This window comes from Ochotona curzoniae, unplaced genomic scaffold, assembly GCF_017591425.1.
Source record: "Ochotona curzoniae isolate NIBS_2020 unplaced genomic scaffold, NIBS_Ocur_1.0 contig_4792, whole genome shotgun sequence".
Classification (NCBI taxonomy): Eukaryota; Metazoa; Chordata; class Mammalia; order Lagomorpha; family Ochotonidae; genus Ochotona; species Ochotona curzoniae.
The window spans coordinates 9,079,280-9,181,577 of record NW_024466389.1 but is presented as its reverse complement, the minus strand read 5'-3'; the positions used below and the strand labels follow the sequence as shown (position 1 = coordinate 9,181,577).

Here is a 102,298-nt window from a genome sequence, read left to right as displayed (position 1 = left end):
CGGTGTGGAGGGATGGGGCGGCATACAGTCTACATTCCCCATTGTTAACAATCGCTCCCCTGATGTTTCAAAAACAACACTCAAAAAATTAAGAGTTTGGCATTTTTGACAAAAATTTCTTTAGTTTATAAAAGCGGCAGAAAAGGAAACATTGCATACACTTGAGGTGGGGGCACTGTGGCTCCCCTAAGCCAAGGGACCAGTGGACCTCCCAACCCAACTGACAGTCACATTCACACCTGACATGTTTTGTATTTTTTAATAAAGTTTGTAATCCAATGGACACACGGAACAAAACTGTGCTGAGAAAAAGTTTCATAAATTAATAAGTGTTAGGAAGTTGGAGAGGTCCAGGCTAACGGGAGGAAGGGTCCGCCAGTCCTTCCGTACAGGTGCTGCATGAAGCTTCCAAGTGGCGGGAGCCGGGCCCGGCTGTACCGAAGCGCACTTATACAAAGTCTGAGTATGAAAATAAGATCTTCTCTGAAAACACATTTTTGGCACAGATTAAAAAAAACGTATGTCAGGGAATCTGATTTTAAGTCAGTATTATATATATTTATATATATTATATATTTATATATACACATACATCCCATGTTCTGCATATCCCACCAAGAAAATCCTGTTTGCTCTTTCCAATTGTAAACTGTACATCCCGGTGAGTCAAAGATGGTGGCAGCAGGAAGATTCAGGAAGGTGACATATCCGAATCAGCAAGGGAAAGGGAGGGAAGGGGACCGAAAAAAAGAAATGAAATGAAATGTTCCTTGACCCCAAGGTCCCGGCAGAAGTGTGGAGTCCTACGGTGGTGTCCTTGCCGTGTTCAACACCCAACACCCAGTCACAGCCCGTCTTCACTGTGCAAAGTCCAAGTCACTAATTTAGTGCAAAGGCAGTTCTGTTTCTTGTTTCTTAAAAACAAAAACAATGTAATTCCACTGCCCTGTTCCTTTTCTTCAAAAAGAAGAGAGAGAACCCCAGTCCCAAGGCGCCTGCCAGGCCAGCGGTTGATCATCTGTGTCCTTGGGCTAGAGCATCAGGTAAACATACACGTAGCAGCACCACTGCCCAGAGGTCTGTCCGCAGGCGCGGGAGCAGGAGGCTGGCATCTGGCAGTGGAGTCCTCCCCTTCAGCAGCTGCTGCTGGCCTGGCTGTGCTGTCCACTGGTTCCGTTTCACTGCAGAGCCTTGAGAACGTACCCAAAGGTGGGGACCATCCAGGGGCTCACACCGAGGCAATGACAATCATGAGGTGGGGAGAAATGTTGGAGATGCTGGCCAGGAGGTCTGGGGCCAGCCGGGAGAGGTGACTCTCGGAGAATTCGCAGGGCGGGAAGATCTGCAGCACGTAGGCGGGCTGGGGGGACGGTGGAAAGAAAGGTAGCAACCTCTGTTTTTGCATCACCCACCCCACATGTTCACTGTGGCTCCAACGGGGGAAGCAGAGACGTGCTGAGCCACTCCCCCAACCATCCAGCATCTCCTTGACCACACCTACCAGAAAAGGCCTGAACTGTGTCTGACAATCGAATACAACACCTCGTGTCCCCCCCACTGGGGTCTCTAGAGATGAAGTTTAAGAAAACCCTCTGGTGCAGGTTTCTGCTCGGACACTGGCACCTCCTATCCCAGTGCCAGGGTCTGAGTCCGGCTCTGCTTCCTGTCCAGATTCAGGCTAACGCACTCCCTGGGAAGCAGCAAGTGCAGCAGCTCAGATACTCATGGGGGAACAGGGAGCAACCCTGATGAGATCCTGGGCTCCTGGCTTTGGCCTGGCCCAGAGCCAGCTGCTGTGGACTCACAGGAAGTAAACCAGCAAACTGAAGACTGCTGTCTGTCTCAAACACAATCTGCCCTCAGCTGCTCCCCAACTCCTCCCGCGGAGGTGTGTGCTGGCAGCCCTTTGCCCTCACTGCTCCTGTGTTGCCGCAGCTGGCCTTGGCAAGCCCAGCCAGCAGACTTACTGTGCAGTTTGCTCTAGACTAGCCAGCCCCCTGTACACACCTCCATCCCTGTAAAAAGGAAAACCCAGACCAACCTGATTGGAGCCAGGGTTGGGAACATTGATAATGCCGGCTGCCTGTTTGGCTTGCAGGTATGTGATAAAGGCAGCCTTGAGAGACTCAGTCTGGCTCACGACGTCTTCTTGGTCACGGCCACAGGGCAGAGCCAGCAACAGACAGTAATCTGTCTCCACCTGTGATAGAGACAGGCCAGCCACTGTGAATGGGGGGTTCCTGGCCAGCAGCAACCCAGGTCAACCCCTGAGGTGCCCAGTCCCCAGTAACAGCTGCTGCTCTGACTGCTGCTGGGTCCACATGCCTTACGCCCCCAGGTTCCAGGGACCCGAGAGCTCAGACAGGTGGGTGAGGGCTTCCCCAGGGTCTGCCAATCTCACCGTCATCCTCCGCGCAACCCCTTCCAGCTGCGAGGCCTCCAGCCGCATCCTCTGGGCTATCCGCAGTGGGGGGCCTCCTTCAGAGAGGGGCAGGGAGCGATGGGCCAGCACGTTGTTGCCAGACACAAAGTGGAGCTGCACAGCAGCTGTGTCGTTCTTGAGGGCCAACAGACCCTGCCATACGATGGGGTACTTCTGCTCACAGGGAGACAAAGAGTTAGCGGAAGGGCTGCCAACCCAAGCTACACTGGGCACAACCCCCAAGAGGCAGCCCCAACTGGGGTTTACCTTCAGAAGTTGGACCATGTCCACAGGTCTCTGGGATGTCAAGTGTGGTGAGGCATCTGGCTTGGGGCTTGGCTGGGCTTCAGCATGTGGCAGAGCCAGCCCTGGCGGGGTGCTGGGGCCAGAGGCCGTGGTGACAAACAACGGTTGCTTTGGGGCAGCCTGAGCAGGAAGAGGGGCCTGAAGGTCAGGCTTCATGGAGACAGAGACAGGGGAAGGGTGGGAAGTCTGGCCTGCTTCCACCTGGGCCCTCTGCAGCTGGGCATGGGACTCCGAGGGCCTGCTGGAAGGGCCAACTGGGAGGCGAAGCTGCTCGACTCCCCCAGTCTGGGTCCCCTTGGCCTCCTGGGAGACTTGAGGCACCTTGCTGCTTGACGGCTGGCCAGGCTGGCTGAGCTGTGATGGCTGGCAAGGCAGGGCAGGCTGAGCAGACTGCGGGGATGGCACAGGTGGGACAGGCTGTGTGGACTGCGAGGGTTGTGCGGGTGGCAAGGGCTCACTTTCTGGAGGACCCTGCAGGGAACAGCAAAGGCAAAGGGGCTGCCATCAGAGTCCATGCCAATAAGCACCACCCGACCCCACAGTTGGCCCAATGGGCCTCAGGGCAAAGGTCAGAGGGCATCTCCTCTAAACCCAGCTACTTTCCTGACCCTCTCCATATCTGCAGGCAGCAAGAGCCACCATGCCAATCATGCCCACAAAGAACTCCTCCCCTCTGCAGCCCCTCCAGTGTCGCCTGTCACTGCAGGAGGTTCCTCATCACACCCCGCCCCTGGCTGCTGTATTTTCAAGAGCATATGACCAGCTCACCTGCTACTCCACCACTGTGCTGCCAGCTTTCTAACACATTTCTACATCCAAGCCTGCTGAGCCCAAGTGGATGCCCACAGACAGGCCTTCTCACCTGCGCAGGAGCCTTGGTCCGTGAAGTCAGGCCAACTGAGGAAGCGGCAGGGAACTGGGCATGAGCGAGCTGAGCTGGGGCGTGATAAGTCCGGATGTCGCCGTACCTGTACTCCTGAAACAGCTCCCCACTGGAGTGCACAATCTGCACCCCATGGGTCACCACCACAGGCGGTGTCAAAGGCAGCCCCTGGAGTTGGTTGCTAGGGGTGACAGTGAGTATGCGCGCCTCACCGTGAGGGGCAGGGGCAGGCGCAGGTGCAGGCACAGGCGCAGGCGCAGGGGCTGCTTTAGCATCTGATGTCTTGACAGCTTCTTTCACTGGCTGCTGCGGAGCCTTGCTGGCTAGAGGGGCCTTCACGACCCCATCCGCTGTGCGGGGCTGCTCGCTGACTGCCGTCACATGTGGATGTACCATGATCCTTACATCTCGGGGCACGGTGTACGGGTGCAACCGGTACTCAGACTGCATGACCAGCACCTCAGACTGCACTGGGGCCGCAGCGCGAGCCACGGGGAGGTGATACTGGACTTCGTCCTCAGGGGGGTGCTGGGAGGCCAAGGCAGGCACACCAGCAGCTGCTGGCTGGGGCGTCCCCACACGCGGGGGGGCCCTGACCTCAATCTGCTGGGGCTGCAGGGGAGCCCGAGGGGAGTGCAGGGTCTCTGGTCGAATGCTGTAGGTGATGCTGGGCAGGGCGGGGGTGCTCATTCTCACCTCACCCTGGGACAAGTGGCCGAGGGACACAGTCTGGGTGATGCTATGGGGTGGCATAATGACAGACTGCTCTGGGTGTATGCTAGAGATGAACTGAGGCACTGGGATCCCTGCGGCCAGCATGACTGTGGCATTGGTAGACAATGCAGGGGAGGCGGTGCTGCTGGGGTGGCACGCCCTTGGGAATGGGGAGGAGGCAGGCCCACTGGGTCTGGCAGAGTGTGTGTCTGGCTTTGTGGTTGCCAAATGGGGGACAGTTCGATCTGTCGGGGTGCTAGGACCTGCGCTGACATGGTTCACTTCTGCAGGCAGTTTGCTGGGCAGAGCAGGGGCGTGGTGAGGAGTGAGAGTGGATCCCAGATTAGCTGGCTGAAGGACCTTGGTTTCTATCTTGAGAGTAACAGGGTCAGCAAGCTTCTTGTTAGTGGTTACAATGCTGGGGGTGAGGACCAACTGGTTGTGGACCAGCACAGGAGGTGTGTTGATGCCCTGCGTGAGGACCTTCACTGTGCCTCCCTGAGTGACCGGCGCAGACACCGAGAGGTGGATGGGCTCGGGCTTCTCCAGGGATGGCCGGTCAGGCTTCACAGAGGAGATCACAGGAGACGCGTTGTACGTCTGGGCAGTCAGGACCAAAGTGGAATGGGTGGCCACGTTAGCATAGCCTGAAGGGGCCTGCGGGCCTTTGGGTGTGGCCTGGGATGGTGTGACAGAGTCAGCTTTGACCTGGGACTTGGACACCGACTGCTGGAACTCAATGTCCATCGCACTAGCAGGGGGGATCTGACTGATCTTGGCACTGATCCGCTGGGGGCCTTCTGTCTTCTGCCCCGAGTAGCTCAGAAGAACAACCCCTTCGGAGGTGTTCACACGCAGCCCCGCGCCAGAGCCCGTCTCGGCCGGCCGCTCGTCGATCACGGACATAGACCCGGGGTGGAACCGACTGTTCTCGTTAGTACTGGCTCTCGGTTTGCACTTGGCTGACGGGGCAATCACGGCACCAGCTGCGGTCACTGCGCCAGCTGTGCTGGTCACCCCACCAGACGCCGCAGTCACTGTTGCAGCTGCGACTGTGATGGCACCAGCGTTCACTGGCCCCGTGGCGTTGATGGTGCCCGTGGCGGCGTTCACCATGCCTGTGGTGGCGTTCACAGGGGCCGTGAGGACGTTCACGGGCCCCGTGAGGACATTGACAGGCCCCTTCAGGACATTGACAGGCCCTGCAGGCGTGCTCACCAAGCCCTTCAGCGTGGCCATGGAGCCCTTCACAGGGCCCTTCAGGGCGTTCACGGGCACCAGGGAGACATTCACCAGGCCCGTGAGGGCGCTCACCAGGCCAGTGAGGGTCTGCGGAGCGGGTTTCGCCAGGGTGATCTTCTGAGAATTCTCCAAGTCAATGCTGACAGGCATCCGGCTGATCACTGAAGTGATTTTGGGGGCAATGACTGGAGCCACCTTCTCCTTGTCAGCGGCCACCGGCACCTCCGGGACTTGAGTGTCACAGGGGCTGGTAACTGCAGCTAGTGTTTTTTCTTCCAAAAGAGGCCTTTTCGGTTCAGCTGCGAGGAGCGGTGCCTCTTGCAGGCAAGGGGTAGCACTGACAGGCTCTGCAATGGCTGTGGTGACACTCGTGGAAGTGACGCCTGTGGCTGACACGTACTTGGGGTCCATGAGGATTTTCCTCAATGTACTGGAGCTGGTGTCAACATCAGAGGCCTTTGTGTCCGGGGGAAGAGCTGGGGACGGAGTGGACGGAGCCCGGGGCTCCTCCTGCCTTGTGATCCACTCTGTCACCTTAGCAGGGGGACTCTGGTGTGCGATGCCACCAGAGGTAACAGGTGGGGGCAGCTTTACGGGCGTCACAGAAGGAATTGTAGGTGGGGGTACATTTGAGTCGCTGGGAGGCGTCACTGGGTCACTTTCGATGACTGAATGCACCTTGAACCTGGCTTGCGGCTCATCGTCCACGGGTACCAGCTGGGCAGGAGGGGGCGGCTCCGGGAGGGACGGGGCGCTGGGTGGCATTCTCTCTTCAGCAACACTGCTCTCTTGAGACACGCACTCGGCAGGCGGAGAATCGCTTGGGTCAGAAGCATGGGCCGGGGGAGGCGGGGAGGGGGGCTTTTCGCTCTGCTCCTCCTCCTGGGGAGGTTCTGGGGGTGGCACCACTGTCCCCTCAGTTGTCCCCTCATTGGAAGCGGGACTCTGGCACGCAGCGAGCCCCGCCTTGGAGGCATGCGGCTCTGGGGCAGCCCCTGCCTTCCTATTTGTATTCCGTCTGCGGCGCGAGCGGGTTGTCTTCTGGCGCCCTTTATCCTTCCGCACTTGGGTAACTTCTGCTTCTTTTGGCCCTGTGGCTTCCTGCGCTGGCAGCGAGCTTTGGCTGCTGTTCTCGCTGGATTCCTTGATTCTCTCTGGATTCGCTGGCCCTGTTGAGGGGTCAGCGGCACTGGCTGCTGGCCTAGAAGACTCTGTGGACGTTTCGGTCTCCAAGAAGCCAGACACAGCCTCATTGGTCTCAGGCTCCACTCCTTCCTCAGGAGGCTGCACGTGTGTCTGAGAGTCTGCCGAGTAAGGCGCAGAGGCTGGGAAGTTTTCTGGTTCCCCAGAAATGTCGTTGATGATGGAGCCAATGGCCGCGGCCAGCTCCGTTTCACTCGCCTGCTGTGTGGGCTTGTCCTGCGAGGCAAGGCCCTCGGGTGCACCTGCTGCCTTGTACGCTGCGGCGGCGCTTTCGGTGAGCTTGGCGATGTTCTCCACGGCCCGCTCCAGCTCCATCTGCTTAGCTAGCTGAGTGGTTTCCGGGGAGGCAGACGTGTCCTCCTTCTCTGCCTCCCCGTCTACATCCACACAGTCACTTTTCAATTGAGACGGTAGATTATCTTCCTTTGGAGAACTCTCGCTTTTCTCAGGGGAGACGGCCACGACCCCAGCTTCCTTCACTGTGGCCTGCCCCGCAGCCACACTGGGACTGGCGGTGGCCTCCACACTTTTCAGGCTTGCAGATCTGTCCATGGCCGACCTCACGCTGCGGGATCTGCCTCTCTTGGATTTGGAGGTTTTTTCAGGGGCTGGTTTTTTCTCCACCACTTCAGCTGCAGCTACCTCAGGGACGTTTCTGTCCACGCTTTCTTTCCTATCGCATTTCTGCTCAGTCGCTGCTGCTTCTTTATCAGCCTTGGACTTGGCGTTACTTTCCTTAGCGGGGACCTGGGGACTCTCCTCAGCAGTGGCCTCAGGACGCTCAGGATCAACTCTGGCTTCATTTTTCCCCTTTCTTCCCTGGAGGCTTCCGGCCGCCGATTTCTGAGCTCGCGGGGATCTCCAACCTTCAGGCGGCTTGGGTGTCTCTGTGGGCTCCTTGGCCTCGTCGTCATCCTCTTCGGCCCGACGGCGTGTCTTGGGAGGCCTTCCCCTGCGAGGGGTGGTGGGAACTGCCGCGGCTTCCTGAAGTTCTCGCTCCAAACGTTTCCGGGTTACCCTGGGTTGCTCCGTGGGCTCTTTGGCCGGAGAGCGGCTCTCGTGGTCAACCATGGTGGCGTACACACTCCTGACGTTCCGGCGCCTGGTGCGGCTGAGTGGCAAACTTGGTTCAGGATGTTCAGGGTCCCCAGCAGAGTTTTTTGAAGCAGTCCTTGTAATCTTCTCTGCCTCCATCTTCAGTTCTAAAAGCTTCTGTGCTTCTCCGCGGGGAGAACCGGATCGCTTTAGTTTTTCCCGGTCTATTCTCTCACTCTTCCTCGTGACGGGCTTCTCCACAGTGCTTGCCGCAGCTGCCTGGACTGGGGTCTTAGAGCGCTTACTTTTGTTTGGCTTTTTATCTTTTACAGCAGCTGGAGCGTCAACCTCCAAGTCCTCGGACACTTGGGGCAGAGCCTCAGGCGCAACTTCAGCTTTCTGACTTGCAGCGGGCTCATCGCAAGCAGGTGAGTCTGGCTTTTCGGCCTTTGGCTCCTCGGCTTCCTCTACCTTCCGCGTTGGCTTTGCAAGCGGCTGAACGCTGTCGGCTTCTGCAGCCACAATGCTCTCTCCCTGGGAATAGGAAGCCCCGGGAGTTGGAGGCTTAGCATCCAGAGAAGGTGGTGGGTCAACAGAGGCACGTTCCTCCGCCCCAGCAGCACCGGCAGCACCTTGATTGATATCTACTCCTGGGGGCAAATCCGCTTGTTTGGGTTGTTCCACGAGAACAGGGGCTGGTTCAGGCACGGGCTTTGCTTCATCTGAGACAGGGGCAGGCTCCACGGCCTTCTCTTCTGTGACAGAAGGCTCGTCACCCATCTTCTCGCCGGTCGCCTTCTCCGGCGCCGATGCTGCTGGCTCTGGAGTTCCGGCTTGGCCGCCAGGAGGTCCACCTGCAGCTGGTGCCTTCAGCTCTGGCTCTTTATTCTCAGAAGCACACTCTGGCGTCTTGGGATGACTCTCTGTCTCTTCCGGTTTCTCAACCTCTTTCGGTTTTTGATCTTTTTCTTTTTCTTTCTGCTGCATTCGTGTGAGCTCCATGAATCTGCTATGGAACAAAACGACTGGCTCTTGAATCAAATCAGCTGCGCTGCTGGTGCCATCTGATGTCTGCCTCCCATACAACCTTCCGGAAACAAAGTCTGGCTCTTCCTCTTTTTTCTCCAGATGCTGTAAGCGCTTGGAATCTTGTTCAAAGATTGAACTGTGTAAAAAACGAGAAGCAAATAATTCTTGCCTTTCCTGCTCTTCCTCTTTATGGTCATCTTTTTTATCGTCCATTTTCCCTTCTGAATCTGTCCTTATTTTCTTCTTCTTCATGTACCAGGATGGAATAGGTCTTGGAGCAGAGTCAACTTTTTCTTTATCTTTGTTATTTCGAAAATTAGCAAAGCGGGAGTCCCAATCAAGAAAAGACCAGTTCTCCTCTCGAGACGAGGAGAGGGACTTGGCTCTCTCAAGCAAAGCTTTAGTGTCTGGTGTAATTGTTTTATCCAACGCAAATGAGTAAAATCTGTTCCTTTCTAGAGAACTGGGCAGTCTTTCATCTCGGTCCCGTAGTTTGTCTTCTCTGTCCCTCAATAAAAAAGACAGCCGAGATGTCTCATAGAGGGCGGAGGCTCTGGGGGAGTGGGGTTTGCATTCCCCGTCCTCGTCAGAGTCGGAAGGCACCTCGCCGGGCTCCAGATCGCGCACAGACCTCTTTCGGAGACTCTCTCTCTTAATTATGCTGTTTGGGAAACTCACATCAAACCTGCTGGCATCCTGCTTCAGCTGAGCATCCCAGCGACTCAGATCCTCTTCAGAGTTCAGGACGGAGAGCTTCATCTTGGCCATGTCTGCCATCTGTTCTCTCCTACTGGAATCGTACGGATTGAATTTTAAGGACTCTTCTCTGACAGTTAAGGTAGAATAGGGGAGACCTTTCTCATCTACTTTAGGGGACCCTTTCACTGACATGAGCCTAGGGGGCCCCAGAGCATCATCATCTTCATGGAAGGAACCATGGCGGGTACTGGGAGAGCAACCAGTCCTTTCAGAATCTTCACTGATTTGGCGTGAACTTCTGTAATTCCTCTCTCTCTTGGTACAGACGTCGAAGTCAACATGATCCAGCCTTTTCTTTTTGCTGGGAGGCGAGTCGTCGGTGACATCTTGTGGGGGTTTGCCCACCTCGTGAACAAGGCTCCGTCTTTCGTAGTCGTCTACATCCTTCTTAGGACTGCCAAACTTCTCAGACTTGGCTATCTCCATCTCCATCTGCTGCTTTCTACGACTCTGCTCCATTTGTTTTCGGTAACTCTGTGTGTGATCAATGTCAATGCCAATTTTTTCTTCTGGATTCACTGGATGTGGTTTCTCTTGGCTCGATTTACGGTCAGGTGTCTCGTCGTGAAGGTTGCGATAGTTTTTCCGAGCATCCTCTCTCTCCGGGCCTTGATCCTCCGCCGGCTGCAGCCGTTTGCTCTGGGGTTTGGAAGAGACAGGTTTCTTGGGTTGCACCTCTTGACTTTCCACAGACTCCCCTGCTGGCTCTGCCAGTCTTGACTGTGGGTCTGAGCTGGTCCTTGAGCCAGACCCCACAGAAGCATTGGGGAGCTCCGGCCCGTCTTTGGGGCTGGGCACAGCATTCAGTCTGTCCAATTTGATTTTTTTAGATTCTCTTTTAAGAACATCTTTTCTCACCGTCTTTCTTTCAGGCTCTCCTTCTCTCAGCAGACTGACATCTTTAGATGATGTGTCAGGCTGCTTTTTAACAAGTCCCCGGGCTTCTTCAGCATCTGGACTGCTCTTCTTGACCTCTGGCTTTTGCCTATCTGCTTTCAAACCCGAATCTGCAAAACGTCTCCTCCTGGCTTCCAGCTTCTCCAGCCCCGTGGCGCTCACCCCGTCTGCAGGCTGCTCTGGCTTGAGGTGCTTCCTGACTTTGACTCTGCTCTCCTTGTCCACCACATCAACATGGCTGGAAAGCCCCTTGTCCTTTGGCACTTTTATTCTAGCAGATTCCAGTTTAGACAAGTCTGACTTGGCAGGCTCTGTCTGAGAGGCCTGAAGTTTCTGATCTAGAGCAGAAGACTTGAGAGAGTCATTATCAAGCTTGGACTTCGGCTTTTCCAAAGCACTGTGCTCGATAACTTTTCCCTCTTTCTCTTTGACTCGCGTCAAAACCACATACGGCATGAGTTCTAGACGATTTTTTGCAATTGCTTCTTTGTCCGTTTTCTCCCTGCTCAGTTTATTAGAACTCTTTGGCTTCCCAGGACTCTGCTCTCTCTCATTTTCTTGGTCTGTTTCGGAAGACTGAGAACTAGGGGAATGAACTTTTCCTTTCCGCTTCTGCTTGTCAGGTTTGTCCTTTTCCACTTTTTCCTTCCGCATTAATCGTCTCTCTCTCTCTCCTCTTTCAGGATCAAAAGTTCGTTCTTTGTCTGTCTTTTCATTTTTTGTATAGCGTTCCAAACGAGACTTGTCAACTTTCTCGTACCTTGGCGGGGACAGTGAGCTGCAGCTCCCGCTCCGGTCTGAGGACCGGCTGTACAGCCTTCTCTCGGGATCCCCAGGCAATCTCTCCGCTTGTGACGGGGAGGCTCCAGGGCTCTGTGGTCGCCGCAGGTGAACTGGACTCTGACTCCGTTCAGTGGGCCTCCTCTCATGGTCTCTGTCACGGTCAGAGTCAAATCTCTCTCGTTCTCTTTCTCGTTCCCTTTGCCTGTAACTGTACTCGCGGATATCTTGTTCGTAAGGATCGCTCCTGTAATCCCTGTATTCTCGAGGGTCGTCATAGTAGCGTGATTCATAGTAGTCTCCTTGGTAAGTTTCCCACTCCGAATAGAACTCTCTCCCTCGGGCTGCATAGTCCCGCCTGGAGTCCTCAGGATACGTGCCGGGCGCACGGACAGTGTCATAATAGGTGCGATCTTGGCTGTAGTCATAGGACCCTCTGCGCTCCTCTCTGCCAAAGAAGAAAACGATGTCATTCCTTATCATGTACGTATCACATCACATTCAGGAGATCAGGAAGTCTGTCTCTGAGGTCCTGGACATTACTGAATCATTTGTTACTTGAATAAGATAAAATAAAATAAAATTTTAAAAATTAAAATAAAATAAATAGAGTAGTGGCTTTCCAATACAACTGGTCAGCTCAGCTTTAGCTACTAGCTGTGAGCACTCGTCAGAATTGAAATCTATGTAAACAAAATACAGACCAGATTTCAGAGACTTAGTTAAAAAAGAAAACACTTCAATAATATATTTAAACTGATCCTATCCTGAGACAGTATTTTAGATACATTGAGCTAGGTACAACTAATTCTATCCTTTGTAATGTGCCTGTTAGAACATTTTCAATCAGATAACCTACGTTATTTTTTCTTTGCTCCTAAGATGCAGTGACAGGAAAGACACTACTTAGTAAATGTTATCATAGTTCCATAATCCTGCCTCTTTTTTTTAAACTTATTTGTTTTTATTTGAAAGGCATATTTAAAAAGAGAGAATGAGAAACACAGCGCTCCAAAGAGAGAAACAGTTGCAGGCCTAAGTGGCTGCACCAGCCAGATCTAGCCTCATCCGAAGCCACGTATTCCTAACTTTCAGAATTACTTTCCGGGCCCGGCAGCGTGGCCTAGCGGCTAAAGTCCTTGCCTTGTACGCCCCAGGATCCCATGTGGGCACCGGTTCTAATCCCGGCAGCTCTACTTCCCATCCAGCTCCCTGCCTGTGGCCTGGGAAAGCAGTCGAGGATGGCCCAAAGCTTTGGGACCCTGCACCCACATGGGAGACCTGGAAGAAGTTCCTGGATCCTGGCTTCAGATTGGCATAGCATCGGCCGTTGCGGCTCACTTGGGGAGTGACTCATCGGATGGAAGATCTTCCTCTCTGTCTCTCCTCCTCTCTGTATATCTGACTTTCCAATAAATAAATAAATCTTTAAAAAAAGAATTACTTTCCACACAAAGATACTCTTACCACCATCTGGGAAATAAATGCAGCATTCAGAACAACAGACAAAATCATTAAAAGTCTTATCACCCCTATTACCTGTATGATACTGATAATAACTCTCAATTCACAAGAAATAATTTGGGAGCTAAACTCTCTGAGCTCCACTTACAAACTGATACTTCTTCTCCTAGAGCCTGTAAGATGACTAGTACCATCTAGAACAGCTTTCCCGGCATTGTCTTGGATGTTTTCTCGAGACCCTCTGCAGATTTGTTATCATTCTGCCCCAACTACCAACTAATAAACCAGCCATGGCTGCATACTCCTCCATCTTAAAGGAATTCCTGCTGGTTTCCTCCCACAGTAACTATCCAGTGCATTCAAAAGAGGATGAAATTTGTATATAAAAGTTAGTATATCATGTAAAAACAAATACCCCACAACAGAAGTCAATCATTTCACTTGCACTCATTCTCACAATTCATTTTCAGTACTGCCATTAGTGGCTCACAAAATGAGAACTTAAGGCCCTGAAAAGCACAGGCTCTGGGGCCAGCACTGTGGTGCGGCAGACCAAGCCCCCACTGCAACACTGGTATCCGGCCTTAGAGCATTAGTTTGCGTCCAGATGCACTGCTTACAATGTATCTCCCTGATAATGCACTTGGCAAAACAGCAGAAGGTGACCCAAACATGTGGGCTTGACAGTCCCAGGTAGAATGCCTGGCTCCTGGTTTCAGTGAGGACCAGCGCTAACCACTGGGCCCATTTTGGGGAGTGAACCAGCAAATGAAAGATCTCTTTCTCTGTCTCTCCCTGTCACTCTGCCTTTCAAATAAACCAAACAAGTCTTAAAAATGTGATGCTGTAATCCCTGTGAACAGCAAATGAAGCATCTGCCCTGAGCATTCAAATGCTGGAAACATAAATGACAATTATATATATATTATATATATTATATTATATTATATTATATATATTATATATATTATATGTATATATATAAATATGTATATTTATACTGAATCTTCTTAGGCCAAAAAGAATAATTATAAAATTCTATTAATAGTATCTGCTTTAACTGGATTCAAGATAATACTTCTACAGTTCCATAGGAATTGGATTCTCTGCCTAAATACCAATGAACCACAATGTAAACAAATGCTACCAGGCATGCATCCAAGCTAGTTTACTTGTTCATATGCAGAAATGCATACGCTAAAAAGGTAACAATTTCTTACATGAAAGTTAATGCATAACATATTTTTAAAATGTTATCAAGTGAGTAATACATCCATGTTAATGGTAGACGTGAGTCATACTTTTTTACACGTACATTTTAAAAATAAAGCAAATTTGGGATGGCCATTTGGTGCAGTAGCTATTGCCACCTGGGAGCCCAGCATCCCGTCCTGGAGTGCGTGCTTTGAGGCCTGGCCCCTCTGCTGCCAATCCAGCACACCCAGTGGGAGACCTGGAGTGAGCTCCAGGCTTATGGTGTCAGGCCCTTCCTCAGCAGTGGCAGAAATTTGGGGAGTGAACCAGAAGATTTAAAAAAATCTCCATGTATCTGTCACTCTGTTTATTTCAATTAAAAAAAAAAGACTCCACAAAATATAACAAAATGACTGTACTTAAAACTATATAAAAATTCGCAGAAGCCAATAGGTACATATATAAACATTCATGCTGGAGCAATGTTCACATGAATGAATACTTTTCTGAACCCATGACTACGAAAGCAAACAAGCAGTCCTTCCCTCAAGGAACTCCACTCCAGCAGGCGACACCGCAGTGCAGCACTTGCACACAAAAGGCTCTGTGGGACACAAGGACTCGCAGGAGAGCACATCTGGAGAGAGCTGCACGCTGTTCAAGCTCCACAAGCAGGTAGAAACCCAGGGTTTTTCCCCAGTCCAACCAACCGACCACTAGGAGTAGGCATGACCTCAATGGCACGTTGCAATACTCGGTTACCTCCAACCTGGGGTAACAGTGACTGCCCTGAGAAGAGTATTAGAAGGAGCAAATGAAATGCCACCTTATAAAGGGCACAGACCTGTGCAAATGGAGCTTCGCTCTGCATCACTATTACTAAGCTGCACTATGAGAGACAAAGTAATTTTTTTGTTGTTCGTACATGGGCTACTTACTTAGCAGAAGACCTTCCTTCTGCCCTAGAAAAGGCAGACTCTCAAATTATACAAGAAACACACTCATGGACATTGCCACAGGAAACCACATGGAAAACTGAGATCACAGTCAAGCCTCATAACCTTGTGCTTCTCTGCACTAGGAAACAAACACCACCCGACAGAAATGAGTGCCCGGGACTGGGAAAGCACCAAACAGCAGAATCAGATCACTAACATCAGCTAATATTTGGTAGTGCTATATAGAAAGTGAATATTTTTAGAAGAGCATGTTTTGTGAAGAAGATTGGTTACATTTACACAAAAGAACGTTTTAGCTGGGTCTCTAACAGAGCAATTATTTATGGGTACAATTCCTCTAAGAGTCCCTGCAAATGTGTAACATACACAGATTTTAGGGAGCCACACATCCCTTTGCACGTACACATATGCTTTCTCTTTCTCTGAACCCACAAACACACACATACAGAACAGCCTAGAAACGCTGACTGCCCAGCTAAAGAGCTATTGATTTTTGGTCTTCTGTGACTTGGATTCTGCTAGTAACAAAGGATGGCTCACAGAACTGGGGCTCTGCCACCCAGGTGTCAGAATGCTATGGAATTTCACAACTAAATGGGGACTAAGCCTCCAGGGATGCAACCTGTCTCTCTAATAATTAGGAAAACAAACAAAAACAAACTTGCATTTCTATGTAAGTTTTTCTGGAAAAGATAGGACTGGAAGAAAGGAATAAAAAATCTAAAATCTCATCGCATCTTGATTTTGTATATTAGAATCCATGCTCCATTGATGGCTTCACAATACATACCTTCTTTCTACTAACATTTCATAAAAGTCTCTGATATCTTGACCAGACTTCTCCATGCAATGGTAAAATGCCAGCTGACTTTCCCGATTTGCAAAATCCACCTTTATTAAAAAAATAAACAAATAGTAAGTATTTGATGCAAGTTTCAGATCTTAATGACAAAAGCTTACTGAATTTCGAAAACACTTCACAACATATCCTTTCTGGACAAACTTCAGGACAGCAATCCACTGTAACGAGGTCCAACAGTCCCCATAACCAAGCTTACCTTGTTTAGCCTAATCTCTTCCAAGTTGAACACAAATACTGGTAACAAATGTAACTCAAAGTTTCAGAAAGTGGGAAAACTGAAACGAATTCTACCGGACTTTCCAGTTGACAAGCAATTAGAACAACTAAATCCAGCAACCTCTGCTGTGCATACATTTGCTGGAAACTGAGTTAGAACATGAAGTACAGCAGTGGAACACAGGACAAATATATTTCTTCACAGCTGGACCTGAGAGCCATAAAGTATACGATGCCTATCAGCTGTCAACAGCTCTCATTTTGAAAACATGTTTTAACTAATTGTAAATTCCTTCAAACTATCGTGAATAATAAGTTCTCAAACAAATCCAAACCAACACAAAACAAAACAAGCAAAACAGGCTTTAGGTGGCCACCAGATCTTCAGGAGAACGGGGAGCGACAGGCTCATCCAGGAAGCTGGGCTGGCCTGGACCCCGGTGTGCAGATGCCCACCCCTAACTGGCAGTCTGACGGGCACACACGGTCCTCAGTGTACACTTTGAGTAAAAGGACTTTTAAAGAAGGATCTGTGGCCAATGGTTTAAAAGACACTGTGTCCACAGAACACTGAGGATGAAAATCATTACTATTTTCCTTAAAAACTGAACAGGTCGGGCCCGGCACGGTGGTGCAGTGGTTAAGGTCCTCGCCTTGCACGCCCAGGATCCCATATAGGCGCCGGTTCTAATCCTGGTGGCCCCGCTTCCCATCCAGCTCTCTGCCTGTGGCCCGGGAAAGCAGTTGAAGACGGCCCAAGGCTTTGGGACCTGCACCCGCGTGGGAGACCCGGAAGAGGCTCCTGGCTTCGGATCGGCATAGTATCGGCCCGTTGTGCTCACTTGGGGAGTGAATCATCGGACGGAAGCTCTTCCTCTCTGTCTCTCCTCTCTGCATATCTGCCTTTCCAATAAAAATAAAATAAATCTTTAAAAAACAAACAAACAAACAAACAAACAAAAAAACCTGAACAGGTCTAACTCATGTGTTGTCCACCATGTTAAACATGCAAATGCCAGGACTAAGGGAGTCAGATTTGAATACGATATTGTTTTGATTCACCTTCAAGTTACTGTGCATACCTTAATTTTATTTCCGCCAATTTTCCTCCCTTTGGTTTCTTTTACAGCTGCTTGTGCGTATTCAATTTCATTGTAGAGAACCAGGGCCATACCTTTTAAGCGATCAAACACCACCTGTTAATAAAAAACAGATTTAGTGTCAGTCCCAATAAAATATACAAATGCAAAATGTATATTATTCAAAAAAAAAAATTCAGACTTTGGGCCTGATGCAATAGCCTAGTGGCTAAATCCTCACCTTGTATCCGCTGGGATCCCATGTGGGCACCAGGACGTGCCCCAGCTGCTCTACCTACCATCCAGCTCCCTGCTTGTAGCCTGGGAAAGTAGCAAGGCCACGGGACCCTGTACCCACATGGGAGACCTGGGAAAAGCTCCTGGCTTTGGATTGGCTCAAGCTCCGGCCATTGTGACCATTTGAGGAAAGAACCAGTGGACAGGAAATCTTTCTCTTTAACTCTCTCTATATATATCTCTGCCTTTCCAATAAAAATATAAAATAAATCTTAAACAAAAAAATTCAGACTTTTCCAGAGGAAGCATGCTGTAGTGAACACGTCGAACGCACAGAGCGTCTGCGATCCAGGATATTACAGCCTGCCGTACATCATGCCTTCACTTTCCTGTATTTCACTTTGCTTTGCATGCTGACTGGACCACACTGCTACTTCAAACAAGTATTCTGCTAGCTTTGGCACAAAAAGACTGTTGAAAATTTAAGAGCCAAATCCATGAAACAGACTTGAGTGAATTCCGACTTGAAGTAGCGCTGCTGCCTGAAGGCTGCTGACCTGCTCTTTGCTCCAGCAATCTTTCAAGTAAGTGTTTAAATAACAAAAACCAGATACAAACAAAAGGTAAGTTATGCAACACACCTAACACACAGTGAATAAACTATCTCTCCGAAACAGTGGCGGATCCACAGACCCCTTCCCTGCTGTCTGGGTGGGTTATGCGATGGTCGGTTGTGCAAAATTCCATTTAAACTCGTAAACATTTTTAAAATCCAGAAGATAATTTTAGTAAGACAGATGCAACAGCTCAATTATGAATACAGAGATGGGATATTAGTATAGAACATCACTGATCACCATATACTAGCCCACACCGAAGCTATGGATGGGGGCCTCTTTGGCAGTGTTGGGTACCATTGCCCGACTGAGTGTTGGAGTTGTGGAGTGGTCACATTTGGCAGGATCAAGACACTCTCCAGCACACAAGAGAACTTGGGCTGGGGGTAGGCTCTGTGGGGTTGTGTGGGCCCAACCCTTTGGAATACAAATCCCCCGGGTTAGTTCCCAAGCTGGGGTTGCAATGGTCTAAGCTAGGTGTGACCACGCCATCTGCCATCACTCATGGGTAAAGGAATCCACAACAGTCAGGGTAGGTCAAGGCAGCAGCACCCAAATGTGCATCTTTAAACAGGATGTGGGGTGGGCCGGGCTGCCACTGGAAGGGGACAGAAGGGGCAGGGCTGAACAAACCTTAACTCACAAGTAACAACAGAAATCAGGTTGGAGCACAGCTCATGCCAGGTAGGTCCTTGCACATACTGATCTGTGTGAGGCAGAGGCACTAAGCCACAGCATCCAAGGGGCCACGACAAGTGAGGGGCTCTGCCAAGCGGAGACAGAACAACCACCAGCCTACACCTGCTCTATGGCAGGGCAGAGGCCCGGTTGGGGAAATAACAGGACACCCTAGCTGGGTTGAGTTTCCCACCAAGGAGCGCATGGGCTGGAACTGAGGCTACATTCTGATCAGGATACGATCGTAATCTCACTTGGCACAATTGTGGACTGGGATGGGAAGCACCAAGCCAGGCCAAATTCCAACACCATCTGGTGCTCTGGAGGACCGGGGAGGGTTGTGTGACAGACTAGGTTAGGTCTCAGCCCTTACTGAACCATGTGTGAGCTTGGTAGGGGTATGGAAGAGCCATGGCTGGGTTGAAATATCCAACAACAAGAACCAGCTTGGGTCGGAGGCCAGGCAGGAAAAGCCACTGTTCCTCCTAGGATAGCAGGCAAACTGAGTAGTGCTGGCTCATGGACCCACTGGTATGCGCGAAAACTGGCATTGGGACAGGTTCTGGTGGAGGAGCCCGGGCAACTTCTCTGGCAGGACACAGTCCCATGCAGGTAAGCGCAAGAAGCACAATCGGGAACAACCCAAAACAGGCAATGAAAATTATCCCACTGGCATACACATGGCATGGGTTGGGGGCAGACCAGCCTGAATCTGTTCACATTACCTTCTGGTGAATCCGAGCACCAGAACAGAGTGTGGGTCGAGCCAGGTTTGGTTGCAGCACATACCAGTACACAACAAGTAATGCCAAGGTGAGATGAGCCGTACCAGATGTGGCTGCAGCACACAACCAGCACATGTGACAATCAGGGAGGAGGCAAAGCCAACAGGGGAACGTGGGCACCCCTGCTGGATAACTACTTCCATTGGGAAGTGTGAATACGGATGGGGGCAGTTCAGACTAGGCAGGGCTATAGCACCTGTGGGCCTCACGGTGAGCTGACTGTTCTGACTGGTGCAAGTTAAAATTAGAGTGGGTTGAGGGGTGTTTGGGCTTAGCCACAGCGTTAGCTGGCAGAGGCTGGTACTAGGAGCCAATTCTGACAAGTCAAATGCCAAAACTACCTGGAGACTGCATACTCTAGGAGTGGGTGTGGCCTAGTAGGGAAATAGTGGGCACCTCCCTCAGGGTTACCACCCTCACTGGACAGCACGAAACCCAGGCTAGGAGCAGGGGTGGCTTGACAGGAAGGCACCTGCCAGTGGGTGTATGGGCTGGATAATAGGTTGGTTGGGTAGAACCAGGCTTCAATGTCCATTGATGTGTGCGAGAGCTACTTGGGATGTGGGACAGACTGGACAAGCCTGCAGTGCATACTGGCAAGCATGGGAACCAGGGTGGGGGGCAGAACTGGTAGGGGTTTTGGGGAGTCGCCTCAACTAGGCTGCAGCTCCAACTGGTTTGCATGAAGACCGAGTATGAAGTGGGTAGAATCGAGCTGGACTACAACACCCATTGGTTCACAAGGAAGACATCAAGTTTACTTATGTATTTAGTATAAATACAAACAAATATTTATCTGGACTAATCTAATGAGATAAAATTGCAAAAATCACCCTGAAAGTTCTATTTCATTCTGTTTACTACATTGAGAAGTTTTGAAATCAACTGCCTCCAGTAGTTAAAAAGTTCTTCAAAATGCTTGTGCATATCATAAGCTAACAGATGCAACTATCCTTTTGGACAAAATTTTAGCACAGAGAATCCTAAAGATTGCTATTAAACACTAGGAAAACCAGCATCTGGAAGTTGGGACAGGAAGGGCAGAGCTGCAACGAAGCACACACCAACGCCGCCGCCTACCTTCACCACGGGCCCGTATCGGCAGAAATGGCGCGTTAAATACTGATCTGACACGTTCGCAGAAAGCCCGTCGAGCCACACACAGTTTGTAGGCATGCTCTTTCCAAACCCCAGCTGAGTATAAAAGGCAAAACTTCTATTAGTAAAATTCATAATCATTACTGAATTACAGAATTCGGAGAAAGTCAGTCTTCCACAGGAATCTATATCTCAAGTGGAACTAACTGGTCATAATCAAACTGGCATGTTCAAAAAGTAACCTTGGGCACAGCACAGGTAACCCAGTGACTGAAGTCCTTGCCTTGCACATGCCAGGATCCCATATGAGAATGAGTTCTAATCCCAGCAGCCCCACTTCCCATCCAGCTCCCTGCTTGTGGCCTGGGAAGGCAGTCGAGGACGGACCAAAGCCTTGGGACCCTGCACCCGCGTGGGAGATCCAGAAGACGCTCCTGGCTTCGGATCGTCGCAGCTCTGGCCATTGCAGCTACTTGGGGAGCGAGTCAACAAATGGAGGATCTCCTTCTCTGTCTCTCCTCCTCTCTATATATCTGAGTTTCCAATAAAATTAAAATAAACCTTAAAAAAAAAGGTAACCATGCCCAGTTAAGCACATATTAATTCAGATCACAGGACAGGATGAGGATGCAAAGAGCAGTACCTCTAACTACATGTCTTGACGCTAAAAGAGTAAAACATACGTACATAAAATTTCAAATCTTAAAACAAGTCAAAGCAAAACAGCACAATACTTTACAAAAATTCACTCACCTTGAGGCGGTTATTTCCCAGGTACTCTCCATCCATCTTCTTAATAGCTTTACAAACACTGGCAATATCACAGTATTGCAAGAACGCATACTGAGGAACTCCATTCACCTTCTTAATATCAATATCCTGAAAAAGCCAATCAATACTACTTAGCAACTTGCCAATAAGAAAATAAACAGAATAGTCCAAATAAGGTGTTTATTTCTCAAAAATGTCACATTCTCAAAAAAATAATTTCCTTGGTTAAAACTGCACATCTTGGGGCAGGCATCGAGCATGGCAGTGAAGATGCTCCACATAGCCTACAATGCACCCCAGGCCGAGATCTCAGTTCCGCTGGCAATTCCAACCTTGAAGCAGGAGGTGACAGTTCATGCTGTTGGGTCCCCGCCAGCCACACAGGAGACCAAACTGGGCTCTTGGTTCCTGACTTTAGCCTGGTCCAGCCACAACAGCTGCACACATTTGAGTAAACCAAAGGATGGCAACTTCCTCAAAGAAATAAAACTGCATATAAAACATATATTCATCTACATACATACTCGTATAAGTTCTCAGGCTATAACAGCCAGGGCTAGGGAAGGCAAAAACCAGGATCCAAGTGTGGGTAGCCTTGGCCCATCTCCCAATGAGTAACTGCCAAGACACAAACGAGCACCTTTATATGAGATGCTGGCGCTGCAGATACACAGTAGCCTCACACGTCACACCACAATGCTGGCCCTGACTCATTCTATATTGAGATGCCCAGTTCTGGCTGCTGCTTCCAACTTTGCTAAAGCAGGTCAGTAGTAACGGTATGAGGCAGCAGTAACGGTTCAAGCTCCTGGGTGTCTGTCAAGCACACAGAAGACCTGGACAGCAGTACTGGCTCCCGCCTTGGCCCAGCTTTTCTTAGTATTTTAGGAAGGAACCAAAAGAATAGCAGCTTGCTTGCTCTATGGGTTCTATCTCTCTAATAAAAACTTTAAAGTTTATTTTTATTGCAAAAGCAGATTTTTACAGAGAGAAGGAAAGACAGAAAGATCTTTCCTCTGCTCGTTCCCTTCCCAAATGGCCACAACGACTGGAGCTGAGCCGCTGAGCTCTGCTTGCGGCCTGGGAAAGCAGTAGACGTGGGCTCTGCACCACATGGGAGACCCAGAGGAGACTCGTCACTCCTGGCTTCAGTTCCTGATCCTCAACCCTTCCCACGCTGATCAACTATATAAATGTCATCGAAAATATAATTTTAAAAAGAAAAAATAAAAGGCTGCTCAAGTAAGGCCTAAAGAAATAATCTACACAGAGCAATAGCACAGTGGTTGAAGCCCTCACCTTGCATGCGCCGAGATTCCATATGGGTGCAGGTTCTAATCCTATCCAGCTCCACTTCCTATACAGCTCCCTGCTTGTGGCCTGGGAAAGCAGTCGAGGATGGCCCAAAGCCTTGAGACCCTGAACCCGCGTGGGAGACCTGGAAGAAGCTCCTGGCTCCTGGCTTCGGATTGGCTCAGCTCCAGCTGTTGCTGTCACTTGGGGAGTGAATCATCAGACAGAAGATCTTCCTCTCTGTCTCTCCTCCTCTCTGTATATCTGATGTTGTAATAAAAATAAATAAATCTTGAAAAAAAAAAACAAAAAAGAAAGAACCTATTCTGAAAGTCATTACATTTGCAAACAGGAGCCCATTTTCACTGCAAGTTGGATGCAAACTCCTGCAGTCTCAGAGAATACTGGTGGGCAGAATCACTTACAGGTTCTTCCAGCAACAGCACAGCTACTGTCAAGAAGCAGCAGACCATTTTCCTAAAGTTTGGGTTATTTAAGCAGTGACTCCAGCAACTGCCCTCACAATGAAATTAATAGCTCTTTTTATTTTTAATTTTTATAAGTTTATTTAGTTTACTTGAAAGAATTATGGAGTGAGAGAGTTATTCTATCCACTTCTTCATTCCCCAAATAGTTGGCATGGCCAGAGCTGAGCAGTTCTGATGCTGGGAGCCAGGAGCTGCTTTTTGCTTGCTATACCACCAGGCCAGCACTGGAACCATGTCTCAAAACACATTCATCAGACCTGGCACGAAGGCTCAACTGGTTAGTCCTCCCCTTGCAAGCATTGGGATTCCACACAGGTATTGATTAAAGTCCCAGCTGCTCCACTTCCCATCTAGCTCGCTGCTTGTGGCCTGGGAAAGAGGTGCAGGACGACCTAACTCCTTTGGCTCCTGCACCATGTGGGAGATGCGAAAGAAACACCTGACTTCGCATTAGTTCAGCTCTGGCCATTGCGGCCACTTGGGGAGTGAACCAGCAGATGAAAGACCTTTTTCTGTCTCCTTATCTCTGTAAATCTTTCTTTCCAGTAAAACTAAATCTTTAAAAACAAAAACAAAACACATTCATCATTGCATCTGCAGCAATCCTGGCAATAAGAATGAGAATGTATCCTTGAGCCCAACCACATCTTTTCATACTGCTGAGAAATTTAAAGTAGCAGCTGTAGTAATATACCTACATATGGATCTGGCTGTGGGTAGGCATTAAGATGCTGTTTAAGTGGCATCCTATGTGGGAGTGCTGATGTGAGAACTGGCTACTCTGCTTCTGATCCAGCTTCTTGCTAACATGCCTTTGAAGTCGGGGAGCTTGGATCAAGTGGTCTGACCTGGCCAGTAACTGCAGGAACTTCTGGAATCGACCAGCAGATGGAAGACCTGTATCTCTACTACTTCACCTTTCAACTACAGAAAAACAAATGGTTTCCTGCCTGGTGCATTTCTCTAAATACACAGCTCTTTTGTTTTCTCTCTTCTAGCAGCCACTTAAATGTCTTGTTTCCAATTTGTAAAAGATGTCATTTAGACAAGCTACAATTACAAGTCTAAGTTATGCCATTAAAAAAAAAATCAGCACCTTTTACACAGATAGTTACTCAGACATACATACAAACACACCCCTAAAAGATCAGCAACAGCAATTTCTACCCAGAACAATTTTTGTTCTCCGAAGGCTAAACCTGCTAGAACAATTGCTTCACTATTAGAAGTCTTCTGAAGACAAAAGGTAACTGGTCTATTTTTTCTTTCTACTGACCCAACAACTGCACCCCAAACACTACCCAGCTGTAACCAAACTACACCCCAAATACTATCCAGCTATAACCAAACTGTACCCCAAACACTACCCAGCTATAACCAAACTACACCCCAAACACTACCCAGCTATAACCAAACTACACTCAAAGTTAATCCAAGTTTTTTGAGTTACGATGAACAAAAATCCTTGTATCCCTAAATCTAATAACAATGACTTACATAATTGAATTTTGAAATTAAATTTTCAAAAGAGAATTCAGCTTCCAGAACAAGTCAACCAAATTCTAGTAAATCCCAAGACAATAAAGAGACGCTAACTTATGGCTGCTTTTTCACTTTTTACAAATGTTTTTGCCTCTAGATTTTTCTTTCTACCCAGAGGGCTAGAGAACACATCAAAATAGAAGCCAAAGGCTACAGATAAAAATAGGTAAGAAAATTATATATATATATATAATATATATATATACTAATGAAACAGGAAAAATACGTACTTTTGGTTTTGTACATATACACATAGAACAATGTTTAATTAACTATCACCTTTGAGCAGGAATTTAGAGTGCATACAAATGAGAAAAATGTTATTTTATTTGAAAGGCAGAGGCAGAAACAGACAGCATTCATTATAATCCTTAAATATCGTTCTGAATAAACCTATACTACGCTTTACAATTTATAAATAGCTGAACCTGGCTTAATTATGAAAGCAACATACCACAATTTCTCCAAAGCGCTGGAAGATGTTGCGAAGGTCATGGTAAGTAGTGGTTTTTTCAAGGTTCCCAATAAATAAAGTTCTTGTTGCTTTGGGGTGAAATTCATCTATCCTCTCATCTAAGGGACGAAATTCATTCTCACTTTCTGTTTCTGTTGGTGGATGGGGAGAATAAAAAGAGAAGGGAGTTTTAAGGTATATATTCTGACCATGAGAAATCTATAGTTAATAAATGACCTCACAAATAAAGGGCATTCATACTCACAGAAACTGAAACATTATAAATACTACCAGAAACAGTTGTTCTTTATTAACTCAAACCAAAGAAATACAAAAGCTAGCGAAATCTGTACACAAAAAATTTAGGCTGAATTTCCAATTAAGTTGATTTGTAAGAGAAACACTGACTCACACAGAAACAGATTTTAAACTCCAGCAGAATGATACTCATTTGAGCCTTATCTTAGATTCCAAAATCATATAGCAGGCTGTTAGTGTAGAATATAAAACCACAGTCTGAAATACACAGAAAAACTCATGCGGCAAACAATCTAGCTTCCCACTAAATTGCACGACTTCTCACCATTTTAGAAGACATTTCACAGCCCATGTTCCTCACGTAACTTAAGACAATGAACAGAACAAGTGCCTAAATACACAAGTTTGAAAAAATAATAATTTTATGAAAACTGATGGAAGCTACATTAATGAAACATATGCCTTTGTTCTTACATGGTTTCCAATGGCAAACAGGAAGAGGATAAATAATTTTTAAGGTTTCTGCCTTTCTAATGGTTCAATTTGTAATTCTACCATAGCCTTTATCCAAAATTTCATTTATCAAATTGGTCTAGGACAGGGACTTTCAAGACAATTGTTGACAACTGCAGACAACTGCTGGGCCCCTGCACCCATGTGGGAGATCCAGAGAAAATTTCTGACTCCTTAGGCCCGGCGCCATAGCGTAGTGGTTAAAGTCCTCGCCTTGCATGCGCCAGGATCCCATATTGTCACTGGTTCTAATCCTGGCAGCCCCATTTCCCATCCAGCTCCCTGCTTGTGGTCTGGAAAAGCAGTCGATGCTGTCACTTGGAGAGTGAATCATCGGATGGAAAATCTTCCTCCCTGTCTCTCCTCCTCTCTGTATATACACCTTTCAATAAAAATAAAACAAACCTTAAAAAAAACAAAAAGAAAAAAAGAAAATTTCTGACTCCTGGCTTCAGATCAGCTCAGCTCTGGCCCCTGTGGCCATCTGGGGAGTGAACCATTGGAAAGAAGGATTCTATGTACAAGGACATTTCAGAAAGCTCAGGAAGTCGAGCTGTATGACTTTATTTTGCTACAAAAATTCTGAAATCCATACATGCCCGAGGTCTTCCAAAAGTTCATGGAAATTCTGTATTATGGGGGGAAAAAACCAACATGAACTATAGACTTTTTTTTTAAAGATTTATTTATTTTCATTGGAAAGGCAGATACATAGAGAGGAGGAGAGACAGAGAGGAAGATCTTCCGTCCGATGGTTTACCCCCAAGTGGCTATAACAGCTGGAGCTGAGCCAATCCAAAGCCAGGAGCCTCTTCTGGGTCTCCCACGCAGGTACAGCATCCCAAGGTTTCGGGCAGTCCTTGAATGCTTTCCCAGGCCACAAGCAGGGAGCTGGATGGGAAGTGGAGCAGCTGAGACATGAACTGACCCATATGGGAACCAGATGCAAGATGAGCACCCACTCACTAGGCCATCATGCTGGGCTCAGATTTCACCTTCTACAAATCAGCACAATGTAATACATTTATAATTTAATCTTACCACAGCATACCTCCAATCAAATCTCTATATTCAAATTAAACTGCTTTCATGTACCCCATTAAATAAGTATTTAATGTTGGCTCTGGGTCAGTATCATGGCATAGTGCATAAGCCATCACCTTCAACACTAGCAAACCCACCTGGGTTTGATTCCTGGCTGCTCCACTTATAATATAGTCATGATCTAATAGCTTGTGAAAAGCTGCAGAAGATGGACCAAGTGGCTGTACCACTGCCAACTGCACAGGCAACCCAAGTGATGCTTCGGGCTCCTGACTAGAGCCTGTCCCAGTGCTAGCCGTTGCAGCCATCTTGGAAATGAGCCAACAAATGGAAAATCTCTTTCCATCAATCAATCAGTCCTTCCCTAGCCTCTCCCCAGCACCGCCCTTCCCCTCCCATTCCTTCAAAATAAACTGAATGGTAGTGGTGGTGGTGGTGGTGATAACAGATGCTAATGATGATGGTATTGTTCCTTCAAGTGCCTCGGTTTTAATATGCTTAAATCAACGAAGCTTTTCAAAGTCTTTGCTGGCAGGTAAAGAGCATATTTCTTCCTGGATATTCAGTAACTAGTCAAAAAGCCAATTAAGGGGCCAGCACTGTAGTAGAGTGGTTAAAGCCTCTGCCCGCAGTGCCAGCATCCCATATGGACACTGGTTCAATTCCCAGCTGCTCCTCTTGTGACTCAGCTCCCTGCCACTCTTCTGGGAAAGCAACAGATGATGGTTCAGGTCTTTGGTCTTTTGTACCCATATGCAAGACACAGAAGTTGCTGGCTGTTGGCTTTGACCTAACCCAGCTCCAGCTGTTGGGGCATCTTAGAGAGTGAACCAGCAAACCGAAGATCTCTGTGTCTCTCTCTTTCAAATAAATAAATATTTTGTAAAGATATCCTCAATGAAGACTTTAAGCTAGCCCTATGACTTGGCCATCAGAGACCTTTCCCTTCCTGAATGCTCTAATCATTCTTTAAGCAATTCTGACCTATTCCAACCGATATAGAGAACTCCTTAGTTGCTCTCGGCTCAAGAGGTAGAGGATAAATGTCAGTGTAAACTTCGTAGAGGATAATGTTTAATTCCTTTGAAAATATAATTTTCCTTTGAATTCCTATGTTTCCTCATAAAATTATACACATTTTAGAGCACTCACACCAGTAGCTCTGTGCCTGCTCCAATATGCACATAGCATTTTCAGTCTTATCAGGAAAACATATTTTCCTCTAAACTGTCAGACAGAATGAACAACCCAGAATGTTCATGATTACCCTTATAAAGTCTAAACTGTTGATCTTTGGGGACAGTGTTGTGATGTAGCACACAAAGCTGCCGCCTACAACACCAACACCCCACACGGGCACTAGTCCAAGACCAGGCTGCTCCACTTCCGATGAGCTCCCAGCTACTGCGCCTGGCAGGCAGTGAAGGGTGGCACAAGTACGGAAAAAGCTTGAGACTTCTGGCTTCATCCTAGCTGAGTGCCCAGCTACCGTAAACACTTGGACACCTCTTTTCCTCTCTCCCTCCCTTCCTTCCCCCTCTCTTTTTATAACTAAAACTTAAAGAGAAAAATTCTTAAGACTTTTGGTTGCACTGCCTTGCCTTTCTAAAGAGACTGAAAAATGTTCTTTTTTTTTTTTGCTAACTCTATTAAAACAAATTCACATTTCCATAAATCAGGGTTTTCAAGCCTGAGTGTATGAGTTCTGAATCAGTAAGCTGACACAAGGCCAGAGTGCAGGTGATTCTGAAATGGCCACAACACTGATCCAAGACGCACCCTTTCACAAGTCTTCCGGGTGTGCACAGGACAATAAAACTCTGCCCGAAATGATCTTGGACTTGCACCCACACATCTTACTCCCTGTTCTTCTGTCACTATCTTTGAAGGTCATGCAAGACAGATGAACAAATCCAATCTTTGTTAAGTTTAGTAAAAATAAAACTGGCCCAACCAGTCCCTCAAATCTGTATTAATGAGTAGTTTGCTTCCTACTGGAGGACAACTTCTTCTCTTTTCCAAAGAACTACCTCGAAACATCAATCAATTCAATCCTTTCAGGAAAACTAGATTCAGCAAGGTTCTGAAGCTCTCAATTTCAAAGTCTTAAAAGCTGCCCTTTCTCCTTCACAAAACAAAAATCTTTATCCTACTTAACCAAGGCAATATTTTTTATTAAGTCAAACAACAAAAAGAAGGCAGGCTGGAAGTTTGTCAACAAGCACTGAGCGGTGTTCACTCAGGACAGTGTCCCCATCCTGTGCAGCTGACCCTGCGCTCTTACCTGGCCCTATCCACGCCGTCACTTCAATCTGCATACCAAAGAAAAGCTTTCCTTTCGATGCAGTCAATGCTTTTTCTTGGTCCTCTTGCTGCCGAAAAAATACCAGACCATACCTTTCTTCGGAAGTTCCGTGTATCTGTACTGAAGTCACCTTTCCAAATTTCTTAAATTCATGAAAAAGGCCATCTTTAAGGCTTGTATCTAAATCCCCAAATAAAAACAAGTTACTTACTTTTCTAAACCAATTATAACCCAATAAGCAAACTACTCAATCATTAACATGATTTTTGATACTGTATTAGCACTGAAATATTACTATTTCAAATAAAATAACATTAAAAGGATCTTTGAAAAATCACTGTACAAATCTGAAAATAAATCTGGTTGTTAAAAAGTCTAACCTGCTGTTTATTAGGTGAGAATGCTTTTTGTGCTTACGCAAGACAATGCACTTATCTTTCCAACATATACACATAATAGCAAAAATCTGCTTTAAAATAAAGTAAAATTTACAAAATTAGAAAGAATAAAGACACAGACAGAGAAGATAAAGCAGGAGTGGCAAAATGTTAATTTTTGAATCCAAGGTGCAAGATTCCTAAACCTGAGTACATTTTCTTTCATTATTCCTTCTACTCTGAGAAACCATCTTTGGTTTTCCTGGCCTAATGTTTGTGACATAACTGCATGGGAAATGTCACGTAACAAAGAAACCTTAAAACTTTTACAGATGAAATTATACAAAAATATTTCAAAAAGTTCATAGAAAATGTAATTAAAAGATCGCTGTGGTACAAAAAAAAAAAGCCCTTGAAATCCATGCATCACCTTTCTGAACACCAAAATAAACATATCTTTTCACTTCATTCCCTTCATTATGAATGTAGGAGTACAAAAAGGCAAGCCTAAATCTTTTCTCTTTTGTCCATTTCTGAATTACCAGGTAATCCTAATCAAGCACTGATTACCATCTGTATTTAAAACATCTCTTTACAAACCTGGTATGTAAGTTTTATAGCCTACTTTAATAGATAATTTAGGCAATTACTGAAATGTACTTTGAAAGAAACGCTCACTTGGTCTCTGGTGATTTGATCATGTATGACATCTTTAACTCGCTTACCTACTCAGACATAGGAATAGACTACACGTTATGGTCAACTCTCAAGGAAAGGCATCAGAAGGCAAGTGCTGAGCTGCTGATTAAGACACCTGCAGTTCATCTCTGGGTACCAAGAGGGATTCCCAGCTCTAGCTCCCAGCCTTCTGCCAACAATGCAGACTTTGGGTCAAGAAATGAGGTTCCTATCACCCCTGTGGGAGACGCAGACTGAATTCCCAGCTCCCACTCAACATTGGCCAGGTCAGCCCTAGGATTCGTCAAGATTTGAGGGATAAAATGATGGTAAAAGCACTCTTCTGGAGCAGGAACCAGCAGATCAGAGTGCTCACACAAACACACAAACACACAGACACACAAACACACCTTCAAAGAGAAAACAGAACTCCGTTCAATGAAACGGTCCCATCATTCACAGCTTTTTTCATTTAAAATTAATATAAATGGTTTCTTATCATAATTCAATGTTCAAAGTTATTTCACAAGGCACAGGACTTCAAGCCAACATAATACGTCTCTCTAAAGCAAAGGACACTTGACACAGCAGTTAAGTCACTGCCTGCGTGCCCACATCCAACACTGGAACACCTGGTTTGAGTCCCAGCTATGTGCTTCAACTCAGGGTCCTGCTAACACGCACACGGGAAGCAGCAGGAGATGACCTGAGCACTTGGGCTGTCACCCACAGGGAAGATCCACACTGAATTATGGATTCTTGCATTGGCCAAGTCTAGCCTTGGCTACTGTGGTTATTTGGGATTTGGAAAATGAGCTCGGGAAAGATGATAAATATCTCTCTGCCCTTCAAATAAAATGCGAAAAGTTTTGCTATTTCAACCAGAAAAACATATTAAAAAATAAATCACGCTATCTTCACACGCAACCTTTATATATGCATCGAATGCATAAGCATTGTATAGAGCAACAAAGCAGAAATTAAACCACATAAAACTATAATAATACTTTCATGTCCCACTTACCTGCATTATTTGTTAAGGAACCACTAAATCAAAACTGATTTTCACCATAAAGTAGAAAATCCATTTGTCCATGCTGCCTTGTTTCTCATTAACAGATACATCATACAAAATATTACCTGTAGAGCGCACTGGAAGATTCTGAACCTTGATCCCAAAACTTTTACGGGGCTCATCTTTTTCCAGAGATGAAAGCAACTGGGAAGCAGGCGCTGGAACTGCTGCAGACTGGACGGATCGGGCTGGGGAGTCATCGCTTGAACTACTACTGGAGTCACTGCTACAGAAGGGCCAAACAAGGATACGAGCTTCAGTGAGGAAACACAGAATGACCGGCATACAAAATCTCTTGAAATTAATAAGTACCGATAGTTAAAATAGCTAACCCTCAGGACTAGGGCTTCTGGTGGTCCCGCATTCCCCCTGTCTCGTTTAACCCACGATCAGCAATTAAACAGATGATAAATACACTGGCCTAAGTATGTGGAAGCAAAGCTAATTCACATACACTCAAAAGCAAATGTTACGTTACATGAATAATTTGAACATTCTTTCAAATGAGATAAAATCAATGAATATCATTTACCTATGATAATAATAATAGAATTATGATATCAGTTTTCAGTTCAGAAATCTAGATTAAAACTGTGGCTTAATATAGCACATATCCTTGGACCGATCTCTTCTCTTGCTAAGCCTGTTTCCATGTTTATGAGTACCTGCCTCACAAGACGGAAATGAAATCACACATAGCTCAGAGATTCTAGACTACAACATGTATTTGGCAAATGACAAAACATGGCTCCATTATTATTAATTATCATTATTAGAGTACTACATTACGACAATAAAAGTACTATCACCTCCTGGGCAAATTAATTTTATGTAAACAAGGATCCAAAACAATATTTCAAGCAATTCAAATTCCAAAATTTCCAAAGAAGAATGAAGAAACTTGTAAGTAACTTAGGTTCCCGTCTCTGTAAATAATGTGGGAAGTGTGAGTTGGTGCAATTAAATGTTAGCTTAGAACAGAATCCCCCGAGGAGCTTAGTCAACTGATCCTATGCATTCAGAAACAATTCTGTTATGCCTAAAAATGATGTGATAAAAAATTTGGGGGCCCAGTGCAGTAACCTAGTGGCTAAAGTCTATGCCTTGCATGTGCCAGGATCCAATATGGGTGACAGTTCTAATCCCAGCTGTTCCACTTTTCAACCAGCTTCCTGCTTGTGGCCTGGGAAAGCAGTGGAGCATGGTCCAAAGCTTTGGGACCCTGTACCTGTGAGGGAGAGCAGGAAGAGGCTACGGGCTCCTGGCTTCAGATCAGCTCAGCTCAACTCCAGCCATTGCAATCAACTGGGGAATGAATCAGCAGGTAGATCTTTTTTTCGGTCTCTCCTTTTCTCTATAAATCTGCCTTTCCAATAAAAATAAATAAATCTTAAAAAAAAATTTTTTTTTGATATACTGAATTGCAAGACTGCTCTGGTTATCAACAAATAAATAACCAAAAGAACTACTAACAAATGTTGCTATCTTTCTGAAATTCTGTTCTATAATCTCTTAGCGGAAGCTTCATCCTACAAGCAAACAACACTGGGAGATGAATCCTGTGCAGCAATCTCACCGAGGAAAAGCCTCACGGCAGTTCTTGCCATTTGCTCAAACTACAGACCTCGCACGTTCGACACTCACTCACCAAACCATCTAGAAAAGAGTTCAAGCTCAGGTTGGGAAAAGTTTGTTATTGCTTTAAAATAATAAAAACAATCAGAGCAGCCTTGTGGTGATGAGCACAGGCTAAGCTGTCTGCATCCCCACCACAGCACTGGGACAGATCCCAGCTCCCAACTCCTGCTTTCTGCCAGGCAGACCCTGCGGAGAGGGGTGCCGAGTCGAGTGTCTGGGCTCCAAGCACCCAGATGGAGACCCAGGCTGATTTCACAGTTCCTGGCTTCACCTTGACCTAGTCCTAGTTACTGCAAGCGTTGACACTGAACCAGCAGATGACAGTTCTCTGCTTCTTAAATAAAGTGCCATTAAGAGTTCTGTCCTAGGAGCCATGTTTATTACAGCACGAAGCAAATAATATCATGAATAGCATATTGTTACTGAAATTAATGCTTAACAAAATTAATGTTTTCAGCACAGAAGAAAACCCTTTTATGCAAAAGTTCTTCACAAAATTCCTGGAAAGGGGGGAATTAAAATGTACACTTACTTTAGTACAAAACATTTTTTGAAATTCATGCATAGATTTTTCTTAATACACATTTTTATGAACTTTCTGAAGATACCTTGTACGTGTGAATTTCAACTTTTGGCACCAAAATAAAACACATCTTTTCACTACATTTCCCATAAGCTTTTGGAGGCATTCTCTCCCTCTCTCTCTCTCTCTCTCTCTCTCTCTCTCTAACCATTCTGACTTTTAAATACACAAAGAGAAGGAGAGACGGGGAAATCTTTTATCTGTTGAGTTATGCCCAAGGCTGACACCAGAGGCAAGCAGCTTCCTCTGGGTCTCTCTCAAGGGTGCCTATGCATCTGGCACCGGGGCCATCTTCTGCTACTTTCCCAGGGCATTAGCAGGGCACTGAGTACACTGCCGATGAACCAGGCAGAATCTGTTCACATAAATTCATTAACTGACCTACATTCTGTGTCCTTGTATTATCTGTAAGCATTTAATTATCATGAACACGCGATTGTGTTTGTTTTTCTAAAGTTAGTAAATTAAAAGGCCATTTAATCAGGCTGAGAAATAATCTGGCATAAATGAATTTCTAAGAAACAATTAAGACAATTGGAAAACTTTGCAGTTTTGTTGAAAGGAGACATAATCTCAAGTGCCAAGTTAACTTCTCATGGGAAAGTTAATAGTTTTTCTCACTATATAACCGGTGCTACCTGAGCGTGGGTCACAAGAAACATACGACATAAGATGCTACTTTTTTTTTTTTAAGATTCACTTATTTTTGTTGGAAAGGGAGATTTTACATAGAGGAGGAGAGACAGAGAGGAAGATCTTTCATCTGGTTCACTCTCCAAAGGGCACAACGGATGGAGCTGAGCTGAACCTAAGCCAGGAACTCTTCCAGGTCTCCCACACGGGTGCAGGGTCCCAAGGCTTTGGGCCGTCCTCAACTGCTTCCGTGGCCATAAGCAGGGAAGTTGATGGGAATAGAGCAGCCAGGATTAGAACTGGCACCCATATGGGATCCCAGCACATGCAAGGTGAGTACTTTAGCCACTAGGCTACCACACTGGACTCATAAGATGCTAATTTTCTATCAGGCTTTGGGAATACTAAATGTGTCCATTAGTCTTTGGTGATTCCTTCAAACTAGGAAAAAACAACAATCACCAAGTTTTCTAACTAGAACGCATCAACATTACCAGATAACTCTTTTATATCCTGTTTTTTCACAAGCTAAATTCAACCCTGTAAGTGTGGTCTGACGACCTGGGGGAGGCCCCAAGATCCTTTTTAGGATTCTGTGAAGTGCTCTCTTTTTCAACTGCTTCAGCATCTGAGCCAAAATATTCTTCATATTGTTCACCCCAACAGTCTTGTATCTCAGTATGATTTAGTTATAAAAACGTAGTTTTCTTATTAAATCAGACACTAAAGACATTTGCAACAAAATAACAATGCCTTCTTCTCACTAATGTCTTTATTTTATAAAATATTTGCATTAAAACCGCAATAACCTAGCAACTAAAGTCCTTGCCTTGTATGCACCTGGATCCCATATGGGTGCCAGTTCTAATCCTGGCTGCTCTATTCCCATCAACTTCCCTGCTTATGGTCAGGGAAGCAGTTGAGGACAGCCCAAAGCCTTGGGACCCTGCATTCACGTGGGGGCCCCGGAAGAGGTTCCTGGCTCCAGGCTTTGGACTGGCTCAGCTCCAGCCGTTGTGGTCGCTCAGGGAATGAATCAGCAGGCAGAAGGGTTTTCTCTCTTTATCTCCTTCTCTCTATAAAACCTGCAAAACCATATCTGGTAAAATTCAGTGCCCAAAAGTGAAATGAAAACAGAAAATACTACTTCGGTGCAAACTTCAGAGTTTGTCCTTTTTTTATATTAATTATTTTAAAGCAATAGCTATTCTAACTAGGGCCTTCAATGATATTTAATAACCTGACTGAAAAAAAACAACTCAGTGATATGCTGGGAGTGTTGTTGTACGGTAGGTCTTTAAGCCAGAGCCTGCCCAAGGCCTGCATCCCAGGAGTGCAGGTTTGATTACCGGCTGCTCCACTTCTGACTCAGCTCCCTGCTAAAGCTCCTTGGAAAGCACTGACAGCCGAGTGCTTGGACCCTGCCCCCACAGGGGAGATCTGCATGGAGCTCCACGCTCCTGACTTTGGACTGGGCCAAGCCCATCTGTTGGCATCTTAGAGTACTCTTTCTCTCTTTCTAAGTCTGCCCTAAAATAAATCTTAGGGGAAGAAAAGAGAAACTACTGATATTCATTGAAACATTTCATACAGCCTGATATCTTGAGCTCTCCCGGTCATCTCTGGAAATAAGCAATTTCTGGAATAAACACAGAAACAATTAAAATACACAAATTAACACAGGAGTTAAATGTCTGAAAAAGAGGAGAGCTTTGGGATGATTCTTGTATTTCAACCCTAAGCATTCTTTCTGTGAACCCTCAGTCACTGTCTCACAAGGGCACACTCCTTCAAGGTCAGGGATGCTGGTGAACACCACACGGCTCCCAGGACAGAGATCCTCTCCTATCCTTGTTTCTTGGGTTTCTCCCCTTTGGAGAAATCAACACGCCATTTTCAACCTGCAACTCAAACACAAGATCTTTTAAGTGGCTATCTTTCATCATTACTCATGTATCATAAATAATTTGACTTTCGCCTTAGGCTACCACACAAGGCCGGAATGTCCATTTCTAAGAATGACACTATTCAGGGGCACTGAGATCGAAAACATTCCAGCATCATTTAACTTTGAAAACACTATGAAAAGGTGACATGTTTTGTGGAAAGTGTTTCACACGATTAATACCAACGTCAAAGTGCTTTGTGAACAACACTTTTATAACTCTGAAACAAGTCACAATTTCGACCCTAAGAATTTCTTAGAGCATCTAGTCCTTAGAAATGAACTTTCTTGAATTCTGCTTTCTATCTAGACCTCAAATCCAAGTCCCTGTAAATACTACTCACAGTCAAACTTTCAACAGAGCTGGTGTGGTGGTGCAGTGGGTTAGGCATTCCATGTGGCAATGCGATTACTCCACTTCCAGCCTCCTGCTAAAGCACCAGAGAAGGTACTTAAATGATGGATTAGGTACTTGAATCCTCTGCCACCTCCACGGAAAGCCCAGGTGGAGCTCATGCAGCCTGTGTGTGGAGCAGTGGAGTGTGTCACCACTGTCACACCGTGGAGCGCTGTTCAAATCCCACCTGCATCCTCCTAAAACACCTGGGAAAGCCAGAGTACACAGCTGCTTCTCAAATGTAAGAGACCCAGCTGAAGCTCCAGCATCAGACTGGCTCAGCCCTGGCTGCTACTTTCGGGGAGCAAACCCACAGAAGGAGGATCTCCATCACTGGCTTTCATTTTTTGAAAGAAACCGACATGGGCTGACATTGTGGCCCAATGGAGTAAGCCACAGGAGAACAGAATCTCCTATCTGTTTTAAGTCTAGGCTGTTCCACTTCCAAGCTACATCCCTGCTAACACTTCTCAGAAGGTAGCAGAAGATGGCTCAAGTACTTGGGCCCCAGGTGCCCACACTGGACACATGGAAAAAGATCCTGGCTCCTGGCTCAGGATCGGCTCAGCTCCAGAGGTTGTGGCCACTGGAGGAGTGAACCAACAGATGAAAGATTTTTCTCTCTCCTTTCTGTAAAATCTGACAGCCCAACAAAAATAAAATAGATCTTTAAAAACAAATAAATCTTTCTAAAAAATTAAGGCTTACAAATTTTGACATCAAAAATATTTATATGATAGTAGATTCTTACTGAGAGAGAAAGATCCACCATTCACTGATTCACTCCCCGAGCAGCTCCAGCAGGGCTGCCGGGATTAGAACTGGCGCCCATATGGGATCCTGGGCATGCAAGCCAAGGACTTTAGCCACTAGGCTACTGTGCCAGGCCCTTTTCTGTGCATTTTAAACTAGTTTATTAAGACATAATTTCACAGGACCCACCCAGTGACACGCAGGCTAATTGTCAGCCTGTGGCACCAACACACCACAGGGACAGAGATTCAACTGCCAGTTGCTCCACTTTTAATCCAGCTCCATGCTAACAGCCTGGGAAAGCAACAGAAGACAATAGCCCAAGGCCTCAGGCCTCTGCACTCTTATAAAAGGCCCAGAAGAAGCTTCCGGCTCCTAGCTTCAGAATGATTCAGCTCCGGTAGTGACTTCCATTGGGGGAGTGAGCCAGCAGATGAAGATGTCTCCCTGTCTCCTTCTCTCTCTCTCTCTCTCTAACTCTGACTTGAGTGAAACATATTAATCTTTTATTAAAACAAAAATACATTTTCACACCACAAAATTCATCTGCTTAAAGATGAACAACTGGGGGCCTGGCCCAGTATCCCAATGGCTAAAGACTTCGCCTTACATATGCCTGGATCCCATATGGGTGCCAGTTCGTATCCTGGTTGTTCCACTTACACTTCTAGTTCTCTGCTTGTGGCCTGGGAAAGCAGTCGAGATGGCCCAAACCTTAGGACCTTGTACCTACGTGAGAAACCCAGAAGAAGCTCCTGGCTCAGCTCCAGCCATTGCAGCCACTTGGGGAGTGAACCAGTGTACGAAAGATCTTTCTATCTCTCCTCTCTGTAAATCTGTAATAAAGTATATAAATTGGGGGGGGGGGGAGTGAACAACTGGGCCTGGTGCGATGTTCTAGTGCCTAAAGTCCTCGCTTTGTAAGCCCTGAGATTCCATGTGGGCACCGATTTGTGTCCCAGCTGCTCCACTTCCCTTCCAGCTCCCTACTTGTGTCCTGGGAAAGCAGCATAGAATTATCCAAAACCTTGGGACCCTGCCTCCATATAGGCAGCACCAGGTCATGTCCTGGCTGCTCTGCTTCCCATCCAGCTCCCTGCTTCTGCCTGGGAAAGCACGGAGGACAGCCCAGTCTTGGGACTGTGCACCCACACAGGCTGAGACTTGGAAGAAGCTCCCGGCTCCCATCTTTGGATTGGCTGAGCTCCAGCCGTTATGGTCATTTGGGGAGTGAGTCAGCAGATGGAGGATCATTCTGTTTCTCCTCTCTGTACATCTGCCTTTCATATAAAAATAATCTTTACTTAAAAAGGCATTTCAGGGCCTTGGCAGTAGCCTGGCGGCAAAAGTCCTGACCTTGCAGGAGACAGGACATCATGTTGGCACCAGTTCTAATCCCAGTTGTTCCACTTTCCTTCTAGCTCCATGCTTGTGGCCTGGGAAAGCAGTAGAGATGGCCCAAAGCCTTGGGACCCTGCACCCTCATGGGAGACCAAGCAGAGGCTCCTGGCTCCTGGCTTCCAATCATCTCAGCTCCTGCCAATGGGGCTACTTGGGGAGTCAGTAGGCAGACAGAAAGATTTTCCTCTCTGTGTCTCCTCCTCTCTGTAAATCTGATCTGCTTTTCGGTAAAGAAATAAATCTTTTTTTAAAAAACCTCATCTTTAAGGGCCCGGCACAGCAGCCTAGTGGCTAAAGTCCTGGCCTTACACACACTGGAATCCCATGTGGACACCAGTTTGTGTTACAGCTGGCTCCCTCCCTATTTGTGGCCTGGGGAAGCAGCAGAGAATGGTCCAAAACCTTGGGACCCTGCACCCATGTGGGAGAACCGGAAGAAGCTCCTGGCTCCTGGCTTTGAATCGGCTTGGCTCTGGCCGTTGCAGTCACTTGAGGAGTGAATCAGCAAGCACGAGATCTTTCCTCTCTCTCTCTCTCTCCTTCTCTCTCTATAAATCTGACTTTCCAATAAAAACAAATAAATTTTCAGAAAAAACTCATATTTCAGAACTATCTTGCTGACAAAGTTTATTAATATATATACTTTTTTACTGGAAAGGCAGATAGATATACAGAGAGGATTAGAGATAGAGGAATATCTTCCATCCAATGACTCATTTCTCCCCAAGTGGCCGCAATGGCTGTAGCTGAACTGATCCAAAGCCAGGAGCCAGGAGCCTCCTTTGGGTCTCCCATGCACATGCAGGGTCCTAAGTCCTGAGGCCATCCTTGACTGCTTTCCAGGAAGCTGGTTAGAAAGAAGGGCCGCTGGGACTAGAACTGGCACCTACGTGGGATCCCAGCGCGTTCAAGGCAAGGACTCCAGCTTCTAAGCCACGGTGCCAGACCCAACTTTCTATTTATATTAAAGCAACTTTTCAGAAAAAAACAAAAGCAAATTAAAATCCACAATATAGGGCCCAGCGGTGTGACCTAGCGGCTAAAGTCCTCGCCTTGCACTCTCCGGGATCCCATATGGGTGCCGGTTCTAATCCCGGCAGCTCCACTTCCCATCCATCTCCCTGCTTGTGGCCTGGGAAAGTGGTCAAGGACGGTCCAGAGCTTTGGGATCCTGCACCCACGCGGGAGACCCGGAAGAAGTTCCTGGATCCTGGCTTCGGATCGGCATAGCATCGGCCGTTGCGGCTCACTTGGGGAGTGAATCATCGGACGGAAGATCTTCCTCTCTGTCTCTCCTTCTCTCTGTGTATCTGACTTCCCAATAAATAAATAAATCTTTTTTAAAAAATCCACAATATAATGAAGAAAAACTTTACTCCCAAACCTACTTCAAATCCTTTTAACCTAACAGACCAGATATAAACTCAGCACAACCCAAGCTGAAATTTAAAAGGGTAAGGGAGAGAGATTCAACAATCAGGCCAACTAAAATCAAAGTTCTGCAGGGTGACACAAGCAAGCAGTGGGTAGACACCTAATTTTTCAAGCCCTACTCCTAAGGGTAGTTGGAAAAAAATACTAGCAAAGCCACAGGGCTAAGGGAAAGTAGACTGGATAGACATGAAACACCTCCTCCCTGGAATAAATCCATGTTAATGGATAGTCCTCGGCCAAGGGCCACAGGCAGTGCCGCCCTGCCCCTCCCACCTGCCCAGTAACCCGCTGCAGTCAGTCCTCCCATCCCTGGGAAGACCTGGAAGAACCACTGGTGAAACACGGACGCCTCTGGAGGTGGCAAGCAGCCAACTCACACTGGATGATTCCAGTTTAGGCTGGTTCAAGTCGCAAACAAGCAGTCCTAGCTTCTCCCACTCTATCAGACGCAGGCGGCTGCCAAGAAAGCACTCTTCCCTCCTCTTCTGCGCTCACCAGTAAGTCTGTTTCTTATTTCTGTTGTAGCAGAGCGTCTGAGATGAAAGCAGGGTTCCTGATAGACAGCAAATATGGGTCAGCCCAGCACCTGTGTCCAAAACTGAGTGCCTACTTAAACGCAAGCCCTTACCTCAGACAACAACCACACTTAAAAAAAGCCTTAAGACAACGCAGCAAGGAGAAGTAGGGGTAAGGTGGGCCAAAAAAAAAAAATTTTTTTTTTAATCTGTTTCTTTTCCTATTTCCTATACATGGCAAAAATGGGAGGTAAGCCCACCAGGGCAATTAGAAAGCAGACACTTTTCTACTTTCCATCTATAGTTCAAAAAAAGCTTGGCTGGCTATTATGACCCCAGGGTCTTGTACAGTTTATTGTGTCTTAATAAAGCAAACTACACAGCAGCCAAATATGGAATATATTTCAAAAGTGCGGGTTCTTCACTGACCTCTGCAGTTTCCCTATCATGATGAAAATGGAAAACAAGGAAAAGATAAAAGAGCTAGGGTGTGTGTTTCTTACAGCACAGCTGCTAAACTTTGACCCCCTGCTGCCAAACAGCCCCAAAATGGCCCTTCCCAGGGAACGAGCAGTGTGTTTTCTTTTAGCACGTAGTTATAAGACAGCTGGTCAAAACGAGGCATGACCTAATGTTTCTTAAAGATCTGGGCACACTTTTCCATCAAAACCTTGCCACTAAGTGTATAATCTCTCTCTCTCTCTCTCTCTCTCTCTCTCTCACACACACACACACACACACACACACACACACACACACACACACACACACGAGGTGCCAGTATTTCAAGACTATCTAATCACAACAGTCAATAAAATCACTAGTTGGCTTCTACTGGATTCCATCACAAATTACAGTGGAAACTTCATGTAATGGCTGAACTGGTCCAGAACAACAACACGGATCTTCAGCAAGACATTCTCCCTTTTAAAACCTCAGATGATATTTCAACTACCTAAAAATCAAAAGTAGATAAAGCAAAATAATAAATGTCAAAGAACATTTGTCAAGGCCAGAACCAAGTCAGCTAACTGAAGTGCAGTATACAAAATTTAACTTAGCCTTAAATTAGGAGTGCAAATATTTCTTTCAATTTAAATAACAATAAGGGATAAAGACAAAATGTAAATCATCCCTCCAATGAACACTTATTATTCTTGACTCTGGCCTCAAGTGAAAAGCTTCACTTAACCTTTCATTATTTCTCCCTGAAAATCCTCTACAACTTCAAAAAGCAGAAGATGTATTAGTTCTCACGCGCTAGTATAATGTCATTTCTTAAACTGGCTAGTTTATGTTTCAGTAGTCTCACAGTACAGCTATCATTCATTACACACTGAAGGAACAAAAACTTCCATTTCAATGTAAGAGATCCAAGCAGAGTAGCAGAGACAGACTGATACTGCCCAAACTAAACTAACTTCCACTTTCACTTCAGTCTTACGTAGCTATTAACAGAATGCATAGGAAAAAAGATCATTGCTTCTAATCAATATCCCAAATAAGATTTAATTTCAGTTACATCATTTCTCCTGAGATTAAATGGCACTAATTTTAGTGACAGTAACTTCTTCCGTTAAAAATACAAACAGACAATGTAATGTAGCACCTTAAGCTGCAGCCTGTAATGCCAGCATCTCACATGGGCACTGGCTTAAGTCCTGGCTGCTCCACTTCTAGCCAAGCTCCCTAACACACCTGAGCAGCAGCAGTGGCTGCAGCAAGTCCTTGGGCGCCTATATCCACATGGGACACATAATAAAGCTACTGGTTCTTGGCTACAGTCTGGCCCATGCCTGGCTGCTGCAGCTGTTTGAGAAGCAAACCACTGGAATAGAAAAGACCTCTCTCCCTCTCTAACTCTGCCTTCCAAAGGCTATAAGCTGCTTTGACCACAGAAGGCATACTGGATAAGAAGTCATTACAGTGTGAGAAAATCATATTTTGTCTCCAAGTAAATCCAGAAATCCTTTTGCCCATTTGTTTTTTTAGGAATAGAATACTTTTCCAGGGTCAGGAAGCATTCAGAGCAGGAATCGCTTGCTCTGGCCCTGCCAATGCATCTACAATGAGTTACTCAAAATTCAACAAATATGCCAAGCCTCATCTTTTTTTAAAGATTTAGTTATTTTGGGCCCAGTACGGGAGTCTAGTGGCCATAATCCTTGCCTTGCACGCGCCAGGATCCCATACCAGTGCTGGTTCGTGTCCCAGTGGCCCCACTTCCCATCCAGCTCCCTGCTTCTGGCCTGGGAAAACAAAGACAGCCCAAAACCTTGGGACCCTGTACCTGTGTGCAAAACCCAGAAGGAGCCCCAAGCTCCTGGCTTCAGACTGGCTCAGCTTCGGCCATGTGTCCTCTTGGGGAATGAATCAGTGGACAAAGGACCTTCTTGTCTCTCTTCTTCTCTGTATATGTGACTTTCCAATAAAAATAAGTAAATCTTTTTTTAAAAATTTAGTTATTTTAATTTGAAAGACAGATTTGACAAAGGGGAAAGACAGAGACAGAAGGTTGTCCATCCACTGGCTCACTTCCCAAAGGGCCACCTTGGCCAGGGCTGAGCTGGTCCAGAGCCTAGAGAAAGGACCTACGGGCTTCTCCTGGTCTCCCACGTGGCAGCAGGGCTCCCAAGGACTTACGCCATCCTCCATTGCCTTCCCAGGCTATAAGCAGAGAGCTGAATCAGAAATGGAGCAACCAGGACATAAACTGGCACCCAAATGGGATGCCAGCAACACAGGGTAGAGGATTCCCTTGCAGTGCCACCACGCCGACCCCAACAGCCTAATTTTTAGGTTGGTAACTCTGTATGACCCACAAATGGTCCTAACTGGATCTCACATACTTTCCATGCCCAATAGATGATAAAAATTCGGAAGACCTTATTTTTACAACTAAGCATCATAACACAGAGATCCTCATCGCTCCCTCCCCTGACCCGACTGGTGTTACAGGACAGCAGATCAAGGTGCAGCACATTAATCCACTGCTTATGATGCCTGAATCCCACATCAGGAAGCCAGTTCCAGGTCTTGCTGCTCAACTTCCAATCTAGATACCTGCTAATGAGCCTGAGGAGGCAGAAGAGGACGGCCCAAGCACCCGAGCCGCGGTCATCCACAGGGGAGACTACAAGGAAGTTCCAGTACCCTGCTTCAGCCTGGCCAAGCCCTGGCTATGGGGCCAAGTACAACTTCCTTTTTCTTTTCTTCCTTCCTTATTTCCTTCTTCCTCCTTCCCTTTTGTCTATTCTGTCACTTTGCCTTTCAAATAAATAAATCACCAGTCATTAATTCCTTTAAGAAGCATAAAAATGTATTAAAACTGCTGCCATTAAAACTGCAAGCTCCCAGCACATTTTACACATGCACACACATACATACAAAACACAGCAAATTTTACAACCAGGTAATAAACAATAAGCATGGCTGTAAAAAATAAAAGACAGAAATAGAAGGTACACTGTCATTTTGACACTAACTTAATGACACCAATCTCACTGCTTAACCTTTTCCTTATCATCTATATCTTTCACTGCAATCTTTTGTTTGTTTGGTTGTTTGTTTTTATTTTTTTTACTGCAATCTTTAAAAAATTTTTTTGTTTGTTTTAATGTGTTAGGAAGTCATCTTATCACAAATATAAACGAACTGCAAAACTCCCTTATGGAAAAAGTGATTTAAATCTATAAACATCTAGACTGCTCATAAAATGAGATGCATCTCTGGTCTTTACAGGAAAAAAAAAAATGCTTCTTTTAAATGAGAACTTTCATGCCAGCATTCTTTCAGTTTAAAAACAACACATTCTTCCTTATAAGATTCTGTCTTTTGTAAAAAGTAGCACTTAAGCCTGTTATAAAAATCTAAAACTCACCAAATATTCTAATTACTGTTTGATCCAGAATTTATGTAAAAGAATCCTAAATTGTCAACACTAGGAAAAAAAAAAGCAGGGGTACCAACAACTTTGCTTGTAATTTGCTCAAAACATGATTTTCAAGAAATATACAAAACAATGAGTGGGAGGCTGGGTGGGGCTTTTCCCTTTGTTTCTCCCCTGACCCCAGATACAGGGGAAAATTATAATATTAGTGTGGAAACAATGGTATTACCCACTTTCATCCTGTAATCCTTGACCCTTTGTACCCTAATCAACTAAGTAAGATTATTAAAAAACAAAAACAAAAAAAAACAGGGACGGGACACGAATATTCCTTTTTCATTTCTTTTCTATACTGTACTGGAAGTCATAGCTGAATAAATAAGAAAGTAAAAGGAAAAAAAAATACACAAAACAAGTTCAGCAAACAGTATCAGCAGCAGTAACACAAGTTAACTTTCTTTTCATTAAACATTAGATTGTTGGGGTCAGGACTGGCATCTCATACTAAATGTGCCTAGGAAAGTAGCAGAATACAGCCCAGGTCCTTGGGCCCCTGCACCCACATGGGAGATCTGGAAAAGGCTGTTGGCTCCTGGCTCTAGACTGGCCCAGCTCTGGCCACTGTGGCCATGTGGGGCCATAATGTCTCCCTCTTTCTGTAATTCTGCCTTTCAAATAAATTAATAAAAAACATTAAGGGAGAAGAAGCCTATTTCCCATTTAAAAAGAAAAACAAAACTGTTGTAAGGTAAAGCCAAAAAACTGGAAAAGCACAGAGCATTCACCTCTCTCTTTTTTAAATTTACATATATATCTGAAAGGCAAGAGTGAGACAGGAGAGACAGAGAGCTCTTTCATCCACTGGTCCACTACCAGAATGTCCACAAAAAGGTTTCAAGGGAAAACAGCCTTGAGACCCTGCATCTGCCTGGGATGCTAAGAAGCTCCTGGCTCCTGGCTTCAGACGGGCTCAACTCCAGCCATTGCAGCCACTTGGGGAGGGAATCAGCAAATGAAAGCTCTTTACCTCTGACTCTACTTCATTCTGTAAAATCTGATTTTCTAATAAAAAATAAAATAAATAAGCCTTAAATGAATAACCCATCTTTCCAGCAATGATTCAGTAGACCTTTATAGGGAACAGAACCAAGCGTCAGGAGCCGGCATTTGGCACACACACAGATGCTGCCCGGGATGCCTTCATCACAGAGTAGTAACTGGATCTGCCTCCAGTCCAGTTTTCTGGTATGGAAACTGCTGGGACTCAAGCATTCTGTCACACTATAGATACCTGCACTGGATTTTGGGCTCTTGGCTTTGGCCTGGCCTACTGGCCTGTTGGAAGCAGATGAAAGCCTGCTTTCTTTCTGTGGCTTTCAAATAAAATGAAGACAATTTTAGGAAAAAGGATCAAGGGCAAGTTAGAGCTGGAAATGTATGAGGATATACCCAAAAGAAATTAAAACTTTGTATGAGAAGAGGCTCTGTAATCTATATTTACAGCAGCACAATCTACAATAGCAAAGATATGGAAGCAATCCAGAAATGTGTCCAAAGAGGAGCAATTAAAGAAACTGTGGCACATGCATTCCATGGAATATCATTCAGCCATTAAACGAAATTATACCATTTGCAACTAGATGGTCCCAACTAAAGACTATTATGCTCAGTGAAATAGGTCAATCCCAAAAAGACAAATACCTTTTCTTCTCTCTAATACAAGGAAACCATCATGCAAATTGGAATGTATAGTGGTGGAGTAATGGAGACTACCATAGCTAGACGTGAAGACACAATGCAACATACATCTCTACTTCCAAACAAAAGATGGACTCCCAGTGAAAGTGTTGGACATATCTAGACAATGGGAAGATGGACTGACATTGTCTGTACCAGCAATGCCAGGGCACATGAAAATGGCAGACTGATGGAATTTTAACTTCTTATGAATCAACATATTGTTGTGACAATATGGGAAAATCAGTTAGGGGGTGGATTGGAGACAGGTGAATCCCAGACTATACAGAATTGTACAATAAAATTCAAAATGTAAAATTAAAAAAAAATTAAATTAAAAAAATGTATGAGGAGCCCTTTTTTGGGACTGTGGTCTGTGGACAATTTACAGTGTTCATAAATAGATAAGGCAGGATCTGGCACCAAAGCCTAGTGGCTAAACCTCCTCTTGCATGCATCGGGATCCCATATGGGCACTGGTTCATGTCCCAGCTATTACACTTCCCATCCAATTCCCTGATTGTGGCCTGGGAAAACAGTGAGCATGGCCCAAAGCTTTGGGGACCCTGCACCCACTTGGGAGACCTGGAAGAAACTCCTGGCTCCTGGCTCCTGGCGCCTGGCTTTGATTCAGCCCAGCTCTGGCCATCTCAGTCACTTGGGGAGTGAAATCAACAGAGCCACTAGTAACAAGCATTTGAGAAATGAGACAGCTGACAGAAGAACTGTCTCTGCTTCTGTCACTGTCTTTCAAGAAATAAATAAATCTAGACGTTTCATAATAAATTCTTTGATGGAATTTATACATAAAAATGGTCCAGAAAGAGACAAAAATAGGAGGCCCAGAAAATGACATGGGTTAAGCCTCTGCCCGTATGGACACGGGTTCTCGAGTCTCAACTGTTCCACTTCTGATCCAGCTCCATGCTGATGTGCCTGGGAAAGCAGCAGGATTCGGTCCAAGTCCTCAGGCTCCTGCTGCACATGGGAGACCCAGAAGAAGCTCCTGGCTTCTCGCTTAGGACTGGCCCAGTTCCGCACGTGGCAGCCACCTGAGGAATGAACCAGCAGATGGAATCTCTGTGTATCTCTCTTCTCTCTGTAAATCTGCCTTCCAAATAAAAATGAATAAATCCTTAAAAACAGAAACAGACCTATAGCAGCTAGCTCAGACCTGGGACAGCTGATGCACTTCTCACCATTTTGTATAAACAGCAGATCAAGCATGCCATTGACGAGAATTTTACAACTAGGCTGCAATTAATCCCCAATTTTCTCATTGAAAATGCACTGCTAGGAATGTGTTCACCAAAGCTGTCCAATTAAGGGAATTAAAGGGTGACTGATTTCCTCGTCATGGATACAAGAGAGACTTGCTTCTTCCCTAAGTAAATCCATCCCTTTTAGTCCACTACACAACAGTCTGTTTCAAACATCCTTAAGAGACTTCCAAATGTCACAATTTCACAATCATAATTTTAAACATAACAAAATAGAAATTATTTCTTCTAACAAGAAATCAAACAAACTGAATTCACATAGCCTCTAAAAAACGTTACTTTTTTTTTGAAGGATTTTTTTTTCAATTTATTTTTAAATGCAAAGTCAGATATACAGAGGGACAGAGAGGAAGATCTTCTATCCAATGATTCACTCTCCAAGTGATGCAATGGCTGCAGCTGAGCCGATCCGAAGCCAGGAGCCCAGAGCCTCCTCCAGGTCTCCCACACGGATGCAGGGTCCCAAGGCTTTGGGCCGTCCTTGACTGCGTTCCCAACCCACAAGCAGAGAGCTGAATGGGAAGTGAGGCTGCCAAGCTTAGAATCAGCGCCCATATGAGATTCAGGAGCATGCAAGGTAAGGACTTTAGCCACTAGGCTACAACGCCAGACCCTCAAACTGTTACTTTTTTAAAATATTTACTTACTGTGCAAACAATGGTCTCCCCACTTTCCCCTGATTCTTGACCCTTCACACCCTAATCAACTAGGTAAACACCATCAAAAATAAAATTTAAAAAAAATTATTTCTTCATCTGACAGGCAGAGATGGAGATTGTCCATCTTCCGGTTCACTCCCCACAAGGCTCGGGCCGGGCCCACATAAGTGGCAGGTCATCAAGCATATGAATCATTGCCTGCTCTTCTTAAATAAAGAGCTGAGTTTGAAGTGGAACTGCCAGGCCTCAAACCAGCACTCACTGGCAGCAGCTTTATCCACTACCCAGCAACAGCAGTCCTTAAAATACTATCCTTTATGGCCCGGAGCCGTGATTTAGTGGTTAAGGTCCTCACCTTGAACGCACTGGGATCCCATATGGGAGCCGGTTCTAATCCCGGCAGCTCCACATCCCATCCAGCTCCCTGCTTGTGGCCTGGGAAAGCAGTCGAGGTTTTGGGACTCTGCACTTAGTGGGAGACCTGGAAGAAGCTCCTGGCTCTTGGCTTCGGATTGGCTCAGCACTGGCCGTTGCGGCCGCTTGGGGAGTGAATCATCGGACGGAAGATATTTCTGTCTCTCCTCCTTTCTGTATTTATCTGACTTTGCAATTAAAATAAATAAATCTTAAAAAAAAATACTATGCTTTAAACTCAACATAATTACAGAGGAAAAGAGGACATCTGATAAAAGGGGACTGAATCTAGGGACAATGGATAGACACTGAACACCAGAGTTTAGTTCCACGCACTGGATTGGATCACAATTTAATGACCATGGGCCTGGCACAGTAGCCTAGTGGCTGAAATCTTCACATTGCAGCAGCTGAGATTCCATATGGGAGCCGGTTTGTGTCCCAGCTGCTCTACTTCCCTTCCAGCTCACTGCTTATGGCCTGGGCAAACAGTCAAAGATGGCCCAAAGCCTTGGGACCCTGCACCTGCGTGGGAAACTGGAAGAAGGCTACTACCTGGTCCTGGCTTCAGATCAGTTCAGCTGCAGCCACTGTGACCACTTGGGCAGTGAATGAGCAGTTGGAAGACCTTTACTCTCCTTCTCTCTGTAGATTTGCCTTCCCAAAATAAATAAATAAAAAATAAAAATAAATAAATAAATCTTTTTAAAAAAAAAATTTAATGACCCAATCGTTTGGCCAACTCCAACGATTCTGCAATTCTGCATTATTCTGTGTGTTATATATAAAAATATTACCTAAATAGTGTAACTGCTGAACATGCTCTGAGAAAGGCAACATTCCTGGTTTTGTGATAAATACTTGGTGCTGTTCTTACAGGACAGCACAGAGACGCCCATCATTCAGTCCCATCGCCAACAACGTTCAGTTTGTTCTTCATAAACTGACATATCCTGATTCTTAGCAATGTATTTCCCAAGTCAGGCACTCTCGCAATCCAAGCTACCAGTTCTTTCAGGTCTCTAACTGGAACTGACATTCGTAATCTTGGCCTTTCCTGGTCCAAGTCACCAACTGCCTTTCTAAAGCAGATCTCAAAAAACTATCTCCTCGTACCACATAATACAATGTAAACAACAATAAAAATAAATAAATAAAATGCAAATTTAAAAAAAAAAACAACTATCTCCTCTCAAATCCTTCAACAGCTCATCTCTCCATAGAGTAAAACTCTAAACTATTACCTGTTCTTAAAACCTTCTACCCAATCTGCCTTCTATTCCCCACTGTTTTTATATTTAAATACTAAAGCTGTACTTACATAACAACTATCACAACAGTGAAACTAGAAGGAATCAATAAGCTAACGAATAAAGTTCAAGCAACCAATTAAAAGCAACCTACTCACTGTTGACAATCCGTTAGCTCTAGAAAACTCGACTATATAAGACTAGATATGAAGAAATTAGGTAAGTAAACTACACAATCTCAGAAGAAAAAAACACAGCAGAAAGATTCCATACAAGCACAGGAAAGGGAGAAATACACAAGAATCTGCCAATGTTCCCAAATCCATAAGGAGCTTTCAACCACCAGGTTTCTGTATCCTAACTCCTTGTCAAATACAATCACACAACGCACATCAGAGGGAAAAATCCAAATCCGGACTTCCAGATAAAATGTAAGTCTCTAAGCACTGGCAATAATTTAAAATACCACACAAGGCAAATTAAACACATCTACTGGTCAGCCACAGCCTTCCAAACCTGCAGTTAGCATAACTTTCTACAGGTTAATCTTTTAAAGTGATTTTTTTTTCACCATAAAAAAAAATTTACAGGGGGGCAGGCTCTGTGGTGTAAAGCGTTAAGCTGCACCCAAAATGCTGATTCAGAGTGTCAGGTTTGAGTCCCTGCTGCTCCACTTCTGATCTGGCTCCCTGCTATTGTGTCTGAGAAGGCACAAGAGGATGACCCAAGTGTCTGGGCTCCTGCATCCCATGTGGGAGATCCACATTTGGGAAATAAACCAATAGATGAAGATTTATGTTTTTCTCTCCCATACCACCCCACCCCCATAACTCTGCTTTTCAAATGAATAAACAAAAACCTTTGAAAAATACACTCAGGGAAAAACAAGCATTTGGTGCAGCAATTAAGACATAACTCGGGGGCCTGTTTCCTCTAGCAGGTGCTGAGTTTGCATCTTTGCTACTCTGTTTCCAAACCAGCCATTTTAAGACAATATTCATTAAATTTAGAGAAGTTAAGTATTCTCATCTACATAAAGAAGAGTTGCAATTTGAGCCAGAACTTCCTTATTTCCTAAACTATATACTTCCATCATTCTAATATGCAACAGTTTTCAGAATGCTTCAATTATACATAGGCAGGCAGGTAAATGCACAAAATATTTCCATTTAACATTGTAAATTAGAAAATTTAGGAAGTCTAAAACACTTGAGCCGTTCAACTACATGACCATTCGCTTTACTTCAATTAATTCTAAGCAGGCAACATGAAAAGAAAAATAAACTAGGCCTTTTAATAAGGTCATAAAATTTGTATCCAGTGACTCCGAAATTTGTATCCATATGGCACCTAAATTTAAAAATGGGACCTCTGGGATGAATAGGCTGAAAACAGTAGTCGGAAACTGGAAATACACAAAGACTATCAATATGTGGAGCAGCAATAAGTTAGCGATTATTAAAGAGCTATATTTATTAAACATGTATTGACATCAAGGAAAGCACTTCAAACGCAGTTTTCACTTTAACCATAACTTAATGACAGTTCTTATAAAAGATGAAAATGGTGAGGTTAAGAAAGTATTAAGTCACTTCCCCAAGATTACTGGAAGTAATATACCATCTATTTTGAACTATAATTTCAAAACTATGATTTCCTTGTTAAGGAATTCATTATTTTTAATCTGTAGAATAAAATTTATTTATAAAAAGTAAAAATGCACAATTGATAAGTTTATACAACCTTACACCAGTAGAATTCCAATTTGAATTTTAAGAATGTTTTTCTATTAATTTATAAATTGGGTACCACCTTAATGTTGAAAGTAAATTCAAATGCATTTATAAATTGACTTAGTAGTTGATAATAAGCATCTTAACAATATAATTCACTAAAACATTTAACCAAACAGCTTTTACCAATTTTTAATCAAAAAAAAGGCTAAGTCATTAACATTTCAGACACCACACTTTCAATGTCTCAGAGTTAAATTCAAAGTCACTGCCTTGTTGACAATTAAATGTTAACACATCCAGAGGATGAAACAGGATTTGCAAATCAAACAGCTTCAGGTTACTCAGTAGAATGGTTAATTCAATGGCCACATGCCAATCCAAGATTCCATCACCGCTGATCATTGCAAATGGGTGAGAATGCAATAGCCCATCTGTTTAACCTACCTGTCACTGCTGGTACTACTGCTGCTGCTGACTGAATCACTACTGGAGGATCTGCTCCTAGAGCCGCTGCCGCTAGGGGACCTGGTGGGTCTGGACGCTTGGCTAGCCAGTCTTTGAGGAGACTGGTTTCTAGACTGGGATGAATGTGGTGAGCGACTCCTGCTGTGCTGGTAATTCCGCTCTGGCCTTCGGCCTCGTACCTCCCGGGGAATGTCATCCCTGTAGATATCCCTGTGTACCACACTGGGCAGCGTAAACTGCTCCCGAGCCCTAGGTTCGTATCGGGGGTCATGAGCATCAAAGCGGTTTGGACTTCGACTCCGAGAAGTGTAATAGAGCCCATGCTGTAAAGTCCGCTCCCGAGGGTCTCTATAGTAATCCTGATCGTAATGTCTCGTCCGATCAAAGCCTCCCGGCCCCCGTTCATGGTGTCCATAGGCACTATGGTCATACGCACGCTCCCTGTTATCTGAAGCCCTGCATTTAGGAGGGGGAAAAATATTTAATCAGAAAGGAGCAAACAAAACTAAGCCAAGTCATGCAAAACATTCACTTCAACATTGCCTTTGTCACTGGTCATTCTCCAAACAGCATTAACCCACTTAGAAAGCAACTACTAACAAGCTTATCATGTCACTTGACTCAAAAACTTATTTTCACAGATGAGCAATAACTGTTTTAAGTGTAGTCTGGACTTTCATGTCTTGTATTACATAGTCAGTTGCTCATTTTATTAAGGATTCTCTGACTTGCATATAGAAATACTTTGTACCCCTCCTTTTCTTCATAATCTGAATGGACTAGGTTGCCATTTTAAAGCTTTTTATTCTTGCTATGAAAGGTTTTTACACTTTCCATCACATGACTTTAGATCACATTTCCACACATTTTAACATAGACATGAAAGCCCTGATATAGTACATGTTCTATAGAAGGGAGGACTTCCAAAAAATATTTTTCTTCTTAAAGCGAAACCCTTTCTCATTAAGTTTAATTATAAAAAATTACCAGGCTACATAAATTGCTGTGCCCCATTATATTTAATAAAAATTATTTTTCAAAACAATCCTACATATTTAGGATATCAATATTGAATCCCAACATACTATCCTATGTAAATTTAAGAATAAGTTATTTTATCTCCTTATGCGATAAAATTCAAACTAATTCCTAAATGTTTATTCTATCACCTAATTTGTTCATGCATGTACTTACTATTGTCAATAACTTTGTTTAATGAAAATATATATTTAGTAAGATACACATATCTATCAACCTGAAAGTGCAAGAAGTACCTGACAGATTCGCAGTTATGTGTCAATATTAAAAATGAATTATAATCCTATAAAGAAATCCTAAATGCTCTTTGGGAACTGGAACTAATCCTAAATTCCTAAAAAAATCACTCTGCCTTAGTTTCTTTCCAACCTATTCTCTGTATTAATCTATTAAAAGGATTAAGGACTCATGAAAGGTAAGATTTTAGAATCTCTCCAATGAAGAATTACTTAGCAAAATCTTAAAAATTAAAATTATGTGCCCAATAGATGGCCAGATCCCAGATCTCTCCACATTCATTTTTATATACCATTTCATAGCCCTATCTCCCTGGGCTATTTTTTTTCCTTGGTTCTTGTTGCCATAATGAAAAGCAACTGCCAAAAATCAATCTTTATTGCTAAATATTAAATAACAACTTTCTTCATTTTTATTTCTACTTTCCTGAAATATGAATATTTCATTGCTTAACAGGAGTTTCCATTCAGATTTAAGAGAAAATTTCATAAATACTTCATTAAGCATCCCATCAAATGTTAATTAAAGCCATTATTAATGCTATAACAAAAGCAATAGACAAAGTTCTAGAATTACTGTTACAGCTAATATTTTATCAATATGCAAAGAACTTATTATCTATTAGGAAGAATACAGAAGGCAGGCACAAGAGCTAGCAGAGCTGGAATCTACTGGCTATTCTTTGATTCATCTATTAGTACTAAATACTTCTAGAGTTAGTGAGAAAGAAAGTTTGACTGGGTTAGGAGAGGGGCTAATAGACACAGGTCAGGACATACCAACCTTTTCCAAGTGTGGAAACACGACCTATAATCCCAATTAAAGCTAGGGAGAGAATTGTGAACATAACTTCCCCAATTTTGGCCCCTCTTAGGGGGGTAATCCACCTTCTTAATGGGCAAGGGTGTCAAATGATATTTAGATGAACCACAAGAAAAAAAATCTTAGTGACCAGACAAAATAATTCCACTGGAAGCAAGGAGTCCCAGACAAACTCTCAAACCCCTAGACTTCTTTCTTGAGAAAGTAGGCAATTATAAATTGATCCACATTCATAAACATCTCCAGTCCTAAGTGTGAATCAGGCAGCTGGCAGACGAGGAAATATCCTGCAATCCCAACAAATAAGGTATGGTTGCTCGCCAACTGTTTTCTTTTGTAGTCATCCAGCTCAGTCAATTTTGATTGCTGTATCCACAACTGATCGTCACCATGTGTCCCAAACTAGAGTACCTTTAAGCGGGCAGCAACTGGCTTAAGAAGTGAGAATAATCCTCTTCCCCTGGGCTAATGGAGTCTTGACAGCATCCAATACATTCCAGCAATTAGAACAGAACAGCTATATTCCAGGTTTCGGGAACGTTCAGCACGTCAATTTCCCCCAATTCCATCAAGGAGTATAATTCCAACACAGAAATCGTGTAAATCCAAATGGAAAACTCAAGCATCGCCTTCTCTCTTCTTCATCCAAGTATATATACATTTCCATGATAAATCATTGTAGAATCCAAATGGTTGAATCACTATGGTCTGTTTCATTCTTTTGTGACAATCCAATTCATTTGTAGATATCACGTGGTGAAATGAAGAAGCAGACTCAACTTCTAAGATCATCCATAGGCTGTAATATTCCAGAAATATTCCAAATAGTACAACCAAAAAGTTGTAGCCAAATAGCTCCATCAGGTAGAAAGGATATATCCAACAAACGCCTTAATATCCAAGAGAAGGGATACTTCTAGAAGACAGGTAACTCCAAAAATGCTGCTGCCACAGACAATCTTCCACCACTTCACATCTCAAGAGCAGATATCCAATCAGCTGCAGGAAATATCCTCTACGATTCCATAAGACACCAGCCAGTGAGACAGAGATCACTTCTGTTTCCAACCCAAAATAGGAAACATTGAAATGCCCAAACTTTAAATCCATCTGGGGCCCCTAAATACGAGTTTCTGTTTCTCACCATATCAAATACAAAATACCTGCCTACAGAAACCTTGGAACTTACCCATCAAGTCTCCGCTCATAACGTCCTTCTCGTGCATGAAGTGACGGTGGGGGGCCATAAGCAGGCCCTCCACCACCTCCTCTGAACCCAGAAACCTCTCTACTACGAGATGCTATGGAAACTGTATCATCCAATCCCCGAGCAGCACTTGGAATGGTGCCTGGTTCATTATAATCCGTGCGTAGGTCTCTGTCTCCCATTTTGTTGACCGAGTTGTGAGCTTTCTGTGCACTTTTGATGTCCACAAAATCCACAAAGGCAGCCACTCCTCCTTCAGATCCCCTCTTGGGGAGAATTTTGACACTTTCCACGCGGCCATATCTGGAAAAAATACAGTAAAAATTATTGTTGTATATCAGTAATTTTTCAAAAAGTTTTCAGAATGATATTTTTAATAATTCACAATATTTATACACAGTGAAGTATAAAATTGCTCTCTTTCACACTTACATTTTTTTCTCTAGGGCAACTACTGGCATCAATTATATCACCGTCATTTCCTAAATAAATAAAATTTATCAATCTACCCTTAACCTTTCTAGAATACGTCAGTGAAATGAATCTCTCCAAACTTTTTAGGAAATTAGACATTTGGTCCATGGTTGACAGAGTGCCTGAGTTTGAATGCCTGCTCTGTTCCCAGTTTCAGCTCCCAGCCAGGTGCACCCTGGGATGCAATTGTTGATGGTTCCGGTGTTTGGGTCCCTGCCTGTCCTCACACTGACCTAGCTGTAGTCTCCAAGCTTATGGCTTCAGCCTGGCACAGGCCTGGCTACTGTGGGCATCTGCGGAGTGAAGCAGCAACCAGAAGGGACAGGGTAGGGGTGTCTACTGCTCTGCTTGGCAAGGAGATGAAAACAAACACTCTTAAATGGTTTTGCTATTTGATTTTCTTTTCCTAATATGTTAAAAACTGTTAAAATGTACATCTCAGATATAAACTTTTTCAAATAAATCAATCTTTTGAAATATCTTATTATGACCCAATTTTATTTCAAAAACACTATGCTAAGTGATATAAGCTAGACATGTAAGGAAAAAAAATCTATGATTCTACTGCAAGAAGAGTCTAGAAAAGCTAAATTTAAGGAAAGAGATGTTAACAATAGTAACAACTGGGAGAAGGAAGACAGTTTCCACATGGATGACTGAACATTCTGAAAAGAATGATAAGGGTTACACATCATTAACAAACCTACTTCAAGTTTTTTAAGGATTGTTTTGTTTTTTATTGCAAAGTCAGATAGATATACAGAGAGGAGAAGAGACAGAGAGGAAGATCCTCCGTCTGTTGATTCACTCCCCAAACGGCCACAACAGCCAGAGCTAAGCCGATCCAAAGCCAGGAGCCTGGAGCCTCTTCCAGGTCTCCCACACAGGTGCAGGGTCCCAAGGCTTCTGGGCCATCCTTGACTGCTTTCCCAGGTCACAAGCAGGGAAGCTGGATGGGAAGTATAGCAACCGAGATTATAACCAGTGCCCATATGGGATCCTGGTGCATGCAAAGCGAGGGCTTTATCCAAGAGCTACCAAGCTGGGCCCAAAAAACCTACTCTAAAGCCACTTGTTTGCACACTCAAAATCAGTAAATTTGAGGTCAGTATTAAGTTGCTGTTTGTACTATTGACATCTCATACAGGGTGCTGGTTTGAGACCCAACTCCTCCATTTTGAATCCAGCTCCAGGGTTAACACACTTGGGTAAAGAAGTGGATGGTGTTCTAAGTATTTGGTTTCCTGTGAACCTCATAGGAGATTCCAGTGGAGATCCAGGTTCCTAACTACAACTTGACTCAGACCCAGGCCTTTGCAGCCATTTAAAAAATATTAAGATCACTCAACCTCTCCTCTTTAAAAAAAAAATTTAAAAAAGAGATTAAAACCAGCTGGCGCCATCTTGGTTCGGGCTAGGTGTCTGTATGAGACCTACTACCGTACCAGCCGCTTTTAGCTGGTAGGAGGGTGCACAACTTAACCTTCCAAGCTGAAAATTTAGTGAGTACTGGCTACTTAAAAGCAGCTGGTGCCATCTTGGCTCGGGCAGCCAGGGCGCCAACTGCACCAGGTGAAGCCCACTGGCCTCCCGGCAACGAGCTCTGGGTACTTGGGGGTGATGAATTACTGCCTAGGGACATCCATGGATAAGGGACTCCCAACCACAGGGCCACTGTACATGCATTTAAGCAAGAGAGCTGAAACTTGGTAGTTTGGAAGGGGAAAGACTGGAAGATCTCTATGGGTCAGACTCATTGCCCAGCACACATGGGAGTCTTCAGATGGGCTTGTTAAGCATGGAACCTGGCTGACCACCACACACCAGCTCATACAAAAGCTAGGGCCGGAGCCTGGTAAGGCAAGCTCCCAGTACCTGACTGTCAGAACAGGGGACAGGTCACATTAGGCTGGGGCATGACACTAACCAGCATGCAAGAGAACCATGTCTGGGGGGTAGGTTCTGTGGGGGATAGCTGGGCCCAACCATGTGGAAATACAAGACTCGCTGGTTAGCTTAAGAGCTGGAGAGGTGAGGGGCTGAGCTGGAACCTGCCAACATTCAAGGGTACTAGGGCCGAGAATAGGCTTGGCAGGTCCAGGCTACATACCCACATGTGCATCCTAAAACAGGGTATGGAGTGGGCCAGGCCACAACATTCACCAACTCAAACAGAGGCCAGGATGCAGGGGCAGGCTATGCCAAGCAAGGGCCTAGACCGACTGGCATGCATGAGATCTAGGTCTGGGAATTGGCTGAATAGGAGAACCTGGGAAACTTCCCTAGTGGGTTATAGCTCCCATTGGTGAGCACGAGGCTACAGCTTCCCAAAGCAAAGGCCAAGACAGGTGAGGGGCTATGCCAAACTGAGTCAGAGCAACCACAGGCACAGGCAAGACCTGTGGCTGGGAATAGGTCTGGTTGGTAGCTAAGGGGACACCCTGGTTAGGTTGTGGTTCCCACTGGTGAGCACGAAGGCAGAGCTGGGGCTGCTATCTGGTCAGGACAAGACTGCAGTTTCCCTCAGCATAACTGTGGACTAGGTATGGGATGTGCTAGACTGGGCTAAACTCCAGCACCCACTGGTGCTCATGACAACCAAGGTGGATGTAGGACAGGCTGGGCTAGGTCTCTACCCCTACTGAACCATATGAGAGCTGTCTGGGTGTGGACCAGGCTTGGCTGGGATGTCGTACTCAATAGTAAGAACCAGAAAGGGTGAGGGCCAGTCAGCAAAGGCCACTATCCCTCCTAGAACAGGAGGTGAACTAAATAGGCTGGCCCATGGACCCACCAATGGGCACGAGATCTGGCATTGAGGTAGGTTGTGATAGAGGAGCTTGGGGAACTCCTTTGTCGGGTCACAGTCCCTGCAGGTTAGCACAAGAACCACAATAGGAAGCAGCCCAGACCAAGCCAGGTAATGATACCAAACAGCATACAGTTGGCTCAGGTCAGGGGTGAATCAGGCTGGGCCAGTTCATACCACCTACTGTCAAATCTGAGCACCAGAATGGAGAGTGGGTCAGGCTGGGTCGGACCACAACACAAGCCAGTTCACATGAGGGTCAGGACTGGGAGTGGCTAGGCTGGGCTAGGCTAGAATTGGGGGTGGGCCCGGTCACGCTATAGCATCTTCTGGTAAATGCCAAGGTGAAGCAGGCCATGCCAGACTGGGCCACAGCATTTAACCAGCACACATGAGACTCAGGAGACTGGAGGGGAGGGGGAGAGAATGGTAGGGGGGCTACATGAGGCTCCCTGCTGGACCAGTACTCCCACTGGTGAGTGTGAGACTTGGGATGGGGGCAACCAGGCTGGATAGGGCTACAACACCTGTTGGCCTCATGTGAGCTGGATCAGGGGAAAGCCAGGCTGGGCACATTCATAAGCCAGAGTGGGTGTGGGTTGGCTGAGGTTTGTGATAGCGTCAGCTGGCAGATGCTGGTACTGGGAGCTAATTCTGTCAAGCTGACCTGCAGAACCACCTGGAGAGAACAAGATCAAAGAATGGGCCCAATAGGGAAACAGTGGGCACCTTCCTCTTGAGTTGCCATTCCAACTGGTGAGCACAAGAAGCAGGACTAAAGGCAGGCAAGGTTAGAAAGAGAGTGGCACTCGCGGGCACCAGAGTGGACTGAATAATGGAAATAGTTAGATCGAACTAAGACTTAATGCCCACTGACATGTATAAGAGTTGAATGCGATGTGGGACAGACTGGATTAGTATGCTGTACATACTGACAAGCACGGGAAACAGTGCAGGGGGACGGGCCTGGTGGGGGTTACTGCGGGTCACTCCAACTAGGCTGCAGCTCTAGTTTAAGTGAGGACAGGCTCGGGCTGGATTGTAACACCGGTGCATCGGTTTACAGAGAAGACAGAGCTTGAGCCAGAACTGAGCCAGGAATTGCAACTACTAGCATGTGCAAAGGCTGACTGGAACAACAGACTATGCCGGATCCTGTACTAGCAAGCACACATAAGAATCAGCTCTGGGATCACCTCAGTGAGGCTTGTGGCCTAGGAAAGCACTGGAGGATAGGCCAAAGCCTTAGGAACCTATACCCAAATGGGAGACCTAGAAGAGGCTCCAGGCTCCTAGCTTCAGACAGGCTCAGCTTCAGCCATTGCGATTGCGTTGGAATAAATCAAGAGAGGGAAGATCTTCCTCTGTCTCTCCCTCTCTCTGTATATATGACTTTCCAATAAAAATAAAATAAATCTTTAACAAAGTGGGGGGTGGGGGGTTGGATCTATCCACTGATTCATTCCCCACATGGCCGCAATGGCCAGAGCTGAGCTGAGCTGATCTGACGCTGAGAGCTGGAAGCCTCTTCAGGGTCTCTCACATGGCGCAGGGTCCCAAGGACCTGAGCAGTCCTCTGATATTTTCCTAGGCAACAAGCAGGGAGCAGGCTTGTTATGGACTAGCCAGGACACAAACCAGCATCCATGTAATCCCAGCACGAGAGTGAGGAAATTAGCGAGCTGTGTCACCACACTTGCCCCCCCCAAAAAATTTTTTAAATTTCTAATTCCTACAGTTAAAAACCACAAATAAATTTAAAAAAAAAAAAAAAAAACCTACCAGGACAGACAGTAGCATAGAATGTTAAGCTAAAGTCTGAGATGCCAAAACCCTATAACCATGTCAGTCTTATCTCTGCTTCTGATCCAGCTTCCTGCTAACACCTAGCAAAGCAAGCAGATGCTGGCCCAAGTGACACACTTCACATGAAGACCAAAATGGAGTCCTGGGCTCCTGGCTTTGGCTTGACCTAGTCCTAACTTTCGCAGACATTTGGTAAGTAAACTAACAGATGATCTTTCTCTATTTCTCTGTCTCTCTCCATCACCGCTTCAATTTAAAAAAAAAAATTAATAATTGGTCTTGGCTTGGTACAATGGTTCAATGGCTAAATCCTCACCTTGGATGCACCAAGATCCTAACTGGCATCAATTCATGATCTGGTTGCTCTGCTTCCCATTCAGCTCCCTGCTTGTGGCCTGAGAAAGCAGTCAAGGTCAGCCCAAAGCCTTGGGACCCTGCACCCACATGGAAGACCTGGAATAAACTCCTGGCTCCTGGCCTGGGATTAGCTCAGCTGCAGTCAGTTACGAAGTGAACCAATGGATAGATCTTTCTTGTTGGGGTCCGTGCAGTGGATGTGGGGGACATGAAGGTGTGAAGAGTATTGTTCCATTGCAGGCAGGGCTGCAAGGAACTTCCCACTGTTTGGCAGGGCCCCATGGACATCTCTACAACCACCTGAGTGCAGCTCCACCTTCTTTTGCATGGACACCAGACCACCCTGAGGAAGAATTCTAATCCATCCAGGCATTGTTTGCTACTGTGAGACTGGCCTTTTACTCAGTGTGAGCTTGGAGGTTAATGTCAATAACAATGTCTTGCAAAAGGGCCTTCTATTATTCCTACTGTCTTGGCTGTCCCCACTGACCTTATGCCAATCAAGGGACCTGTATTTAGGCTTTCATTCTTTCCTCATTCTTTAGACTCCCCTTTTCTTTGTGATACAAGATTGAGTTGTAGGATAAGAATTGTAGCAGGAACTTCTATTGTTTTTAGGTAAAACAAATGGCAGAATTATCCTTAGAAACACAACACTTGACCATGACATAAAAAGTCTGAGCCAGAGTTTGACTGATTTTGTATAAATAAAGCGGACAGCTTTCGTGCATTGTCCATTATGATCATGAAATCCTAGTGGTTCGTTTCTTTCCTCTTTGCGCCTCATGCACGCACCCTTCTTGAGTTCTGAACTCAGCTGGAGCTGGACTCCGGCACTTTCTGTCTTTCCTTCTCTCTGTAAATTTGACCTATCTTTCCAATAAAAATAAATCTTTCAAAATAGCTTTTGAAAATTGATCTCTAAAAACATTTGATCAACATTTACAATATTCTCTCTCATACACTATACAAACATTTGTTGAGATCTGTAGGACACTGACGCTAAAATCCAAGATCCAAGGACGCTCAAATTTCTTTCGTAAAATGGCACAGTATTTGCATGTATCCTATGCACACCATTTTCCTGTGTACTTCAAATTATCTCTAAGGAATAACATCTAATGCAGTGCAAATACATATACTCCATCACTTAGAAAATAAACAAGCAAAAAACTATACATAGCAACATAAATGCATTTTCCAGACTTTTAGAAATTATTTATTTTTTTAATTTCAAAGACAAAGTAACAGTGGGACACATGGAGAAACCTTCTACATACTGGCTCACTTCCCTATTACATAAACAGCAGACTGGGACAGGCTGAAGCCAGGAGCTCAAAAACCCATCTAAATTTCTCAAATGCATCACAGGGACCCAAGGAGTCAGGCCATTGTCTGGTGTCTTCTGCAATATTCTTTAGCAGGAGGCTGGATCTGAAGCAGCTTGATAGCTGTATCACACACCACCTTCCAGTCTGGCGAACCCCAGGATGTTGATCTCTTGCACTTAGCTGGATGCAGCACCCAGGGACACAGAGAGCCCATCGTGTTCTCTTAAGTTTTCAAGAAAGAATGAAAAACTAATCAAAATAATGGCAGGCTCTTCCTGAGTGTTTGCTTTAAACATCTGACAATGAATATAATAAACACTGAGAGTCCCTACAAGTTCCCTGAGGAATGTACATTCAGTATATCAGTAATCTAATATTTTATATGTGAAAGTAATGTGCTATACTGGAAAAAAAGCTTGAGGCTTTGAGAAAAGCTGAGTTACTAATTATATGGTTTTAAAGGATACTATCCAAAAAAATACTATCAGTTTGGCATTGTAGCATAGCAGGTAAAGCCCTCATCTGGCTGCAAGTTCATGTCACCACTGTTCCACTTCCAATCCAGCTTGCTACTAATGGCCTGGAACAAGCCGTACAAGATGGCTCACTGAGATCCCTGCCACACATGTGGGAGACCTGGAAGAAGCTCCTAGCTCCTGGTTTTAGCCTGGTGCAGCCTCAGTTACTGTGACCACCTGAGGAGTAAACTAGCAAACAAAAGCTCTCTCTCCCTGGCTCTCCCTCTCTGTAACTATGACTTTCAAATTATAAGCCTTAAAAAAAAAAAAACTTTCTTAGGCAGTTGTTACATATCAGCAGCAAAAAAGATCCTTGGCTGCTGGGAATCCATTCAAAATCTTCAGTTTTCTGGAACCAATGCAATGGCTTACTGGCTAATCCTCCACCTACAAGCACAGGCATCCCATATGGTCACCAACTCATATCCATACTGCCCCACTTTCCTTCCAGCTCCCTGCACCGACGTGAGACCCAGAAGAAGCTCCTAGCTCCTGGCTCTTGGCACCAGCTTCCAGCTTCAGATGGGCTCAGCTCTGACCAGTGTGGCCAATCTGGGGAGTGAACCAGCAGGAGGAAGCTCTTTCCCTACCTCTCTCTGTAAAATCTACCTTTCCAATAAAAACAAATAAATCTATTCTAAAACTGTTTTTATGAGCTGCTGGCATTGCTGGTGGTAGCTTAAGCTACTACATCACAGTGCCAGCCCCTAAACAAACCTTTTTTTAAAAAAGATGCAATTAACTTTAATTCCAGCTTCCGCAACGGATCTACTAGTAAGCAACAGCAAGGGACTGACACATGCATTTTCACACAAGTCCACCTGGAGTCCTGTAAAACAAGACACTCAGACACTCAAACTATACCTCACAATGAAGGTAGCATTCACCTTTTAACCCTACCAACTCCCTCAGCTAAAAGACAGCAGCTCAGGCAGGTGCTATGTATGGCATACCAAGTTAAGTCACTGCCCAAGACATTGGCACCCCACCCAGGCACCCGTTTTTGTCCTGGTTGCTACACTTCCAATCCAGTTCCCTGCTAATATACCCAAGAAAGCAGAAGATGGCCCAAGTGCTTGGGCCTGTGCCACCACATGGGAGACACGTTAAAAGCTCCTGGCTCCTGGCTCTGACAGGCTCAGCACCAACAACTGCACTCATTTACCAAGTGAGCCAGCAGATGGGGAGTCTCTCTCTCCCTCCCTTCCCTTCTCCTCCCTCTCCCTCTGCCTTTCAAACAAATAAATATTGTTAAAAAGTGAAGGAAAAAATAAAAAGAGGTTTATATCTGAAAGGGAGCACTACAGCAGTCATTAAGACCTGGCCTCTAGCATCCACATGCCAAACTGAAATATCTTGGGAGACTGAGCTTCGTTTCCAATTCCAACTTTCCACCAATGCTCACCTGTGAGGCAGGAATAATGGCTCAAGAGGCTGGGTCCCTACCATCCATGCAGGAAACCCACACTGAGTTCTTGGCTCCTGGCCCTGCATAGGCCAGCCCTGGGCTACTGGGAGCACTGAGGGAGTGAACCCACAGATGAAAGGTCTTTTTCGCTGTCTTTCAAATTAAGATAAATATTTTAAAATTTCACATCTAAGAATGGTGGTCACTAACATTACTGCTCTATTTCTAGGTAAAGAGAAGACATCTTCAAGGGGTCTCAAAGTTTTGAAATCCTGTCTCGTGAGGAAACGGAGCCTGCAAATGAAGAAAACGAAGAGACAACAGCAACCTCATTAAAGATGCATCACATTATCTAATTACCCAGCCACCTAGGACTTAGTACTAGGGGAACATCAAATTGGAATTCCAAGTTTTTATTCTGGACCGTTTGGATTTTCAGATAAAGAGATGCTCAAGCGTGGCCTAACCTGTGCAGACAGTCCAACCAAAATCTAGAAACTTTTGGTGCCAAGCATTTCAGGTAAGGAATACTCAACCAGACATCACTTTTCAAAGCTTAAGTATTTTATTAAAATATCAACAGCTTTGTGTATTGCCCATTTTTCTACTTTTCTATCCCATCATTACCAAGTTTTTCCTCCTCAAAATCAATGATCATTTTATGTAGATAGAACGCAAAGATCTAATGGGCAAGACACAGGGCATAAAGCAGGTATAAAAAAATGAATAAAAATTTTTATTTCAGCCATCTGTAACATAACACAATAAGTATTTGCAGTTTCACATTAAAGAAGATTCAAATTCATTCCTCTCTTTTTTAAAAAAAATATTTTTATTGGAAAGGCGGATATATAGAGAGCAGGAGAGACAGAGAGGAAGATCTTCCGTCCGATGGTTCACTCCCCAAGTGATTGCAACAGCTGGAGCTGAGCCAATTCAAAGCCAGGAGCCAGGAGCTTCTTTTGGGTCTCCCATGTGGGTTCAGGGTCCCAAAGCTTTGGGCCGTCCTCAGCTGCTTTCCCAGGCCACAAGCAGGGAGCTGGATGGGAAGCAGGGCTGCCAGGATAAGAACCGGTGCCCATATGTGATCCCAGCACATCCAAGGCGAGGACCTCAACCACTATGCTATTGTGCCTGGCCCCATTCCTCTCTTGAACTAAGGTTACTAATGTACTATAACCACAAGATAATGCAGTAATGTTAACACATTACCTTTTACAGAAAAGAAAATCTTATGAACCAACCCCTTGATCTTACATTTAGATCAAACACTGGTTTTCCCTCATTACACCTTTTATTTCTATTTCAGTAACTGGGAATTCTTCAAGTAAGCCATAAGGCTGAATTTCAAGAAAAATAATAACATCTAAATTAAGAGTTGGCCATATTTTCTCTATATTATCACAACTCGATTTTTTAACTATTATGAGGAAACATTTAAAAACAGTTCTTTTGCTAACCATTTTAAGTGTACAAGTTTCAGTCCTAAGACTAGTCAAGGCTATTGCTTCTTATTAACATAACAGAAGATACTAAAATACTTGATGGGTCAGGCTGTAGCATAAATCCTTTCAGAGTGCCTGGAGTCCCACCCCAGCAGCAGTGGAGCCTCCTGCTAACGCGCCTGGGAGAAAGCACAAGACGCTATACTTGCATGCCCGTCACCACAAGGGAGACCTGAATGGACAGCTGAATGCCTAGCTCTTCCACAGAGGCCAGGCCGACTACTGGGGACTTCATGGACCAGCAGGTGAAATTCTCCCTCTGTGCCTACCTCTACTTCTCAGTCACTCTGCTTTTCAAACAAGTAAGTAAACAAACAAAATCTTTTTTTAAAAAACTCATTATACTACAAGTCAAACAAAATTAAATAACTGGGGCCAGCATTATGGCTTAGCAAATAAAGCCACAACCTGCAATGCCAGTTGAGTTCCAACTGCTCTTCTTCGCACTCAGGTCCCTGTTAATGAGGCTGAGAAGCAGCAGAGGATGGTCCGAAATGCTGGAGCCCCTGCCACCCAACATGGCAGACATGAAGGAAGCTCCTGGCTCCTGACTTCAGATTAGCCCAACTCAGGCCAATGCGGCCATTCGGGAGTAACCCAACAGATGGAAGACCTCAGTCTCTCCCTATCTCTGTATGCAACTCTGCCTTCAAATAAATAAACCTAAAAGAAAAGTTCAGGGTCTGGCACAATAGCTCAGTGGTTAAAGTCCTCGCCTTGCATGTGCTGGAATCCCATATGGGTGCCAATTCATTTGCAGGTGGCCCACTTCCCATTCAGCTCCCTGCTTGTGGCCTGGGAAAGCAGTCAAGGACGACCCAAAGCCTTGTGACCCTGCACCCGTGTGGGAGACAGACTCAGAGGAAGCTCCTGGCTTCGGACGGGCTCAACTCCAGCCACCGCAGCCATTTGGGGGAGTGAAACAACAGATGGAAGGTCTTCTTCTCTGTCTCTCCTCTATATATCTGACTTTACATTAAAAATTAATAAATCTTTTTAAAAAATAATAAAAAAATAAAAAATTTTAAATTGCTAATATTGACAAAAATTAGAAGTTAATGGTTCTGGGCCCAGCATGGTAGCCTATCAGCTAAAGTTGTCACCTTGCACATACCAGGATCCCATATGGGCGCCGGTTCTAATCCAGGTTGCCCCACTTCCCATCCAGCTCCCTGCCTGAGGCCTGGAAAAACAGTCGAGGATGGTCCAAAGCTTTGGGACCCACATGGGAAATCTGATTGGTTCCACACTTCTGGCTTTGGCCTGGCCCAAATTTGTCAGCTGCAGGAATCTAAGAGTGAACCAGCAGACAAAGACTGTCTCCCCTCACCACTCCAACCTCTATCATTTTTTCAGATAGATAAAATTACATTTTTTTTTTTTTACAAATTATGTCTGAGATGTACATCAAATAACAAACTCCAGATTTCTTGGGCTTATGCCAATGTGTAAGGATCTTAATTCATTAAGGAACTCCTCAGACAGGGAGCCAAGAGCAGTGAGAGAAAAGGCAGGTTCAGACCAATAAGTCTTTGGGGCAAGTAGGGCTACAGAAACATTTGTTGAAATGCCACATAACTTGAGACGTTGACACCCAAATAAATGAAGCAATGATTGCTAACATTATTCCTGAGAAATGAACTCACTTCTCATTACTACTTCTGCATGACTCAGTGTATAATAAAGTTCAGACTCATTCAGTGATGAAGCTTATGCCAAAGAGGTTACAATACAACAGAAGCAAAGCATTCACATTTTGTCTCCTATTAAGAGAAAAAACGAGGGTAAAAATACGCAAGTCACTCCCAGCCCCACTGTCTTTCCCTCTCCTTGCCACTCTCCTTATTCCTTTCCAAGCAGAGCCCAGGGAAGCCACGCAGTGCCCACAGAGGCCAGGGAAGCCACGCAGTGCCCACAGAGCCCAGGGAAGCCACGCAGTACCCACAGAGCCCAGGGAAGCCACGCAGTGCCCACAGAGCCCAGGGAAGCCACGCAGTACCCACAGAGCCCAGGGAAGCCACGCAGTGCCCACAGAGCCCAGGGAAGCCACGCAGTGCCCACAGAGGCAACACATCCAGAGATGGCAGAGGACAAAAGGAACAGTTGCAGTATCAACTACACTGAACACAAAACTCGACAATTAGGTAAAAGCATGAAGAATAACTGAGGATATGAGGGAGCCAGCATCGTAATGTAGGGGGCGAAGTCTGCCTGGGATGCCAGTATTTCATGTGGGTGCCAGTCTCAGTCCCGGCTGCTCTGCTTTCAATCCAGCTCCCTGCGAATGTGTCTGGGAAATCAGCAGAAGACAACCCAAGGCCTTGGGCCCAGACACCCACATGGGAGACCCAGAAGAAATTCCTGGCTCCTGGTTGCTGCAGTCATTTGGAGAGTGAACCAGCAGATGAAAGATACGTCTTTCAAATTAAAAAATATATAAATCATTTCAAAATAATAATGGAAATTGAAATGAAATTCAAGTCCTGCTCTCTTCAGAAAGAATTTACAAATATGGAAATGGGGAAATTAGAATTCTTACGTACTAGAACATATGTGAATCCAGAGTTTTACAATACATGGCCAGGAGCTTCAGCCAAGTCTCCTATATGGATGCTTGGAGCATCTTTTGTTCCTTTCCAAAAAGCATGTAAATGGAGGTGGATGGGAAGGGAGCAGCCCAACTCCAATCAGTATCCATATGGGATGCTGGCAATGCAGGGAACAGCTTAACTCACTGTGCTACAATGCCAGCCCGAGGGGGAAAAAAAATTTAAAGATTTATTTATTTATTATTGGAAAGTCAGATATACAGAGAGGAGGAGAGACAGAGAGGAAGATCTTCTGTCCGATGATTCACTCTCCAAGTGGCCGCAATGGCCAATGCTGGGCCAATTCAAAGCAGGAGGCAGGAACTTCCTCCAGGTCTCCCATGCGGGTGCAGGGTCCCAAGGCTTTGGGCCGTCCTCGACTGCTTTCCCAGGCCACAAGCAGGGAGCTGGATGGGAAGTGGAGTTGCCGGGATTAGAACCGGCGACCACATGGGATCCTTGTGTGTGCAAGGCGAGGACTTTAGCCGTTAGGCTACCACGCCAGGCCACAAAATTTAAAACATATTGGTCAGGCCCAGCACAATAATCTAGTGGCTAAATCTTTGTTGTGTCCCAGATGGTCCATTTCCCATCCAGCTTCCTGCTTGTGGCCTGGGAAAGCAGTAGAGGATGGCGCAAGTCCTTGGGACCCTGCACCTGTGTGGGAGACCTGGAAGCAGACACTGGCTTCTGTCTTTGGATCAGGTCAGCTCTGGCCATTTCAGCCACTTGGGGAGTGAACTCTCAGATGGAAGATCTTTCTCTGTCTCTTCTCTCTGTGAATCTGACTTTCCAATAAATATTTAAAAACTAAAAAGCAAAACTTGCTTACCAGCATCCAGGAGAGTACAACCACACCACACCCAAAGGTAAATATCAGTGGAAGGCAAGGCATGGCCAAACACACCTTGAACTGGGACACTCAAAGGGATGAGCTGCGGGGCAGCCATGTTCTTCTGGGGAGCTGCTTGGGATGCCAGTATCCTGTATCCAAACACCTTGGGTCAGTCTCAGCTCTGCTCCTTTTTCTAGCTACCTAATAATGTGTGCCAGTATTCAGGGCTCAAGTACTTGGGGCCCTGGCACCCAATAGCAGACTTAAGTTTCCCAGCTCCTAACTTCTGCCTGTCCCAGCCCTGGCTGTTGGAGGCATTCACATGAAGCCAAGAAGGCAGATCTCTTTCCAAAAAAACAAAGAACAGAAACAAAAACTGGTCCTGCAGACCAGACACACCACCATGCAGGTGAAATGCTTCTCTTACGGACACCCAGGGATTGCTCACCAAAGTCCTCTGCATGACCCATCACCGACCTCCTCACCAAGAGAGGACCAACATACACAAGTTTCCAAAGACATACAGCCTCTCTTGGAGCTATATGTCCATTAACCTTATTTTCTTCTTACTATGTTGTATGTATTAAGTAACATGACGTATGCTAATTAATATGTATATGGGGGCCAATGTTGTGGGACAGTGAGTTGGACCAATACCTGTAATGCCAGCATTCCCCATGGACACCAGTTTAAGTCCCAGATACCCCACTTATGCATGACCCAGCTCCCTGCTACCACATCTAGGAAAGCAGTGGTTAAAGACGCCCCAGTAACTGCACTCCTGCCACCCGTGTAGGGTACCCGGATGGAGTTCAGGGGCTCCTGGTTTGGTCTGGACCAGCACCGGCAACTGCAGCCAATTGGGCAATGAACTAGTGGACAAAGGATTGTTCCACCTCTATAACCCTGTCCTTCAAATAAATTCAAAAGACTTCTTAAAAATTATACGGCTCATGTGTACTGGAGACTGCCATGGCTTTACCAATTTGACCTCACCAATGGGGAGTACCTGATGTGACTGCATACCTAGGGAAGTCCACGGAGCTCATAGCTAAATACTCTGATTCATTAATAAAGCCTGGCATTGTGGAAAGATTTCGTTCATACAGAGGGTAGGTCTCTTATGAACACTACCTGCTCATAATACTCACATTTGGGTTTCTTGGAAAAATCACTGATGCCACGACTGGGACAGGTAAAATGCAAAGTGAGTTTTATTATGCATGAATGAAGGGGAGCTACCTCAAGGACATAGCAGGTAGGTTAAAGAGTTCCCACTGATCAAGTCTAGGATGATCTGGATACCAAAATAAAATAAATAAGCCCTGGATTAAACCTCAATGAAAAAACTGGAGAAGATGAATCTTAGCACTTTAGTTCATGCCTGTGTGCAGCACATGCAGCAGGACTCGCAGTAACAACTGATCAAAGTGGTATATTACACAGGCAAAGACTGAATAAGGGATGCGAAGGACGGAAGGAGGAGGCAGCTTAATGAAGCAGACACTAAGCGCATAACATCAGAGTATCTTCCCACAAAATTCTTACCTAATACAAATAGGGAAATGATGGAGAGACTGACTTAATTAACGTTAATGTCACCAGTGGCAGATACAGTTTCTCTTCCGATATACTCTGAGAAGGGCAAAGCACCACTTCTACAGTATTTCTGACAAGAATATACAACCTCATCAGGCCATCAGGCAATATTCGACAGTCAGGTAGAGGCACATCTTGAAGAGAGACATTTACTTAGCTCCTGAAAACTCTCAAGCACATGACAACTAGGAAAGGAAAGGAAACTTGCAGACGGAAGACTGATGAGACCTGACAACATGAAAGGCTGTATGTGGGGCCCGGCACGTCAGCCTAGTGGCTAAAGTCCTCATCTAGCACACACCAGAATCCCATATGGGTGCTTATTTGTGGCCCGACTGCCCCGCTTCCCATCCAGCTCCCTGCCTGTGGCCTGGGAAAGCAGTCAAGAACCGCCCAAAGCCTTGGGACCCTGCTTCACGTGGGAGACCCAGAAGAAGCTCCTGGCTTCAAATCAGTTCAGCCCTGGCCATTGTGAAGTGAACCAGTGGACAGAAGATCTTTCTGTGTCTCCTTCTCTCTGTAAATCTGACTTTCCAATTAGAATAAAATAAATCTTAAAAAAAAAAAAAAAAAGAAGTACATGTGATATTGACAACCTGAACCAGGAAGGAAACACAGACACTGCCACGGCTGGCACTGCTTGAGGGAGGTCTGTGCACTGGGACAGGGACACTATATCCGTGTTGGTCTCCTAACTGGGAAGACTATGGAATGGCAACACAGGAATTCCTGGCTCCTGGTGTTTGGGGCATTTAATGAATTAGCAAATGGAAGCTCTCCTTCTCTGTGTTTCTCTCTGTCATTCTATCTTTCAAGTAAACCGAAACATAAATAAACATGCTAGAGTTCAATTCACTTCCATAATCAAATCATATTTAATTCTTCCTAAAATTCTCTATTTAGGATTTTTTTCTTTTTTTCCTTTTTCTCTTTTTTTTTTTTTCCCAGACAAACAGAACTCCAATCTGTTGTTTCACTTCCCAATGTCCACAATGATCAGGACTGGGATGACCTTTGTAAACTCAATCCAGGTCTGCCATGTGAATGGCAGGAATCCAGCTACTGGCGCTATCACCACCGTCTCCCATAGCCTGCATTAGGAACCCAGAGTTAGGTGTCAAGCACAGATGCTCCAAGACGGGAGGTGAGCAACTTACCCACAGGCTAAATGCTCACCGTTAAAGTGGAGATTTTATACAGCCACTCTACTGTTTTGGTTTTTTTTTAACTATGTTAATTTTCAATTTGCCAAACAGGGATATATAAAAGGGAAATAATTTGAATACTGCAATACTTTAGAACTGCAGCAGGAATTACATCTTGTCACTACAAAGTATATGGCAAACTTTGTTACCAGATGATCTCAATGTTACTTAACACCCTGAAATAGATATAAAAGCTTCCTTAACAACAGACTAAATAAAGTAACACCTGTAAATTTCCAACCTTCTTTAAATACTACCTGTGTCTCAAACTATTACTTTTTTTATTTGCCTTACAGTAACTCACCGTTTAAGTGAAAATAGCATAGTCTACTATGAAAATTAATTAGAATGGCTACAATTAAAGAATTTCCTTATAATTAAGAAACACTGGGGGAAAATGCAAATGAAAGACTTTTTTTTTTTAGTGAAAGTGGCAGAGAAAGAGATAGAACTTGTGCCTGCAACAGTTAGGGCTGACTGAAATCTGAACCTCCATGCAGGTCTCGTGCATGGTGGCAGCAACCACCACGTGCTGTTACCCAGGAACGCTAGCAGAAGTCTGATCAGAAGCAGGGGCAGACACAATCCTAGACACTCCAAAGCAAGGATCTCACCCTTCTGTGCCTCAACACCCATCATGGGAAACACGACTTCTCATGCTACATACAAAGCACTAGAATTTTAGCTCAGCAATAAACTACAAGAGTATGTATATCTTTGCACTAGATATTGTTCAGGGTACTTGAGAACCTGTTTTCAGAAGCCACATAATTTTTGTGAGCTATAGCTGGATTTCAGTGTGTGGGGAAGAAAAAAAAAAACAAAACACATATGGGACAGACACTTAGCTTGGCAGTTAAGATGGAATGTCTACGCTGTCTACTCCTGACAGTTCTTCTAACTCCAACTTCCTACTAGCGCTGACCTGATGCTCAAGTGACGGGGTTCCTACCACCCTTGTGAGATCCAGGAGCTCCTGCCTGAGACGTGGTCCCACCCTGTAAAGCATTTAGGGAGTGAACCTGCAACTGGAAAGAAACCTGTCCCTCTTGCAAATAAGTAAAAAAAAAAAATTAAGAAAGGAAAAAAAAAAAAGCAAATTTTCAAACCAAAGACAAAGACTCGGAAAACTCCCATGGAAAGCCTTCACTCATGTTACCACCACAGCTATCACTTCTACAGATTTTCCTATTGTTCCAGAATTTAAAACATCTCAAAAAGCTGAAGCCTCTTCATAAGCATGCCATGCAATGCAGTCCCAAATAATGAAGTCTATAACAAAGGTAAAAGAAAAACGGGACCCTGCACAAGTCAACCAGCACCACTTTTCCTTGCAATAAATCCTTTATTTTCTTGCCATGCGCTACAAGCATTCTTTTCAGGAAATAAAATACAACAATTTACATATTCTGCATTATTTGTAATGCTATGTCAGGATAACTATGAATTTTACTTTAATTTTAAAACATGCAAAAACCTATCATGATGCAAAAACCTATCATGAAAATAGATATTCAAAATCAGCATAGTCAAAATCAAGAGACTGTTTCATAGAAACCTCGGACCTCACAAGAAGAAAGGACAGGAATGATGTATGCCAGTGAGTCAAATTTAACTCTAAAATTACCTTTGTTTATAATAAAATGAGGACAAGAAAACTTCCAGAAGATCTGGATTTAAACAACATGTAACATTTATACCAGACACTTAAAATTCAGAAAAACCACTGTTTAAAAACATTTGAAATTATCAAACCAAAATATAATTTTAAAATAGGTCTCATTTTTTTTCACAACGTTTACATGGTAGGAAGAAGAAATTCCTGAGCCTAAGCAACTGCATCATAATAAAGAAAAATTTTTTTCAAAATATATTTAAAAAGGATTTTTTACATGCGGGGCAACATCCCATAATCATTGCATAATCTGGCTTCTAAAACTGGGAGTGGCTGGGAAGAACGCAGTATTACTAAAAATCTTAAAATAAGGTATAAAGAATTTTAAAATCTTTCAAGGGTTCTATTCATTGGATTATTCTAATTCAAGGAGCTGTCTTTCCGCACACACCTCTCTCACAGCCAAAAGACAGCAACCAATTGTTGTGTAACTCCTCCCTTCCCTTCAGCCCAGCTAACACACAAAGGAAAGGACTTTCCCTACGGTGCCCTGTAATGAATCTTTGTTAACTAAAATGGCATTCCGAAATAACCTTTGCTTAATTTTTTCTAGTCAACATACTGAGACCAGCAAAGATAATGAACACAAAAGCTTTTATTATTAATGCAAAAACAGAAAGTAAATTGTTAAAGATGCTCTGATTATATTTCAGGATTTGTTTTTTCCAACACTGAGGTTAAAAAAGCCAAATCAGCACCCTCTCCTCAATCTACTGTCCACCAGAAACACTGATTAAAATACCGATTAAAAATGTATCAATTAAAAACAAGACCTGCCGTTATTCCCCTCCCTTAAAATGTCCATAAGCTGCCCTGCCCCCAAAGCTGTCTGGTTTAGTCTCTTTGAGAACCCAAATAATTGCAAAGCCTAGTAACTGCTAAGAGAACATTCACCTTAAATACATTTTATATAATGTATTCCCAGTGTACACCTCTTAATCCTGTGAAACAGTTATTAAATGTTGTAATCAGCTGGGGAAAACGGTAATATAGGGAGTGCAGGGTTCTCTCATTCTTTTTTTCTGGCAGAGACCAGAGATGAATATTAAGTTCCTTGCAGAGCCATCATTCTGATACAACTACTGCTTTTTCTAATTCAAATAACCGATTTAGTTTTCCCTCCCAGCAGCAGCCACACATTCTACAAAACATATTTCACAATAGGGACAGAGGTGTGAATTCCTCCAAACAAGGTCCTCTCAGTTGCACAGCTAGATCAGCAAGAACACCTCTTGCACATGCAGAAAGATAAAACAAGAAATCCAAGAGACTTGGGGAAGGGCGCTTTGGAACCCCACGGTTGGGGGTGAAAGTGAGACTTCTCTGCTATACGGCTTTAATCGTCTTTATTAAACCCTACCGTTCAATGGGCTAAAAAAACAAAATGTTCAAAATGAAAACAGTAGCCTTTAAAATGAAGGGGATTCCGGGACACGCGAGGTGAGCATCTGCCCCTGCTCGTGAGGAGGTGAGGCGCCCGGGGAACGCAGCCGCGGAGCCCGGGATGTGGCTGCAGACGGCCGCTCGCTTCCCAAGGCGGCTCGCCGCCTCCGCCCCCTCCTCCCGCGGAGCCTCCGAGATCGGCTCTGCCGGTTCCCACAGAAAGCGGGTCCTGGCCGCCATTTTAGAAAGTCATTCACACCAGCGGGCCCGCAGCACCATCCACTTAAAAGCCTTCCAACAGTGCCCTGGAGGAGTTCCTCTTTCCCGTCCCTACACCCTCATCTTGCAGCAGCGCCAGATGCCCTGCCAGAAGCACACAATGTCCCTTGAACCTGCATAATGCGAAATGACAAGTCTGGCCACAGACAGCGGAGCAAAGCGAATGCTGCAATGCACGTGTCTGCACGTCGGTGCACGAGAATTTCCCATGCAGAGATGTGCAAAGTCCACAAGGAGATTCCACTGAGTACAGCCCAGTGGTTTTTCCACTCCAATAATATGAACCTGAAACATTATTCCACCAAAGCACTGAACGGTATCAAGAGACGGCTGGGAGGCGGGTAAGGGGTGGAGCAGCGTCAGGAAGAAAAAGTTCCCATCTGCTTCCCAATTCAAAGCACAGTGCCCCCTTCATCCTCCCGCGCAGGGGCGAACGACTGCCCCGGCCCCGGTTGTCAGGCACTCCGTAGTAAACACGGGGCGTCCGGAGGCGCGCACGGCGGGGCCCGCAAGGGCCGCACTATCAGGTTATGAATGGCCTCGCCATCGCCGGCGCCTTTTCACACGCGGACACGCGCACACGCGCGCCCCAGCGGCGAGGATTTAATGCCCAGTAACAGCAACCACCAACAGAATCCAGGCTCCTCCATTTAGGAGCCGGAGGAGCTCTGCGCCCGCTGCTTCCATTTCCTCATCCGAGCGGCTCCGCCGCGAGCGACGCAACCTATTTTTCCCATGGTGACTCACTAATAGGGACGCTGCATAATTTCCCTAACTCACCAGACAGTAAGAGGAATTCAGGGCGAGCCCAGCTGGAAACCTCGCACGGTGCAGGACCCCGGGGCGACCGTCCTTCCCCCGGGGGGCAGGCGCCGAGCGCCCCCGCGTCCAGCCCCCGGCCAGTGGGCCCCGCACACAGACACCCCACAAAGAGCACAAGCGCCAACGCCGCCGGGCTGGAGCGGCACCCCGGCCCGGGTCGGCTCGCCTTCCCCCGCCAGCAGCACGCGGGCAACTACCGAAGAAACTGCGTCTGGAAAGCGCGAAAGGCTCGAAATGCCCGACCACCTGCTTCACCGCGTCGGGGAGCGGGCGGCGTGCGGGTCCCCGTCCAGCGGCCGGCCTCGGGCAGCAGGGCCCCCCATGCCGCACCGTCCTCCACCCAGCGCCCGCCCAAGCAGGCGACAACATCTGCCGGCCCGGCTCCCCGAGCGCTCCCCGCACCGCCTACCGCGACTCGGGTCTCTGCACAGCCTTCCCGCCCGGGCCGAAAGCTCTCCGAGCCGGGCATCTCCGGCGTGCGCGCTCGGGAGCGACCCGGGGGCCACCGTTCCCGGGGCCGGCGGCGGCCAGGCCGAGCCCAGCGGCTCCTTCCTCGGCGACGTCGGAGGCCCGAGCGGCCGGTCCGCGGGGCCCGGGGCCGGGAGGGGGGGTCCCTCGCCTCGGCAGTCCCGCGCACGGGGAGGGGCCGGCAACGGGTCGGAGCGGGAAGCGGGGCCTCGTGTCACTCACCGTTTGAAATGCTCGATGATCTTCTCCTCCCGGACATTCTCCGGTAAGTTGCCCACCCAGAGGTGCCTGGTTTCCCGCACCATGCTGGGCGGCGTGCCGGCGACCGCTGCTGCTGGCTCCCCCTCGCCGGCTTCGTACGAGACCGTCAGCGCCGGGAGGCGGGCGCCGGGGCGGCGGCGGCGGCGGCTGCGGCGGGGGCGTCGGCAGCGGCGGCGGCTCCTCCGGCTCCCCCCCGTGCAGAGACCATCCCTCTCCCCCAGGTTCTGACTCTCGGGCCTCGCAGCTCCGCTCTGCCGCCACCACACACCCGAAGCCGACCCTCGCGCTCCGGCGGCGCATGCGCCCCGGCGGCGGCGGCGGGCGGGGGGGAGCGGGAGGAGGGGCGAGCGGGACCCGGGCGGCCGCGACGACGACGGAGCTGGCGCTGTGGCGGCCGGACGCTTCCCACCGGCGCGCGCGGCCCGCCTCCCGCCGCCTGGCCCAGCCTCCCCCTCGCCGCCGCGGGCGCGCGCGCGTCCGCCCACCCGCGCGGCCGCGACGCCGAGCGCCTCCCAGCCGCGGCGCGCAGGCGCACGGGCCGCGCCGTGGGGCGCGGGGGAGGAACGCGGGCCGGGCAGGAACGCTCGCGCTGGGCGTCGTGCGCAGGCGCGGAGCCGCCGGGGCGGAGCCGCCGCCGGGTGCTCGGTCAGGTTCCCGGCGTGGGGTGCGGGGAAGCTGCGGGCCGCGGTTCCTGGCACAGTTGTAGAGAAGAAAAAGGAAAGAAGACAGGGGCTGGTGTTCCGGGGGACACAGGCCACCGCGGCAGCCAAGTCCTTCACCTGCTAGCCCTGCGGCCCAGGCTGGCCGTTCAGGACGTTGCTTGGGAAAGTGGTCAGAACAAGGCCGCCCCTTTCAGGCCCGGCTAGGCGGTGACCCATCCCTCTGAAGCAATCATTGGCTTGTAAATGTGTGGCAAAGCCTCTTGGCGAGGTGTTCTTGCTCAACGTTATGGTATGCAAGGACTAGATAGAACCGACAGGAATCTTGATATTGTTCCCTTCGGAGGGGTCACGCTAATTTCTTTTTTAAACACAACAAAGGACTAGACCTAGGGACTTTTGTAAACTGAAGCTGAGTTTTTATATAAACGCCAGCCTACAGGAGCCCAAGAAAGCCCAGGAGGTTAAGGAAGTACAGAATAACAGAGTTGGGAACAATCAGCGAATCAAAATTTCTTCTTCATTTTTATCCTTAGAAATAATAGCAGAGGAGGCTGGCAGCCCCGTTTCTGATCCCGCTGTCTGGGAAGGCAGCAGAGGACAGCCCAAGCTTGGGCCTTTGAGGCCATGTAGGGAAAAAAATTACACAAATAATCTTAATAGAGGTGTAGGTGCATGCTGGAGACTAAATGCTTGGTCTCATTCACTGTCACCTTAAATATAAGCCATAATTGTCAAACTACCAGTACTGAGTTGGCAAATATTGGCACCATCAGTGGCACTAGTATCTGGAGTCTCTGGCACTTAATTGCTTCTGTTCCACAAACTACAGGGTCAAGTTGCTTTCACGGGTTTCTCTTCCAGCATCCACGTTTCCTAATGATGGAGCCACAGACCGTATGAGACCGCGAGAAGAGGCACATCAACTTTTCTTCTGTTTGGCCTCTGACAGCCCTGCTCTCAGTGAGTCGAATCAACTGAGAGGGTCTCCCTGCCCTCCTCTCAGCACATTCCCGAGGCTAAGCGAGCAAGAGCCTAAGGAACCAATCTCACCAACTTGGTGAACAGTTTTTTCAGATTCATAGCAAAGTAATTCATTTCTTATCATGTTTTCCTGGCTTATTTTACATTTTCTTCTTGAGTCTTCCTCCCCTACCCCTTTTTGGAACTTCAGTTAGTGGCAGCAACAGAAAGCCCAAGAAGTTGGAAACATGAAATACAGTGTTGGTACTTGTGAAGAATGGTTGGTGCTAATTCAGTCTAGTTATTGTCACCACAAAGGTCGGATCTTGTCTTCATACAAATCACTCATTAAATAAAATTGGAATTTTATTGGATACCTCAGGAAAAGTAAAAGCAAAGCAACTTATATTAAGATGTAGGATTACAGGGGCGGTGGCAGGTAGTGGAGGGCAGGAGGTTGGCATTGTGGTGTAACAGGTTAGGCCACCCTCCGCAAAACAAACATCACATATAGGCACCAGTTCCAGTTCTGGCTGCTCTACTTCTGATCCAGGTCCTTGCCAATGCACCTGGGAATGCACCAGCACATGACCCAAGTGCTTCGGTCCTTCATCCAAAAAACAGACCAGGAGGAAGTTCCTGGCTTCAGCCTGGCCCAGCCCTGGCCATTACAGCCATTTGGAGAGTAAACCAACAAATGGAGGATCTGTCTGTTCTCTGCCTTTCTGTCTCTCTGTATCTGTCTGAAACACATTCAAAAAAATAATTTTTTTAACGTAGGCTTGGACATTTGGCCATTTCTCTGTCACAACCATAACATTGGGAGAGTTGGGCCAGCACCCTGCTGCCTAAACTCAAAAAGTATGTGAGGCTACAGTTAGTAAGCATGAACTCATAAGCATTTTTCAATGCAGCATGAATTTCAGCATGAGGTCCCACAATTTGAGGCACCTTTTAAAGTATATGCAAATCACTTCTTTAGAACACAGTAGGTCTTGAATTAGCTGTTCCTGCCCCTCCCCCAAAAAAGGCAGCTTACTCAGTGGCTTTACAAGGGGCCACTGAGCAAGACGGATTTCTTGCTATTACAAGCATATAGACGGGGCCCAGAGCCTAGTGGTTAAAGTCCTCACCTTGCATGCACCGGGATCCCATATGGGTGCTGGTTCTAATACTGCAGGCCCCACTTCCCATCCAGCTTCCTGCTTGTGGCCTGGGACAGCAGTTGAAGACAGCCCAAAGACTTGGGACCCACACATCCTTGTAGGGTACCCAGAGGCTCCAGTCTCCTGGCTTCGGATCAGCTTAACTGTGGCTGTTGCAGCCACTTGGGAATGCATCAGCAGATGGAAGATCTTCCTCTCTGTACATCTGACTTTCTGATAAAAATAAATAACTTTTTTTTTGCAGTCTTAGCATTTATTTCTCTCAGCCCAGGCTCTTAGGAGCTGTCTTCTTTTAGGCTCAATAGGAAACAGCACTGATGGAGAAGGCCCCAGCTCCACCTTCACCACACACAGCTGATAGGGGTACCAGGGAAGATCCCATCGCTTGGGGAGCCGGGGCCATGCTGGGCAAGTGGGCAGCAGCAAGGTGCAATAACCAGGTTGCTTAGTCCTTCAGTGAGAGGAGGGCAGGGACTCATCATAGCATCCTGGTATTCCTCTTGGGGCTTGACCATGATCACACAGGTGGGGCGCTTGAAATCTGCAACTTCATCCAGGTCTGTCTTCGTGGGGATATACACATAGGGAAGATTCCGGTCCTCACACATCAGTGGGAAGTGGCAGTATACCTCAATGGGCAGTGTGGCTCCTGCCAAAACCATGATTTCTTTCTTGCCTTTGTTGACAAACTTGCACACCTCCTTCACCGGTGCAGAACCTGCTTCTGCTTCACGGCTTTCTTGATGTGCTTGTAAAGCTTTCCTACGAAACAGCAGGAAACCAGAGGCTGCGTGGTGGGGTTCAGGTTGACCAGCAGCTCCTGGTAAGTGCTCTCTCCCTGCAACATACCTCCTGAGCCTACAACTCATCGCGATCAACCTTTATTTTGATCATGGCAGCAGCAGCTGCACCGGAGTCCTCCAGCAGCCAAAAATAAATCACTTAAAAAATATGTAGAGAGAGGACAAATCTCAGTTGATTGCAGCCTTCTGTTAAAATCATGCGGAAGGAAAATCTGGGGCAGAAGAAGGCTTTTAGAAACAAAATCTTTAGAAAACTAGTGAGATTAAAACCAGCTAAGGTATATTTGTTGTGCTTTCTCCTTGGCACAAGAGCAGACATTAAATGAAAATACAAAGCAGTATATTTTTTATGATCAGCCTATAGGTCTTGGTGTAGAAGTGCTGTCTTCCCATGTAAAAACCAGAGCAGGTACTTAATTTTTCCAGCTCAATAAATAGGTAATGTTGTTTACAAATACTTTGAGGTCCTTTGACATCAACAGAGTGGCAAAACAGACATTGCAGTAGAAGATTACTAACATAAGCAAACTTTCAAGTTCTTCCTGAAACTCTTAGAGGAATATCAAATTAAGATGTATTTTACCAAAAAATTATCATACAACTGAGACACCTAACAATTTGAAGGCAAGCATAATTCCCTTAAACCTTTTCCAGCACTTTCATACTCAGTTTTCTTGAACTATCAGTTTCATCAAAAGACCTGTTTTCAGGATTAGAGGCACCAAATATAGCAAAAACTATTAATTTTAGTTTATTTTTTCTTATAAAAAAATGTTTTGTTTTTAGTGTGAGAGAGACAGAGAAAACTGTGTTTTGTTGGTTCAAACCCAAATGCCAGAAAAGGCTGGGGCTGGGCAGGGCTGAAGCCAGGAGCCAGCACTCAACAGAGCTCTCCCATGTGGGAGAAATCAAGTCATCGCCTTTGCCTCTGGGGCCTGAATCAGTAGAAAGATGAACTGATAGCCAGAGCTGGGCATGGAACCCACACACTCTGAGCCAGCACTAAGCATCCTAACGAGCATCTGAATCCAGTTTGTTTTTTTATATGACTATACTTCTCAAAAGAGAATTCTCAGCTTGTAAAATGTCAACAGACATCAACCTAAGTAAACTTAATAAATTAAAAACAGCTCTTTTTCTGTTCACTTTTTCAATGTGCTCCTAGAGTGCAAAAAAATTTTTTTTCTAATGTCAATTAATCAAATCCATTTGAAGAAAAAAATAGCTCACATATACTAGGTTAAAATGAGCAAACTGAGTAGGAAATGTTACCCATTTCTGATTTAAATGTCATATCCCCATTCCTTACAGATTTTATTCAGCATAACAAACACTACTTGATCTTGAATTTTGAGAGCTACTAGAAAACACTGATGATAGTATGAATGAGAAACATTATATGGAGGAATGGGCTAACAGAAATGGCAGTTGCTCAGTTTGATCACTAGCTAGATGGTGCAGGAAAATTAATTTGAATCTCAATTTCCTCTTTGGCAAAACGAGCATAAAATACCAGTTTACTTGATAAAGTGACTGGAAGTAACAAAAGAAACGATATACTTGTATGTGAAAGTATTTTAAAGTAGCACGCCATATAAAATAATGACGAAAATGGAGTTAATGAGACATTACTATCAAAAACAAGCATCAGCTGGAGTTAACAGCGCAACATCATCAACAGTTTTACAGTTACACCAGGTCCCATAAGCCTTTTCAAATCAACATGTAGAGACTACATGTCAAGTATACAGGCATGCAGCTCCGGTTTTGTTTTTTGTTTTTGTTTTTTGGGTGTTTTTTTTTTGCTGACCTTTTCTATTACAAAAGTTAATAATAACAAAACCGACATGCCCTTTGCACAGCCCCAAATCAAATGGAAAAACTAGGAAAGCTTTTCTCTAGTTTGTGCTTTTTAAAACTATTTACAGGGGCGGAATTTCTTCTTTGTATATCTTGTTTGTGTATCTTTGTGTATTTTCAATAGGCAGACAGCCCACTCTGTTATTTTCAGACAATTCGGTATTTATCTTAACAATAATTGATGTTCGATGAAAAAGATCAAGAAGGAGGTTGTGATGTATCCATGATAAATAGATGGAGGAGTGACTTTCCTCACTTGTTTATTAAAGGTAATTCAGAAAGGTGACATGAAAGCAAAGCCATTTTGCAAAGGGGAATTAAAATAGATTTGTTTTTAATCAGGTCTTATTTTCACACTGTGAGGAGCTGCTGTATTTAGCATGCTAGACATGCTCAAAGAGCTCAGTCATGCGTAATGGGAGCTCGGATGGGGAAGCCTCTAGGCTGCAGACTCGGGGTGTGAATGCTAACCCAGCCACTAGAGCAGATAAATTACCATCACGAATTTGAACAGGAGGACAGACAGTTAACAAGAATCTGGTCCTATGCTATTAAAGCTAAGCTGCTTCATATGAAAACATACAATATAACCATTTCTTCAAAAGACATCACACAAAAACATTCTTTAGCTCTAAATGAACAAATAAAGCCCCAACCACATGAGAACTTGACGATATTAAATTCTTGTTGTTACAACCAGAATTTGTTTTTTCAAAATAAAGCAGATAAAACTTATTATGTATTATATAATTGTCACATAAATCTTATTATTTTTGAGAGTCAAATGATTATATGCCAATATTAACACATTTATATATTGATTCTACTTTTAGCATGTTTAGTTTCCTAAGAAATCTAAAGAATGGCAGGGTGGAGTGGGGGGTAAGCAGAGGGGTGGACAGCACCATAGCTGAACCTCCACCTGCAAACACCCAGATCTCATATAGGTGCCACTTCAGGGGGTGCCTACCTGTTCCAATTCGCATCCAGCTCCCTGCTGTGACCCGGGTAGACAAGCAGAGAGGATGGCTCAAAGCCTTGGAACCCTGCATCCACATGGGAGACCCAGAAGAAGCTCCTGACTTCTGGCTTCAGATCAGTCCAGCTCTGGCCATTGTGGCCATTTGAAGAGTGAACCAGCAGATGAAAGATCTCCATCTCTCCTCTCTCTGTCAATCTGCCCTTCCAATAAAAATGAATAAATCTTTAAATAATAAATCATAAAAATTTCAAAGGCAATTTCCAGGTGAGATTAATTATATGTTCTGTGCAATGTTAACACTTTAGTACATTGAATGAATGTATTTATGTTAACATATCCTATATAAGCAAAGGTTATTACTGGCTCTTCATTCAGATTTCATATTAACTGTTCCAGATCCTACTACTTATTCCTACTGTAAGAAAATTGAACTTTGGGCCCAGCGGCGTGGCCTAGCGGCTAAAGTCCTCGCCTTGGACACCCGGGATCCCATATGGGCACTGGTTCTAATCCCGGCAGCTCCACTTCCCATCCAGCTCCCTGCTTGTGGCCTGGGAAAGCAGTCGAGAACAACCCAAAGCCTTGTGACACTGCACCCGCATGGGAGACCTGGAAGAAGTTCCTGGATCCTGGCTTCAGATTGGCATAGTATTGGCCGTTGCGCTCACTTGGGGAGTGAATCATCGGCCGGAAGATTTTTCTCACTGTCTCTTCTCCTCTCTGTATATCTGACTTTCCAATAAAAATAAATAAATCTTAAAAAAAATTGAACTTCTTTACTATATGTGATAATATATTAGCCCAAAATACATCAGCTCTAGGACTTAACAGGAAGGAGTATATAAAAAATAAAAATCATGCTTATGATTAATTCAGAGAATTTTATTAAACTAAACTTGATGGAATCTCAAAAACAAAAAAAAATGTAGATAAAGTATGCTTAGTAACTTATTCCAAACATACTGGAATTATCAAAAGATTTATAGTTCTAAGTTGCCCTTGTGCTCAACTATGGGTTCTCCGCTGCTGGGCTGCAGCTCCCGGTGGTTAGCATAAGAGCCAGGACTGGGGGCAGGCTGGACTGAAAAAGGCGACAGCACCTTACATGAGAGCCAGATGGGATGCAGGGCTGACCAGACTAGACTACTGCACATGCTGGCACATGCAGGAATCGAGACTGGGGGCAAACCTGGTGGGAGTTATTGGAGGGATCACCCTTACCAGGCTACATACAGTTCCCACTAGTGTGCATAAGAGCTGGGTTTCCAAGGCATATGGAACTGTATCATAAAATGATAATAATAATAAAAAGAAAAAAAGAAAGAGCTGGGTTTGTGGCAGGCTGGACTGGGCTAGGCTGTAGCACTTAGCAGTTTACTCGGAGATCGGGCTGGGGGTGGAACAGACCAGGCAACTTCGTGTCCTGGATGTGCACAAGCTGATGCAAGTGACAGACTGAACTGAACCTTGTACTAGCTGACAGACACACAAGAGTCAGGTCTAAGATGACCCCAGCCAAGGTTTTGGCGGTGGATTGCCCAACTAGACCACTAGACTTGTACACCAGCCACAGGGAAACTCACAGGATATGTGGTCCAACCTTGGAGTGCATGTGTTGGGACTGGGCCTCCTCAGTTGCTGATGTGCATGCAATGGACAGCACGCCCAGGTGAACAAAGGAGACACCCAGCTCATCTACACCAGCAATAGGTATTGAGTGCCAAGTCAGAGGATGGAAAGTAGAACAGGTTGGACAATTCCCCTGGCCTAGCTTTACAGCATGTTCCTGGGTCTGTGGATGCACTAAGGTGGAATCTGTCGACCACTATACTTTGGAAAGATTTTCTCAGCACTGGAGCAACAAAAGCAGCAACATCTCAGGACTGTGAAAACCACTCAGATCACCCTTCCCCACACTGGGATCTCTAAGATGACGTCAAACGATAGTCCCTCATCCCCAGGTATTGATGTAGTTTGGCAACTTCCCTATCTGCACCCTACTCCCCACCCCTGCATTCCCGTTGATACAAGAGAAAAGGAAAAAAATTGGAAACATTTGTCCCACCCTCTTTCCTCCATACTTCAACCCTCTCACCCTAATCAGTGGCTCAAACATCCTTCTCAGCTATGTAGACAACATTCAAAAAAAGTTTAAAACATTTCTTTTAAAATCTCCTACTTCTCTTCTTGGAGGCTAGACTGTAGTTTGAAGTAAAGAATTCAAACAAACACTGTATTAGCATGTATGAATTCAAAGTGTTCTTAAATTTTATTGTTGCCGCTTACTACTAATATTTCTTTAAATCACATAGCTTCAATTTTTAAAAAATGTATTTGTTTTTATTGGAAAATCAGATATATAGAGAGTAGGAAAGACAGAGAGGAAGATCTTCTGTCCACTGATTCACTCCCCAAGTGACCACAACAGCTGGAGCTGAGCCGATCCGAAGCCAGGAGCCAGGAATTTCTTCCAGGTCTCCCACATGGGTACAGGGTCCTAAGGCTTTGGGCCATCTTCAACTGCTTTCCCAGGCCACAAGCAGGGAGCTGTATGGGAAGCAGGGCTGCCGGGATTAGAACCAGTGCCCACATGAGATGGGCCGTGCATGCAAGGCGAGGACTTTAGTTGCTAGGCTAACATGCCAGGCCCATAGCTTCAATTTTTGTGTCAATTTGCCTGACAGTACAGAGATGTTTGGCCTGGTAATTAAGATCCTCCATATTTCCCATTGTAGGGCCTGGGGTTGAGTCCCAGTACTGGTCCTGATTCCAGCTTCCCACCAATATGTACCCTTTGATGGTTCAAACTCCAGAGACCAGAACTGAGTTTCCAAGTCCCAGCTTCTGCCTGAAATTCAGGCTGCTCCTGGCATTTGAGGAGAAAACCAGCAAATGGAAACTGCCTTGTTTCTCAAGCAAGGCTCCACAGTTGTGGAGAATCTTGTCTTAAAAGCACACCCTATGAAAGACTAAGTAGGTCACGATGCATCTTTAATTTAATGCTAGCATTATTGTACTTTTAAGGCTTTAAATTTAAATTTCATGGTGGGTGTCATGCACAGTGCATCACAAAGCCTGCTTTCTTCCCCTTCTGTAGTAATGTTATTCTCACTATAGCTCTGATTTTAAAGCCTCTATTAAGCAGAATTCATGCTAAGACAGAATCTGTAACATAAATTATGCAAATTCAAGGAAACCTAGACCCCGAAATTTCTGAGCTTCAAGTTACAGTAGTATCAGCAGAGACAGAATTCCTTTGCATGCAGTCTCCTCCAGCTAATTTTCATATATTAAGAGCTCCCTCTGGGAATTTGGCCCCAACACAGAATTCCCACATTAAAAAAAAAAAAAAAAAAAAAAACACTTCTCCCTAGGTGGAGAACCACTTCCTGGCCTCGGTCTTCCTGGCACAGACACCAGGCGGCGAGGGCACCAGCCTGCCCACTGCAGGGCCACGGGACAGCTTGCAACTCCAAAACACGGTGCCGCCACTGCCCCCTTGTTAGGTAAAACGTCATATCCAGGAACATCTGAGGACGCGTCCCAGGGTCTCAGGACAATACTGCTGCGGAGGATTCTACAGAGGGACGCCAGGAGGGGCGGAGGCCAGGCTCGGGAAACTGCTAGCCTTTCCCAGTCGGGGGGCGTCTCCCCGGATTTCAGACACGGGGTTGGTTACCGGACAAGAGGGCTTTCCGCTTAAGTTGTGTTTTGTATTTTTAAGAGCCCACAAAACCGGCAGTAATTTTCCCCCACACTCCTTAAGGAACGGCAAGCAACCGGAGTCACCATGGTTACCACTATCCAACCTCAGTTCTGCAGAGGGAGCCGGAGCTGTATGCACCCACACCCGGGACGGACAAAGCGGTCAGCCCTGCCAGCCTGCCAGGGCATCGCGGTCGCGTCGAGCTCCACCCTCCAATCAAAGGTCTTTTTCATTTTTTTTGGACTTCATGAAGACTTAAGTATAGGCGGAGAGACTGATGATCCGGAAACCACCGAATCCTTCGGCCAGGGTTGTTTCCCCAAGCTTGGAAGAGGCTCCACCTGCATTCCCGCCACCGAATCCAGTCAGGAGCCTTTCCAAACATGGCGCAGGAGTGGGAGGAAGGCCGTGAGACACAGTTCATCCTCGGCCCTCCACGCAAAGAAGGCGAATCTCCGGCAGACTCGTAGCACAGACACAATAAGCTCTCAGGGGAATAGATTTCAGCGAGAGTGGGGAAACCAGTCAGTACGATACAAGCCAGCTGCCCAGAATGAATTCTTCTCAAAATAGGTTACAAGAGGCGCGTAAAAAAAAAAAAACTAAACGACCCATTACGCATGCGCGCGGAGTGACTACTAGAGGCCTACGCCTCCCTCCCTTCAAAGGGCAAGGAATCTGCCCCGACGCGCCTGCGCGAACACGGAACGTTGCGGGAGGGGGAAACCTGTTCCCTTCCTTGTGAGAACCGACCTCACTCGGCGAACGCGCGCGCACACGCCACTCTCACAGTGACGCGTGCCCGCGCCGAGCTCTCCGCCCCGCCCATCGCGCATGCGTCCGGAGGGAGGCGGCGGCGGAGTAGGAGGCTTTTCGCTGTTTCCCTGAGAAGTTTCTGGAAAGAAGGAACCAGAGGGAAACTGGGGGATGGGGCGCACTGGGAAACTGGGACTGTTTTTGAAAGCCAGCGAGAAATTCGTCTCCATCGCCCTGCTTCCAACCATGGAGCCCCGGCCAAGGCAAAGCCGAGCCCGCCGAGATCCTCCCACTTAGGGGAACCGCGCCTGCTGCTCTTTTGTCTGTGCCCAGACCCCGGCTCCCCTTACGACCTGGAGAGGGCAAGGTGAAGCGATGGCAAGCTTAGAGCGCTCACTGGAAGTTTGCAAGGTGGAAGGAAAGCCGAAAGTCGCCCTCTGGAGCTGCGTGCGCGCGCGGGCCCCGGCTCTTCGCTGCCCTGTCAAACGTGGCCGCCGAAACACGCTGTGGGGAGTTTCTAACGCCTTTACCCTTGGTTTCCCCGTGGGTTGTTTTGGGGGAGAGGGCGGAGTCTTTGATTCCTACCCTCCCCCAATTCTGGCTTCACTTTGATGTCTGGAGCTAAACGCTGCGATTGTGTGAGAAACCCTTTCTAGAAACGGGCGCGCCCACGACCATGACCACGCAGGGCCGTCCTGGGCGGGGGTCGCCCGACAGGTGGACGAGGTTCAAGTTCCTGCAGTCGCTACCCTTGCAGTTAAAAAAAACAAAAAAAGTCCTTGGGACGGGACGTGTCGGGGAGCCAAGGCTGCGCACACGCACAAAGGTGCTGCGGTGTTGGCGGGCTCGGGAGGCGGCCGGGGGTCCGACGATCCTGACGTGCTGGACGCCTAGGGGAGGGGGCCGCGGTGCTTTGTCGGCCCCTCCTGGCCCGCCGCCCCGGCTGCCATCTTGTGGCGCGGCCGCCATTTCGTGCGGCCGAGGGGCCAGGGGCGCGCGCGTCCGCGCTCCTCGCGGCGGGCGAGCGCGGCCCCTTTGTTCGTGGCCTCGGGGTCTTGCGCGCACGCCTCGGAGACGAGCGGGGTGTGTGCTGAGAGGCTCGGCAGCCGGCCGTGCCCGGCGCCCGCCGTCTACGCGTGCCCTCGCCGCCCTTCGGAAGTGGGGTGCTCGCGCCCCACCCTGGCGGTGCGCGCGGGGCTGGGCCAGGAAAGGCTTAGAACTCCGCCGTGGGAAGCTGGGTGTGGAGCCCGGCGCCAGCGGGCGTAGCCAACCCGTGGGCGCGCGGGGCCTCCAGCTAGGATGGCGGGGAGAGGCGGAGCGGCCGTGCGTGCCCCGACGGGGACACCAGGCCCTCGTGCTCACACTCCACCGTGCTTGGTCGCTTTAAAAAAAAAAGTGTTGTCCCTTTGATGTGCTGGCAGGCGGGGGACAGCGGAGAGGTCGCTCTTCATTGGCCAGCCTTGGAGCACGCAATACGCAACTGTTTCCAGATAAGATTTTATAGCCCATTATTTATATCTGAGCCATGAACTTCCACCATGGATTGGGAGATCGTTATTGCCTACCGGGAACATCTTCGTACTTTTTGCTTAAAATCCTCATCTAACTATGTAAATACGTCGGTGCAATGTAATTTATTCTGTGTGTCTGCCCAGCTTGCCTGTCACATCTTCAAAGAGCTATTGTTTGTGGACTGCAGAGGCTGTAGTTAAATGTGAATCTGGTGAGCTTTGCTGCTCATGTTAACAAAGCCAGGAAATTCAGAAGTAATTTTGCTAAATCTGGCTTCCAACCTCACTCTTTGGGAGATTTTTTTCTGTTGATTGGTTTAATTTAGTTCTTCCTGATGACCTGAGTTCATGAAACTGGCTATTTGTGTTTTTTTCTTTGCCATGCATCATCATAGGGGGTATGTTACCTGTATCGGTTGAAGGGGGTAGATAAAGCTCATAATGATAGGATGAACTGGTCAAAAATATTGGTGTAGATGGAACCGACAGAATTTGATGTTTCCAGATGAAAAATAAAAGATTTTAGGTTGCAGATTTTTTATCAACAGCATGGCCAACAGCACTGCATAGCTAGTTGAAGTTTGTATGCCCAAGAACGTGTAAATCTTTTGAACTGAACGGCTCTTCTCTCCGGCTGTGAGAGCTAATGAAACATGATATTTATTGTTCTTTAAAAAAAAAAAAAACATGCACTGCCTTTGCGTATTAACAGGCAATTCGATGCACATTTTCATTTTTCCCCTGAACCCACCTGCCTGCTGGGTCTAAGCCTTGAGGTTGCCTTGGTTCAAGGTCTGCAGCCGGCTCTAAGACACCCTGCAGGATTTGCCCAGTAAAATAACCAATGCTGAGAGTGCAGATGTTGCTTGGGGGCTGGGCTGGCTTGCTCATAAAACCTGCTAGCGACGCACACCTTCCTTGAGACAATAAGTAAACACCTCTGATCTCGCCATCCCAAAGGCAAAGCAGTATTTTTTTAGTGTTTACTTTTTGCTTGTATGACCAAAATGAAAGTTTGGCTGAGCACTTAACTTCAGGTAAAAAGTTGTGTAAGCCCTTTGTTAGCATAGCAGACGAAATCCAAGAGGATGCCCAGTAAATACAATTCTAATCCAGAGATTCTACTTATAAACCACATACATACGGCATACCTTTAACCATTACATTCAACACAAATAAATGAATTCTTCTGGAAAGTTCACCCATTTTGGTACACAAGGGGCATCAGTCTCTTCTTTCAGAGAGCTGTGCACTGCTGACAAATGGTATACGTTGCAAACCGGCGCAGCAGATCCAGGGATAACATATAACCGCCCAAGCCCACACTGGCATCTAAACGTGTTCCGACTTCCTAAGCCAAAAAGCCCAACGTGGTTGAACAGGTGAACTTAAATATGCGGAGAGCCATGGTCAAATAAGCAAATTTTGAAACCCTGCAGTGTCGTGCTCTGCCCCAGGGCTGCCATTGCCTTGCGCTGTCCTCCATCGTGGTTGAGTTTGTAGAGACTGAGCCAGAAGAGCCAACTCTTTGTTCCTGTAGTTATTCTTCATCTAAAACTGAGGTATCTGGATTAATTTGAGACACATTTGGGTTCTTTTTAAAGCATGCAGGGTCTGTCCGACACAGCAGCCTAGGGGCTAAAGTCCTTGCCTTGCACGGTCCGGGATCCCGTATGGGCGCCAGTTCTAATCTCAGCAGCCCTGCTTCCCATCCAGCTCCCTGCTTGTGGCCTGGGAAAGCAGTCTGAGACAGCCTAAAGCCTTGGAACCTTGCACCTGCATGAGAGACCCCCAGGAGGCTCCTGGCTTCAGATTGGCACAGCCTCGGCTGTTGCAGTCACTTGGCAGGGAATCAGCAGACAGACGATCTTCCTCTCTATATCTCCTCTATATATATCTGACTTTCCAATATTAAATAAAAATAATCCTAGAAAAAAGAATGCAGGTATTAACTAAGACATTAGATTGTAGCCCATTCCTTAAAACACTGCAGAGTGGAAATGTGTGCTGGCCCCTCTGTCCTCTGCCTGTGGATGGGTTGGTATTTTGGTCCTTTGTTGAAGTTTGTGTGTGGATTATCTGAACAATAGAAACACTAATAACTATCCTTGCTTCAGGAAAGGATGGGTTTTCCTTGCCAAATTCTGGCATAGGAGGGAATTTGGAACTGTAACAATGACCTTTTCCTGTTTAAAAAACTAAATGAATTCTTCTGGAAAGTTCAATAATATGGGAAGTCCTTCAAAATATTTCTGGCAGCAGGGAGTACTCCCACATACTGTAATAATTTTCTCCCTTTTGAGGCAAAACGGTTGTAAAGTGCTTCCTTGTGCTTCAGAAGTGTTGCAGTTGAAGGAACGGGTCCTTGCAGCCAGCAGCATGGTGGAAAAACAACCAGCAGTACAAGTGGGAAGCGCTCCTGGGCAGCCGCACTTGTTAGTACTGCCAGAACACCAGCAGATGCAGCCCCAAGGCACAGCTCTGGGAGGCAGCGCATGAGGGCTGGATTCCTGGGGCCCCAAACTGATCTCTGGACTCCTGGCTTCTCTGTTGAGAACATTTGCAGAGTGGACAGTGGATGGAAGATCTCTGTTTCTTTCTGCCTTTCAAATAAGTAAAAATCAATATAGTATAATTTTTTTGGTTTCATATTTTTTATCAGAGGTGACTCACCCCATTTTTTTTTAAGATTTATTATTTTTTAAAGATTTATTTTTATTACAAATTCAGATATGCAGAGAGGAGGAGAGGCAGAGAGGAAGATCTTCTGTCCAATGATTCACTCCCCAAGTGACCACAATGGCCAGTGCTGCGCCGATCCAAAGCCAGGAACCAGGAATCTGCTTCAGATCTCCCACACAGGTGCAGGGTCCCAAGGTTTTGAGCCATCCTTGACTGCTTTCCCAGGCCACAAGGAGGGAGCTGGATGGGAAGCAGGGCTGCTGGGATTAGAACCAGTGCCCATATGGTATCCTGGCTCATGCAAGGTGAGGACTTTAGCCGCTAGGCTACTATGCCGGGTCCAACATAGTATATATCTAAAAACACTTTTAGACAAGCACATGATACCAGGCAAAGCAGTAGCAGCGTGATGAGTGAGGAAACCAGTCATAGTGATTGAGACACAGAAAGGGCGAGTATCAGGAATGTGGCGGTAGTGATCTCTAGACCCTGGTGGACAGAAAGGGGTGGACTCTGTCTTATGTGGCTTTTTATTGGCGTGGAGCTGTTGCATTTTAGGGTTGAAAATGGTTGTCGTAGAAGTGTCGAAAAGAGAAGCTGCAGGTTGGTCGAAGCCCAGGAATAGGCGGCTGCAGGTGCAAATGAAGGCGAGGGCCGCTTTAGTGAGTGACCGGCGGCCTGGATGTATTTTGAAAATAAATCCAACACTTTCTGGTGAGTGGTTTTGTTTCTGTTTTTGATCTAGATAAGTAAAGGTTGCACGGAGCTGCCGTTGTGGTGTAAGAGGTTAGGTTGCAGCGCTGGCATCCCGCATGGGCGCCGGTTCGAGTCCCAGGTGCGCAGCTTTTGATCTAGCTCCCTGCTCAAGTGCCTGGGGAAACCCTGAAGATAGCCCTAGTGCTATGGGCCTTGCATCCCCGTGGGAGACCAAGCAGAAGCTTCTGGCCCTTGGCTGTCACTGGCACAGCTGTGGCCATTGTGGGATAAACCAACAGATGGGAGAACTCTTCCTCTGTATCTTTCCCTCTGTCACTCTGCTTTGAACAAAAAAAGAAGTGGAAAAAATAAAGTTGTCATCCAGGATACACTAAATGAAAGTTTTTTTTTTTTTTTAATTTATTCTGTTTATCATTGTTGGAAAGGCAGATGTACAGAGAGGAGGAGAGACAGGAAGATCTTCCGTCAGATGGTTCACTCCCCAAGCAGCCGCCACGGCCGATTCTGTGCCAATCTGAAGCCAGGAGCCATGATCATCTTCTGGGTCTCGCACGTAGGTGCAGAGTCTCAAGGCTTTGGGCTGTCCTTGACTACTTTCCTAGGCCACAAGCAGGGAGCTGCCAGGATTAGAACTGGCACCTATGTGGGATCCCAGCATGCTAGGTGAAGACTTTAGCCTCTAGGCTACTGCACTTAGCCCATAAAACAGTTTTGTAGGTTTCAGTGTCAGCACATGTATTTTTAGATATTAGATATTAGGAAAGCTAGTGAACATACATGTCTTAAGTTCCAGCGGATGTTCTGACGATATGTGTGTGTTGAAAAAAACATTTAGGGCCTGGTGCCGTAGCCTAATGGCTGAAGTCCTCACCTTGCACACACCATGATCCCATATAGGCACCAGTTCATATCCTGGCTGCTCCACTTCCTTCCCAGCTCCCTGCTTGTGGCCTGGGAAAGCAGTCGAGGACAGCCCAAAGTCTTGGGACCCTGCACCCACGTGGGAGACCCAGAGGAGGTTCCTGGTTCAGGAGGTTCCTGGTTCTCGGCTTCGGATCGGCGCAGCACCAGCAGTTGTGCTCACTTGGGGAGTGAGTCATCGGACCGAAGATCTTCCTCTCTGTTTCTCCTCCTCTCTGTATATCTGACTTTCCAATAAATAAATTGTTAAAGAAGTCACAATTTTTAAAATATTTTATTGTATTTTTAAAAAGATTTATTTATTTACTTATCAAAAAAAGAAGGAAAAAGAGCTCCCATTCTCTGGTTCACTCCCCAAAAGGCCACAACAGATGGGGTTAGGCTACGCCAAAGTCAGCAGCCAGGAATTCCAAGTTCTTGGGCTCCCATCTGTTGCCTTCTAGGCAACGTAAGCAGGAAGCAGCAGGTAAATCCCTGGTGGTGTAGGCAGCTAGTTCAGGGTCAAGAGCTTGGAAGCCACTCCCGCCCACCTCCTAGGTGTTCCCTCCTGCCCACCTGTGATGCTCACCCATCCTCACCGGAACCCGAGAGGGCGGAATTGCATTGTGGTGTAACCCCTCCCCTCACAAGCCCCCATAAAGACCCATGCTAGGGAGGGGCTCGCTCTCTTGGTTGTGTCCTGCTCCACTCTGCACTCTTGGCCAGGGCGGACTCTGCGGACAGGTATCCCCTGAGCATGGCCCCTGTGTGTCTGTATTCCTCGCCCTCTGGTCACTGCTCGGGCGGGACAGTGATGTTAATGTTAAGATGCTTTGTACTTCTAATGTGTGTGCTGTCAGGAGTTCCAGGAGAGGTGAGGCCAGCAGTAGTGTATTGTGGGCAGAGAAGCCAGGGAAAGGTGAATGTCTGCAGCTTAGTAAGTGTATCCAGGTTATTCGTTGCATGTCTCTTAGGATAACCTAAATTGTTGGGGAAGCTGGGACATAGGTTTTCAGCTTACCAAATGGACTTCAGGGTAATGACCATTTGTTCCTCTTGGCGTTTGGAGTGACTGGATTGCTATGTGGATTTGTGATTTGCTATTTCTAGTGGGCCCTGTTATTACCAAGTTTGATTGATAAAGACTCCTTATTAACTTAGAGTTTTCTGGCATGATCTTACTTGCACCTCACAACACTAGGATTTGCTAGACAGTCCAATATGGAACCCAGATATCCCAAAGGCACTTTTAACTCCCTGCGCCTCAATGCCTTCCTCAAGACCACGTCTTTAACAGCATGAAATTTCTACTTCTTTCATAGGCGTAAGAAATGCTAAATTTACATCTTTCAAAAGATGACACAGTGTGATGTCAATTATGTAGGAGAATTGAAACCACTGGTACAAATATCTACCAACCATACTTCTGCCTTTTGGAATAACCCAGAATAAGCTTTTGCTTCTTGTTTTGTGTGTGTGTGTGTGTTGGACAAGTCCTCTGACTACCTGCTTGTTTTCCCTAATCTTTGTGCTAGCATCCTGATTCATCTATTCTACATCAGTTTTTTTTTTTTTTTTTTTTTTAAAGATTTGGGAAAGTCAGATATACAGAGAGGAGGAGAGACAGAGAGGAAGATCTTCTGTCCGATGATTCACTTCCCAAGTGAGCGCAATAGCCAATGCTATGCCGATCCGAAGCCAGGATCCAGGAACTTCTTCCAGGTCTCCCACACAGGTGCAGGGTTCCAAAGCTTTGGGCTGTCCTCGACTGCGTTCCCAGGCCACAAGCAGGGAGCTGGATGGGAAATGGAGCTGCCGGGATTAGAACCGGCGCCCATGTGGGATCCCGGAGCGTTCAAGGTGAGGACTTTAGCTGCAAGGCCACGCCGCCAGGTCCTATTCTACATCAGTTTAAAAAGTATTTAAATGGGAATAGTTGGCTACAAAAAGAGAGCAGAAAAAGAGGAGTGGCAATGAATGAGTGGCTGGGGAAGATAAGATTACATGAAGTTGTTTTATTTGTAAGAAATTCTGCAGTCAGCTGTTCCTACCAGGACAGGAGGTGGGCCAAGTCAGGCTGGACCAAGAACCCACCAGAGTGTGTGAAGTCTGCCACAGGGAGGTGACCTGACAGAAGAGCTTGGAGAACTCCTGTGTCAAGACAGTCCCTGCAGGTGAGTATGGAAACCAAGACTGGGAGCACCCCAGACCAGGCCAGGTTGCAGTACTCACCAGCATACATGTGGGTCACGTCCGGGGGCGGGTCAGGCAGGTCAGGTTGGGCCAGTTCATAGTACCCACTTGCAAAAGTGAGAACCAGGACAGGGTACAGGACAAGCTAGTTGGGCTGTAATGCCAGCCAGTTCACAATAGGGCTGGAACTAGGGGCAGGCTGGGCCGAGCCAGATTGCAGCACCCACCAACAAATGTGAAGGTGAGGTGAGCCATGCCAGCCTGGGCCGCAGCACCCACCAGCACAAGTAACATTCAGGTTGGGAGTGGGGAGTGAGCCCACCCTGCTTGGCCACTGCTCCTGCTAGTGAACATGAAGATGGGGACTGGGAACAGACCAGGCTGGGCAGGGCTACAATACCCATTGGCCTGCATGTGAGCTGGATAGGGGGAGAGCTAGGTTGGGCTAACAGACAGTATCCACAGGTAGCATGCATGAGACAGAGTAAGTGCAGATTGGCCGGGCTTTCCACCACATTAGCTGGCAAGTGCATACAATGGGGGCAAGTCCGGTCAAGCTAGACTGCATAACAACCTGGAAAGTGCAGGATCTGAGACTAGAAGTGGGCCTAGTAGGAAAACTGTGGGTTCCCTGTGATGGGCTCTAGCTCCTACCAGTGAACATTAGAACTAGGGCTGGTCAGCTGGTGGCACCCACCAATATGAGTGTGGGCTGGACAGTGGGATTGATTAGGCTAAGTTAGTCTCCAATGCCCATTGATACGTATGAGAGCCAAATGGGATGCAGGACATACTGGCATGTGCAGAAACCTGGGCTGGGGACAGGCCTGGTGGGAGTTATTGGGGGTTTCTTTGATTAGGCTGCACTTCCCGCTGGTGTACATGACAGCCAAGTGTGTGGTGGGCAGGGTTAGGCTGGGCCACAGCATCCATTGGTTTGCGTATGAGATGGGGTTGGGGACAGAATTGACAAAGTGACTGCAACCACCAGTGTGTGTAGGCCAATGTGGCTGATGGACTGAGCTGGACCCTGCACTGGCTGGCACACACAGGAGTGAGGTTGGGGTCACTTCTGGCAAGATTTCTTTGGGGGCCTCCCCAACTGAACCACTGGAAACAACAGTGAAAATCACAGGGTATGTGGTCTGACTGTGGAGTGCCTATGTTGGCACTGGGCCTCTCGGTTGCTCAAGCCGGTGCAGTGCATGGCGTGCCCAAATGCTAATGGGGAACTTGCCAACCAGTTCATTGAGGCCTGCAGAAGAACATCTAGTACCATGGAGGGCAAGTCAAATTAAATAGCTCTCCCAGTCAAGCTTTGACAACAAGTATCTGGATGACTAGAGACTAAAGTAGACTATGTCAGTCAATGGAACTTGGGAGGATTTCCTCAATCTTGGAGAAATTAAACCAACAGCATCTCAGAACTATTGAAACCAGTTAAACAGTACCCTCGGAACATGCTCCACATTGGAGGCCCCAGGATGGCATCAGGTGGCTGTCCCCTATTCCCGGACTGATATAGCTGGGCTGCTGGGAGCAGCCTCCTCACCTTGTCTCCCTGCCTTACCCAGATACAGGGAGGAAAAACAAGGCTGGAAACAGTTGTCTCATCCACATTCGCCCATTCCTTAACCCTCCCCACCCTATTGAGTAGTTCACATGGACATATATCCTTCTCAACCATGTAAACATCATAGAAAATAAAATGAATTTATTCTTTTTTTTATAAAGATTTATTTTATTTTTTATTACAAAGTCAGATATACAGAGAGAAAGACAGAGAGGAAGATCTTCCGTCCGATGATTCACTCCCCAAGTGCCCGCAATGGCTGGTGCTGCACCAAACCGAAGCCAGGATCCAGGAACTTCTTCCAGGTATCCCACATGGGTGCAGGGTCCCAAAGCACTGGGCCATCCTCAACTGTTTTCCCAGGCCACAAGCAGGGAGCTGAATGGGAAGTGGAGCTGCCGGGATTAGAACCGGTGCCCATATGGGATCCTGGCACATTCAAGGAGAGGACTTTAGCTGCTAGGCCACGCCGCCAGGCCCCAAAATGAATTTATTCTTTTTTTTTTATTGTTAATAACATTGTATTATGTGATACAGTTTTATAGGCACTGGGATTTCCGCAATGAATTTATTCTTTTTTTTTTTTTAAAGATTTATTTTTATTATTTTTTTCATTGGAAAGGCAGATATACAGAGAGGAGAGACAGAGAGGAAGATCTTCCGTCCGATGATTCACTCCCCAAGTGAGCGCAACGGGCCGATACTATGCCGATCCGAAGCCAGGAGCCTCTTGCGCCACCGCGCCGGGCCCAATGAATTTATTCTTAAAAAAACTCTGAGGCCGGCGTGTTGGCATGACAATCCCGTTTTCTGCGTAAGACACTAGTCTCATCCCGGCAGCCCCACTTCCCATCCAGCTCCCTGTAGATGGCCGGGGAAAGCAGTCGAAGATGGCCCAAGGCCTTGGGATCCTGCACCCACATAGGAGATCCAGAGAAAATTTCTGACTCCTTGGGCCCAGCGCCATAGTGTAGTGATTAAAGTCCTCGCCTTGCATGCACTGGGATCCCATATGGTCGCCAGTTCTAATCCCAGGCGGCCCTGCTTCCCATCCAGCTCCCTGCCTGCACCCTGGGAAAGCAGTCGAAGATGGCCCAAGGCCTTGGGACCCTGCACCCATGTGGGAAATCCAGAAGAAGCTCCTGGCTCTGAGCCTCAAACTAGTCCAGCTCTGGCAACTGAGACCATTTGGGGAGTGAACCCACAGGTGGAAGATGTATCTCTCTCTGTTTCCATTCCCCCAACTCTGAATTTCAAATTAAAAAAATTAATAAATCTTAAAATTCGCAGTACTTTTAGGTAACACTGAGTGGGAGAGAATGAGAATTGACTAGATGATTCATGTAGGGGAGAAGGGTTGCATAAGGAAAGGGCTTGGCTTCAGGTGAGGTATAAATAGTTCCTCCAGCAAAGGACTGGAAGGCAGGTGCATGAAAACAGATGCTGGCAAGCAGATGTGGTTGAACAAGTCTGTGCAAGAGCACCACCAATTCACTAATAGTCTGAGTCAAGATAATTATCTATGCTTCATTTTTCCAGCTTAAGACAATGCACCAGTCAAAAGAATTTGGATTCACATTCTATCTTCCTGGGCAAGTTACAGAAATGTCCTTAACAGAATGTTGGGTGTGTTCATCTTCCACAGAACGGCTCCCCTCTGACAGCCACCGAGGGCAGGTCATTGTGGGGCAGGAGGTTAAGCTGCGCTCTGGATGTCCGCATCCCATCTTGGAGTGTAAGTTGGGATCCCAGCTATTCCAGCTTCCAGTCCGGCTCTCTGCTAACATGCCTAGGAAGAGTCCTTGCCGCATGTGTGGGAGACCTGGTTCCTGCCTTGACACAGCCCCAGCTGTTGCAGTTACCTGGAGAGCAACTCGGTGGTGGAAGATATCACTGTCTCTGCCTTTCCGATTAATCAATACCTCTTGAAAAAAAAAAAAAAAAACATTCAGGGGCCGGTGTAATGGCTCAATTGGCTAATCCTCCACTTCTAAGCTCTGGGATCACATAAGGGTGCTATTTCATGTTCTGGCTGCTCCACTTCCCATCCAGTTCCCTGCTTGTGGCCTGGGTAAACAGCACGGACCCTGCGCCCATATGGGAGACCCAGAAGAAGCTCCTGCCTTCGGATTGGCTCAGCTCCAACTATTGCAGCCATTTGGGAAGTAAACCAGCAGACAGAGCTCTTCCCCGCTCTGTCTGTCCTAAATCTGTCTTTACAATTTAAAAATAAAAAGTAATTTTTTTTTTCAAGAAGTGAGTAGTCAGGACTCTAATTGGTGCTCATATGGAACACTGACATAGCAGGACGCAGCACAATGCCAGCCTCCAAATGAAGTTTGAAACATATGGCTGATTCTTGTCAGGGTCCCCTACTTCCTTTCCAGCCAGTCCCCAAGTCCTTCACACTATTTATTTCCCTGATAATTTTGGATGGTCTTCCAAAATAGAGGGCTAATCTGGACCAAAGTTTTACCTGATAAAAATAATCTGAGTCAGGACATTTCCCGCAAGTAATACACTTGCTTGCTGACATTTGAAACTAGTTTGCTGGGCCCTGCACGATAGTGCAGTGCTTAAAGTCCTTGCCTTGCACACCCAGGATCCCATACAGGCGCTGGTTCTAATCCCAGAGACAGCCCTGCTTCCCATCCAGCTCCCTGCTTGTGGCCTGGGAAAGCAGTCAAGGTTAGCCCAAAAACCTTGGGACCCTGCACCCATGTGGGAGATCTGGAAGAGGTTCCTGGCTTCTGGCTTCGGATCAGCTCAGCTCCAGCCATTCTGGCCACTTGGGGAGTGAATTGTTGGGGTCCGTGCAGTGGATGTGGGGGACATGAAGGTGTGAAGAGTATTGTTCCATTGCAGGCAGGGCTGCAAGGAACTTCCCACTGTTTGGCAGGGCCCCATGGACATCTCTACAACCACCTGAATGCAGCTCCACCTTCTTTTGCATGGACACCAGACCACCCTGAGGAAGAATTCTAATCCATCCAGGCATTGTTTGCTACTGTGAGACTGCCCTTTTACTCAGTGTGAGCTTGGAGGTTAATGTCAATAACAATGTCTTGCAAAAGGGCCTTCTATTATTCCTACTGTCTTGGCTGTCCCCACTGACCTTATGCTAATCAAGGGACCTGTATTTAGGCTTTCATTCTTTCCTCATTCTTTAGACTCCCCTTTTCTTTGTGATACAAGATTAAGTTGTAGGATAAGAATTGTAGCAGGAACTTCTATTGTTTTTAGGTAAAACAAATGGCAGAATTATCCTTAGAAACACAACACTTGACCACTGAGCCAGAGTTTGACTGATTTTGCATAAATAAAGCGGACAGCTTTTGTGCATTGTCCATTATGATCATGAAATCCTAGTGGTTCGTTTCTTTCCTCTTTGTGCCTCATGCACGCACCCTTCTTGAGTTCCGAACTCAGCTGGAGCTGGACTCCGCCAGTGAATCATCGAATAGAAGATCTTTCTCTCTGTCTCTCGTCCTCTCTGTATATCCGACTTTGCAATACAAATAAATCAATATTTCTTTTAAAAGAAAGTAGTTTGCTATCCACGGAGGTTTTTTTCCTCGGGGAAGCCCCTCGTACTTCCTTCGGTCCTCAGAGAATACCTCGTATAGCTCATGCCATCATTTGCACACTTGTCATGATTCTCACTGGGGTCATCCCGGAAGATTCAGTGAGGAACATTCAGGATTAAATGTAGGAATTAGACATTAGGCACTCATTGGCATCCCCACGTGTGTTTTTAAGCACTGCGTTATGGGAATGCTTAATTAGGCCACCAGCCTACTTCCTGCTGTTACCCAGCCACCAGGCCTTTCAGAATTATTAAAAAAAAAAAAAAAAAGTCTGGTTCTCAGAATACCTCGGACGCCAAGTGCAGACTCAGAGATGATATTTGCTGAGCAATGCAGTCCAGTGCCCTTCCTTATAAAGCAGGTGTTTCTCTAATTAGTCCTGCCAGGTTTCTCCAGGCCTGGTCATGTATCAGGAAGCCAAGCATTGTGCCTCTAGGGACTTACATTCTCGGTGTCATTTCTCTCCAGCAGCTCACAGGCTAGGATGCCCGTGTGAGTTCCCTGTGGCCCAGTTCTGGATGGCACATGACCTTAACCTACTTTCCCTCCATGGCTTCAATCTACAACAACAGCGAGAACATTCCCGAAGCAACTCTGCCCTCCCAGCAACAACAGTCTGTCTTGTGTCTTACATGGCAGGTTTGTCATTTGAAGGGTCACAAAAACTTTACAAACACTAATTATATGTCATAAATTTCCCTTTGATACCAGGCTGCAAGCCTGACTGGACATTCCAAAATAAACAGGTGGGTGGGACCACTTCTACCTCAGCAAAACAAGGCCAGGGCTGGGTCAGAAGTTCAGCTCTCTGCCTCTACTTGAAACTACTCCCTTGGACCCAGTGCAATGGCTCAATGGGCTAATCCCTCCCTTGCAGGTGCCTGATCCCATTTGGGTGCCACTTCGTGTCCTGGCTGTTCCACTTCCCATTCATCTCCCTGCTTGTGGCCTGGGAAAGCAGTCCAGGACGGCCCAAAGCCTTGGGACCCTGCACCCACGTGGGAGACTCACAAGAGGCTCCTGGCTGCAGCTTGGCTGCACTCTGGCTGGTACAGCCATTTAAGAGGTGAATCAGTGGATGGAAGGTCTTTCTGTTTCTCCTTCTCTCTGTAAATCTGTTCTTCCAATAAAAATAAATTTTAAAAGAAAGAAAAAAAGAAACTGTTGCTTGTGCTCTGTGGGAGCTGAGTCCCTGTCATTCCAGGTCCCCCTGTACTCAGAAAACACCTAAAGGCACCCATGGGTGTTGCTGTGAGATGCCTGCAGTGTGCCACTGACAGGGCCACTGTGCTTTGCGGTCTAACTAGATGTGGGGGACATTTGGTGCTGAAATTCAACTTTTTTTTTTCTTAAAGATTTATCTATTTTTATTACAAAGTCAGATATACAGAGAGGAGGAGAGACAGAGAGGAAGATCTTCCTTCCGATGATTCACTCCCCAAGTGAGTGCAACGCCCGGTGCTGAGCCGATCAGAAGCCAGGAGCCAGGAACTTCTTCCAGGTCTCCCACACGGGTGCAGGATCCCAAAGCACTGGGCCGTCCTCGACTGCTTCCCCAGGCCACAAGCACGGAGCTGGACGGGAAGTGGAGCTGTCGGGATTAGAACCGGCGCCCATATGGGATCCC

General features: G+C 46.1%; 1 protein-coding gene and 1 pseudogene across 1 annotated transcript; both read right to left on the bottom strand.

Moving 5' to 3' along the window:
• Nucleotides 1-245: 245 nt before the first annotated feature.
• On the bottom strand, nt 246-76,957 carry SPEN (spen family transcriptional repressor). The gene is made up of 15 exons (XM_040987957.1): nt 76,575-76,957; nt 55,273-55,593; nt 51,966-52,442; nt 31,323-31,483; nt 29,107-29,307; nt 25,008-25,159; nt 21,213-21,338; nt 20,442-20,555; nt 17,048-17,161; nt 15,678-15,778; nt 3,591-11,718; nt 2,690-3,199; nt 2,402-2,596; nt 2,042-2,200; nt 246-1,360 (listed from the first exon to the last, which is right to left on the bottom strand). The coding sequence occupies exons 1-15, from the start codon at nt 76,655-76,657 to the stop codon at nt 1,229-1,231; spliced, it is 10,974 nt and encodes a 3,657-aa protein (XP_040843891.1). The 5' UTR covers nt 76,658-76,957; the 3' UTR covers nt 246-1,228.
• A 2,785-nt stretch (nt 76,958-79,742) lies between these two features.
• On the bottom strand, nt 79,743-80,343 carry LOC121161309 (annotated as a pseudogene).
• Nucleotides 80,344-102,298: the final 21,955 nt, after the last annotated feature.

Bases quoted from the DNA above. Each gene is read 5' to 3' on its own strand.
- SPEN (XM_040987957.1), bottom strand. From the start codon at position 76,657: ATGGTGCGGGAAACCAGGCACCTCTGGGTGGGCAACTTACCGGAGAAT. The intron at 21,339-25,007 runs GTATGTTGCTTT...TGGCTTTTTCAG, and splicing joins AGCGCTTTGGAGAAATTGTG to GATATTGATATTAAGAAGGT. The intron at 11,719-15,677 runs GTATGTATTGTG...CTTCTTTGGCAG, and splicing joins GAAATGTTAGTAGAAAGAAG to AGAGGAGCGCAGAGGGTCCT.